The sequence below is a fragment of the Epinephelus moara genome, chromosome 24 (assembly GCF_006386435.1).
Source record: "Epinephelus moara isolate mb chromosome 24, YSFRI_EMoa_1.0, whole genome shotgun sequence".
NCBI classification, from domain to species: Eukaryota; Metazoa; Chordata; class Actinopteri; order Perciformes; family Serranidae; genus Epinephelus; species Epinephelus moara.
Window position 1 is genome coordinate 26,069,046 of NC_065529.1, and position 124,549 is coordinate 26,193,594.

General features: G+C 41.0%; 2 protein-coding genes across 4 annotated transcripts in view; both read right to left on the reverse strand.

The window, feature by feature from the left end:
* rad18 (RAD18 E3 ubiquitin protein ligase) overlaps positions 1–3,886 on the reverse strand; it is a 41,465-nt gene extending 37,579 nt beyond the window's left edge. For both annotated transcript variants that reach the window (XM_050039009.1, XM_050039008.1), the window contains exons 1-4: positions 3,735–3,886; positions 1,078–1,156; positions 453–514; positions 227–297 (exon numbers count right to left, since the gene is read on the reverse strand). In XM_050039009.1, the coding sequence (XP_049894966.1) occupies positions 227–297; positions 453–514; positions 1,078–1,156; positions 3,735–3,785 (263 nt within the window). In that variant the 5' untranslated portion in view covers positions 3,786–3,886. The remainder of the gene's footprint in view (positions 1–226; positions 298–452; positions 515–1,077; positions 1,157–3,734) is intronic.
* A 21,868-nt stretch (positions 3,887–25,754) lies between these two features.
* Positions 25,755–112,220, reverse strand: srgap3 (SLIT-ROBO Rho GTPase activating protein 3). 2 transcript variants are annotated; one of them, XM_050037643.1, is made up of 22 exons: positions 111,646–112,220; positions 88,788–88,983; positions 74,462–74,624; positions 67,033–67,095; positions 56,930–57,115; positions 53,634–53,762; positions 48,319–48,540; positions 48,069–48,170; positions 47,063–47,260; positions 46,714–46,798; positions 43,444–43,471; positions 41,281–41,311; positions 40,702–40,762; positions 39,997–40,074; positions 39,058–39,192; positions 38,368–38,473; positions 35,489–35,716; positions 35,271–35,344; positions 31,392–31,572; positions 31,047–31,196; positions 30,626–30,941; positions 25,755–29,391 (listed from the first exon to the last, which is right to left on the reverse strand). In XM_050037643.1, exons 1-22 carry the CDS (start codon positions 111,707–111,709, stop codon positions 28,945–28,947), a joined length of 3,243 nt encoding a protein of 1,080 aa, XP_049893600.1. In that variant the 5' UTR covers positions 111,710–112,220; the 3' UTR covers positions 25,755–28,944. The 2 variants fall into 2 exon arrangements, with proteins under 2 accessions (XP_049893600.1, XP_049893599.1); XM_050037642.1 differs by lacking the exon at positions 41,281–41,311 and adding an exon at positions 41,803–41,905.
* Between the last annotated feature and the right edge of the window lie 12,329 nt (positions 112,221–124,549).

The following is a 124,549-nucleotide window of genomic DNA, read 5'->3' on the forward strand; positions in this document are numbered from 1 at the left end:
TAGTTTCTGTTGGAGGGCTGCGGGCCATGCGCAAAAATTAGACCAGCCACGTAAAAATAGAGAAGAGCCGCGCAGTGCTTCTGTGGTCGGTGAAGCTCCTTCATGTGATTATAATAGATGCCCTCGGGGGCAGGCATGCTGTGGCAGACGTGTCGCGCCAGTCCACATCCCATATAATCAAGCCATTAGTTTACGTGTAACCATTTACATTGTGTGTTATAGTTACCTTGCATCTTTAAAGTTTACAACCAAGTCATCCAGTAAACGGTTGTTTCTTAGATCTTGTTCTGTTGCTTGCTGAAAGAAAAAAGAAAGAAAAATATGATGGATCCTGTCTTATTTATCACATTAATACAGTTAATTACAGGTCATGACCTGCAATTATGTCATTTGGATTAAGGTAATAACCCTGATGATTATGCAAATATGCCTGGAGTCAAGTTCATACTTACTGTATTGCACACTGGACACTGCATCTTATAGCAAAGAAATTTTCTGATGCACAAGGAGCAAACTGTAAAATTAAATGCAAACAAAATGTATGTTATACATAACATGTTAGCCAATAGGTCGAAGTTTGTGGATTGAACAATACAAGTTCTCTGCAGTGCCCAACTGTACACAATCCACAAATGAAGGTCAAGTATGGCTCAATCACAGTTCCTTATTTGAATACCTCCAGCCTAATAATGCACTCATATACAACACAAAGCACAATTCCCAAGCAAAAAAAGCATGCAAAGTCCAAGGACACAAATAAATGCAGGCAAAGATGCATCCACTGAAAATAAGCTTGCTTTAACTCAAGCAGGGAACTCACTCCATGTTATTACTGCAGAGACAACAGCAGGATCCAGAAGGACAGTCATGATGACTACTGAATGGTTCTCTTGCTTGTGGTAATTACAATACCAAAGATAACATACGCTATATTACTAGTAGCTAACACACACACACACACACACACATAGCCTATTGCTTGTTATACAAGTTGCTCAATGCTCTTGCCTTCATATATTCATTGCTTTGTTTCTTATTACAGTAACTACCTTAACAGCTGCTCTATTTGCTACTTACAATTGTGAGAGCATTTCGTCATCATTGAAATATTGAGGAAGTCGAAGCAGATGGGACATCGAAGCAGGGTGTCAACATTCTGCAGATGAGAAAAACCACAGTAGTCAGCATATTTATGAATACTCACAAAAACAGCTCAACTATTAGTTAAATGATACAAAACAGGTGAAAACATGGCAGGTTGGAGACATGAAATTAATTTTACAAACTGAATAATTACTTTTTTGGTGAAGCTCATGTAAACATTATTAATAGAGGAGTTGCATTTAAAATCATGGATTTTATTCAAATATTATAAAATCAAAACAAAATTATAACAAAATTTATCAAATCATGATGACTGGTGCACACGATTTCCAGACTACAGTTGCTGATTTCCTTTTAGGAAACTTAAGTCATGAAGTTAGCAGGAAGTTTCAAACACTTTCCTACAGAAGGGTAATGTTACCATTTCCTTATAGTCCAGTCAATCTAGCTCAAAATAGGCCCAACCTAGAACAGTAATGTTTTACAGTTTTTTATGTTTTATAGTTTTTTAAAGTTTTTATTGGTCCTAATAAATAATAATTGTTATTTTTCACCTAGGTGAAGTCTGTTGGACATTGAATATTCAACGGATATTCGCATATTCATTTTGGGTTCAACAGTGATTTCCACCTCCCTCTCATAGGCAAAAAACAATGAGCAACATAGGAAGGTGAAATACCCCCACCTGCCCACACACACTCAAACACTCACAAAAACACACTTTCTATTTTGTAGGAATTTCCAAAAAATTAATTTGGTTTTCAGTGAAAAAAGTCTATTTTCTTCAATAGCTTTGACATTACTGGACGCAGACACCCCACACCAATGTAGAATGGCTTGGCCAAGTGGGCCTAATGAGGCACACCTCTTTTTAAATGGGTTCAATGCTCTTTCTATTTTATATGATTTTTTAAAACAAACTCCATTGGTTTTCAGTGAAAAAAGTCTGAGTAATGTCAAAGCTATTGAAGAAAATTGACTTTTTTTTCAAAGAGAACCAAATTATTTTTTTGGAAATAAAAAGTTTGTTTTTGTGAGTGTTTGTGTGTGTGTGTGTGTGTGTGTGTGTGTGTGTGTGTGGGCGGGTGGGGGTATTAGCCTACTCTATGTTGCTCATTGTTTTCTGCCTATGAGAGGGAGGTGGAAATCACTGTTGAACCCAAAATGAATATCCGAATATGTCGAATATCAAACTACCTTCACCTCTGTTTATTTTTTATCCTTCTTATTATTAATAATAGTTGTGTTTACAGTGATATAATCGAACAGACCTTGTTTAGAAAGGAGCCGTGTGGTACAGAGTTTAAGAGGAAATTATGGCCAAAAATTGATTGTCAGATTTATATAGCGCTTTTCAGGATACTCAGAGACGCTTTACAAAGAACAAGAACAGCAATAAAAAAAGATGGAATAATCCATAGAGAGGTAGAGAGGGAAATAATGCAGAAAGTGTGAGGTAGAGGTTGTAGGCAGTTTTGAAAAGGTTTGTTTCGAGGATACATGTATAAGACATTTAAATCCTGTCTCAAAATATGTTTTATTAGAAGGACTGACCTCCAAAACTTAAAAAAAAAAAACATCACACATGCTGGATAGGTGTACACAGACCCTCTGGTACTAATCCTTTCCCTGACTGTGTCGCACTAAGACATTAAAACTTTGCTTTTGACTTAATATGTTCCACTAACTCTTCTATACTTTTAATATGTGATACAGGAGATATTAGGTACAATTAAAACTATGAAACATTACTATTGCAATTTCTCCTAGGTTGGGCCCTTTATTGAGCTAGACTGACTGGACTAAAAGTGTCATGCTGTGACAGGAGGGATGTAAATTTTGACCACTAATTTTTGGTTTATCTTTGGCGTCTCTAAGGATCACATAAAACCTTGACTGATTACTAGTGCAATTTCCCTGGGTCAACCCACAGATTAATTAGACTATTATGCATTATTACTACATAGCTGCATGAGTCATGTTCTCTTACCCTGGATAGTTTCACTTTGAACGCATCAGCTCTAAAAAGTTACAATATAAACAACAGCTAACGTTAACCGACACCCTTTCTCATGTTATCATATGTCTAACGCACTGTCACTGTCAAACTACCACACACTGTGCAGCTAAAAGAAGTTAGCATTACCGAGAGAAGTTAGCATCACCTGACGTGACCCCTAGCTATGTATGTTTAGGTTACTGTTTGTTTTGACGCTGCAGCATCAGTACCTTTTAGGTTGATTCGTTTTAATATGAACGTATGTTTAACGTTAAATAACGTTTTCTAAATGGACAGGCTTCCATCTTATGATCAGTGTTAACGTTAGCTGTAACGTCAGTTTGTTTCTTAACTACTTCATTAGAATAGTTAGTACAGGGTTAACGTTAGCTAGGTTAGCATCAAGTGAGCACATCGGGCTGTTGTGTAACTTACAAACGAACTGGATACGTAACAGTTTTGTTAGTAACGTTGTCTGAATTGATTTTGAGTTGTAACAATACTTGCTGTTATCGTTGGTGTGTGTTATGGATGTGCGTTACTGCAGTGCTAGTTTAAGGGGGTTTTCACTTGGCGGCTCAGAGCTCGCAGACCCCATTTAACACTTGAAAAATAAATATATTCAACTTACTTTGAGACATGAAAGGTTGGGTGGTAAATCCGCTTCAATCTGTACCGCCATGACTCGTAAACAAAGCAGCAGCTGTTAGAGAAAACCACAAAACTTTTTTGTTTCAGTGGTCAGGAATCAAAATCCCGCTCACTAGGATGCAGCGCCCTTCTGACGTCATTTGACGACTTCCGTTTTCTGCTGTGATATAAACATCATGGGGCGGATTATGTAACAACAGTCTGGACTTTATTAATTTTTTTTATTTTAAATCATTTTTAGTTAAACAGGTTTAAGAAGTTTCATTTCAAATTATTTATCGACGTCATCTGGTTTGGTCCTTTTTGGTAATAATAATTTATTTTTATTTTTTTTAATTAGTATTGATTCAAGCTGTGCCTTTTGTTATCCCCATACTGAAATATTTTACATCTGTTTTGGATATACTATATAGATATTTGCATATTTATCTTGAATGATAATGTCTATAATTTTGAAACTCAACTAACCAAATTAACTACTAGATTTTTATTTTATTTTATTTTATTTTATTATGTTTTTGTTTTTTTGAGGTTCAGGACAATATATAAATAACTTTAAATTAGGCCTAGTTGTAGTAAAACCTCACTTTCACGTTTCAGACATTGTGCTATAAGACAATAACTTAAGCAAAAAAGGTATGGAATTCTCAGACTGTGCTCCCAATTTAATGTTTTCTCCTAAGCTGCTTTCTGTTTATTTATGTATGCTAACCCCTGGCATGTTTTTTATTACTTTATTGTATCTATCTATCTATCTATCTATCTATCTATCTATCTATCTATCTATCTATCTATCATCTATATTTTGTTCGTTGTTTTATGTATATTCATTTATGTATCTGTTTAAATTGAAATGCCACTGTTTATTTGTACCACTGTATTGTCAACTGATAAAAAAAAATAATAAAAGATAGGCCTATTGATTCTGGACCAGAAATATTGTAGGCTAGTCAGTCACTCAAACATATGGTATCAGTAGCTCAGTCCATAGGGACTCAGGTTTGGAACCGGAGGGTGGCCTGTTCAAGTCCCCATCTGGACCAAATATGGAGCGTGGACTGGTGGCTGGAGAGGTGCCAGTTCACCTCCTAGGCACTGCCGATGTGCCCTTGAGCAAGGCACCGAACCCCCCAGCAGCTTTGTGCATGTATAGGTCCTGTTTGTGCATGTGTGTGTCTTTCGGACCTGTGTGTTAATGACAAAAGAGTGAAAAAATTGAATTTTCCCTCAGGGGGATTAATAAAGTACATAAAATTAAAAAACTAAATTAAATTAAAATCCCTTAACCTTACTTGTTTGATAAATTGTCCAGATGTCTTGCTGTAGTGGTATTGTCAAAGAATAGGTAGGGCTATTTTAAAATAAATACATAAATACATACATAGGCCTACTTCCTATTGAGTTTCTTCTTCTTCTTCTTTCGGCGGTTCCCTTTAGGGGTCACCACAGCGAATCATCTGCCTCCTTCTAACCCTATCCTCTGCATCCTCTTCTCTCACACCAACTGACTTCATATCCTCTTTCACGACATCCATAAATCTCCTCTTTGGTCTTCCTCTAGGCCTCGTCCCTCTTAAGTTTATGTAATCACAATTGATTGTCTTTTTTCCTGATGAATTGGGATAAATAGTTACAAAATGGCAAATCAAAAGCTTTTGTACAATTATGTATTGTATTAAACATGAAATATATTTTTGGTCTCATGATTAAATGTCAGTTAACCTTTATTTTTAATTAGTTTTGACATTTTACATAACAGGTTGATTGTATAAATGAATATGATATACTAACTGTTATAATGTAGTGAGTCCAATCATAGATATAAATACTTTTTTAAGTAAATATTGAACAATCTACATGATTATCCAGTGTGGCTCATTTTGCAGAAGAAAGTGAAGAATTAAGACCAGTGATAAAATAAAAAAATAAAATAAAACAGAAACACTTTGCAAAATTTGCATTTTTTGTTACCAGTCTTGGGAACTGTGTGTAGTGAAGGACAGATAGCATAAGACAAGACTTAAGCAGTTGTTTGTATTCCTTTAATTAACCAAGTCAGCCCCTCAAAATTTAATCTCTGTTAAAACCGTTCTAGCCATGACTCCAACCAGGAAATCTGAGAGTGGAAAATGGGTATTCCAGAACAACTGACTTACTTGTGGTGCCTGTAACATGACAGCCTTGCTAGTCCTCATTTCAGCTGATAAAGTGATCCTGGATGACAAGTGTACTGTAAGCATGAAGAAATATTGTATAACCACTTATATAATATTTAAAACATATAATTACCTACAGTGTGTGGCTGTGATGGTTGTTTTAAGGGTCTCAGCTGCTGGTGGGAAAGTCTTAAACTAAACAATCTCTCCACATGTAAGGCATCATGGAGTAATCGCAGCAACTTGTCCTTGAACTGGAAAATGCTTACCAGGCTTTTGAGGTGCCTCACAGACAGTGAACATAGACAGTAGTTTCCCCTTACACCAGCAAACTGTTACCAGAGGCCCACAGTAACCTATAAAATAAACTCTCAGTACTCCTTGTGCTAGTTTTTCTATCACTCACTCCTAACAATAAATGACTGTGAACTTTGCATGTGCCATGATTATATTTTACATAATTTCAAAATGTTGGCAGATTTATACCCTTGATTGAGTGCATTTAAATAAGGTAGTTCATGTCTATCTCTCATGACATAATTGTTAAATGAGTGTTCTGCCAACTCTACTATTTTATTCTCAAATTATGTTTCACTTTACCCATGATTGATGTACTCAACCCACAGAAAGAACAAAATTACCTTGTTAAACAACCTGCATTTCAAAATGACACAAATTAGAATCATTTGAGCAAACAAGAAATACAGAGTAAATGCTTTCCAGATAGTGATGGGTCCTCAGATTAAATGCTGACCTTGAAGGTAAAGACACTGTGTCAGTGAAGAGACATTTTCAATTTGATCTGTGGCTCAACTATGCAACTTACAGCTGACAGCTTGTGGCCTGTGGCCATTACAGCCCTCAATACCATTGATCATGTGTCCATAACAAGTACGCACACTAAGTGCACCATGGCTCTGCATCCTGGGCAGACATTTATTTATGTTGCATATTAAGTGTGTGTAAATCTAAAACAGACACATGAAAGGAAAACTTTTAGCGTCTTTGTGTAAAATGGCCACAAAAACTTTATGATGTAAACTCAGACTGTCATTTTGTGCAGTTACACTGTATTTTAATGTTTGCATGCTTTCATATATAAGATGAGTCCTGCTCATGTTGTTGAAGTCATGTGAAATAAATTCATATTCTCAAGGCACACATAAAATGTTCAAGGTTTCCAGTAAAGGTCTAGCTTATAGGGTCTAGTGGCATCTAGCAGTGAGGTTCCAGATTGATAGATTGTCATGAGGGAGGACAATGGTGTGGTGGCGAAAAGGCCTAGGAATGTGAGACAGTTAAGGTCAGATCAGACGCAGAATATGTACTTAGATTGAACAACCTTCAATGGGGCAAGATAATAAGAGCAGAATGTTCCAAAACAATTCACACACACACACTCACACACACACACACACACACACACACACACACACACACACACACACACACACACACAGGGGTGGCACGGTGGTGTGGTGGTTAGCACTGTCGCCTCACAGCAAGAGGGTTCCTGGTTCAATCCCGGGTGTGGAGCCCTTCTGTTCGGAGTTTGCATGTTCTCCCCGTGTCAGCGTGGGTTCTCTCCGAGCACTCCGGCTTCCTCCCACAGTCCAAAGACATGCAGAGTCCTGGGGATTAGGTTAATTGATAACTCCGTAGTTGTCTGTCTCTATGTGTCAGCCCTGTGATAGTCTGGCGACCTGTCCAGGGTGTACTCTCTCGCCCAATGTCAGCTGGGATAGGCTCCAGCCCACCCCGCGACCCTCAAGAGGATGAAGTGGTTAGAAGATGGATGGATGGACACACACACACACACACACACACACACACACACACACACACACACAGAAAGTTAAGTAGGATGTCTGTCTAAGGAGGAGTATAAGAATGTTTGGTGAACTGTTCTGGGAGGCTGTCTTGTTGCCGTGTGAAGTTGTAAGCTGAGTTTACAATAAAAAAAAAAGCAATGGTAGCCAATGCAAAAACACAAATGTGTTTTGTTTGTCTGTTCCGTGCTACTGTAGAAACAACATGACAGACTCCCTAGGTTAATATACACGACTCACACTTTTTTTTCATCCAAAACTGTCGCACATCTTAAAATATATACACCTTCACATTGTGTCATCAAGTTTGCACACTGAGTCCGAAACCTTATGTCCGTCATAAAAAATTTCTGAACAGGTTCAATTTTCTGCATTTTTGGCATCTGTCAGAAGCATTTAGAGATGTTTGACCATGAATCAGTGAAGGAAATGTGGCAGCAGGACACAGCTGCAACAGGCACAAGAACAGAGGAATCATTTCATAACTCAGATAGCTCATGTTCAACAGGTCAGATAGTAAAATTTAGGTGGAAGAGGATGAAGAGGAGGAAGTTGTGGACAACACACACACTGTGGAGACAGAGATGGAGGACAGCTCCGCCCCCTCATGTAGCTGCAGTGCCAAACGAAAGACAGGGAGGGAGTGGTGACAGCCGGACAGATAACTCCAGTGGAGAGAAGCAAAGGAGGAAATGTGTCTTTAATTTTGTCACGTATTTTGAATTTTCACAACAAATAGAACAGTAAAATGGATCAGAATCAGTGTCCAAGGTTTCAACAATTTTTTTTTTTGGATGACAGTTTAAAAAAACACATACAAAAAAAATATAGTATAGTCCATTTCTGCCAGTGCATCCCCCTAAATCCTACACACTGGACCTCTAAGGTTTGCATACAACTTAAAGGCTCAATCAGTAATATTTGGAGCATAGTTTTACAGGTATATCTATGCATATATTGGAAATATGACTGAAAAAAATAAGTATTTGTGCGAATCACAACAACTGATCGTAATTATAAAAAGGTTGTATTAATCGTGTGTTTACAAGCATTACTCACGTAAAGGAACCATTCACACTAACAGTAACTTAAGAAATAGATTAGTCTGTGTATTGAAAGGCCAATCAAGTTTGAAGGGATAGCAGGGTCCAATTTGAAACTCTGATAGTGGGAGGACCCATTTGTTTCCTTATGCATTTTAGCCTTTAACCTAGTTAGATCAGCCTACTGATAAGCATGAATACTGTCAAGCATGAAGATGCCTACCGTGACACATGCTTGCAGCACATACAGAGCACTCCTTCCTGCCTGCAGCATCATTCAGCCTTCCGGGAGAAGCTTAGGCACTGCATCACAGATATTTATTGATGTAAATGTAAGATTTAGATGTTAGTTGTGAATGTATGTAAAATATTTTCCTCTGATATTTAACAAATTATGAGGAAGCCCCCTTTTCTGTCCATGTGCAAATATTATCAAAGGAGTGCCCTGGCAGTCTGTGAAACAGGACATTGTCATGCAAATGTATTCATGTTAGGCCATGTCACACGTGTGCTGGAATGTGATTATTCAGTCACGTGAACATCCAGAGGCATTTATGTGCAGTAATTAGATTTTTCCCAGTGGTATGGAGGAAGCCACCCCCAGAGCATTTGGCCAGTTAAGTAATTTCATAGAGTTGCCAAAGCGTTAACGACTCTTTCCACATGATCTCCATAGCATTACCAAACAATTTGGTAACAACGTTTTCCCTGCAGAGGAGGATGAGACCATTAATTTGTACAGCTGTTTGGCAGGAGGTGTCAAACAAAATGGCACACCTTTATAAAAGGCTGCTGTCTGTTATCATTTCTGTTTTTTTAGGGAGATTGTTAAATCAAATTTTCACCATTCATTATTTCTTTTGTGACCATATTAATGTGTGATAGACATAAGAATGGAAGATACTCATAATGTTTCCAGTGTCAATGAAATTGTAAATGTCAAAACCAATCAGGCTTCTCTATTTCAATTTATGGTGTTAGCTCTGATTAATTGAATTCATTCAGCCGAGGATAATATTATGCAACTCTATTTTACCTTCTCCTGAGTGAAGTCTTCATATTAAAACACTGTCTTCAGCTGTGTGAATTGTGTTTGTCAATTTATGTGTGACATTTATTCAGTCGCAAAGGGCATGGTCCATGCTTTGAATTCTGTCGTCTGAATAAGGAAATGCCTACACTGAGCTGTTTTAAAATACCACAAGATATGAATTACTATTAAAAAGATACTAATGCAGACTGGATATAAATAACACTGGTGCATTCACATTTGAATCAGGTGGAATGGACCTAAACTGGGCTCTGTCGCAGATCATTTCAGCTGGAGTTCGACCAACCGCTGTCCTCTTCCAGCACTCCGCTGAGACGGGTTTGGAAAATGAAAATGTTTAAGCAGTGGATGCTCAGCCAAGTAGTAATTATATGCTTATATTAGCAAGAAGACATGATGTACCAAATGCCTGTGAGACTCTCTGTTTCAGGTTGTCAGGAATTATAACACAGATTAATTACCAGGTATTTCACGCAGGGTCTATTTCAGTCTGGGATTTTCAAATGTTCTTATCGGTGCAGAATTGTATTACTGATTCTGTGTGTTTAAGGATTGTTTTCGGTACATTAAACGTTTTCTTATATTTTGTCAGACTGAATCTGTTACTGAGTTTTCATCATTTCTTTCTGTTTCTTTTTCTAACTCTCTCCTCGCATGGAGAAAACATTATCATGATTCAGATAATATCAAGCAAATGTTTAGTCAGGGATGACTTTCCACCATTATTTCCAAAAAGAGTATCTGTATCTGGGTCCTTCTCTCCTGTTAGACTGGGGGGAAATGTTCGTGATTATTCCTAAATCTCTTTCAAGTCTAATTTTTCAAGGTCATTTCTTGAAAAGGGGTCAATTAGAGGCAGTCAAACTTGATTAAATATTAAAATATAGGCCCTACTGTAGCTCATCCTCACAAGTTGATTAACATTAGAAATATGACATCTTGCTTTTTTCAGGACATGAACAGCAAATTATTTTTCATTTTAAGGCTTTTCAAAGCCAAAAAAAAGTTGCTGATTACTCCTTAGCCTGGGATGACTTTATGAGTTGAGCTCAAGGTATGTGTTTGATTTTAAGGTTGAAACACTACATGCCACAGACCCCTACAGTACTTTTGGAAGTTATGCAGAACTATGAACCAGACCAGCATCTGCAAACTAACATGTCACATGAGGGACACATCTGTGGAGAAATGTTCAGCTAGGACATGCAACTCTTTGATGTAGATTAAAACAAGCATCACACATAAGAAGTACATTAAGCAAATTTAGGATTCAGTTTCATGATCTTATGCAGCTTTGTCGTGGCCTGTTGCTGCTCTTGAAATATGGTCCAAATGATGAGAGTATGCAGCTACAGACAGTGAGAAAATCTGTACTGACTTTTTCACTTAAATGTGTGCCTACAGCAAGTTTCAACAAAGACACCATAGATCACCGTTGCATATTCATTACAATGCCCGTGAGCATTTATATGAAATCCAGGCAGCGTTATGTTTACCCAAAAAGTCTTTTCCTAATGCAAAATAGCTGCATGGGCAGACCCCAGATGGTGAGATTGGGCAGACACACCTCTTCCAGCCTCATTCTTAACACTGGCACACCCCAGGGCTACATTTTAAGTCCCCTGCTGTACTCCCTGTACATGCTGCTACTGTGTAGCTTCTTCAGACTCCAACACCATCAGTAAGTTTGCCCACGACACAACTGTTGTGGATAACAATGAAAAGGACTGCCTGAAGGAAGTAGAGGACCTGACCCACTGGTTCAAGGACGACAACCTACTCCTGAACATCAGCAAAACTAAGGAGATAATAGTGGACTTAAGAAGCAGGAAAGGAAGTATGCCCCCTTAATATCAATGGGTAAGTGGAGCTTCAAATACCATGGTGTCCACATCATCAAGGGCCTAACCCTGGTGCTGGATACTGGCTCAATGGTAAGAAAGGCAAGGCAGACAATCTTTCACCTTAGACATCTGAGGAATGTCTGGGCATCCCCTTAAATACTCACAAATTTCTACTCTTCCACTATCAAGAGCAGCTGATGGGAAACATCACAGCATGGTAGGAAAAAGGCCGTACAAAGAGTGGTTTCTGTGGCTGAACGTAGAATAGGCACTGTGCAGCCTTGCCCAAGGGATTTTTCAATCAATCAATCAATCAATCAATCATTCATTTGTCACATAAAGTCATAGACGGTACAACTCCAGTGAAATACGATCCCGTCAGCTCCTTCAGCTTGTGCATTGTTATTTAGTCATTTTTTCCCTCTTCTTACATTGCAGGCTGCTGCTTCATTATTGTCCATGTCTCCCAGTGGTTCTGGTTATCATGATTTCTTATTGTGGAATAATTTAACTGTAGATTTGGGTACAGTTGTGTCTGTCATTTTACAAATAAATTCAGCACAGACTCAGTGAATTTATTGATGTCATTGGTGATGTCAACAGAGGCATGTGTCCTAATTTGTTTACGTACCTCACTAAGATGGCAAAAATACAAAAGTGGGTCCGCACACCAGAAACTGCTCCTTATGGAAGTTTTAATCATATCACCACATGTGACGTTTCTAGCACCAGCCCTTTATCAAACATGAACAAGATAAGGACACACCTCTATATATACAACCAATGGTGGTCGCCCAACAGATCATGTGATAACACATGTAGCTATACAGGAACACACTGCAAATCCAGAACAAATGACACCACAGAAATACATTTTTCAAAAAAATATACATTTTTATTTATTTATTTATTTTTTTAAAAAGGCCAGCAGTTCCTAGAGTATCACCTTGAATATCACATGACTGAAACTTCAGGTTGAAAAAAAAACAAAACATTACAACGACATGCAAATTAAAGGTGAAATAGTAGAAGAAGATATTATGGTAATTCTTTATTTATTATTATTTAAATAGAGGCAGCACTAATACCACAGAAATTAGTGATACCCAATTAAAAATACCACAGCAATGTAATAAGCCTTGAGCAGCATGTAAACATACCTCCTACAGTAATGGAAAGAGACAAGATGACTCAACAAGATGGCCACATGGTCACTTCCCTCTGAATGGTGTATAGCAGTGTACCTGATTGGTACACCTGATTGGTACACCTTGCGGCAAAAGGTGACCAGGAATTGGACAACAGCTCACATTCGCAGTCCTCTGCTCTGTCAGACCAGCATATAGAAATAAAGTCACCCAGTTGAATGATGTCCTGTAGTCCAGGATTTGACCAAGTTTTGGTGAAACAAAGGATATTACAGTTCCTGAAATACCACTGGAAACTGATGTGGCACCAAGGTCGTCCACCCTATTATTCAACCTCTGTACAATGGTTAGCAGAATGCTGGTTCGGCTGAAAGATCCAGGCAATCAGGACAGCAGCTGGTGTTTGACTTGATTTGATTGATTTACACCAGGCACTGTGAGAATAAGGCTAGGAGAATCATTAAAGATCCCAATCACCTGGATAATGACCTTTTCTCCCTGCATCCAGGGTACATCAGGCCAGCATTGAAAGGCTCCTGCCCCCAGGGCCTCAGGATCCTAAATGAGATCCCCCTGCCACCCCATCATACACATGTATTCATAATTAAATCATTTAAGTGTTTTTTGAGGCACAAATTGAAGACACTGCAATTGTATGTTATATGACAATTACAAAAAAATAGTGATTAACTGACTGACTGACTGACTGACTGAAATCCTGGGATATAAGATTGCTGATCTTAACATTTTTATCAGTAGGCTGAGGTGAATCTGTACCTCACAAGCACACATTAACTGCATCTTGTCTTGAACATCTGCACTGTGACATTCATCGTGTCAAAGGCCTGTGCTGTGCTCTGCCTTATCAGTGTTGGACTGTTATCTGGTCTCCATATCTATCTAATGAGGCATTTAGCAAGTGAGTCATCCAGTCTGGTGTTACTCAGCAAACAGGGCCGGACCTGTCTGGTATCTTAACAATAGCTGGAGCTGTGGGAAATCAGAGCAAACAGGTTGAAGCCAGAATTGTCCAGCATTAAACAATGGATTTAAACACGCCAGATAGGTTTGTCTCCGGAGATGGCCGATGATGAGGTCTGTTTTAGTGAATCATTCTTGAATTATTTTTTATTTGTTGTATCTGTTCTTCTTCTTTAGTTTATTGTTAGAAACACTGTGCTTCCGTTTCATAAATTGGCATCAATAAGCCCTTTGGCCTTCAGAATTTACAAAGACCGTGAACCACATAAACATGAACATAAAAAAATGTTTGGCTTTCCTTTACATGTTTAATTGTGCATTTTAGTTTTAATGCTTTAATATTAAATTGAACGTGAATTACTATCCTGTGATTAAGTGCCTTTTTATTAACGGTAGCTAATATTGTTATCAGAAATTCTAGCTTTACATAATGTATGATACAGCCTACATGAATATTCTACCCAAGGGTCTGTTCAATTACTGAGCTGGTGGATCTGCAGCCATGTCTTTGTAAGTGCAGCTACACTTAATTAAAGAATAGTTAGAGTTAATCGCTTTAATTTGTTGTGAACCATGGACCGCTGATTAAACCAGACCAGATATTTATTCTATAACCAATGACTTAACTCATCATATTAGGTCCCCGATCAGTGATACATATATGAATTTCATTACTATTTTCTGATGGATTTAAACAATATGTATACATTATATATCAAATATGACTTAATCAATATTTGATAGGGTTTATTATTTATAAAATAAATGCAAATACATATAGTATGTAGGCCATGAATTGTTGTGATAAGGGGTATATGTGAGGTAGACGACAACGCTTGTTGACAGTTCATGGTACCTTATGCAAGTCAGCCTCAAGGACACTGAATCTCAATTTCAAAGTATATACATTATAATAATATTTATGCGTACAAAATCCCCATGGCATAAATCACAAAGACACGGTACAGATAAAAAGAAAAACTGTCTACCAACTTGCATTGGGTTAACAAACTCAGATTCAAATTCTGATTTATTTAGACCACAAGTCAAGGTATTGAGTACGAGCATAAAATAAGACAGCGATACAAAGGTAAACAACCAAAAGAGATCACTGAAACAAACTCAGTCATTTAAAGAGAGACAGAGCATGATTTTTACAAAAGCACCTACAGCAGGGGTGTTTAACATACGGCCTGGGGGGCTAGAACCGACTTTGCACACCTGTAGTGATGCACATGTGTGAAGGCTATGGTGCCAGATTTCAGGAGCAAGTTAAACATTTAGTAGCTTTACCAATACTTTACATATTGTCCTTGGTTTAGCTGTCCGTAATAATAATTTAAGTTTAAATGTCCGCTCTATCTCACACTTCATTTGTAGAATAACAGCTTTTGCCATCACACAGGAGATTCCGAATCCAACAGGCTCTACTGAACAGGTTGAGAAGCTCTTTTGTTCCTCAGTCTGTCAACATAATAAATCAGAGTGTGGCCCTAAGTAGCCTCAGTGTACATGTGTCGAACAATGACGATAATAGGAATGATGAATTTGCTGCATTGCATCCACTTATTGTGATGTCTGATGTGATCTGTAGTGTTTGTCGTATGGTTTTGTTGTTTTGTATTGTTGTATGTTTGTGCTGCTTTCTTGTATTTATGTAAAACAGTGGACGCCCTGAGATGCAAGACAAACTTCAGAATGTCTTTCTGACAAGACAGTGAAGTCTTATGTATGGCTGGTTTACAAAGTATTTTGGCAGGTACTTCCTCCTATTCTTATCCGTGTTTGTGTTTTTGCATTCAAACAAAACATGACATTCATCCCCCCAGGCAGTCGTCATTAATAAATGACAGAATCTTTTATTCCTTTCCAAACCTTTGTATCTTCATGTTATTTTAGAAAGCCTGCTATTAGAAACTTGATGATTACAAATAGCGTGATCATTCCTCTTGTTTTCTCAAGTAGATAGTCCTCAAACTCCTTTCAATACATCAACAAATTATATGATATGATACTCTGGAGCTCGCTGTGCCACTTCTACAGGAACTGATCTTTTAACCTCTGCTCGACTGTTATTTCAGCCAATTATTATTATTATCTCACTGATGAGGTATGAAAAGCCACGTCTATCTAATATTTGCTGAAAAAGTGAAGCTCGGTGAAAGTTCAGTCAGGAGGACTCTCTTCACATTCATTCCTTCTCTGCCTCACTCAGTCTGGCCCAGTCTGGCCTCTACTCACTTGACGATGTGCGTCACTCTAAATGAATCCAACCAGATTTCGCCCCAATCTCCCTACACCAATCATATTGTTTCCGTCAGACATTAAAACTGTTCTCCTTTTTGCTGCTGTTAGTCATCATTTCAGGACGAAATGCCCAGTCCTACTTCACACCCCATCATCCTCACCTTCAGCCAACTCTCTCCACCTCCATCACCAGTGTCTAAACTCCACTGGGGGGAATATTCCTTAACTAACCATGTCATCTCTGCCCCCTAAATATATGTACCAATGTGGAATAATGGCAAAAGATTTAACACTATTCATCTTCATTGAGCACCATGTAATAACTTTATTGCTCACTCTAAATGAAGACCCCTTAGTAACACTGGGGTGCCCCAAGGAACTGTTCTGGCACCATTCTTCTTCACCCTCTACACCTCTGATTTCCGGTTCAATTTTGGTTCCTGCCACCTCCAAAAGTTTTCAGACGACTCCTCTATAGTCAGATGCATCAGCAATGATTATCTACAATTATCTTTAATTTTTACTTTTTATTTTTTTATATTTTTTTCTCTATCTTATTCTATTTAATGTCCTTTGATTTTGTCTTGTGCTGCTGCGATACTTGAAATCCTCCCCTGGTGGATCAATAAAGTATATCTTATCTTTATCTTTTAATGCATACTTTAGGAATATAATGTGTAACCTCCTCAAAATGGCTGCATTCTCAAACCACCATCCTTATGTTTAACTAGGCTGACTTTTGATTTACAAGTCTGCTTTCCAGGAACATTTGTACCGACCTAGAGGATCAATAAAGTGATCAATAAGACATTTAATCATAGATCTGTTAACAACAAATAAAATCTAAAAGCCACCTCTTTGCCCACAAATAGCCGTAAGATGGAAACTGATGACATTTTTAGGGTCATTTCTTTTCGCTCGCTTCATACGAACACATATGGAGCCATTGGTAATGCAGGGCCAGCTGTGCCTCGGGCCACAGCGTTGGCATCTTTCTTCTTCAAAATCATCACTTCAAAGTTCCGCCATAACCGCAAAGCCACATTTGGTATTCCACAGCAAAAAAACATCATAAATATAAACCAGCAACGATAACATCTCTGAGCTTTAATGTGCAATATGTGCGTATCATCATCAGGAGTCGAGTGAAGCGATCTGGTGTGTACATGTGCAGCATGTCATGTATTCTTTGGTGTGGTTTTTGTAAGGGTGTGCATGAACAATGAAAACCCACAGGGTTACTTCCTGTGTGTTTTTGGCCTTAATTCATATGCATGCTCTGTATGCTCTACCCTACTGCATCCCAGCGCATCAAAGATACAGCCGGAAATGTCACTGAATTCAGAGGTGCTGCCATCCGCTATAATGTTTAAAGTTCAATGAGAACCATAAGATGTTCAGATTTCCGATGTGAGGTCAGAAACATTTCTGAAGATGCATCAAAGTAAAATTATTGATTGGCCTAGAGCATAAAGTATTGAGTATCTGAGGGATCTCTGCGACTCTCTGATGTCTGTCTGACACACTGAGACAAGACAAAATATGAAAAATTCAAAAAGCTTCATGTTGTTTTCAGTCTAGTTTTCATTGCAGTGTCCCTTGTCTCCTTCCTGTCAGCAACATTTTGATCTTCTGGGCTTTCGCTCAGCTGAACAGTATCTGGTTTGGTCCCTCCAACATTCAAGTATGATGCCAAAATATCCTTTAAAAAGCCAACAAACCCTGCTTACTCATTGTTGAGAGTAAGTGTGAGCCTAAATGAAAACTAAAACACAAGTTCAACTCATACTTATTATAATATGATAAGTTTGTTTCTTTAGTGTATAATTACCTGAAAATAATTACCTTAGAATGAACCGCTCATATTTACATATAGAGCGATTCTTAGATTCATGGAGATCGCCCATAGACTGTAAAAATAATGGATGTAGCTACCTTGATGTCACCTGCTGGTTTGTGGACTCCTGTTTTGAAGCCTTGACTTCGGCATCTTGGCTGTCTCCTTTTTGGGTTTTTGGAGCCTGAAGTGACCACATTTGGGCAAGAGGGTGGGGCTGTGGTGGCTGAGTGAGAAGCTGTGGATACTGTTGGCAGACTGTCTGTCACTCAAAGTGGCCTGCCCAAAATTAAACAGATGAAAAATTCACCCCCAAGCACAGTTGTCATGTAAACATGTTTATTTCTGCTGTAAAGGTGGACTTTTTAACATGGGGATCTAAGGAGATTGATTGATTTCTGGCAACTCATTCTCACTTTGACCTCGCCACATATTGTCATTTAACACGATGTGAAAGGTACCCTGGGTGTGTTGGTTGTTGACGTTCTGGGACGATGTATCAAGTTCTACCTGTTACATGCATTATCTTCTTTCAAAATACACTTAAATTTTCACAGGAAATTTACCATTTTCTTAACCTTTCAAAACAACTAACACATGTGGTTGGTTTCAGGCAACAAAAGCATGTGGTTAGGTTTAGGAAAAAAGGAACAGGGTTTGCTTCATAATCTTACGGGATGCGAACACCACTCTCTCAGGTGAAAGTCAGTGTTTGTCGGACCTATCCACCACCGCTCCCACCCTCCCTATCTACTTGGACTTTCACCTCTTTAACTTTGGTTCTTGTCCCACCGTGTTTTTCCCCTGACGCCACCAAGTTAAACCTGTTAAACTATAACAGCAACTGGCTGTGTATCATGCCGATGTTAAAGGACGGCTTTTTCCTTCAGTGTCTGACACCACAAGTCACTGCCCAGGCGCCAGATTTCGACAACTTCAGAGTGAGGCCAGGTTTCCTCTGGAGCCAGCCTCAAGTGGCTGTTCAAAGAACTGCAGTTTTTGGCACTTCTGTTCCGTGATTCATTTTTCAGCCCTGGAGGTTGCTGCTTGAGATCGCCATGTTGCATCACTATGTTTCTAGCTCAGAATGGACAAACCAATCACTGGCTCCAGATAGGGCCATTTGCGTTTTTCATGTCAGCCATTGTAGTTAGCAACCCCTCCACAATGAGCCTAACAGTGTCGTAAAAACATAAATCTGTGAAATTGCTTTTTAAGCGTTTTTACCACTTTAAATCTATCTATTTGTTTTGGAAAGGAAGAGACCTCTGTGGGTAATTTGGCTCGTGGTAAAAACCTCCTGAACGTCTGAATCTTAAGTTATCAAAGACAAAAGATGAGCACACAGTAGCAGGTGCTGGGCCAGCAGTTCATCTGCAATGACACAAACAGTGTAGGAGAAACACTGATTTGTAATTTGAAACTGCTTTTTTCAGTGTTTTTAACGGTTTAAATCACCTACTTCATTTGTTTTGGAAAGGAAGAGACCTCTGCTGATAATTCAGCTCCTAATAAAAACCTCCTGAACAAAGAACGCTAACAGAGTTCTAACCGGGAGTTTCAGCTGGTTGCAATTTGTAATCCTCACTGCTTGATGCCACAAAATCCTACACGCTAGACCTTTAATGGAAACTGAATATTTAATGTGCTCCTTTATGGAAGTGCAGACGACAATGTGGCAAATGTCATCTTCAGGACATGTAAACAACACATATGGAAAACATAATTCCTTTGGATAGTAATATGGGCGTCTTTGTTTCATTTTTATCTTGCATAAAATAATCCTAAAAGGTATCTTGCCATTCGTATCTGCCAATTTATTGCCTCAGTATGAATGAAAGAAATTATTTTTGATTTTTGGTTAAATTCCCAGACAATTAGGGAGATTAACAGACCATTGTCTTGGCTCTGGTTATGCATTTTTGTGCTTTGGTTATTTGTTTAATCGGCTTGCTGATTATAAAACAAAAATCACATTTTTTAAAAAAAATATTTGAATAAAATTCCCAGTGTAACAGTACACTGAGTTTTTTTCATCATACATCCTGCCACTTGACATGACAGTATATAGCTTCAAGTAATAATGTAACATTTGCATTCTCTTCTATAATAAGCAGAGTTGGGTATAACGCGTTACTTTGTAACGCGTTATAGTACTTTGATTACTTTTTGCAGCAATGAGTAACCTAACGCGTTAGTTTGCTCTTTGAGTAATCAAATACTTAATTACATTTTCAAACAAGATGTCAGTTACTTCCGTTACTTTTAGAACGCTGGTCCTTCAGCTCCGAAACAGCAACGGCTGTCGTTTGGTTCTAATAACGGAGATAACGTTAAACCTATCAGTCTGAAAGAAGCCACGGAGCTTGTGGCTCGCTACGAGGTCGGAGAAATGCTGCCGTTGTCTACGGTGGAGTCTAAATAGGTGGACTAGGACTCGCTGACAGACATATTTCAGACTCAGGACTTGCATTATGCCTGGTTCACGCTACACGCTGGTACTCACCAATTATCCCCGGTCGTCTTTCACGGCGTGTGTGATGTCATCGGGTTATTCTTGTCCTATTTTTATCACTTTCACTATTATTTGAGTCACTGTGTGTGTGTCCATGTGCCAGCCGACATGTTGTTGTAGTCACCTAAAAGCGTCAGAAGATGGCAGGAGCTACATTTGAAGCGCCATATGTAAACTATCAAGCTACTGTATCTTCCACAGGAAGTTCTGATAAATGTTTCAGAATAAAAGCCTATTTAGAAAATGGAAGGATTCTCTAGCCGAGGTTATAAGGGGCTTTTAATTTGAAACAAGTGTTGAGTTTGAAATGACGGTGCGATATGTTAACTTTACAAAGACAATGGAGCGGATAAAAGTAAATATATAAACACACAGAGGGATTAATAAATAACGGACCGTCTATAATGTAGTTTGTTTCAAATGAAGCTGGGAGCCTCTGCAGTTGTGGTGAGTAAAAGCCCCGCCGCTATTTGTTAATGTTATTACTTTATGTCCGACCGTGAGGATGTACCATTGTTTGCTAGCTTGATGCTAATGACAGTAACGTTAACTCAGCGGGTTGACAAAGTGCCTCTGCTGTTTCACACCATCATTTCCCCCTTTTACTCTGTGTGGTAACATCCCTAGAGGAAATATTAAAAACGCTGGGGTGTTGTTGTCATACAGTTGTCTACGGCAGCAGATCGTTCTGTGTTTCTACTGGTCAAAGTGACGGCTGTGATGGGAGAATTGGATCTCAGTGAAGGGCAAGTGGTCCATAACTTTAATTTTGGAGACAAAAAAATGTAGGCTTAGCGCCCTGTGGTCCATTGCCCAATAGGAAATGTAGAATACTCAAAAGTACTTTAAAAGTGCTTGAGTTACTTTTCTCAGGGAGTAACATTGGAAGTACTTTTAAAGTAATTGAGTTACTTTACTCAGGGAGTAACGCAGTAAAGTAACTGGTTACTTTTTAAAAAGTAACGCAGTAACATACTTTGATTACTTTTAAAGTAACCCTTACCCAACACTGATAATAAGTGCACCGCCTGCTATGTTTATTATGAAATAATGCACTTCACATGGAAACACTTGAAATAAATGAAATGTGAATTCCATTTGTCTGTGTTGTTTTATTCAGATTATGAAAATGAATGATCTACCGCTCACCAATGAGCCCAGAGGGGTTTTAATGGAAGAGTGTAACTGCTTCACAATTAATTATTTTGATGTTGCTAAGCTGAAGGCAGAGAAGGTGAAGGCTGAAATAAGAAGTTATGATAATTTTGTTCTGCTGTGACGCTTACAAAAAGATTAGTATGCACTATTTACGAGTTTCCTCTCATTTGCTTATTAATCATAATGGAAGACATGCCAAATTAGGCCACTGGAGAAGGCTTATGCAACTTATTTTTCAAAGCAGCTGCAGCATCTGTTCTTCATTGATGAGGCATACCTCATTCTAGAGAGGCGTATATTTCCATGCCAGCTGATGTAGCTGTGGTTGTGTTTGTTGGTTCCTTTTCTTTCCAAATAATTTAAATAATTTATAAGATCACTTGGTGGTTTATCTTTGAACTAAACCCACTTCTCCATGGATAAAAGTGAAAACACATATGTATGTCCTGAGTGTTGAGCTCAGGTCTTATAGAGCCTCAGGTCAGCAGACGTGTGCCACTGTGTTTGTTGTTTTTGGATGAGAAAGGGGAAAAATCACTTGTTTATTATGCAACATATTCACCAAACAATGGGATTCAAGAGGATGCTTGATGTGATGATTATGTAAAGTGATACTGAATACATGTCACTCTCAAAGCAGACATATCAATGTCTGTGTTTTCTTTCTATAATAAGTGCAGTTTTTTCTTCCATCATCCTAAGTACTTTTTCTATAGACAATGGTATTTCCTTCCTTCTCAAATCTCCTGTCGTAGTTAATGTAATATTCAATAATGATTACGACTTAAAGTTATATCTGAGAAACTGAAATGACTCTTTACTGATTTATTAATGAAGTTTATAGTCTCTTCAAAAGCTTGCTCACAGTTGCTCAATGATTTTAGCATCTTCACGTCTGATGGTAAATCCATTGAAAGTGTGTCCTCATACAAGTACTGTACCTCGGGTATATGAATAGGTGACAAGCTTTCATTTAATGTAGATATTGCTGCTCTCGTTAGGAAGCTTAAAGTGAAGATTGGTTTTCCTTTTAGAAATAAATCTTGTTTAACTTTCAGTGCTGAGAAAAAACTTGTGAAAGCTACCTTTCTGTCTTGGATTGATTACAGTGACATATTGTATATACATGCAGCCTCCTCCATTTTCAATGTACCATGCATCTCTACGTTTAATTACAAATGCAAAGCCATTTACTCATCACTGCATTCTTTATGATTCGGTTGGTTGGATGTCATTGACCACCCACAGACAACAGCACTGGTATATTTTTATCTATAGAGCAATACTGGGCAAACTTCCGGCCTCCCTCTGCACCCTGCTGTGTGTCCGCTCTGGTAGTTACCAGCAACACTCCTCCAGGTGGCTGCTTTTTAATGTCACCTGGCTTTTAACAGATGTGGAGAAAACCACATTTTCCTACTCTGCACCTTGGACATAGAGCAATCTTCAAAAAGATCGAAAACTATGAACACTTATATCCAGTGATGAATTTAAGGGCATCATAAAGAATGTGGTGACAGAGACATGTGCTTGTTTTTCTTGAGAGGCCACTATGTTTGAATAGTTGTTGTTTTATTGTGGATTTTGTGGATTTTAAATGTGTTTAGACTGGCTGCTACCTTGGCCAGGTGTCTCTTGTAAAAGAGATTTTCAGTCTCAATGCGACTTCCTGGATAAATAAAGGTTAAATTAAAAAAAAAGAAAAATTAAAGATATGACCTCAACACAGCCTTAAAGGTCCAGTGTGTAGGATGTAGGGGGATATTTTTTATTTTATTTTATTTTTTCATAGCTATGTTTTCATTAGTTTATAATCACCTGAGACTAAGAACAGTGGGATGAGCTGTTTATATCTACAGATAGGGTCCCACTCCATGGAGACGGCCATGTTGTTTCTAAAGTAGTTTAGAACGGACAAAACCTAACGTTGGTTTGAGGGCAGTGGCATCAGGAAGCATCAGTTACGGTGGGCCCCAGTGCACGTTATTATGTTGGGCCCTATCATGCACATATTGTCTCGTCACATGATCGGAGACTTGACATAGGATGACATCAACACACACTATTGACTGTGAGAGCAAGCTGGAGTACCCAGAGAAGACCCATGCTGACAGGGGGAGAACACGCAGGCTCCACACAGAAGGGCTCCCACACCCGGGATTGAACCAGGAACCCTCTTGCTGTGAGGCGACAGTGCTAACCACCACACCACCGTGCCGCCCTGCATACATACAGCAAATGGTTTTAATTCATTGACAGTTCTTCTTTGAACACAGGCATATTTTAAGGTGGCAGTCACATTAGGGCCCATTCTCCACCCAGCACCTTGTTGGAGGGCCCACTTTATCTATGGGCCTCCCACCTTCCAGGCCCCAGTGCAACCACACTGTCTCTATTTACGCCCCTGCTTTAGGGGGCCATTCACGTTTTCGCATCGGTACCGTAGTTCTCCTACAAGCTTGGTACACAGGAAAGTTTCAGTTCTGCAACCTCAGCTACCACATGCCCCTAAACCCAACACACTGGACCTTTAAGACATCGAGCTCCTAGATTGATTTTGCAACTTAAAGAGTTAGTTCTGCTCACCTAAACACAGAACTCTTTAAAAGTACACTTCCAGCAGATCATTACTTGCTAATAAGTGGTATACCTTCCAGACTAATGAAAACTGTGAACACAGTTGTTTGTTTGACATGTTCTTGTTGAACAGAGGTTTGTCAGGTGGAACAAATTGAATTTTGTTGATGCTCTGTCGGCGTGAGCTGGTGGTGTAACACTCTGACCAATGGACTAGAAAGTCAATTTCAAAGGGAGATGTAATCATCTAATTTATGCAAAACATCACTACAACACTCGCCCCTAATCCTGAAAGGGATCAACGGAGTGCTGACTACACGCTCTACATGTAGCCCTCGTGTTTATCAAACACTTTCTCTGCTGCAGTTTCTCCATCATGTGGCAACAGCATGAACTACAGACTCTGATACACACACCATTAAAGTTATTCTTGTGATTTTGAGCCAGTTCATTTTGCATTTGCTAATACCTGTTTTTTCTCTGATCAGCTCACATCTAACCTATTGTTTACAAGGGTAAACACAGCTTTCTAATAACTACTGCAAGTATGTTTTTTTTTTTTGCAAACCTTTATTTAATGGTTGCTTATTTAAAAGGGACAGTCCACCCAAAAGTCAAAAACACATATTTACCTGTAGTGCTGTTTATCAGTCTGGATTGTTTTGGTGTGAGTTGCAGAGTGTTGGAGATATCAGCTGTAGAGATGTCTGCCTTCTCTTGAATATAATGGATCTAGATGGCACTCTGCCTGTGGTGCTCAAAGTGGCAAAAACATACATTTGAAAAACTCATCAGCAATGTCTCTTTCCAGAGATCATGCGCCAGTTACTTAAAATAATCCGAAGACCTTGTTGTGAGCAGTTTCATGTAGGAACTATTTTCTATCTACCAAACTACACCCACCAACCATGTATCACCATCTACTCAAGGACAAGAGGCACGTGACAGCACGAGATGTCATCAATGGCGTCCTCCTCGGCTGAATTGTAAGGTTAGCTAGCTAAGTAGTGCTAGGTGAGCTAGCTGTAAGATGCACGCTTCCTTTTGTGTGGTAATATGGTTGGCAGGTGTAGTAGGGTAGAAAGAAAATAGTTCCAACATAAATCTTCTCACAACAATATCTGTGGATTATCTTGAGTTACTGGGTCATGATTTGTGGAAAGAGACATTTCTTGAGTTACTGGGTCATGATTTGTGGAAAGAGACATTGCTGTTAAGTTTTTAAAATGTATTTTTTTGGCACTTTGAGCACCACAAGCTGAGTGCCATCTAGTTCTATTATACTGGAGAGAAGGCAGACATCTTTACAGCTGATATCTCAAACACTCTGCAACTCACACCAAAACAATCTACATTAATAAATATCACTACAGGTAAGAGGAAAAATATGTATTTTTGTTTTTGGTATGAACTGTCCCTTTAATAATTAATATTTAATGCTTCAGAGAAATACTTTTACACCAGATTTTCAGGGGCTTAACAGAAAAAAATGCGTCCATTGCAGTATCTGTTAACTTTTAAATTTCTCTGATGTCATTCACCTTTAAATCTACTGGATTCCAGACCCCCCTTGTAACGCTACAAATCAAAAACGACTCAGTCACAACATCCAGATCACAGAGCAATAATGGTTTTATTTGGATGCAGGGGTTTTCAACATCCAGTCAGTGGTATGGTGTACATTACATCACAGGGTTTCAACCAACCAGACACTCATCAACAAACAGCATCACTAGACAAACAATTAAAGAGAAGGTAAACAGTGTGACAGCAACTCACACTCACGGTCCTCACGACATGACAGTCTGCTCTCTTACTGTGACGTCCTCTTTTGTCCTCTCACGTCAGCAGACGATCAGCGTTACCCATTTCAGCATACATTCCAGGAGAGAAAATGTCTGTGTAACATCACATGTAGGGGGGAAGGACAGCGCACCAGGTGCCTTACAACCTCTGCAAGGAGAGGGTCCGTATCAGTCCTGTGGTTTCCAACAATACTGCAATGAAGGGAAGGAGCTAAATGGCAAGTCACGGCTCAACCACAGCACAGGCAGTTCACACGGAAAACAAAAAAAAAATGAGAGAAATATTCTGAGATGATTCTACTGAACTTCACCAGCAGATCGCGTTTACAGTAGTTTCTATAACTCCTATTCATCAGCGATCACCCCAAACACAAACAAGCATTTTTAATGATGATTCTTCTGTAAGTCATGACAGGAGTATCTTTACACCATGTATTCCTTGTGGTGGTTTGACAAGTAGCAATTGAAAGTAAAGATTAAAAAAAGCAACCTCAGTTTATAATAATAAACATGACAACTAATAGACAACATATTACAGTAAAAAAAAAAAGTAAATATAAAAGTCTAATAAAAATTGATGTTGTGCGCAAAAGGCACTCAAATTTTCTGCTCCACTTACACAAGTGTCTATAAATAAAAAACACAACAGTCTAGTTAAATATAACGATGATTATTTCACCTTTTGAAATTGTGTGCTTTCTTCGTATACACTTTTTTTTTGTATCTTCATAGATTTCGAGAGGTGCACAACTGTAACCAGGACAGACGTATAGACTTATATAAATGAGCTTAGTGATTGTTATATTAGCTCCAGATCATAATGCCCATGTAAAGGTGATGGTGTCCACTGGTTTGTCACAGGAAGAGGCAATACCAGCAGGAACCAGCAGAGGGTGTGAGTGCACTGACTTTAAATGCTGTATTGCCTTTTTCTGGCTGTAGGAGCTCTCTGCTCTTAAGAATCAATCCATTGACAACAAGCAAATATTCATGTATCTCAGTGACACTGCATAATGTACAGACTGACTGCAGAGTTGACAGTGGGATCAGAGCCTGGTTCACATGCTATGTAACTTTATTTTACTCAATCAAGCATTATTGTTTCCCCTCTATTTTAGCAACTGCAACAAGCAGCTTTATTAATCATTCCCAATCCCCATTAATATTAAGGCCTGTTTATTTAAAGTAAAAAAATCAAACATCCAATATTGAGTCAATTTGTGCGTTTTACCAAGGCAAGGCACCACATACAGCCATCGTTTAACTGCCGCAGAGTATGAGTCAGACATTACAGCGCAAAACATGCAGAAGAGAGCAGGCTCTTTGGGATGCGGGTAACAAGGTCTCTGGACTAGAGCTGCCAGAATGACAAGAGGTACAGTAGATATAAACACTGAAATGTTCTCTATTTAGATTTCTCCCAACGAAAGAAACAGTCAGAGCAAAACTGCATCTGTCAGCAAGGGCGAGAAGAAGGCAGGAAGGAAGGAAGGAAACTGTGATAGCTGTGATAACTGCATGTCACAACATCTACTTGGCAGGTTCCTCTGGGTGTGTATCAGATTTTAAATTTTAAAGAGGAACCATCAGAAGGTACTTTTCCATGTGTCTTATGCAATAATAAAATCGCCCGAATTAGACATGGAGAGGCAAAAGTTTAGGTTTTGTGTGAAAATGGGCGAGTGTGTCAAAAACGTGATGGAGGAAACATTTATTCGGGCCTCTGTTGTTCGTTCAACAGCGATCCATTTTCTACAGTACAATTACAAACTGCATTCTAAGCACACAGTACAAGATTTGAACTCTATTTTATACCGTTAAAGAGTATGTTTGGAGTTTACTGAAGAAATAAAAAGGTGATTTCTTTACTCTAAGTGCCATTCACAGCCGACCCGTTGCCTTTTTTGTATTAGCCTGTACAAGATTAACACTTAAAAAATTACTAGCTATATATTATGTACAGGTTTACCACAGGTTTTCCCACATTAGTTGACGTATTAGTTTTCTGCATTTCATATACAGGACACAGAAAATAACATGGAGGCAGACATGTTAAGTCTGCCCCGTACATGATAGTGGAGGATAAGTTCTGATTAGTATGTCTCAGACTTTAGGGATCATCTTCATGCCAGGATGCTTTTATCTTTAGTAGTGGACGGTACCACACACATGGCAGATTTAAAATAAAACACTATAACATCCCCATGTTTTACTTCATCAAATATTTCGACATCTGAAACTTTTTTTCTCCATTAAATTAGGTTTCAAACTGTTACATTATGCTTACAATGACCATATGAGAAAATCCAGCACCATTAAAAATCTCTTAATGATGCAAGTTTTTACTTTTCCTTATTTCCTCCAAACCCCACATGCAGAAGTATATAATGTCACTAAGTTGTTACTGTACTTTGCTGAACATCCACTGTATTATAGTACAAACAGAAAGCATGGCGACTTCAAGTAAGTGTGTATGTACAGCCGTAAGGCCTGCGACCTACCCGGTAACCAAACATGGTATTTTAGCCTGAATGTTTACACCCGTCCAGATGAGGTGTTTCACGCACATCAGCGGGTGTGACTGAAACATCAGCTGGACAGCGTGTGTTGGGTAGAAATACGAAATGTCACACAAGTATTGCTTCACTTGCATTCACTGTATCTCTGAAACGAGAACATGGCCACAGATTTTCTTGTTGAAACTGAGGTAAAACTGAAACACGTGTATTCTTATACACATTTCCTTTAGTTAAATCAAGTTTCAAAGAGAGGTGAGGGTTACGCTATCACACCTCTACAGCTTCTTCCGCCGCTTTATCACCATGGTAACGTATTGTAGGCTCGCTTCAAGAGCTTCCTGAATTATATGAATTAAGTCAGGCAGAAAACAGAGATGAAAATATCCATATCTGCTTTTCACACATCAGCACTCATTTCCATCAGCTTTCCCCTGACTTGGGAAGCTGAACAACCTTCCCACCTAGCGGATTCAACCTTTGCTACATGGTACCAGATTTATCTCCAGCATCACTGGACGCATTCATATTAGAACCAGCAGCTGTACTGTTACTAGGAAACATCTTCTCAGTGGGAGTTACGGCAGGGCTGCCGACCCCTGAAGAGCTGGAGCTGCTCGAGCGGTGCTGGTTAGGAGGAGGGCGCACCGGCCTCATGGGTGGGGGGCGTAGCTGAGCCCCAGCCAGCCGGGCAGAGAGAGCCGGTTTGAAGGTGGTCATCATCTCAGAGGTGGAGCTGCTGCTGCGGCGCATGGCTGCATCCGGGTCACGAATCATAATGGTGTGCAGAGGGCTGCCGGGCTCGGAGCTAACTGGGTTCTTCATGGGCTCCAGGGTGTCCAAGACCACGTCAGGAGCCTGCTTAACTGTGTTCTGTCGCTCCAGTTCACGGAGCTCATGAAGCGCTGTGGTCATAGTCTTTTCTATGTCCTGGTAGAGGAGGGATAATGATGAGGAAGACAGAACAGTTAAAAATAACAGCCAGGTCAGAGAGACATGAGGAGTTTTAAAAATGACACTTAAAGGGCCATACCTATGTGATTGTGAGTGACAGCCTTGTAACTGTAATTCAACAATAATGCAGACCATTTTCCCCTCAGTTTCCTACATTTACAGGCACCACTTGGCTTTCAATTGGCTCCCCAGCCCCCCGGAGCTCCAGCTCCAGCTGGAACAGGCTCACCCCGCGGTGATAGCAGTATGGTTTGCAAAATTGCAACACATTACAAAACAACAGAATGACCCATCAGAACTCAGTTCAAGCTAAAGTTGAAATGACCAAGATCACAAAAACATATTTTTCCTCTTACCCATGATTTTTATCAGTCTAGATTGTTTTGGTGTCAGCTGTTGCGTGCTGGAGATATGAGCCGTAGAGATGTCTGCCTTCTCTACAATATAATGGAACCAGATGGCACTCAGCTTGTGGTGCTCAAAGTGCCAAAAAAATACATTTGAAGAAGTCAACAGCGATGTCTCTTTCCAGAAATCATGACACGGTTACTCAAGATAATCCACAGACCTTGTTGTGAGCAGTTTCATGTGGGAACTATTTTCTTTCTACAGATCTACAACTGTCCACTATATCACCGTGCTAAGTGTCATCTAGTTCCATTATATTCCAGAGAAGGCAGACATCTCTACGGCTGATATCTCCAACACACAGCAACTCACACAAAATTAATGTAGATTAATAAATAGTACTACAGGTAAGAGGAAAAATATGTATTTTTGATTTCCAGGTGTACCGTCCTTCCAAAGTGCATGCCGTACATTTGATGTTTTGATCATGTTTGGATCTGATGGCTGTAGCCATTAGCTGAAAAGGACAATTTGGTGCTGAACATTCAGTGCTCGTTAGCTTGTTGTTCAGTTCCAGTCCTCTGTGTCCTTGAGGTGTCTATCACCCAGCTGCAGTCTGGCCCTGACATTTACTCCAGGTCCCAGCTGCTGCTCTCAGATTGACAGCTACATTGGGGGGTCTGGCCCTGTTCTATCAAACCTTCCAGATCCTTTCAAATGCTATATTTGCCTGACATGTGTGCTGCTGCGACCACAGAGCCACCAAACAGACATATATAAACAACTGGTATCAAAAAATTATCATCAAAAAAAAACTATCTATCATTTTTCCACTGCCTCTACCTTGATTTTTCCACCTTACCTCAGCCAGAGCTTCAGTCTCCAGTGATTTGTGATCCCCGAGGCTGCTGTGACGAGTGGCCCCCGGCACTGGTCTCAGAGGGTGGCCTTCAGGATAGGTCTTCCTGTCTGGGTAGTTGATGCTTCCTGCACTGCCAAAGGTGCCAAGTCGCCTCTTTTCTGGGCTCTCCATGCGACCCTTACTAATGGATACCTTGTGGGGGCTGCTGGGACAGGCTGCAGCGCGCGGCGGAGTGTCAGCCACTCTGGTTGGGCTGTGGGTGTCTGTACCGCTGCGGCGACGTGGGATTGCAGCTCCATCTGACCGTAGCCTCACCCTTCGTAGAGAGATCAGATCAGACCAACAGTCAAACAGGATAACTCCTCAATAACACTCAAGAGAACTTTTAAACGAAGAAAAGTGCTATTTTTATTGTATCCACCTCCCCATGACTCCTCCAAAGTTGTAATCTGGTGACTGTTCACATGGTGACGGAGCATCATTCTTGGATGAACCCTTGTCATCCAACAAAGGTCCACTGCTCGCTTCACTATCTGCTTTCTGGCTGAGGTTATCTGAGAAAGCATCATCCCTGAAAGAGCAGACGCACATGCATGTACACCTTCAGTGATAACATTTTTAAAGGAAAATTAAGAGTAACTTTGTCCAACCCAACAGTTTAGTGTGATGTTGTCAGCTTCACTGATGACAGTTTGAAATGTAAGTGAGAGAATTACATGACACACAATAAACAACAGCTACCAGGACACATTCTGCTGTCACTTACAGGTCTTGGACTACAATGTACTGATGGGGGATGAGGCCATCCACGCCATTGTGGCGGCCCTCCCACCAGTCTTCAGACGCCCGGTGATACAGAAGCAGGGACGCTCCCTTTTTGAAGGACAGCTCCCTGGGAGTGCGTCCCACGTAGTCAAACTTAGCGATGGCCTCGATCTGTTCCACCTCTGAAAACATTAATAGACATCAACAAAAAGCTTAGTCAGGGGGCGTCGGTGGCTTAGTGGTAGAGCAGGCGCCCCATGTACAAGGCTGTTGCCGCAGCGGCCCGGGTTCGACTCCAGCCTGTGGCCCTTTGCTGCATATCTCTCTCTCTCTCCCCCTTTAACACTTCACTGTCCTATCAATTAAAGGCAAAAAATGCCCTTAAAAATATCTTAAAAAAAAAAAAAAAGCTTAGTCAGCTGCTTAATGAACCCAAAATGGCTGAAATCAACAACATAATTCACAATGCTGGATCTCAAGTACAATATATATGTATAATACAACATGAATGAAAAATGATTATGTGCTTCTGATTCAATCTTTGCTGCATTAACATTATTGCTATGATTCAGTACATGATGCCTCAGTTTACATTGTAAACCACTCAGACATACTACAGAGTAACAAAGCCGAAATACAACAAATGTGTGTTTCCAATAAGTAGTGAACAAATTATTGCGTGACTGACAGGCAGCCACTACTATTTACTTGTATGGAAACTATTTTAGATCACAACAAATTTGATATAATAGAATGAATTTGCCTGTCTGCAGTGTATTTCAACATGCCAGCCAGCAGGGGTCAGTCAGAGTTAACTGAATGGTTACAGCAATCAGCTCTCACCAAGAGAACCCCCAGTTCTGCACCCCTCTGATTGGTTTTATTTGGAAAAACCTTCCCAAAGGGTGCAAACAGATGAAATACTTGTGAGTTAATAAAGATGAAAAACAGCTTTATCCAAATTTGGTTTCAGTTCCGAAGTAATGACAACAGAAACTGTACACAGTGGTTGCTTGGCTCTAAATATGACACCAACGTCACCCATGAAAACTGCTGACAAAGGGCACCAACTGAACTGAGCACAGACACCACAGTACAACAGCAGAGCCCATAATGTCACATAAGATTCTCTCAGCATTAAGGCCAGCAGGAGCTGAGCCTACAGCAGGCAATCAGGCTTTGTTGTCTTCTTAAACTAAGAGCAAAAACAGAAAGAAAGGGTCAGCAGTCATTACACGCGCAGCCAACAGCACATAAATGGAGCTAAAAGACAGGGTTACCCCGCTCTGACCTCGCACACTCCATACTTCACAGACCTGTTCAATAACTCTTCACAGATGGCACAGGAGATATTATTCTGTGTATTACTCGTGTTTTGGCTTTTGTGCCTGGCCCAGTTATGTATTCAAAGCTCAGAGGAGAATTGGGGAAATACTGCACAAAGGAGAAAGTCTCGGGAGAATTGCTGACTAACACTGAACAAAGAGCGAGCAGGGGAGCAGGGGGAGGGAGGGGGAGAGAGAGAGGAGGGAGACTCACACACACACACACACACACACACACACACACACACACACACAGAAAGACAGATCAAAGAGGCAGTGCTGCATGCCAACACTGTTTACTCAACTTGCCTTCAGCTTCAAACATCCCATAAGCCTCTGCAATCATAAGCTGTTGCAGCGCAAACCTCACTCACCCCTCAGTCAAAAGCACTTAATAAAAAAGGTCAGTCTGCACAGCTTTCTTATTGCCAAGACTCCTAAAATCACATCACATATTTCTCATGTGAAATCCATGTCCCGCTTGCCAAGATGTGACTTGTCTTTGATTTTCAATAGTCAGTATTTAAAGTCAACATCAAATGGTAACATGTCTAAAAGTGTGCTGTCCAGAAGAAATAATGGTAACATATTCCCTCTAGCTCTGATAATAACTACAGTGCACACAGTCGAGACTGACAGTTTATATGGCTACAAACATAACACAGTAAATCAGGAGAATGGGCTGCATGAACAAATAAGATAAAGAGCCATGCTAGTGGTTTTATGAGGCTGTATGCAAGCACAGTGGTGCTCTGAGCTAAATGTTGGGGTCAGCATACCAACATGCTAATGTTTAGAAGGTAACATGTCAAGTTCATCATCTTCGGTTTCTGTGTATGCATTAGTGTTGCCATGATACTGGAATTTCCAACTTTGATACAATAACTTGAAAAAATAGCGATATTTATGGCAATTAAGGAGTTAAAATTTTTGATTACAAGATAAATATGACAAGGCTATAACATGACAATAATAATTTTTCTTTTCTTAGTGAGTAGTAGAGAGCAGCAAAATGGCGGTAATCAACAAAGTTTGAGCGAGAAAGCATAGCTGGTAGCGGTGCGTCGATAATGTGATAAATGAGTATTGAAGTTTCAAACATTCAAAATAGACATGTATAGATAAATCAGTATTTTTGGCCATCTGGATCAATATATCAATTAAGCGATCAACGATCCAATGTCAACAATGCAAAGTGAAAACATTGATCCATATCGTCATCTTCCGGACACGCTTTTATTTTGAAAGTCAGTGTCTCTGTCAAACAGTGGGCGGCAGATGGCAAGCAGGATTTCGGAGAAAATACAGGTCAACAGACAGAACACATGCCGAACATAAACAAGATAAAACAAGACGTGGGGCGTCGGTGGCTTAGTGGTAGAGCAGGCGCCCCATGTACAAGGCTGTTGCCGCAGCGGCCCGGGTTTGACTCCAGCCTGTGGCCCTTTGCTGCATGTCACTCCCTCTCTCTCCCCCCTTCACACTTGTCTGTCCTATCAATTAAAGGCTGAAAATGCCCCAAAAAAAATATCTTAAAAAAAAAGATAAAACAAGACGTAACGTTGCGTACCTGGACGGGCATCTCATCCTATTAACTTCTCACTTCACACAGTACAATTAGCAACTCTTGGTATTAGCGACTTTTAACAATTTTCAACTGAAAAAACGTGCACGTAGGCTGAAATTCAAACATGCATTTCTGGATTTCAGGAGATGCAGTGACTTAAACCCACAGTGAGTAAGAAAAATAATATTGTTACATGTCATTTTTTAAGGTACAAGTAGTGGGGAAAAAGTCTGCTAGCCACTAGGCTAATGCAATGTAAAAATACTTAAGCTAATAATGTGTGACTAGCAAAAAATAACTGCTTTGTTTCTGACAAAGTTGTTATTGTTGCTGTTGTTATTACTGAGCTTTTGATACAAGTGTTAAATGATCTTGTTTCATGGCTGTTTGGAGAAGTTTGGTTTGGGTTAAAATGAAAACATTTCCTCCAGAAAGGTCCAAAGAATCAATATAATATCGTAACCTGATGAAACTGGTGATTTATACCCCTAGTTAGCACGCTAACAATTGTAACTTAACACTAAACACAAAGTGCAGCTACAGAGACTATTAGTTATGTTGCTAGTTTTTTAGGTATTTGGTAACAAAGCAGAGCATTGGACAAATTGAAATTCTGACCTGATTCTGGCATTTGATGGAAAGTCAGGAAATCACAAACATATCCTGAGGGAAACATGAATATCTACCAATTTTCTTGGCAGTCCATTCAACTGTTGTCAGGACATTTCACTCAAAACCACAAATGTCAACATGCTGGTGGCACTACAGGTAAAGTCAAAGGATCACCAGTGTGAGAATGATTCATCCTTTGGGCATGATGAATGTCTGCACCAAATTTTATGGCAAGCCATCCAATCGTTGTTGAGGTATTTCAGTCTGGACCAGACTGACAAACAGACCAACACTGCCATCCCTGGGGACAAACCTGTGTAATAGCAAAGCCCCTCCATAAATAATAGATGAAAAATGACAACTAAGACGTACTGACCTTCATCACTGGTGTGTGGCTCAGTTCCATTGTCAGCTTCGTCAATAGTTCCTGGTTCACTATGTGGGCTGTCACTGTGGGAGCAAATGGACAGAGAAACTCAACACTATATAGAGTAGACCACAACAAATACTAGTTTCATGAACATAATATAAAATAACACAGCTTTGGACTGTAGTCTCAACATAACTGTTCATGTATTCACTGACGATACTCACCAGTACTCCTCCCCCCCAGTCATGCACTTTTCATACACCGGGCCGTCCAGCTCACGCTGATTGGGAAAGATGAGTTCATTGTGGATGATGATAGTCTTGATGACCTCATTAACATGTGCCTGGCATGCTACAGGATCCTGTCCGTCTGGGATTGGCATCAGGGTCGGACCAAAGCAGATAGCCAGATTGTATGGATCCATCATGTTCTCGTCACTGTACTGGGAGAGACTGAGGGGCAGGACAGGAGGGCATTGTGAGTTTAATGATGGAAACAACCTTAACAACATCAGATAACAACATAAATACTGTTTGTATCGATTAAGTTGTTGTCTGGTGGTAGTCTGTATTAAAAGACCCGTCGATCAAATTGGGAGAGATAAGGCGACATTACTGTTCTGTATTTTGTGCTTGGGCTACCCTTTTGTAATGTTGCCATGATACCAAATTTTAAACTTTGATACAATTAAACTGCACACAGTGTTGGTACTTAAAAAGTATGGTCCCTAAAAACATACCAACACATGTGATGATGTTAATAGTATTGTTTTTAACACGTGGTATCATGAAAGCATACTTTTGAAGACCTCACCTTTTTGTTTACTTTGAATTATAAATGATGTCATATATCGTTAGACTGGTTATTACACTGCTAAACCTACATAAATGAGTTTTGGCCACAAGCTGTGAATCCAGTACTGACATATTATCTTCTTCAAAGCTGAAATGACAAATGTGTGTGTGCAAACAGCATCTTTATACATCCAGCAGACGAGGAGCAACATTAGCATTCATTTGGAGTCATGTTTCTGGTCAGTCGGTAAATATCTCAGAATATCTCATTTTAGCTCTGTCTTTGGTCTCCACTAACTCCCGAGGGAAATATCTGACTCTTTAGCTGCTAAATGCTCTACTGTAATCACCAGCTACTTGCTAAATTTGTTGTTTATTGCTGGGCACGCTGCGCACACTGGCTTTTAGAGCTCTTACACTGAAAATTGCTGCCTGCTGCAGCCAAAAACAAGAGTGACCAGAAGAGACAAGTTGTTGGCTGGAAAAACAAAGCAACATACAAGTAGTCATGTGCTCCATTGTTAGAAAAATGTATATCTGAAAAAAAAATATTATAGCTGCTTTAAGTGATCAAGTCCTTACCGTCTGGAAATGACCAACAGTATGACGCAGACACATCTTAACAGAGTCACAGTCTGGCTTCGAGTGAATTCAAGTTTTGACATACAGTATTACATGCCTCATTGCATAGCTTAGTCAGACATTTGCTTAAAAAGCACTCTGATTAGCCAACCTCCTTAAACAAACCGACTCAGCCAGCACATGCCACAACCCACTCTGGGTAACCAGATCATTCAGTGCTGCAAGAGGAAGTCATAATCAGCCCTTGCACATTATCAACAAGCTGAGGCTGTGCAGCAAAACCACAGCTGGAACAGCTCCAACATTGAAGGGGGGTAAAAAAAAAACAGAGCAGAGTAAAACCTGGGCTATGAAATCAAACTCTTTGTTCTGCAGGCAAACCCGGTAAAAGGCACATTAATAACATCCATTATAAGAGGACAGGTATACTACTTCAGCGAGGCATGAGTTTCCGAGCACATAAATAACTCCTAAAATGCTGCAGACTGATGTAGCAACAAACAGCAGGTGGTTTTTTTTTTTCATTTATATTTTTGGATCCTGTCTTTTCACCTGACTGTAGCTATTCTGTTTCTTCAGCATGGATTCTCCCCAGTAGAACTACATTTACAAGTAAAATTAAACGTTTATGCAGGATTGTTGGTTTCTTTCTGTAAATACACTCACCAGCAAAAGTCAAAAGCCCCTTCTACACTGCCTGTTCAAGGCGGGAATAGCTCTGTTATGCTGCCTCACTGTGCTGTACATAAAGTATGATGTATACCCTTTAATACGCCACGGGAGGTAGTAACAGCCCCAAAATTGTGTCCATATAAACAGGACAGTCTGCAGGACGGAATCGTGGATGGCACGGGTGTGACATTTTGGCAATGCGTAATACGTGTAACCCACCACAGGAGATTTAAAAAGTAGCAATTAGCAATTAGCAGCTAACTCAACGAAGAAGAACAGTGGCCGTAAATGTCCAGGAATTGGGAAAAAAATTAGGTCAGGGAGCTCCTTACCCTCTGAGCAGAGCATCAGATCAGCTGCCATATAACAGGTATGGTAAATGACTGTTATCGACACGTTAATGCCATTGTTGTTGTTGTTTAGAAAGTGATGTCGGCGCGTATATTATATGTCACACTCGAGGCTGATGCTGGTGTGTTACTTTCATGTCCATCATGCCTCTTTTGATTCTGCAAAGCACAGATACAGTGTATAATCACACACTGGAGCGGAATGATGCCACTGTCATTTGATTCTGTGTAAAAATGCAAAGGAGGCGTAAAGAAGGAACTTCATAGCGGCCTTATAGCGTGATCTGTGTGTAAGAAGGACTGAAGTAAAAGCTAACCCCAGATTCGCTCTCGTTTGGTGTTTCACTTCGCTATATTTGTGGGATTTTTTGGTGCTGTGTCTCTTGGGCGGACACTGCTTATGGTCTGGCACCTGCTGGCTACCTTTTTTTAAAGCTGTGACCACACCTGACGACTGTGGGGGTACACGCCCAGGGCATCGTCTCTGCAGAAAAATACACCACCTCACTCTTCTAGTGGGTCGTAAGTTAAGAGGGATTACTTATGTTTGAATCTGCAAATAAACGGCATAGTATATCTTTAAGTTTAATATCAAATGACATCACTGTTGTCTGTACAAAAAATAAACTCATCTTCATGCTCGTCTGTGTACACCAAGACCTGTGGTTTAAAATATCTTCAGTGAAGATAGCGCTGCAAACTCACTGATTGAGAAAAGCAAAGAGGTATCTCATGACGATTATGATGGTGCGAGAAAGAGTCACAATGATCTGCTGGATGTGATGCGCTCTCTCAGCTCCAGACTCCAGCTCTGAAACACAAAGGACAGAGACATAGAGGTATAACAACAGTGATTTACAATGCAATAAACAAGACAAATATTGCTAATAAACTTTTATATACGTTGGCATCAGCTTTTAACAACACTGTCCACTGAATTATAACATATACCAGACCCTGGCAAAAAGAGAATTGATCAAAGGGAGCAAAAGCAAAAGGAGAGGAGATTCTGAAAACTGTTATTTGACACTTTAATAGATGCCCCCCTCCTGCCTTTCACCAGACCCCTAAGGCACACTGAGTGATCAAACTATTACTGTAGAAACAGCAGGGGAAATGATTCTGTGGTGATCTCGCACACGGCAGACTGATGTGGCCCACACTCTCCTCTTCCTACTGGCTTTCTGTTAAATATCAGCCCTGCTGTTAAGATTGCTTCCATGTGCTGCGCCACATGCCTTTCTCCTCCACAGTAGAGCTGAGTTTATACGAAACTGCGAGGTATGTTTCCTCTTTTCTATTCAACCAGTCCACTCACGGCTGCAGTGGATTTGAATGTGTTGTGTTGTGTTGTGTTGTGTTGTGTTGTGTTGTGTTGTGTTGTGCGTGACTTACTGATGGTAGAGATGAAGTCCAGGAAGCGCTCCTTTGGGAAGAGGGGGTTCTCCAGTCCTCTGAAGTACAGCTTCAGCACCCCTGCCACTGAGTTGATGTCATGCTCATTCTGATCATCAATCAAGGGATCCTCACCTGATAAAGAAAAACATGTGCTTTCAGTGGTGACATTTGATGGGTTCATCGCATTTAAAGGAACAGTGTGTAGGATCTAGCGGCATCTAGCTATGAGGATTGCAGACTGCAGCCAGCTGAAACTTCTCCCATGTGCCAAGCGTGAACTCCCGGTTAGGATTCCTTCAGTGTTCACTGTTCAGGAGGTTTTTACCATGGGACAAATTATCTGCAAGTCTCTTTCTCTCCATAACAAACAGGCTGGGTGATTGAAACTGGTAAAACACTGAATAAAGCAGTTTCATGATACAAATCAATCTTTTTCCAACACTGGTTGGCTCATCGCAGACAGGCCGCTAGCCAAGCACCTGCTAATGTGTGCTCACATATTTTCTCTGATAACTCAAGATCCAGACGTTAAGGAGGTTTTGAGCAGGAGATCTCCTCCTCTCCAAAACAAATGAACATGCTGATTTAAACTGGTAAAAACACTGTAAAATAAAGCAGTTTCACATTAAAAATTTGTCTTTTTCAGATGCTTTCTGGCTCGCTATGAAGGGGCCATCGTGAAAATATGAATGTCCCTATCTAGAGCCCGTGTTTGGTTTGTCCCTTCTGTGCTACTGTAGAAACATGAGGACTGAGGACTGGCTCCATATGTAGATACAAAGTGCTCATCCAAAGGTAACAAAAAGACTACAACAGGTGATAATACACTAAAGAAAACATACTTACTATATTCCATTTCTGCCAATATATCCCCCTAAATCCTACACACTGGACCTTTAACAAAGGGAAATATAACACCATCTGTCTTTGACTCACCTCTCTCAAATGAGTTCTTAATGTCATTGACTTCCACCTGTGATCCTGGCACACGGAATATGCCCTGCTGCTGCAAGCCTGAAAGAAATACAACCCAGAATTTGGAGATTCAGAGTTACGCTAGCCACCATTATCTCCACACCCCAGTGCCAGCTTCACGAAAGCCCATTGGAAACACATAACACAGAGCAGGAAATGTAATCTAGTCATAAAGGGAGATGCGTATTTTTCCATGAGAGGGCCCCTCAGTGAGGCTGCAGCATATGGTTTCAGTTAGAGGGCTCCTAATCAGTTTTCTGGAGTTTCATTAGGTCCAGATCCAGGGGAAAGGCCTGCAGGCTACAGCAATGAGCTGAAGACAGATGTGAAGGTAGACAGGGAGGAGTTATACAGAGGGTTGGGGTGGTTGGCTGAACTGACGAAACCAAGACCAATGGGACTTTGAAAACTCTCCGTGTGTGATCTATTGTTATGAGCTTGTCAAATCACTGGCAGGCAGCTGAGCGCCTCAGAGACTGGAGGTGTAGAGCGGAGCAGGTCAGTCTCTGTACCTGCGGCTATTTGTGGAAATAGATTGGCTCGTCCAATAGCTGCTGTCACTTCTTATGAGGCTGAAGGAGTTTTCAAAGGACTTCATGGTTTGCTTTCTTTTTCCTGCCCTTTCACTCTCACGCAGAAATCACAGCAACATAATGTGAGACTCACCGTATAGATTGATGTATCTGATACAGCTTTCAACAACAAGTGGGATCGGTTGACCTGAATCCTGAATAAAATGATGCAGAAGATAAATAAATACAGACAAGGCAAGACAAATAATAGCACGATGGAATACATAACTAAAAGAGTAAGCAACACATAGTGTTTTGTGTACCATTAAAACAGCATCATTACTAACTACACAATGTCTCAATAAGGAATTAAACATGCAGTATTCTCTTATCAATACATACAATAACTAATCCCGTTCTAATTCACTTTAATTAAAGATATTCAAAACAGGAGAAGTCTAATGCTTCCTTTGATTACAAACCTAATGCCTCATAAACATCCTAATGCCTCATAAACATTTTATTAGGCTAATCTCATGAGCAGTGTTAAACAAACAAAACATCCACAACACAAGCAACTGTTATCAATAACCTGATGTCACAGAGTTAAAAACAGTTATGAAAATAGCAGCATGCAACTTTAGCCCAAGCAGTAGCCAGTATATTTCTGTTATCAGTCTGAAAGTTTTAGTGCCCTTGTGCCCTGACCTATACTCTCCATTAACACAGGTACCTGAATGCGGGTACGGGCATTCCTTCTTCCTCTGGGACAGAAAGCCGCAAAGCACAGAGTAGCAGAGGAAGAGAGGGCAGAGAAGCACAGAGTTAGAAAAGCTCAGATGACAAATGACCCCTCTGGAGGTTAAAGAAGGCTAAGCACAGGGACCGGCAATAGGAAAGCTACAGAGATGCAGTAAAGGGTCGGGTGCAGTGAGGGACAAAGCAGATCCACTGCTGTCTCCTGCCTCTCAGTTGTCTAAAGAGTGACTGGATTTAGAAATAAAGCCAGAGATGGCAAATTGTTTTGGAGGGGAATAAAGAGACAGCTGACTGCCGCTCTGTCTGCACCGGCAGAACCACGGAAGGGAGGAGGAGGATTAGAGGTTAAACAGAGGCGTTATATTGTGATCAAGGGCAGCTGGAAGAGGGAGGAACAGAAGGCCAAAGTGAGGAAGAGAATGAGAGCAAAGGCTCTAGCTGTCTTCCCCTCCTGCACCACAGGGGCCGCTCAGTCATACACCACCACCAGAGGTACCTTGATGAAGGTCTCCATATTGCCATTAAACAGCTTATGGTTATACACGGATCGCGGCCTAGGCTTCCGCATTTTCTGTGGTTTAGGGGGAAGGGTGGGGGGCCTGTGAAATGATGGACAAAAGGTACAAAAACACAATGTTCTGTGAAAACTGTTGAACCAAACAAGGAGGTTTGAAAGCAGGTATGAAAAACATGATCGCTTGATCGCTGAAAAAAACCTCTGTTTAAGTGAAGTAATGGAAAAAGAAAACTCGAAATGAGATGTTTCATCAAAGGTCTTTTATCAGTGATGCATGATAAAAGTCAGGCTTTTAATTACTACTGGTGGGCTGTACAAAACTCTAAGTGTGGATCTTCAGTAAAACACTTTTTGACTTACTAAAAAGAAACCAGCACAGATTAATAAACATTATTAACAAGGCCAATAAATCACCTGCCAGTTGACAACAAGCAATCCAAACATATCATGTACTGATACACTGTGGAACCGTAAACAGCATATAAAGATGAATGACATGACAGCTCCTCAAAAGTGAAGCCAAAATATCTGTATTGCCCCCTGGTGGCTGGCTGCAGTACAGGTCATAAACCCCACCCTCTCCATGTTGACGAATCGGACAGGGGCCAAACTAAAATATCAAAATACACATCAAAAAACATTTTTCAAAGATGGTTTCTGTAATTTTAGGTTGTTTTTATCACAGTAATACATGCTCAAGTGTTCTTTTCTCAAAATGTTTTTTTAAATTAGTTATATGATGCTACAAAAGGGGGTGTGATGTCATGATTAACAGCTGCATGTGACGATCAGTGAGCTTGCGATTAGGTCGGACAGGTGTATGAGTAGGAGCTCCATACCCCAGCCCCACTTCCCAATAGCTACTGCACAGACTCTGGCTCCATATAACAGTGCCAGTAACCAGGATATTTTGGCTTCATTTTTGTACAGGGAAAGGAAGTGGAGACGCATCGTCCATCTTTATATACAGTCATCGTTTGGAACTTATTATCACGTTTTCTATTCTATTATATCAAAATGCAAAAATGTGTTAAGAAAATCATGCATATGTTAACCGCGGTACAGCTAAAAGTTAACATTTATGACAATCCTTTATTAAGATTGAACAGTCTATTCCAGTACTGTGTGCACTTATATACCGACCCCCTAAATTNTGAAGCACTTTGGTCAACTTCTGTTGTTTTTAAATGTGCTATATAAATAAACTGACTTGACTTGACTTGACTTAAAGAAACAATAGGAATATGTTGTATGTGCAAGAGGGCGTGTCATTTTTGGAAAGGACAATAGAAAATGCAAAACCATGGCCACTTCCTGCCAATTTTTATACATTTAATATTAATATTATGTCCTAATATCACACTGAGCATGGCCATTGTTTGGACACTGCTTGACAATTATTCACTGCAATGTTGCCATGCGGTGTACTCAAATCTAATCAACGTACAACAACAATTCTATTTTTCTAATGTATATAATTTCTTAAATATATATTTTTCTGTTTGGGTGTTCAACTGGCTTTTGTCTTCCTTTCTCTTAAATAGTCTAATGAAATAAAGGGAAAAAACCCAACATGCTTTAAACAGATGTGTCATGGCTGAAAGGCAAAGGACGTCATACCTTGTAGTTCCACACTCGGCCCTTTCCCCTGTGGAAACACAACACAACACAAGAGGCACATGTTATATCGTTGTGGTACATATTATACAGACTCCAGTGTCCACCATCACTGAAGGCTTTGATGAGACACAACACGACTATTGAGAGGGAGAGATGAATGGCGCAGTGCTAACACCATTCATTGGACAAAGCTATTGAGCAGTCGTCGCTGAAACCACAGGGGACCCGGAGGACCCTGTGGGGTTATAGGCCTCCTTGCAAAGCAAAGAAAAGGGGGGGGGGGGGGCTGCTGCAGTGTGTATATGTTGGGGATGTCTGTGCTGGTTCACTGAGCCTTTTGTTATTGGTTTCCAACAGCACATGCACATGTTATATAGCATATGCATAAAGAAACCACAGTCTAGAAAGTCATGATTAAGCTCATACTGGTTTTGAATCATTTAAGAATACATCAACATTTATGTTTCTGATAACACACATCTTTCGGTCGGTTAATTCAAAGACGCCCCAGCTTTTCTTTATGAACTGAGCACAAGAGTGTGTCTTTGTCTGACTGGGTTATCAACTGGAAGGCAGTCAATGTACAAAAAAGGGAAACAATGGCACCAAAGCATTCCAACATTATTTCTTTACTCCATCTAACAATGGGCAGAGAGAGCAAAGGCTAACCCATTTCTCAGCACATCATTCTGGCAGATGGGACAAGATCTCTGGAGCATTCATGTGGATAAACAACAGCACATTTCCCAGACGTCATTGCTCTGAGTGATAGCCTCTGTCCACCTCTGACCAACCAACCTCAAAATTACACAGAGCTTCTCAAGCAAAAACTCTTGGTTGATTTTCCACTAATTTCATCACACAAACTGCCAGAGTCCCTCAGTGGCAGAGAGATATCTATTATATAAACATAAAAGGAGACAAGTACAAATCAAACTGACTGAATAAGGAAAATGGTGACTCCTTATCTGGGAAACAAGGGCTGGCAGATATCCTAGCACCATCTTGTCTGGTGCCAGTGCTCGACATTATGCTTTTATTAATACATGCAGCAAGATGTAAACGCCATGTGGCACTCACCAGTCTCATCTTGTTCCCTCTGTCATGCTCACAAACACCCACACGCATACACAAACATGCCATTTTGGGCGTGAAGCAATGAGCTAATGAGCACGACGCAACTCTGATTGATCACCTGAATAATTAAACACGGGTGGTACCTGGAGACGCCATATGCCGTGTGCATACACCCTCTCAGCTGCTCCACTGTGGACATACAAACCGATCTGTCCAGAGATTGATATGAACTATAATGTGTGTGTTTATGAGTGCAAAAGCATGCAGCTCATTGTTTCCCACAGAGGGAATCACATCGACTTCTTGAAAGCTCGACAGCACAAAATCAATTATTAAGTGAAGACTTGAATGAATGAATGAATCCAAGGTGTTTAATGTGGAAATATTCATGTGTGTTGCAAGGCCACAGCTGTCTGTGCCTGATGCCCTTCTCTATAAGGTGAACCCCTAATGCAGGAGCAGCTGCGGAAACGGGGTTGGGTCTGGTCCTGCTGATTGATTGGGCGTAAACTGTTCACGGCTGAGGTGACAAGGGGACCCCTGGGGAAGGGAGGGGCTGATGGAAGCTAGGGGCCAAGGAAAGCCTTTCCCTTACAGCCCTGCGGCTTCACCATGTAGAGAGCAACCGGATAATAATTTAAACCATTGGAATTAAGTGGAAAGGTGAATGGTAGTCTCACATAGCTAGTCCCATCCCGCTGTGTGTCAGTGCTGGAGGAACCCATCATAATTCCACCCCTATCCCACCAAAATTAGCACGTGTATGCAGGTTTTTTAAATGTTAGAAAACCTGTTAAAAATAGGCGATAGACTGCTTTCCCACTGGCCGTAGACAAGGGCCACTTACAGGGCTCTGCAGTAGATAAGTAGGCCTACGCCCCTCTGTTTTTGTTTTCCTTATGTGTCACCACCGGGCTGGAAAACAGGTTAGTAACTGTAGAAAGCAGCATGTAGGCCAGTGAATATGTTACAGTGGTTACTTCTTTTTTGTATCTCTTACTTCTTTTACTTTAGTCTCTCTTCAGACTCAGCGCCAACTAATTTTGAATGATATTAGAGCGTTGCTTATATTGAGACAGGCAGCATTTTGTGGCAGTGTGTCATTTCATTGTGCTGGTAGGGGTAAAATTACAGCATCCAGTAATCCAGATAGGCAGTGTTGTATTTCCAACACTGCCTATCAAAGCCAATCAGGGCTGGAGTCAATAAATACCCGTGCCTACTGCAGAGTCATCTGTCCTGGGAGTGAATGCAAATTGTTACCTTTCCCATTACATATAAAAGCCAGATGTTAGTGGATTTTTAATCCAGTGGGAAAGGAGCTTGAGTGGGAAAAAGTGCTCCCAGTTGTTTGTATTTCATCTTGGGCGGCGCTAAGCCCAGGATGCAGCAACTGTGCCCCTGAAAAATAGTGTCAGGAGGAACTTGTTCTGATGGAACATCCCTGCAAAAGAAAACGCCAAAACATTAAAAGACCTTTTAGTTTTAGGTTTGTGGGCAGCTGTGGCTCGTCCACTAATCGGAAGATCGTCAGTTCGATCACTGGCTCCTCCAGCCTGCATGTCAAAGTACCATTGGGCAAGATACTAAACCCCAAATCGCTCCTGATGGCTGTTCCATCAGTGTGTGAGTGTGTGTGAATGGTTACTGAGTAGCAGGTGGCACCTTGTATGGTAGCCTCAGCCACCAGTGTGTGAATGTGTGAATGTGACGTGGTGTAAAAGCACTTTGAGTGGTTGGAAGACCAGAAAAGCACTATACAAGTGCAGCCCATTTACCATGTAGTTTGCTGGCCCAGTGGTTGTTGTTTCACACACAGCTCTAAAATGAAGTCTGGATATAGGTCTGGCTATGTGAGACTAGTCTTACGTAGCAACAGGTATTTTGAAAACAAAATTGGTGACCAATGACAGGCTTATACCCACAGTCTACAACCTGTGAGCCAGTTCAGGGGAATGGATACCTCAAAGTAGATGTGGTCTGCTTTTGGTGTGATAGTTCTGCATTTGAATATCAGCACCAATTTCCTCTTTCCTTCCTGCTTCCCTAAAATATTGTCGTCTTTGTAGCCTCCTGTACCTCATTCCCTGCTGCTTATTAGATAACACCTGCACCATTATAACATTTTACAGAGCTGTGGCAGCATTTTGCCGGTCATAGATGAAGACAGACGAAGAGAAAAAGACTCCTTACCTTCGCCTAGTGTCTGCTTCAGCAAGTCATGCTTGGCCTGCAGCTTAATGATGAGGTTACTGCCATTCAGGTACTCCTTGAATTTCTACACAGAGAGATGAAAGGCAACAATGAGCGAGCAGCAGCACTAATCCGGTGTAACACGAGCCCAGTCAAACAATTCAGCGTCGCTCAAATCAGCATAAATTCAATCTGTTCTAGTTTTAATTTAATTTCTATTTTCAGAGCATGTGGAAATGATGACTGATGTCTTGATTTAGAAGGCAGCACAACAGTGGAGGTTGCAGCAGGCTGGCAGCAATTAACAGTTTGGAAGGACAGACAGATCAAAATGATGACGTGAACTCACCGAGAAGTAAAACATTTCAGTCTCCTGTTGGTTCGACCTCCTCTTGGCTACATTCAGCTTGCTCATGTAGGACTCGGAGGCCACAGACTTAATGGATTCAGTGGAGCGGCTGTGTTGGAAGGCATCCGACACGTCAAAGTCCTCTACCGTCAGCATGTCCTGCAGCGTTTGCATGGTGGCATCCAAGGTCTTTCTCACCTGCGCAGATGGGGGAAAACAGAAAGGAGAGAAGATGACAAATGAAGTGTCAGATCTTACTAAGTCTTTTCCTTTTCGTGGCTATTTTTTTTCCAAGTCTTGATGGAACCAAAGTAACTGGTGACAATTTCAAGGGCAAGAGTGAGTGATTTACAGCACTAGCATATTTATATCAAAGACAAATTCACCCCTGAACAATAAACGACCTGGAATTACACTGAAGTGACATCAAGCAGCATCCCAGTATCAGTCCAGAGCAACTGCACTTCAGGCATACATCAGTCTCAGACATGAAATTGAAGAGTGCCTGGCAGAGATACAAATTGTATGTGAAATTACCGAAGGAGGCTTTTTGTTTAGGGCTGAGATTGATAAAGCTCATTTCCAGTAATGGCAGGGCTCGTCCATTATCCTCCAGAGCACAAGACACGGGGAGACAGGAAAGAGGCAGAGCCATTGGCACAGGAGAGTCTAACAGGCTCTGCTTATTATCACCTCCATTTGCACCTTTGTGTCGGCGGCTCGTAATGAGAAAGTCCTCTGTTCATCACAAAATATACTATGTCATAAAGAACTTCATAGAAAACATAACATTGGCGCTGTGACAATCCTAATATATTCTCACCTCCCACTGAGTGAGGGGTCATTGGAGAGTAATTGCAATGAGAACAGATGGTGATGTGGCCCTCCTACTTGGCTCTGGGGTAATGAAACAGGGCTTTTTGTTTTTTGGGGGGTTGGGGCTGAAGGTGGTGGTGGTGGTGGAGGGGGGGTGCTGGACAGACACAGGACCATCATAAATCCTCACCTCCTCGTTTTCAATCTTTAGCGTAGCTAAGCGAGACTGCAGTTGGTGGTAGCGCATCAGGAGTTCAGTCTGGACGGGCTGCTGGGCGCTCACCTGGCACACCTGAGGAGGCGGACGAGGACACATGGGTTACAGAAGACAAAATAGATCCATCTTCAGCTTAAATTGCACTTTGTAGTAAAAAACAAACTTTAGTCAGTGAGAGATATCAGTGCTAAGTTTCAAATCTGCAGCGTTCAAAGCATCTCACCTCATCTCCCATGTGTGGCAGGTACTCAAAGCGCATTGGAGGGCAGAACACCTGGTTATGCATATCCATGATCTTGTGCTTGTCACTGCGGGAATCCAGGTTGTCCACCGCGTTCTCTATGATATCCAGTCCCTCGTGGCGTGATGTCTCCAGGTTGTATTCGGCAGATAAGTAGGTCCTGAGGGTGCGTGCCAAGCTAGCATGGTAGCCCAGGTCACAGCACTGCAGAGATAAAATATCAGGTAAATAACAAGCTAAACATTCTGTAAACGTGTCAATAGATGAAACTGCAAAATCAAATCTGAAATAATTAAGAATAATATAACACCACGTTGAGAAACAACATTTTACTGCCCTTTCTGGTTAAAAGTTTCACGTCTGTTTTGGACCTGATGCTGCGTTCCATTTACCCTGAAGGTCAGAGGTCTGAGGTCAGAGCTGGGAATGTCGTGACACCCGAGTTGATCATATTCCAGCACAAGTCAGAAAACCAAGATGTTGTTAACAATAACAGTTCTGGCCAGGGTAGCCATTGTTTGCAATACCAGTTGATAATGACGCATTACACTGTATTTTGTGCATACAAAAACCAGACCAACATTTCCATGGAGAGCAGTTGGACACCAATGCTAATAAACTGTTAATTACTGCAGTTTTCACTACTGTTAATGCACACAGCAGCCATATTGGATTTTGAGGTTGGGGTTGGTGAGGTTCCTCCGATTTTCTGGGTTGGAAATCCGACTTCAGGGGGCATTTAAGCCAACATTTCTGACTGGGAACTTGGAGATCCTGACCAAGTGCAAATGGAGTGCACCGTAAGTGTGCTCCGTTGTGCCTGTAAACACACCCAACAGTGACATCGTGGTGTACTGACCACAACCTGATGTAAACTTCTACATCACTGCAGCAACGTGGGAACTTATGGCACTAGAAGCTAGCAAAAGATTTTTAACTGCTCTTTAATTTGACATATCAAAATAAATTCATCAGGAAAAGTGGAGGAAATGTGCACATTTTAAGTATAAAGTCAGTTAGTTTGAGCAGCTTCCATCATGTTCAGACCTATTTAATGGACTAAATCCCAAATTACATCCCGCCACGGGTTACCTTTCAAAAATAGAAGTAGAGTTCACAGAATTACAAGGAGCTAGCACAGTAGGACACCGGGGATAATTACAGAGCCTTATCATACAGAACTGGATGAAGTAACCTAATTAAGCAGAGGATGGTAGTGAGGAGGTTTAGAGGGAGCTTGAGGCAGCTGACAGCTCTGTGAATCACTAAGTAAACGCTCTTTAACACTCTTTAACACCGAGGAAGTTGTCTTTCTACTTGGGCGCACAAGCCTCATTGCACAACTCAGTCAAAGTGGTTCAATACACACAAGACTAAAGGGAGCAAATTAGCTCCTTTTTAAACAAGCAAACTGAGAACACATTCATATCTGCAGCGGCAGCGGCGGCAGCAGCCTGAAGGAAGCAGATGATCGGGGAGGGAAGATTAGACACGCTCTTTAATCCAAATACTGTTGACCACTTTGTTTTTTATACTCTCATCTTTCTCGTTAGAGCTGTGCAAACATACTGAAGATGCATATCCTCCTGAGACCCGCAGAAAAAAAGATTTTAATATTAGATTTTTTTCACCGTAATTTATGTAAATTGGACGTAAGAGACAAATCACAAAGATCTGTTTCTTAAAAAATGTTATTTTTACATTTTTTAATAACATGTCTCTTGCAGTGGACACTTGGTCAATTTTCTCCACAAAAAGGACATGACAGTACATTACAAAATTAAATTCATGTAAACATATTGTGGGTGCATATATACTGCATATTAATATTTGCAAATATTTTCCATTTATTCCATATGCCAGTCATTTTATTCTAAACATGTTCATGGTTACATAGGCTGCATTTACAGTATCTCACATAAGTGAGTACACCCCTCCCATTTTTGCAAATATTTCATTATATCTTGTCATGGGACAACGCTATAGAAATGACACTTTGATGTAACTTAAAGTAGTCAGTGTACAGCTTGTATAATAGTATAGATTTACCTTCCTCTGAAAATTACTCAAAACACAGCCATCAACATCTAAACAGCTGGCAACATAAGTGAGTACACCCCACAGTGAACATGTCCAAATTGTGCCTAAAGTGTCAATATTTTGTGTGCCAACCATTATTATCTAGCACTGCCTTAACCCTTTTGGGCATGGAATTCACCAGAGCTCACAGGTTGCTTCAGGAATCCTCTCCCACTCCTCCATGATGACATCACGGAGCAGATGGATGTGAAGACACCTTGCGCTACCCCACCTTCAGCTTGAGGATGCCCCACAGGTGCACAGGTGAGTTTAGGGCTGGATACATACTTGGCCAGTCCATCACCTTCACCTTCAGCTTCCTCAGCAAGGCAGTTGTCATCTTCTAGGTGTGTGTTTTGGGTCATTATCATGTTGGAAAACTGCATTGCAGCTCAGTTTCTGAAGAGGGGCAATCATGCTCTGCTTGGAATTCATGTTTCCCTAAATGAACCGAGCTCCACAGAGCCGGCAGAACTCATGCAGCCCCAAACCATGATGCTGCCACCACTATACTTGACTGTCGGCAAGGGACAGTTGCTGTTAGCTGCATGTAAACGCTGCAGGCAGGAAAATGTGGTTCCTCAGTGGTTCTTTGGTGTGGGTGTATAGCACCACTGCCATATAAAGAACTTTTTAAGCCCCTTTATGATTCTGTTAGAGGTCTTTTTTTGCCCCAGTAAACCAAACCAAACCAAACCAAACCAAACCAAACCAAACCAAACCAAACTAAACTAAACTAAACTAAACTAAACTAAACTACACAGTCCACAAACAGTGATGACATGTTGAAGCAGTGGCTCTCAATCTTTTACCCCAGTGTGCACAGTAACAGTAACATACTGTGTTTTTCAGTGAGCATTTAGTACAGGATTCTTTATTTTTTAAGCCAACATTTCATCAGAATTGATTAATAATGGTTCATATTTTGAATAAAACATTCATTTAGAAGCACAATGACTTGTATCTGTATTATCTGGCCTCATTCAAGGGTCCCCAGGTTCAAAAATGTAAAAACAGTATAGTGCTGTATGGCAAACTAATGGTTCCACTATTTGACAAAGGCACTGTAAAGTACCTTTACAAAACGGGGGTGCTATATAGCACCTACAGTAAACAGGTTCCCCTTTAATTATGAGCCAAAGAACTGCGCTTGAGTACTTTCAGCACCACTTTTATTTAGAGTGGTGGTTTTGCATGCATTATGTTTATTATGCTAGATAGATATATTGTATGCAAAACCAGCCTTGTCTTACTGTTTTCTCACAGCGTTCATCAGTTCTAGGCAGCGTAGAATAAACTCAAAACGTTGCTCTGAATTACACTTTGAGTGTTTAAAGTCACTGATGCTGACTGACAAAGCTGCCTTCTTGCTGCGTGTGCATCTGGTTTGATGTGTGGTGAGCAGTTACTCTGACGTGACAATTGGACCCTTTTTTCCTCTGCTGCCCCGCTTGTGGCAGCCAAACCAGTCAAGCTCACAATCCCATTCCCTGCAGCTCAGCAGGATTTGGGACGACACGGACCTTTCCATTTGGAGACACTGGATCCACCAAAGCTGCCCAGCAAAGAGGCAGGGATAGCCATGAATCAGGGTCTCAGTATGTCCAGCTACCAACCCACATAGCAAGACAGGGAATTTGGCCTTGGCAGAGATCTGCACTCTCCGAGTGCCCTTCTAGTTTAAAATAATGTAATGCTCGGTATATTATGGAAGTCTCACTGAAATTACATCTTATCATGTCTGACCTGGAAAATGTGCATCTATCACTGTGACTAATGTGGTGCCGTATGGTGGTCTGGCCTCCAGCAAAAATGTGACAACCAGGTCATTAGCATAGAGAGAAGAGGGAAACACAGACATATTGAAGGGCTGACAGGTTTACCTTTGTGTAAGAAATCTTCATCTATAATATTTAAGTTTTTTGTTTTGTACTGACAGCCACAAAGCCCACACTCACTGCCATTTTTTACCAAAACTCTGCAACACAGGCCTTCATAACAAAGTATGACTTCAAGGGGAATGAGTCAACCTTGGTTTGTGCTCATCAACAAAATGACTGGCTACAAGAAAAAAGACATGCTAAATATAATTTTGGAAAGACCTAACAAGCTAGCACAACTACCTAATCTAAATAACACAGACTGAAACTCAAACCTTCAATGAAAATAAGGAACAAACTTTACTGGAAGGGAAAAAAACAGTCAGTAGTGGGTGCCACTTTGTGCCGGCTTTGTGTGTGCATCGTTTAACAGTGGAAGTGGACAGAAAAACAGACTACGAAATGGCTAATGACAGATTAGAAAGCAAAGTTTCGCCTCCCTGAAGAGTGAACTGTATGTGTGCATATCTAAAAGAAACAGATACAGACTGTGTTGAATGTTTTTGCCTGAAATGGTCAATAAAGGTTTCCTCATCTCAGTGTTCATCTGCACAGTGACTGGTAGCAGGTCACCTGGGGCTGGGAGCCTGGTGCCAACCACACTGATCGCATTCATGCCTGCATAAACAGAGCCTCTGCTCACCAGCTGACTTTGATCAACTTCCAACCATTAGCGGTTCGCTAAACAAAGTCATCCTTTTAAACAGAGCCAATCAGACTTCCCAGCAGTGCTACTGGTTCATAATTTGAATACAAGTGCTTCATATTCAAGTGTTGGATGTAGGATTTTCTAGACAATCAAAATCAGGATATTACTTTGGGTAATTATGAAGGGAATATTATAGTCAGAGTTACAAAGGCTGCTTCCTCTGCTCTGATTCATAAAGAGAGAGATCACAAAGAGACAATAGACAATAGAAAGAGACAGAGTGCGTATCTTGGGTAATGTTTTTTACATGGTGACAGTTAGAGACAGATAATACACAAGGACATGCTGTGTTTGTCCCAGCAAAGCTCCCTTAAAATAATCCATCAAAAATATCCTCCTGTAGCTGCGTGATATTGCAGACTGCCGACTAATACTCATGTCAACAGCAGTCAGTCATTAGCACATCAGTGTTAAGTTTGTTGTGCAGAAATTAATAATGAAAAAAAAATGATGGCAAATACAGTCATTGGGGCCGACAGAGCAGCTTGAAAACAAACAGCTAACAGGCTGAGGGTGAATGAGACTCGGGAACAGATGGTGAGAAAAGCGACAGTACTGCAGAGTTAAATCAACATCAGAAATCCCAGCTGAGAGATGTAAACAAACACATGTGCCTCGCGCATACTTACATCAATCATATCAGAGACGTCATGGATGTAATATTTTGCCACAACTGCATTTGTTGCCGCCAGGTTCAACAAATAGTCGTTCCGGGCTTTTGTGCATTTCAGCTTATTCTCGGAGTACTTGGCTTGCCTCTGGGGAGAAGAGAGGAGACAGCAGATGAAGAGAAAAACCATCAGTGCAGGCAAATCAAGCAGTAGGGAGGGTTTGAGTGTTTGCTCAGGCAGCTGTGGCTCTGGGACCGTCAGGCAGGTAGAGATGGCGGGGAAAAGTTTGGGCAAACAGGCTGTAGAGAAGCTGCCTCTAGATAGTAACGTGTTAAGTGCCACAGCCAGGCTTGTATTAATTATTCTGTCTCTAAACACTTAAGTACCAGAGGCCCCAGAGTGTGGACGACGCTCACACAGAAGCACTTACAGAAGCTCTGACTTTAGCAAGTTGTGTAATTTTGAAACGTGTTAAAAAAGGTTTCACTGGCCTGGTGAAATGTAGCATTAAAGGAACACTTTGACATTTTATTCACTTTCTTGCACAAAGTTAGATGAGAAGATCGAGTCTGCACAGAAAATATGAAGCTTGGGCATGTAGCCAGTTAGCTTAGCTTAGCTCAGCTTAGCTTAACATAGAGACTGGAAACAGGGTAAACAGCTAGCCTGGCTCTGTTCAACTGTAACACAATCCAACAACCAGCACCCCTAAGTTCATGAATTAACACATTGTGTCTCGTTTGTATAATTTGTGTAAAAACAACAACTAGACAGATTGTATTACCTCTGGACAGAGCCAGGCTAATTGTTTCCTCGTTTCCAGTCTTTATGCTAAACTATGCTAACCAGCTGCTGACCTCAGCTAGATATTTAATGTACATACATGAAAGTGGTGTCTATTTTCTCATCTAACTCTAAGCAAAAAAGCAAAATAGCAAATTTCCCAAATTTTCAAACTATTCCTTTAAAATACAGTTTAAAAAAAGTTAAAATCATCAACATGAACCACTGCACAATGAACTGTAAAAGCGAACATCGTGTGGCCTCCTTAGGGTCGCTCAACAGAATCACATGAGCACTCACAGGTGTGCTAAATATACATGGGTCACATGACCGACCAGCACCTGATCCTTGAACCTGGCTGTGCAGAGGGAGTTCTGTTCCCAGTTCTAAAAGTATTGATACAAACTGCACATTAGAAACCTTGGTCCCCATGTCCTCTAAAGTGTTTTCTCCTGGTTGAAAATGATAGGCGCTTCTCACGAAACGCCCAGCTGGGAGCGCTAACAGTGTTTTTGCAGCTGAGATGCTTTGGTTGCCTCTGGTTGCTATGATACAGAATATCCGTGGAAGTAAAACAGCACAAGGTAGATTTGCACTGGATTAACGGAAGGTTGAAGCATGTAGGGAGAAAGGACGGACCTGCCGCTCTATGTGGGCTCATGAGAGGAAACAATGTATAACTAGTATATTGACATATTTCACCTCCACTGTTGTTGTCACTCAGCACTTGTACATATAGCATGTGACAGTTGGTATTTGTGGTACAATATTTGTCCTGCCACTCCTCCACTGGGATTAGATGGCTATATAAAAAGTGACAGTGATGAAGGCTGGGTTTAACCCGAAATTAAACATTTATAAACTCTCAGCGCTCAGAAAAAAAGCCCAATATGCAGAGCTGAGCGCAGAATAGATGTTTAGTGCCTTGTCCTGCAACTGTTGTTTGTAGTGTAGCATAAATAGGCAGCACTTCCTCTGTAAAGAATTACTGTATTTTAGCTAACATTGTAAGTTATCTGTGGGCCTGTATCTCCAGTGTGAATACAGACAAATGCATGCAAATCCACTTACTGCTAAAGAATATAAAAAAAAGAACAATAGTTTAAAGCAAGTGACACAAAAACCCAACACACTGATTTTACAAACTGGCGCTTAACAGTATTGACAAAGCATTTTCATTTTAGCAACCCAATGATTCAGACACGACTCAGAAATGCATTACTGCCGTTTGACACACAACAAAAGCATCATAATTCTAAAGCGTTATTTCGCTCATTATTTGAATAGTTTGTTTGTACATTTCACCATACACGGACGTGTTATTTCCACTTTCACAAAGCCATTATGATGCAAATTTCAGCAGTGGGTTCAAGCAAAAGAGATTAACTTTTATTTCTTCCTCTTCCTCCTCCAACCTGTTTGCAGGCAGAGTAATGAGACAAAAGCTCAGAAACAAGAAGCAGGGAAAAACATTCGCTGCCACGCTCCGTTATAAATAGTGTTCAGTTCCCAAGCCAAGCTGCATCTCAGAGGATACCAGCCCGAGGAGGGAGACACGCTGTCGTCCTGACAGCCTTTTGATTTCCTGCACCTGAGAGATAATGGGAGTTTCATTTGCATCAAGAAAATTCCAGTAGAAGATCCAGAATAAAAAATGCATGGGTGCATCTAAAGTACATGGTGCTCCAGAGACCCCCGGCCCTACACTGCTGGCAGGGAAGAATTTACACAAAGTAGAAATCTGCATAAGATGGAAAGAGAGTCAGGTTGTTGGCTGGGAGTACTGCTGTTGCTCAGTGCGGATCTGGCTGCAGACCTACAGTCCTCTCCTGAGACCTTCTGGCATTATATTACTGTGTGCTGCTGGTCTACCCCTCCCTCACTCTATCTTTAAGTGAACCCAACAAATCGAGCTGCCTCTCCAGTTACAGAGCTAGACTCAAACCTCCTTATTCAGCTTTGAAAAGAATCTGCTTAACCTGCAGTAACTGTGAACATTACTTACATATTGTCATCTTTTCAGTAGATATGGTGAACTTTAAACATCCGGCAAACATTATCATTCATTGGGAGTCAAATCTCTGGCCCCCTGGAGACTATAAATCCAATATTCACTCTCCTTTTGTCTTGTTCTTTACGAACTCCTGAGGGAAGTATCTGATTCTGGCTGCTAAAAGTACCACTGTGTGCACTAGCTAGTCGCTAACTTTGTCTGCTGTTGTTGCTGGGGGTAGTGTACAGTGGGTTTATCAATATGGCTGCTTGCTGTGACAAATAATGAGGTTATGAGAGCGGTGAAAGTGGACCTGAAACTCCCCAAAAAATGGGCTAAAAGGAGCGACAAAGCTCAGTAGAGTTCAGAGGAACTGCAGGTTTACTCCTCACTATGAACGACCCCTTTCACAATGCACAAAGAAATTTAAAGTATTGTTATTACAAAAATATATTAGCAAGAAGCCTCCATGCATGAAGATGAATGACACTTTATATACTCGTAAACAAACACAACACTATCCATCCCTCATACTCACCTTCTCTTTCATCTTCTCAATCTTCCTGACGAAGCTGCGTCTCGGCTGGCGGTCCTCGTGGCGCAGGAGGTTCACGTTAAGATCTCCGGACTTGCTGAACTGCTTCTCCTCCTGCTTCTCTGCATCCTTCAGCTTGCTCTCTGCGCTGATGCTTTCAGTGTGGTACATGTGGTATGTTTTCATCACCTGCAGGAGGAGCATGACAGGGTTTCAACACATTGTTGATTGAAGTGGCTTATCGTAACATTTTACAGTATTTTAATGATAGGCTGAACTGACAAGGTTTTAAGATGCTAATGATATTATAAAAAGTGACGTATCAGGGGTTACCCTGGTTTTAACAACACTACATTCAGTAGCCCTCAGACTGAGAAAATACAAGGGCAACAGTTGCTTGGTGTGTCACATTAGCCCTTTTTAAACAGGAATTGTGCAAATTTGCAGGAAAGCCCAATCAGTCTTTTTTTTTCCAGGATTGGCAGTATAAAAACAAAATCGGGGAGTGCGGCAAAATGCTGCCTACCTACTTTTGTTTATACAGAATGCGCCTTTTTCGGGGGAATGGGTGGCGTGAGCAAGTAACAAAACTTGTCGCTCAGCGTGTGTTACGTAACCAGTGAAGTGGGTCAGTCCTTCGGCGATTCTCTCATAAGTCGGCCCGTCCTTCACCGTCCCCGTCATCTGACGGTTAATGGCCTCTTCGTTTGCAAGGACAAGGAGGGCGTGCAATTCCTTGTCTCCTCAGTTGCTCATCTTTACAGTGTCTGTCAGGTTTGCTTTTCCCTCTTGATACTAGCTGCTTGCTAATTCCTGCTATCAGCTGTTTCCTGTTCATCCACCGCCAGTGGCTTGCACGTGCGGCGTCATCAACAGCTTCTCCCACAAGTCATCAACAGCCCCTCCCGTTGCGGAAGGCCGCCTCGGTTTGTTTAAACTAAAAGGGTTCCACCAATATGACAATTGGGCACCTCGGATCAACTCGCCAATCCGGCTCTGTGTGTCTAAACGCTCGCAGTTTGCCGGCAAAACGGCCCAACATTCGCAGGAAATCTGGCAGTGTAAAAGGGGCTATTGAAACAGATAAGAAGGGTTTATATGAATGCTTTATAAAATTAGGGCTGCAACAATAAGGTGGATCATTGTTAAGTCAGTCAACAGCAACTATTTTGATGATTGACTGCTCATTTCAAAGCAAAAATGCCGAACATTCTCCAGTTTCTGCTCCTCAAATGTGAGGATTTGCTGCTTATCTTTGTCATATATGGCAGTACATTAAATATATTTGGGTTTGGACAGTTGTTCAGATTGAAGAAGCAAATTGAAGACATCGCTGTAAGCACTGAGAAATTGTGAAAGGCAGTTGTTTTTTTTAGTTTTTTTTACAGATTATAAACTGAACAATTAATCGAGAAAATGATCAGCTCCAGTCCATATAAAATAATAAATAGTGAAAAGACTCATACTTTCTGCAGTGATGCAAGAGTTCCTGTCTGACACCTACAGCTAAAAGGCTTCATTGGTATTTTTGGTCAGCCAGCCTTACATATGTAGTGGAGCCCATTGCTGTGAGTTGTAAAAGGACATATAAACAATCCCTAATTCAGTTTGACAACTGACATTGGCACCACTAATAGAAACTTCAAGGTGGATCAACTTGAGAAGTGATAAAGATAGTTTAACAACCTTCACTGTGGGCCAACAACTGAAAAAGCACACCACAAAGACATGTTTGTGCTTTTGTGCTTATTTACCCATTCACAACCACCCACACCTGAACACTGACTTACAATAGCACTGCTGTGGTCTTGATATTGCCACATTCCCTCCAATATGCAACCAACAATAAAAAGATTAAAAGAAAATATCACATTTTTCAAGGTCCTCTGTGTCATTTCCCTCCAAAATCTGGTTTGATCTGAGCTGTTTCATGGTGGCCTGGTGGATCAATTTGGGCGTCAATGCAGCGGTAACACAGATGTCACTGCATGTGGAATATTTTAAGCGAATCCAGGGGCCCGAGGTTGTGTGTGGTTTCGCCTTGGCTGTCAAATCCTCAACTCACCCCCTCACAACCTCTTCACTGTCACTTTCCCAGCCTTTACATTTTCTACAGTAACTCCTCATCACCCCAGACTTTGTTCATATTCAGCTCTTTTGTGCAGCAGAGTGATGGCATTGTTCTCTGTGCTCTCTGCAGTTACCTCTTCTCTTTGATCTCTACTTAGACGTTCAAACTTTTGACACTCAGACACCCCACGCCCCAGTCAAACATGGTGATGACAAGACTGTAGTGACAGAAAACCCTCGTTAGACAAGACAGAAGCATCCTGTGTCTTAAACTCGCCCCAGATGCTCATTGAGAGAGTCTCTCCTCCTGGAAGCCCACTCCTCAGCCTCGTAAAGGAACGTCCAGATGTGAGCTGCATCTTCAAACGTCTTCAGCATTTTCTACGAACACCTCAGGAAGTTACCCAGTCAACATAAACAGTAATTTATGTGTTTCCTGTGATCAAGCAAGTAATGCTCACTTGGTGCTGGACTTAAGCAGCAGGGGTTCTTTAATCTTTGGGAGAGCTACTCATCAAAATCACATGTTTGCCATTGGGTCACTCGCAACCATGATATTCCACTGACCTCCAACCCTGTGACAGTAATATTTACCAGTGCTGCCACTTGAAAGGGATCTATTTATTCCCCTCTGTGTGCTGTGTGAATAAATACTACTCCTCTCCAGGCAGTGTAGGAACTCTTGGAAAAACAAGAACAACAGAGTGACAAAAAGCTGCGAGGCAAACACCTGAAAGTAAAATAAATACATGGAATAAAAGCCACGAGTGTATTCTCGGAGTGACAAAGCTCGACATCGATGCTGCTGCTACTCCAGGAAGAGAGAAACTAGGCTAACGCTCTATTCCTCCCCAGGCTGTCAAACCGTTTCTTTCAGATTCCTGTGAAAACGCACTGCATTTCCAGCCAACTTTGAACCATCTGACTGCAGGACCTGCAGCTAAAGACACAAACTAATTTGCAGGAAGACTGAGCTTCAGCTGTGTCTACAGGAGGTGTGTATATAGTTGAGTCATCTGACGACAGCCCAGGGCTATTTAACTCCTGCAGTCTCTGAGCTAGTGAAAGAAACCCAGCAGTGAGAGAATGAGAGGTTTTTATAATGAAGGCGAGATGCAGATACTTGTGTTCTACATACGTTTAGGGATTTGACTGGGGACCATTACTTCATCTTTAAGATATGGTGGATGACACGTGGGAGAGGACATAAAATATGAGGAAATAAAAAATCTCAAGAAAGTATGATGTCATCTTTATTGTAGCAGTGGATGAAAGCAACTAGGCAAAAAAAAAGTACATTAAAGGTAAACTTTGCAGGGTTAGCCACTGTTTGTTAACAGAACTGTAAGCGTAAGTGAAAACCGACTAAAGCATTGTCCGATTGGTGTTTTGCCTCTCTATATTTGGGTTTTTTTCAGCATTGTGTCCACCATTTTTGCAGCTTCCTGTTGGATGTGTGCTGCTTACAGTTTGGCACCTGGTTGCTACCATCTTATAAAGTCTCAACCTCAACCTCACCACGTGTGCCCAGGAGCTTCCCTACCCAAAAATATGAAGAAAATAAAAAACTGCAGGCAGAGGGTGGAGTGTCTACAAATAAATATACCGCCACACACTTCTAGTGGTGATCGAGAGGGATGATGTCTGTATGAATATTTTTTTTTAAACAACAACACATATGTTATTTAAAGATATACTATACAAGATTTTTCTAACAGACTCATACATTCATTCATTTTCCGTAACCTCTTATCCTGTTAGGGGTTGCAGTGGGCTGGAGCCCAACTGACATTGGGCGAGAGGCAGGGTATATCCTGAACAGGCAATTTAGAGTCACCAAATAACCTAACCTGCATGTCTTTGGACTGTGGGAGGAAGCCGGAGTACCCAGAAAAAAACCACGCTCACGCAGGGAGAACATGAGAACTCCGCACCGTAGGGTTCCCTTACCCTGGGGTTCCAACCAGTTACCCTCTTGCTGTGAGGCGACAATGCTAACCACTGCACCAGACTCTGCCCTGAATTTTCTTATTTTCTTTAACTTATCTGTGTTCCGGAGGACATTTATGGGCGTGTTCTCCCACAGCACTCAGGTGAGGTCAGGCCTTTCTAAAAAGATAGTAACTTAGCTTTTACCTTCACTTTAGCTGCCAAGCATGTTTAAAAGTTGTAACCAACAATTCTACATAGTATACCTTTAACTACTAAGACATAAATACTTATTTACTGTGTGTACATTAAGTGTCACTGTGCTGGTATCATGGCTCAGCTATATATAAGGAAGGTCACTGTTGCTGTCAGGTGTTTGACCTGGAAGGGCAAAGGGTTTTTGACTGCTGTGGAGCCAGTGATTTGTTTGTCACACTGTAAGTTGTGGTTTGGTTTATTGATGGAAATGAAAAAGAATATATTTATTATATCTTCATTCATGGTGGAACGAATAAAGAGGACAGTTAATCCGCAACTGAAGCCTGCAGATCCTTCACTGAACGCAACACACAATGAAAGGTAGCATATAGTGTTGTCACGATACCAAAATCTTTGTTTCGGTACCAATACCAATATGAATTTCGATACTTTTTGATACTCTTCGGTACTTTTCCTAAGGAAAGTCCTTTTGGATACAAACCATTAGAACAATAAATAGTAGGGGTGTAACGGTACCAAAAAAATCATGGTTCGGTCAGTACCTCGGTACGGACGTCACGGTTTGGTAACTCAAATGTCCCACCAAGTTGGTGTTGTCTCGTGTTGTCTCCCTTTGCGAGGCAGACTTTCTCGTCTTTTTTCACACACGCCAGCTGTGAATGTTGATACAGGTGTTGTCATACACACCACTTGTGCAATCTGTGCTCCAGTAGGAACAAGAAAGGCGTTTGTGTGCATAATTGAGTAAAATAAATTAACTAAATTAATGAATTGAATCAATTTCAAAGTACCGGTATTTTCCAAATGCAGTATAGTACCGTTTGGAATACTCTAATACCGCGGTACTATTTTAGTACCGGTATACCGTGCAACACTAGTAGCATATGGCATCAAACTGAAGCAGGAACATCAGCCAGGTCAGACCAGGTCAGACATCTCAGTAGCTTCAAGTAATAGATTTAGCTCCTACAAGTCTATATATTGTTTTTAAGAAAAATCCTGTATAGTAAACCTGTAAGATGCAAGAGCAACTTGATTAGGTATGAAAATAGTTTATATAGACCAAAAAATATTATGGATATTTTTAAGAAGGTTAAAATAGACCAGTCATGCACAAAATAAATTAGATATCTGTTATATGAAAACTGAAATATAAAAATCCAATACGTCAATGCTGATGTTTTTTCCCCAAATATGCAGCATCTGTGATATTTTTATATTTCTTGTCAGCACTAACAATCTGTGAGTTCAGGTTGTTAAACACTGCTGAGAAAACAATGAATGAACTACGAACAAGTTAATGAGTGAATGAATGGAACCTGAACACAGGCCTGAGAGAGATTGTGGTGCTGTTAAACCAAGGAATAACCGTGTATGAGACTGAAGAGCAGACATCAGACACAAGGTGGTGGATCGGAAAGATAAGATAAGCTTTATTGATCCCAGTGGGGATATTAAGTCGCTGCGGCAGGAAATTAAAACAGGTTCAAAGCTAAGAAAACTGAATTTCACATAGCTATGTTGCTGAAAGCAGGAAGTGCCTGTCTTTTCACTCATTCTGTCTTTTGCTCCCATTTCTCATTTCAAGTTGGTTATTAATGACAACAACAACAACAACAACAGGATCTGCCCTCTCAGTAATACTCCTGCTGCAGCACCACACTTAAAACAATATCTGAACAATAGCTCCAGCCCACAGTCCTACCTCTCACTGAGCAGCCAGCGATCCAAATGGGATTTCACAGTTTTCTTTCAGCAAAATTTGTTTTGTTGGCAGCCAGTGAAAACTGTTAGAAAATACCACAAGGCAATCACCATGTGGCCACGCTATTGATTTAGCTATTTCTGTACAATCAAATACTAACAAGGGTGCACTCATGAAAAACAATGCTTTTTTTCTCTTCTAACAGACAGTGTTACTGCCGCCTGAGGGGTTACTTGTGAAATAACTTCTATGCCTGCCTGTGCATTGTCAAACTTTGTCACAGGTTAAGATGGCAACTGGGAAAATCCTTTCATATAAGTAACGCCAAGTCAGCTTCATTTGTTTTTAATTACACTTGGTCCCGAGGAGCTGTACAATGGCAGCATTATGAGAACAATAAATACAATATTCCATCCCGAGACCCTTTGCTAAGATTAATAAGCACAAAAGTCATTAAAGAAGAAAAAGTAGGGAACCATGTGAAGAAGTATCGAAACAGGGCACTCCTTCAACTATGGTCACGTTGCGATAAATGGCTAGAGTGAGAAAACAATTGCTATGTGTGAAAATATATGTTTTATTGTCTAGCATGATATCATTCATTTTATAGGGAGTGATATTTTAGCTGTCACAGCAATAATCAATTTTCCACCTTAGCTGTGAAGGTTCACACAACTCCCACAATCCTCGTATTCGGAAAGAACAAGGCTATACGTCAACATTTGGATTTTTAATTTTCAGCCAGACCAGAGCTGAGGCCAAGTGGAGCATGAGAGGAGGGACCATCTGAGTTTTATTATGCAGCATCGTCCCCGGCCAGAGAGGGGGAGAATGGGTGAAACAGATATATAGTAAAAAAGTATAAACGTATGGGATGATGACATGTTTCCATGTGTTTCAATAAACCTGAAATACATCCTGACACTGGAAACCAAACTGGAAATATTAGGCTGGCAGAACCTTTAAAAACAATAACTAATTTTAATTTATTGACATAAACACATAAAGTGTAGAGTATAGCAACCTTGGTCTGTCTTTGAAGATATCTGACCAGTTACACAGTCCCATATGAATGTAATAAACATACATGCACTTCTGATAATCCCTTGCTCCACTCCACAACACTGATCCACTGCAGCATCCAAATGTACAGATGGCAAGATCAGGGAGAGTAGCCAGCACTGCCCTTTGGTAGTTCGACTCTCATCACATTGCACAGATGAATAAGTCATATAAGGCCACTCTGCCATCTCTTCTGATTCACCCCAGGGGACAGAAGATTGCTGAAGTTGCCTGGAGATTGTCCAGTTTTTGGGCACTAAGCCTCCCTCGGTAAGAACTCGCCCCAGAGTGCAGCTCCAGTACAGCGTGTCCTAATCCCTGACATACGTTCATCTGTCTGCAGGGTTTCCTGCAGGGAATCCCGTTAATAACACCTTGGTTCTTACCAGTTATTAAAGAACAGATAAAATATAACGGTGAAGAAAAAGGTAAAAAAAAAGAAATCGCACATACAACAGTGGTAATTTGAAAGTATTAAGTATTGCCCAATTGTTTGGGGCACATAATATGCCACGCCTAGCAACTCACTTGTTCAATGGGGGGAGTGGTAAAAAAAAGAATGAATCATATTTTTCTGGAGCTGACGACAGAAGTAGCTAAGGAGTCTCATCTCTGTTGAGAGTTACACATACACAGTACTGATCGGGCACTCATGAGAAAATAATGGCAGGTCAAGTGATCGAACTAAAGCACAAGCGAGCATTTCAGTTATCCTGGAAACAGGAGTTTAGTTTGGTGGTGTTAGCGGATGTGGGCAAACTATGCTCATCAACTATGTATTGCGCGGTTTGCCACAAGTTTGACAGCAAGGTGGATAAATTGGGTTGTTTTGTGGTTATTTAATAACTGCTAATAAATAAAACAATTTGTATCAAGCAAGTGTGGCTATGAGATAGAGCAGGAAACATCCGTCCATACAACCATTCAGCACCTTTTTAAAAAATATATATTTGACGTATGGGAAGCAGCTGCAGGATGCACAATAGTTGGTTGCTGACAAACAAAGGAAAAACAACCAAAAAAAAAAAGGAATTTGGACTGTTGTGCAGAAGGTGAGCGAAAACAAAATGTGTTTTTTAGAGAAGTGAACAATATGGACTACCCTTTTTTCTCAACGAGCAAATCAAAATGAAGCAGAAGACAAAAAACAAAGACAATCAATGACAAAAACAAAGATGAAGAGAATCTACTGTGGCAGTACAGAAACTGACTATAAAAAGAAAACACAACAAAGTGCTGACATCAGATACTACAAAGCAACTAAACTGGAGCAGGTGGCCTTAAATAAAGAGTAAGTTCATTGTTAAAGAAACAGGATACACATTATGTAATCTGCTTATCATTTCTCCTCAAAAGTTCTTTACATCTCTACAAACATGATGCAAACACACTCTAATGAATGATACAGTCATGTATAGAGGCAGGCAGGTATTTCACAGAGACAACCAGTGATGTGACTCCTGCACAGGTCCAGAGCTGAAGGAACCACCAGATGTGAAAGTGATTTGAAACTTTCTGACTTGGAGAGAAACGCAGTGTTCCATTTCATCATTTTCAACCGACCCACTCTTTCCTTCACTTCTCATCATCACTCATCATCATCATAACCAAGCAGGTATACAATAAATAATAATAAAAAAATAAAATAAAAATAATAATAATAGACAACTTAAATTTTAAATATTTTATGTAGCACATTCTTGTGAGCTTCTCTTCTCAAAAAATTCAACATCATCAAAAATTCAGCATGCCCTCATACAACAGCTTGTATGATATGGCACGTTCTTTCATGTGGCAGCACGGTGGTGCAGTGGTTAGCATCGTTGCTTCACAGCAAGAGAGTTTCTGGTTCGAACACGGGGTGGGGGAGCCCTTCTGTGCAGAGTTTGCATGTTCTCCCCATTTTAGTGTGGGTTTTGTCCGGGTACTCCAGCTTCCTCCCACAGTCCAAAGACATGCAGGTTAATTGGTGATTCTAAATTGTCCGTAGGTGTGAATGTGAGTGTGAATGGTTGTCTGTCTCTATGTGTCAGCCCTGTGATAGTCTGGTGACCTGTCCAGGGTGTACTCTGCTTTGATAGGCTCCAGTTTCCCAGCGACCCTCAACAGGATAAGCGGTTATGGAGATGAATGAATAGATTAATGATATCTTGTGAATTAGCGCCCCCACTGGTAAGGGTAGGTTAAGGACAAAAGGCATGGCTGGGCATAGTCACATAATGTGAGGACGTGACGTGATGTACGTACGTAACTTACAAAACTCAAAGTTTGATTATTGGCTTCACATGCCGAATGTCAGCTGGGATGGGCACCAGCCCCCTTGCCGGTCCTGTGACCCCAGGATAAGCAGTTATGAAAACTGAATGAATGTATGAAAGGGAAGTGAATCTCCATCATCTGGGTGAAAGTCCTGAGTTTGTTTGACCTGTCCATCCACCCTTGGGTGGACTTCTCACCTTACTTCCTCTTTTGCTTCCATCATTTTTAGGGATGAAAGCCAAGGATAGGTCATGTGATCACAGCCTCCTTGCTCATGATTACGTGGGTTATATACAAATGAGAGTGCATCTCTTTTTGTAGGCATAAGTACAAACAGTGAACGAGAATAAAGCCTGACAAACTACATCCTCCAAAATGACCTTGACGTTGTATCACACACACATTAAAACTTTGATAAAGGTAGGATTTATTTCATGTCACATTTGTCTGCTTTTTAGCTAGATGTACTTATTAAAATGGCAGCTGAGTGTATAATATGCATAGGTGGGCTGATAACAGTAGTGTGATAATAACTAACTTAACTAACTTAAACTAACACTAGTCCTCAGGTGCAGTTCTCAACAGTGCCAGCATGGTTGTGACAGTGGGACTAGTCTTTGCTTTACTTGGTTTTACAGGTGGGTAAAAATCTTTCCAAAGAAAAGTCACTTTTACTCAAGAGAGGAAAGGACAAGTAGTTTAGACTGTACAAAGAAGAAAGCAAGGCAATAAAATAGCAGAAAAAAGAGAGGACATGAAATAAAATGTCAGAAAGACAGAGCGAGGAAAAATAAGTGGATGAGCTCAGTGCTGAGATAAGGTGTGAGGCATCGATCTGTAGGCGACACAGTGTATTACTTACAGTGTAGAGTTCATTCGTCACCTTCACCAGCTCCTCGTGCATCTGGATCCCAATGTCCTTGCTCTGAAACACAGCGAGAAGAAAGAACCGGGGTGAGACAACAAATAATGTTTGCTGCGACCTGTTGGAACAAACTCAGTCAGTTATGCTGACACTGTGACTTTGGTGAGTCATACTGAAGTATCTCGACAGCTATTGGATGGATCGCCACCAAGTTTGGTGCAGATATTCAAGGACATCAGAGGATGAATTCTAATGGCTCCCTGGCTTTTTATCTAACACCCCTGTCAGATCAGAATTTCCCCTTGTCCCAACACTTCAGTTCAAGAAATGATGCCTCTGAAATCTGTGACTGACACTTGAAGGAGCGGTGTGTATGATTCATTGGATTTAGTGGCATTTAGCGGTGAGGACTGCAGACTGCAACCAGCTGAAACTTCTCCTATGTACCAAGTGTGAACTCACTCTTAAAATTCCCTCAGTGGGAAGAAAAAATGACCTTCGGGCACTCGTGTGGAGCAGAAACAATGCACTTTGATTTACTTAGCACTTGTGGAGGCGTGTCACCTTCAAAATGGCCTCTCATTGTAATCCATTGCTGTCACCCACCTGCATTCGCTTATTAATCAGGATTGGGTGACACCCCCTATCAAGCTTATAAACGTTTTGCTTTGAATAAAGGCTTTCTAACTTAATTCAACTGCATTTGTTCCTGCTCCACACATGACTCCCTTCAGTTAATTTTTTCTTCCCATGTGCTGACCCTTTCCTTCAAGAGCACCTGTGTTTTTTCTTGAGTCTCATATAATCAAGACAGTCCTCAAGCAGTGTTCAGTGTTCAATGTTCAGGTGTTTACCAGGAGCCATATTATCTGCAGAGGTCGCTTCCTCTCCAAAACAAAGGACTGGGATTTTAACCAGTAAAAACACTGAATAAAGCAGTTCAGCGTTACAAATGAGTGTTTCTCTTATGCTGAGAGGCATGTTGGAGACGGGCCGCTAGATCAGCACCTGCTACTGTGTGCTCACCTTTTTTTCTGATAACTTAAGATCCAGAGGTTCAGGAGGTTTTCACAGGGAGTCAAAACAAATGTACTCTGTGATTTAAATTGCCAACTACACTGAATGAAGCAGTTTCATGTTAAAAAAATCTGCATTTCTATGATGCTGTTTGGCTTGTTGCAGATGGGCTGCTAACTGTGGCAGCCAATGAGAACACTCGAATGCACTATTTACAGCCAGTGTTTGGTTTGTCCATTCCAGGCTACTGTAGAAACATGATGCTGCAACATGGTGGACTCTGTGGAAGAGGACCTGCTCTCTGTGTAGATATAAACGACTCATTTTGAGGTCATTTTGAGGAAACATGACAATTCTTATTTTCAGGTGAATGCACGCTAAAGAAAACATACTTATTATATTATATTCCATTTCTGCCAATATATCACCCTAAATCCTACACACTGCACCATTACATGCTCACCAAAACATATAAACCCTGTCCATTTAGTACTTTCATCTCCCAACAATTTTGATTTCTTGTGTATTATGGGTATTACAGCCTCATACATCCTGACTGAGAATGTTCATTTTTGTTTGTTATATATGCTCTATTGCCTCAGATTTTCAAATTTTGTTCTCTAAAGTTTAAAAGTCTTAAAGCACAGCCATGTCCCCACTTCCTCCATCTCACCAGCTCTTCCTGCAGCCAAACATTAAACAGACTACATTAGGAAAGGACTGAAAATATGGAGGACGCTACTCTTAAATTTAAAATCACTAATTAGGCTCATAAATCTATTGCACACTGGACAAGCAGTCACAGTGTTGTTGGGCTCTGAATGTCTTGTGTGCAAATTTGCTTGACACACTCACTGTACCTCTCTACTTGGTTGTTGAACAGCAAAGACAAAACTGTGAGCAAAGCACATTTACATTTCCTGTGACTATTGCACATTACATCACACCTCACATCTAGACTTTTGCAGTGCCTTCTGAAGTCAGAGCGTCAAGAGGTGAAGACAATGTGTGACATCCTCTGACAAACAAAAAAAACAGTATATTGATGTTTCACTGTGCTCTGCAAAAAGATAAATAAAAATCAATAATGCATCAAGAGACACAACAAGCCCAATTTCAACTTTCATATCTCTTCTTAATTACGAAAAGATTGCTTAAGCCGTCATTTCTTTCTGCCGTCACTTTCATATGTTTTGTTTGGAATAAACTGTCGGAGACTCAACAAACACCTCATAAAGCTGCACAGTTAATTCCTCTCCCAGCTTTTAAAACACATGCACCTGCACTTTTTCACAGCCATCTCACTACACAGCATGCCTTATGATCAAATACGTGGGACACACCCGGACTGCAGGGACAAATAAATGATAGAGTGAAACTAATAGCGTCTGTTTGTGTGGGAGAGAGGCATAAAGCCTTTATTTCAAGACTTTGAGGTGAGAAAATGCACCGACAGCAGCAGCATGTCTCAGTAGGACAGTCTGACACATCCAAAAAAACACAAGCGACACCTTCTCTAACTTCACATAACTATAAAAAGTTGTTAAGTTTGAGAAAGGGTGATACAAAAACCGACGTCAAAACAATCACAAATAGAATGCTGGTTGAGCGACTCTCTAAAATGTGACTATAAATAGTCTTCCATTACGTTAAAGGTATACTATGCAGGATTTTCCTGACTCATGCAAAAGTAATCCCGTTTAATTATCACTTATAACCCACTCGAAGGGTGTGAGGTGTATTCATCTGCAGTGACTCTGCTGTCTGTTGGTATTCTCCTATTTTTTTGCTACACTGCTGTGTTTGGGACGTTCCTGGGCACAGCGCACAGGTGAGGTCAGGACTGTAGGGACCAGGTGCCAGCAGAAAATGTTGGCATTGTACATTTCTGCATCAGGAGGTGAAGGGAATGGTGGATGGTGTGTCACCCAGGCGAGACACCTGCCAAGCTGCAGACCACTGTTTGAGGCCAACAAACAACAAAACTGGTCATTGTTGTGTTTTCAGTGCTTTTTTGGGTACCAAATGTGGGTGTTTTGTAGCCACCTATCACCATTTTTCCAGCGGGAGATAGTGCCTGAAAAGCAGTTGTTTTTTTACTGAGACATCGCCATGTTTCCTGCTGGGATTGTGCACCCAAAACCGAGTAGTTTGAGCCAAAACTTATTTTCCTAACCACAAACAAGTGTTTTTTAAGCCTAACCCTAACCACAGATTAACCACAGCACTGTTGAAATGTAAAGTTTCAATGTATCCGCTACATAATAACGTCAAATATATCATATCCTTGGTTTGCAGAAACTTATAAAGGCAACATTTTTTGGGTGATTGTGTTGCAAACCGTAAGCAGCATGCATCTGAGAGTAAGCTACAAAAATAGAACACAGGTATGTCGAGGCAAAATGCCAAGTGGACAAAGATCGTTCCAAAATGAGAGTGATACTGAGGTTGGCTTTCACTTTCACTTTTGCAAGCAAGCACTGAAGGAGAGGATGGGGATGAAGGCCGACACAGAGCTGGCCTGTTTTCTGTTGGACAGGTCGGAGCCAGAAGTCAGCTCAGTTAGTTTGCTAAAGTATCGGCTTTTCCAAGACAAGTAATGTAATATTACTACAATAGTACTGTAGCTTGCCATGTATGAACAGTGTCAGGAGGAAGTTTTAATGTTGTGGTAACAAATAGTAACCGACCATTCCTGAATAGTTAACCTTTTATATGATCTTAATTTGTCTTTATTGTTGCCATGTACAGTAGTGGTAGGATCTTAAAGCTCAGTTTGATTTATATCACAACAGTGTGTTCTCCATTTTAATTTGATTTAGTGTATGTGATTTAGTGTATATTTACTATAGGTTTTGACTCAAAGTATAGCCAGAACATGACCGTATTATAAGCTATGAACATAAAGAGTAAATCAGACTTTTCACCTAAGATTATAATGTGGATATACATGAAGAGAAATGATGCTGCGCCCTGTGCCCGAGCTCTACATCCAGCTCTAGCAGCCTAGGTTAATTCCACCACCATCAGTGGGGTTAGTGGGTCGACACCTGCAAAAGTTCGGCTTTTGTTTGATTGTCTGCCTGAGGGTGTCTCCACAGCTATAGCATGACAGCCAATAACCAAGGCTCCAGTCTTCATGAATTTTGAGAGAGGGGGTGGGGCTGACTTTTCATTCAGGAAATGCCATTTATATTGTAGTTCATAACTGCATGGCAAAATAATGCTTCATGTCTTTGATGTATGCAATGGCAAAGGTTACTGTCAGTCAAATGTTGTATAACACTGTTTAATTAACAAACTTGCTGTTGTTAGCATGCTAGCCATGCAATCGCCTGCATCTTATGTTTACAACCCTACCCATGCTATTTCCTGTCCCTCACACAACTCTGTGGGTCCCTGACTGCACCATAAGTCAGGGAGTAGAGCCACATTAAGGTCACAAACCTTATCCTCCTGCGACCCTGCATCCTCATATGATGACATTACATTTTAGGTTTGCTGCACTCCGTACTTCATCTTGCTTAACTTAAACCTGTTGTTTGTGGACACTTTTTTTGTGACATCTACTGGCAGCAAAAGAACAATACACTAAGCCATATATAAGTCTACAGCTGATCCCAAAACAAAAGTGAACAAAGTGCAAAACTGATCAAATTTTACAGTTCTAACTTGTTGATCTATGCTTGTAACATTTGTATAGTTTGGCATGGCATGCAAATTTAAAGCAATAATAACAAGCTAAGATGCTGTTAATTAGGAAGTGCTCATTTGAGGACTTTGGGACTTGTCCTCAGTTGTATTACTGCAGCATTTCACACAGGCCAGTTAGTTGTGACAGACTGTTCCTACAGACAAAATGATAGTCCGAGCTTGAGAGACACATAGAGCAAAGAAAATTCATAGAGAGTAGGAAGGAACCAAAAAATCATAAGGCTTTTAGATTTGTTGCATTATTTGCAATTTTGCCTTTGCACAGCCATGTTCGGGCATTGAAATAAATGATTCTGAACAATTTTAGACTTGAACAGTGACCCCTAATCCTTAGATTTCAAAATACTGAACATATGCAATTTTGTTTTAGCACAACTGTGTTCAGACATTGAAATAAACTACTGTATACCTTATTATACACTTTTGACTAGTTAAAATAAACCCATTGTCCCCGTATGAGGACTTTTTTTTCCTCCAAAACTACTAACTGTTTTAAGACAATGTTTAGTTTGTTGTACCTATTAGGTCTTACTAATCCAAAATAGCTAGGAGAAATTAGAAATGCATACCAAACAATAGCTCAGGTCTCAGGAGGTAAAAAAAATATAGCCACAGCAGAAACAAAGTATACCTCTGAAACTTCTGAATAAAGCTGAGCAAGACATTTGATTTCTTTAGGGTCTTTGCAGGTGATGGACAGCAAAAAAAAAACCCAAAGGTCGATAAAAGTAGGGTTTCTTAAATGAAACAGTGACACTTGTCATTAGAGATTGATGTAAGCAGCTAATTAGGTTACATGGGCGGGCTGTTGGTGCGCAGCTATCAATAGCCGAGGCTTCACATGCTGCATACGAAAGTGTGCAGTGTGTCATGTGCTTTTAAAAATGGCAATCAGACGCTCCTTTTACGTATGTCAACAGCTGACTAATTCTGGTCCACCCAAAAGAGTGCATCATCATGACACAGCAAGATGCACGATGTTCCATTCTGATATGAATCATTATTTCAGTCAGATCAATACAACAAGGAGGAGCTGTGCTGAAAGACAATGACTAACTGAACAGCAACACGGCAAATATTGTTGCAACGCACACACACACACACACACACACACACACACACACACACACACACATTTTTAAAACCACACCTACCCTGAAGTTAACATGTTTGTCCGCGCCCTGCCCAGCTATAATAACTGTGCTTGAAAAAACTTGCTACTGTGAGTCAGAAACTTAACTAATCATCAAAGAGGGGAAAAAACTCACAAAACTAAATCAAGCTCCAACAGTTCTTCACTAAACTGAAATGAACCGGGAAGAGACAAAACATGATAACCTCAATAATACAGGAGGGATTTGTTGTTTTTACTGTGTTTGTATCTGGAGTGCAGGCGTTAAGTCCTACTCAAACAAGCATCGGACTGAGTGTGATAAATGGGGAATATCCTCAGAGGGCTCCGGCAGCTGGTGAATGGCATCTGTATGCATCAGTGGCTCTGAAACGAGACAGACTGCAGCATGTACTGCAGAGGCTCAGGGAGAGCAGGGAGGGTTCAAGCAGCGAGTGAAACGACTGTGATGCAACACAGTGTAAGAGCTGTGGCGGGTCCTATTGTAAGAGCCCTTATAGAAACGCCTGTTGGTATACACTGTTAAAATCTTCCCTCTATGAAAGGCAAAAGCAGCACAGTCTAATGTATTAATATGCAATTTCTTTATATTGAGAGTCATGGAAACAGAAGATAAGAGCATCATATGTACAGCATCATAACATATGGAACTTACCATCATTATAAGCACAATATATCAGTAATATTATCTCTGTCATTTATATGCTAAACAGCCCCTTGATCAAGTTTTTGTCGACAGCTGTCCTCTTCGTCCTTGATCACCTTGTCATGTCCAACAGTCAATCATCCAAAGCTCTTCCATTTATTTCAGTTTAACATTTTTAATTTTCTCCATGATGTTTTAGATGAATTATTTATTGCCTCCCAATATGTCTGCCAGCATGCAGCAACAGCAGCAGCAGAGCCATCCATTCATACTTTCAAATATAGAAAAAGCTACCTGAGGGCGCCTGACTTAAAAAAAGACAGAGTGTTTCTTCTTTTTCAGCACTGGCACAGTTTCTGACAAACACTGGCCTGGCATCCACACAAGTAGACACACACACTGACACATGCACACCGTTATATCTGAATGGAGCCTAGTAAGCAGAGTGCAGCTCACCTACAGGAAGGCCTGCAAGGTGAAAACAGGGCTCTGATGTTTGGATAAGACCTCAGTCATCTCTGCTATGTGCTGACAGTGAGCCAGACGTTGATCACACTTGTTGGGGCTGCAGGGTGTTGGGCGAGGGGCTCTCAGCTTTACTTTTCCCCATGCTTTACTCATACACCTTCTACTAAATCCATGTGTGCTGAGACAGAGCTCAAAGCACCACACTTCTTTGGGCTACCAGTGGTTTCTCTGCTTTGGCCAAACTGAAGCCAAAAAGTAGAGAAGCCGCTTTTATTTTAGCTGCTGCAACTTGCACTTTGCAAGTTCAACTTAATGGCAACACCAAGGAATGACAATGAGGCCCAAAGTTTACAAGAACCAGATGAAAACACTCATCTCAGTGACATTTTGTGCACTGGTGATAAGAGAGAATGAGTAAACAAAGAGGGGAGGATGATATTCTCACTGACCTTCTTGAACAGACGGATGATGTCCTCGCTGATCTGGGCCAAGCGGACAATGACATTGTTGGTGTAGATGTCGCTGAGGGTGGCATGGTCACGGCTCTCTCGCCTCGTCTGGTTCAGCATCAGGTACCAACAGTTTACTGAGGACAGCAGGTGCTGGTCTTTTCTGAAAACACAGGAAAAATGCAGGAATGTTAGTAATGTCATACTATGGACACGTGTTAATGTATTATTAATGGTCATTTACTTTAAATGATCAGTTTTATGTACCATAATCCCAGTTTAAATGGGACAAGGAATCAACAGCCACACTAACAACTCTGTGAGACAGTGCTTTGAGCTAAATGCTACCATCAGCATGCTAAGATGCTCACAATGGCAAAGCTAGGATGCTGATGTTAACCATGTTTGCCATCAAATACCCCTATTCCACCAAAATTAGTGTGTGTACACGGAATTTTAAACACATGAAAACCCACTAAAATAAACTAAAGACTCCTTTTCCATTGCCAGCAGACTAGAGCGGTGTACACGGCTCTGCAGCAGACAAGCATGGCTTTCTTTTTAGTTTTAGTGTCTTAGTTTTAGTTTAGTTTAGTTTATTTAAGAAGGGACAGTGCAACTTAATAAAATACAATTGGTATAAAAATGCCAGAAGTAGTCCCTTGGCCAAGATGTTACACAAGGTTACCTAAAGTACAACAAAGCACAAAAAACAAACAAACAAAAAAAAGAAAAATACAACGGGGCATACAGTTTAAAAGACTTATTTGAACACATCAACAAGAATTGATTTTGACATGATTTTCTAGTCACGAGAATGTAATGATCCTCAAAAGTGTGACTCAGTGCTAAAACTTGAGGCAAAGTTGATGCAATATAAAAGTACTTTCAATTTTTAAAAGCACCAGAGGCAGAAGTGTTTTTTTTGTTTGTTTTTTTACGGTGTGTCACATGCAACGTCCTGAACAGGCCAGAAAACAGGTAAGTAAACAGTAGAAAGCAGCATGGAGGACCACTGAAAATGTTATGGTGGTTTCTTCTTTTAATACATCTCTAATTCAGTCTCTTTTTCAAATTGGAACATTGTTTAGGGGCTGCTATGATAGAGATGGACTATATTTTGTGGTGGTGCAGCATTGCATCTCACTGGTAAGGGGTTAAAATTAGCGCGTCCACCCGGATGTTGTATTGCTATCAATGGTGAACGGAGCCAGAGCCAATAAATACCTGTGACTACTCCATCTGGCTTTTGCTCTTAATGGGAAATGTTACCATCAGCATTCACAAATGACTCTGCAGTAGTCACGGGTATTTATTGGCTCCAGCTCCCATCTGCTTTGTTCGGCAGTGATGGAAATACATCACCCTTGTGGATGCGCTTGGTTTACATCCAAGCAGCACTCAAACATTGTTCAAAATGTATTCTGCAACAACTTTGGAGGAGAGTCAATAATGAAGAGGTACAAAAAAGAAGATTTTCACTGTCCTTCATGCATGTTCTACTGATAAATAACCTGTTTTCAAGCCTTGAATGGGACACACCTGAAAAAAAAACCCCAGAAAGGCATACTCGTGTACCGCAAAGCCGTGTACACAGCTCTAGCCTGCTGGCAACAGAAAAGCATTCTATTGCCTATTTTATAATGTGTTTTCCCACGTTTAAAGGACGCGCATACACACGCAAATTTTAGTTGGCAAAAGGGTATATGTAAATAAATAACAGTCCAAAACATGACTAACAGCACTATGCTGTTTTACATGCAGTAATAATATTGTTTGGCTGCAGATGAAAGCATTTGAAGTAACTGTTAAAGTAAACAATATCGCTACGGACGTGATCATAAATACCACAATGTTTCCTTTTTCCTTTCCTTTCTTGGTGAATGTCTTCCTCTCTCACTCTATCATTTCCTCTCCGTCTTCCACCACACTACAAACAATGTTACGGTCTGAGGCATCAACTTGTTGTAAATGTATAAAGCTGGTGACCATAATGATCCACAGAGTCATGGGCCTTGATTGCTGCATAATCAGTTTAAACTGTCTCCGCCTCGGGTGATTTCAAATAGAAAGAGCAAGGCACGGACACATTGCACCAGACCCACACACACACACACACACACACACACACACAATCCCTTCAAACCCATACCCTTGTCTGGATCCTATCGGAGCATTAATCAATCAACCAACCCCGAGGAGGAGACAAAGGGAGAGAGGGGGAAATGAGAGCAGAGGAGGGAGAGAAGCAGAGCAGGGTGGGGGGATAGGGTTTCACTGTGGAGCAGGAAAAAGAGATGAGCAGCACAAACATCAAAGAGCCCTCCTACAGAGAGCTTCCATAATGCAAATCACATCTAATGAAGTTGATATCTAGCTTCTCCAGAGTGCATTCCCCATTATTCCTTTACTTAATGCTGCCCCTAAACGCACTTACATCAGGCTGACAGGACACAAACACCAGCGCATTGTTCTCATGGTATCAGTGCGGGCAGTAGGCAATTTGAGGGAGGACGAGAGGTACACTCTTGTTAGCAAAATGACCAAAATACACCACTTAACGTGTCATCGCTCTCCACCCACCTCGAGGGCGCTAATAGGTGGACAACGGTCCGTGTCCAAACGTACATGGCGTGGCGTCCTGTCTGGAATCAGACTTATAACTGATAAATTATTGATGTTAATTGAATTTTGACAAAGCTTTCCATTTTAACCAGTACAGCATTTCTAGCCTTGATGAAACTCACAGACCAACGGCATGTGTTGCAAGTCAAATCAAATCTGTGTATTCTGATAAGCACCCAGGTCAGTGAGATACACACACAGGAGACACGAAATGTGAGACAACAGTTCAAGTTAACAGCAGAAAAAGAAGAGGCCGAGAAAACTAATTTCACATGGAGTGCTCTAAAAAGAGAACAGTAGACAGCAAAGCTTTTAATCAAGAATGGACAGACTCTTACATGTTCATCCTTCCAAACGAAACCAACCACCCCCCCTGTTAAAATTAACAAATGGCCTCCTGAGTGCAGGCAAACACTTCATCTATCCATTTATTACTAGCTGTTCTTCTTCAGCGTTAGACTGAGAATGGTGTCCTGAGATGCACTTTGTCTGAAAAGCATGTCAATTAATTTGCTATTACAGAAACGTAATAGTAATTTGAAAGACCCGAGAAAATCCAGCCATAAATTCACGCCACATTTCAGCCTTGCAATCAAGAGGCAATAATAAAAAGATTAAATTGAACGTTATTTTGCTGTGTCAAAATGAGATGAACCCCGCTGACAGACTGTGCGGAGGATCAGTTGGGTTTTAGGTTTTGCTAACAATAGAGGATCTGATGTAGAGCATATTCTCCTTGGCCCCTCTGAGATGGCCTATTTCTACTGTCTCACCATCCCTCATTTTGCACCAGTTCTGCATGACTGACCTATCTGCCTGTAAGGGACGCAGCTCCTCTGTGTATAATTGCTGTTTGTGGTTGAGAGGTTTAGGGAACAAGCACCTCTACTCTCTGCTAATCCCTAAAAGTGGTCAGAGATGCTTCGTCACATCCCTAAGCACGACCAGGCTTCTTTAAGTCCCATTTATATCCTTAGCTTTCCACCCAAACACTGTTGAGGTAAATCCTTGGCCCTCCTCTGATGGTTAAAAGTGCTTATGGACCTGTGGTCCCTTCGTAATACCTCTGCTAAATCTGCTGCTTAAGTCACTCTTGCCTTTTACATTATGAAGTGTTTCACTTGACTGGAGCACCAGGTTATTTACTTTTCATACCACATTGATAATATTAGAATTTAACCTACAATTTTAGAAATGATGGGCTTTAAACGAGCTCAATACCACATTCAGACCATATCTATGATTCAGAGTCTGAGCTGGGATTGTCTGCACACAGTTCTCTACATGGACGTGGCTGTACAGTTGCTTGCAGCAACAGTACTAACAGTGTGAACAGTACTAACAATGACAACAGTGCTAACAGTGTGAACAGTACTAACAATGACAACAGTGCTAACAGCGTGAACAGTACTAACAATGACAACAGTGCTGACAGAGCTAACAGTGTTAACTTAAGGGAAAACTGGAGGATAGGTACACTTTTGCGACACTGCCTGTAACATTTTCAGCAGTAATCCCCTGTAACTGCTGTATGAGCACAGTGGAGTGCAGCAGAGTTTAGCTCGCCAGTGGGATAGAGAAAAAGGGACCCACATGTACTAACATGCATGCACAGCTGGACCACCTACCACAACAAAGTACAGAAAAGCTCAAATTATTATTTAGGGCTTTGTATACAAGCAAGGAGGACCTTAAAATCAATTCAGAATGTAACAGGAAGCCAGTGCAGAGCTGCTAAGACTGGCTTGATGTGCTCTCTCTTCTTGGCTCTGGTTAATAGCCGACGTCTTTCAGTGGTATTTTTTGGGAAGCCACTAAAAACTGTGTTACAGTAGTCGAGCCAGCTTGAAATAAAGGCATGAATCAATTTCTCTAAAAGTGGTTTGCTGCTATATTAGTGTTTTGAATGTTGTCTCTGCCACAGAACCTTTAGGGTATTTGGTCTGCAGGTGTTCATGTACAAAAAACTGTGTTCATAATACATCAGACAGACGAGTCTATAGACATAAGATAAGATAAGATAAGATAAGATAAGATAAGATAAGATAAGATAAGATAAGACAAGACATACCTTTATTGATCCCACAATTGAGAAATTCCAGACATGCTAGCGCCTTTGTTTGGCGTAGCGGTGCTTTGAACTAAATAATATAATAATATCAGCATGCCAAATACTAACAGTAACAATGCTAACATGCTGTTTAGCAGGTATACTGTCTATCATGTTCACCATCTCAGTTTAAGGTGTTAGCATGCTAAAATTTGTTGATTAGCAGCAAAAACAAAGTACAGCAAAGGATGACAGGCACTTCATTAGTTTTACAGACCAGCAAACATCTGTATTTGGTCGTAAAGCCAAAGTAGCACACAAATTAAATGGTAAAATTGGGCCGAAAAGTCAGAGGATCACCAAAACAATCAAAATTCATCCTGAGGAGGGATTAATGTACCAAACCTAATGACAATGCATCCTGTTGTAGAGACATTTGATTCAGGATCACAAATGTCAGTCTCATGGCTGCCTGATCCATAGAAACGGTCTCTGGATTACTAAAATCATTAGGATTCATCCTCTGGGGACCATGAATGTCTGTACAAGCTTTCAGTGCAATCCATCACGTAGTTGTTAAGATATTTCAGTCTGGACCAAAGTAGTGAATTTGACTGTTCAACCAAAAATGAGCAAGATTGATAAGTAGGGAAACTTTAAATTAAGGAACAAAAGATGTTCTGAAGGTGACCAGGTTCACATTATTAATGCTCTGTGTTAAAGCCTTGAAGAGAGAAACAGACAAAGGACACAAGATCTATTTTTCCCAGTCGCTGTCCTCATTGCACAGGAATTAGGAGCAGAAGGTTGGTAATTAGGCCTGTGTACCAGCAGCATCTCTGGGAGTATTTTAACACAGTAATAAATGTAGCTCCTCCACTTGTTTTATGGGAAAGAGACACTGCCTTTCCTACACCGGCTCTTATGCTGAAGCCTATCTATCACAAAAGATCGACTTCAGCATGCAGCAAAACTCATTCATCTTTGTCCTGTAGCCACTACATTTCCCGTAAAAGGCTGCGAATCAGTCGAGAGCCTGCGGGTCAATTAATCCAGAGGGCTTCAAAAGGGTTGGTTTTGGATGGCTCCGTGCCCTCTGTATTTATACACAGGATATCATTAACATGCAGAAGGCAAACAATGAGCTCTGAGAGTCTCTAGAGAAGTGAGAAGGAAGAGGAGGAGAGACGAGTGCAGCTTTCTGGCATCCTATTACATCTGTCTCATCCTGCAAAGCGCTGCCTGGCTGTCTCCATGGTTTTTTACAAGTCCTGCACTGCATCACTGTCTCTGTGAGGCAGACACATACATGCAGCATAATCTGGGAATGCATGGAGGAGTATAAAGACGATCAGACAGTGGTAGTAAATTGAGAAACAAAGAAATAGTCTATGGTGGGAGAACACTGCAATAATCCTTTGATTCAAGGATAAACTAATGGCAAGCTGTCTGTATAATGGGCATACCCTGAACAAGTCAGCATTATATGGAACAGCACATGTGCTTTAGTCATGGCTGCACTGGATGCCACCATCTAATCACCCAGGGCCTATGATGTGTCTGGGCCAGGATTTCCAGAAGGAAGTGTGTATTTATCAAACCAGGACTCGGCTCTGTGAAGGCCTTTAATCCCCTCCACACTGCCTGCCTGCTGCTTATCAATGAAACAGCCAAGGAGAAGGAGAAGGAGCCAAACACAGTTTCAAAAGACAAGGGGCATGTGGGCACATGCAGCCAGCTTTGCCATTCAAATTAGTTTTGCCCTCGTTTTCAAGCGGGGCTTCAATATGCTACGGCGCTGATCTGCACATCATTTAAGCAAGTTTTTCCCTTTTTTTGGGAGTAGACACACTGCCAACATTTGATGATGCACAGCTGCACAGACGCAGGGGCCAGAGCAGAAAGCAGCACAGTGCAGTGTCAAAGGCGGGTTTGACAAGATCTGAAAAACAAACTGCAACCAAGCTAATCTACGGATGCTGTACATGCTGACTTTCACCAGCTGGACTTGTCAACCTGACAAGAGCCGGGGATGGACTGCTGCGTTCAAACAAACTGAGTCTAGAGAGAGATATAGTTTAACCTTTTACCCTTTGCCCCTCAGAGCTCCTGAGAGTGGCCATGGTTCAACTACACAGTTACACAAAGGCCCAATCCCAATGCACCCCTCGCCCCTAACACTTAGCCCTTATCCCTCGGTTTTGCGTGTTGAAGTATAGGGGTAGCGTGTCCTGATTGTTGTTAGGGTATGACAAAGTGTAAGGCCGCCATGGCCTTCCAAACTGAGGTTTTTCAGAGGCACACTTCAAACCGAGTGTTATGAGAAATCATTGGCAAGATAGCTGTACGAGCAACAAAAGGAATCCCTAAATGCATTTTCTCTGGTAGTAAAGACTTAAAAATTCTAACCATCATATAATCTGTGTTTAATGTCATTTCAATGCATTATGGTCCGTTTCTTTATAACAAGCATAACACAAGAAATCACTAGTAGCCTATGCCAATTTCTTGGTAGCCAACTAGCTAATGTTATATTATTATTGCTGATTTGTGCATTGCAGTTCCGCATTTTGACATATTTCCATGCCACACCCTTCAACATCCTCTTCATTTGATGGCATATGATGCCTGAAATTTAACCAAACTCCAGCAGCGAAGTTGCTGCACATCTTACCGCTCCTGTAATACCAAAGCAGACAGGCGGGCAGTAGCACAGGTTGTTAATGTTGGCCTACAGAGCACTGCTAGTTGGTAATGAAGCATTGTTCTTTTTTGTTTGACAGTGCGACCTCTAGCTCACCTAGTAAAGTAAGTAACCCATACAGGCAGAGTCCAGGTTTGATTCTAACCCATGGCCCTTTGCTGCGTGTCATCGCTCTCTCTCTCCCACTTTTCCTGTCAGTCTTCAGCTGTCCTGGCAATAAAGGCAAGAAAACGCCCCCCCAAAAATAATCTCTTTTTATTTGATGACTTTTTTGATCAATTAAAAGCGTGAAACTTAAGTTGTGAATGAATCGCAGGCATCTAGACAACCACAAAAGACTCCATGTAGCCTAGCAAAAGAAATCACCACTGCAGAAGACGGCATATAAGCAATGTCCAGCAACACTCGTCACGTCTGTTAATGTAAATGCCAGCATACCAATGATGGATCAGGGTTTGAAGGGTTGTCCCATTTCAAAGAGGCAGTTTTCAACCACTCAGCTCTGAGAGGCAAGGTGGCACTCGAAAACATGGGGCACAGGTTAAAAATACTGAATGGGATGAGCCTAAATGAGACTAAAGCTATAACTGTACTTTGGTGTCCGTGCACAAAGCACCATTAAAGTGTCTGGCACTATCCTACAGCAACAGACTCTATTCATCATAATTATTTTGTAACTAAAGCACTGCATCACACTTTTTCATCGCAGCCCTTTAAAGACAAATGTGTTCTGGACACAGGCCGCATCGCACTTAACTGCTCTTAAAAGAAACTACCCATTGATAGTTTTTCAAAGCTGTGCCCTGCTGACCGTGAAATGAACAGAGACATCACTTGGAAATGAGCAAAAGCAGCTTCAAAACTAAAATAACTCACATACACTGTACAAAGATCTGGCACTGTGACGATACCAAACAATTTTCTCCCCCAGTTCCTTCCAAACCAATTGCTTGGATACACACACAAAGGGATTAACACACACATACACACACACACTCACACACCAATTTGGACATCACTACAAGCCCTGTCTTATCTCTCCCAGACAGGTTATTCTCCATATCAATATTGCATGAGGTGCCTTTTTAATGGTGCTTTGTTACATCTGAATATGCCTCTATGACAGACGGATGATACCAATCACTCTAATTCGATGGGGTACATTATAAATCTCATCCATGATATATACCCTGAAACGTCCACTCCATAATTATAATGACGTTAGCTGCTGTCTCTTGGGAACTGCGAACCAGTAAGAGAAAGGAAGTGGTGCACTATCTGGCACTGCGACTGCAGTACGGAGCAGCTCTGTAACCCTTCAGTGTGTCTTTTCACTGTGGCAAATGAGGTAAAGTGGAAGAGCAAAATTATCCTTGGTCGGGTTGCTGCGGTGAAGCTGTAGCTGCAGTAGCTGTAAATCACTGTGGCATTCAGCTTGCTAATGAATCTGCACTAGGAGGGTTCAGCCAACAGACTGTAGGCTGTGATCCAGCACATATGGAAGTCCGTCCCGGTCAAGATGACTCTATTTTATTATACTGCTCTGTTTTGATGTCCCTCAAAAACATAAAGGTGTAACCAGGCTGCTCCTCTGCAGTGTAACACAGAGTTTACAGAGCACAACTTTTACTGCCATGACAAACAGTCACAGGCATGTTGCAGGGTGTTGGGGAAAGGATGGTTCAAATCTGCTGTATCAGATGAAAAACTGAGTCAAAGATAACAAAGACGAACCCAAAAGCAACTGAGTGTGTTCACAGAATAAAGAGACTTGAAGGCCTAAAATGTTTTCTCTGTGTGTTTGATGGTGCGTACTGCATGGTTGGGCTTTTTGCCAACAAAGTGTTTTTATTAGACAAACACAAGTGTTTTTCTTGCTGAGGGCCCATTTGGTGTTTTGGTGGCTCACCATGAACTTAACTGCACTAAAGTGGGAGGAAGGGCACAGTACAGGGCGTGTCACAGCTGATTAGCAGGATTTGTGGTTGCCCGCCTGCTCAGACCAGGAGAGCACGGCACAAGGTGCAATCGTGTTATGAGCTTAAAAAACTCACTTTGGATCAAATACTGGCCATTTTGAATTTAATGTACCTTGTAAAGTAAAATCATTTTGATGCAGATACACGAGGAAGTGTGTGTGTGTGGTACGAATGACACCTAACAAAGACTTTCAGTATGGCTGGATATGACATCCTCTATACATGTCAAGCATGATAGTAGCCTCCCACCCACGCTTCCTCTGTGGTCTGTGACTTCTGTCGTTTGGCTCTTTTCATATTGTCGAACTGCTTCACATTTTTACACATTTTATTGAATTAATGGAATTCAAAAGGAGGCAAGCACAAAATACAACGGGTTACATAAAAAGACAATGCATTAAAAGTGCCATACAACGACATTGCTCATTTAGCTATCACTACACAGTGTGTGTGTATGTGTGTGGGCGGGTGGGTGTGTGTGTGGTCTTGGTCAAGACACTGCACTGAGACACTTGCTGCCATCTGGCTTTTAAGTCTTGATCTTGTCAGTGCAAAGTGTAATACAGTATCATTAGAACATGTGTCTGAGGATAAGGTGTTTTTTCTAACACCTGTCCTTTGCTGTGTGGATAAGATCAACTGTACAGGCCAAAGTTCAGGCCGCTATGTTGCAGCAGCAGCAGCAGAGTTCTGTCTACTGTCAGCCAAGTCTTAGACGCCACAATGAAGCACGCCTCCTCTAACACATCTGGACTCAATTACCCAGTCAAATCCTCATCCACTTAACACACACACACTGCTCTCCTACATACAGTACGGGTACATGCAGACATTTCTACGTCTTATTCTATGTCACCAGTGTCAATAAGTCCAGTAAAAGTGCTTTTGGTCAGCTGACAGTGCTTGTTTCCTAATGAGCAGTGTGAGGCACATGTCTCAAGATTTTGGTATCAGAAGCGCTCTGCTTTTGGTTTATAGTCTGAGTAGCATTGACCAGTCACATTTGAGCGGGCTTTGGTTGCCTGCTGGTAAACAGTCTGTACGAGGAGCAAAATGCATTGACTGAAATGCAATCTGTGAACACTTCGGCTATCGTCAGACTACAATTTTAGCTTTTTATTAGCTTTTTTCTAATTTATACACATTCATATGCAGATTATCTGTTTATAGAGATGAGCCAAAATGTTGTCTAGACCTGTCTCCAGTTGCTGATCAAACTGTAAAGAATGAGCAGCGCAGGAAAGAAGGATGCTCCTGAAATACTGACCAGTGCCCCCAGAGCCAAACTTTATACCAGGTTTGTAAAAATAACTGTAACCCACTCAGTTGGCATGTGTAAATCATCATTACTTGACCTACTTCACTTCATATGGAAACCATTCAAGATGGATGGCAAAATGTATAAAAGGCAGGCAGAGTAAGTACAGCTGTTTGTGTGGATCACAAGATCGATAACCACCCACGGGAAGCCCTTCTTACCTTGCCCAAACTGTCAAAGTAAGAGCAAAAAGGCGCTGTCTGCATACTAGGCCTGCCCCCTAACAGTCAACTTAACGTTAGTCGACCAGACAGGTCATTAGTTGGCAAGATTTCATTGGTCGCTTAATCACAGAAAAATATAAAATAAAATAAACAAGAAAACGTGAAACTCTATTAGGAGCTGCGCCTTGTCAAAATAAATCAAAACCTAAATGACTGGACCATGTGGGAATTTAATTTGAAAGGACAGACACAGGAAGTTAAATAGGAGTCACCTTACAAACCAGTCACAGCTGAAAGATATCTTTCCTTTCTTCCATATATATTCAGTCTGTGATAAATATGGGAAAGTTGATGATGTTCGTGCAGGGCTACCCAGAGCTTTACATCTGTCCCATCATCAATAGCTGACACACTTTCAGGTAAATAGGCTACACGATGCTTGTTAAGGTTGCTTAGCAACCTCAGATTCAACCTGCCGCTGCGCTCTTGAAAGCTGGCACAAAAAGGGCACAAGAGTAGCACCCAGTGCCCGACCTCGTGTTTCCAGGCAGTTAAAGACGCGGCATGTGTACGGCCCCTAATTTACAGGGCTGGTACCTGTGGTTATTCCACAGGCTAGTTAATAACATGTCGGGCAGGAAATCCAAAGTGTGGGATCATTTTGAGAAGGTGAAGGATGAACCTAAGGTGATATGTAAACTCATCTTCATTGGTTGACTACAAACATGACGTATCATCTGAAACATGTAAGTAGCTACATGCCCATTAGCCACTTAGCACAATCATTACTGCTTTGCCAACAGTGTCATTAACAGGCGGCTCGCTCAGTGTGTGACGTGCACTTGTAGATAAAACATAGGCCTATATTAATGAAGGTTCATTAGCACAGTTTTGTATTTCTCTGTTATGTAGCACAGCATTAACAGTGTTACTTTTACTATGCTATTCTCAAACCATTGTGTTGCCCCGCCCAAAATATAATTAAATAATTAAATTAATACCATAAACATTCAGTGGACTAATAGCCCTAAATAACGGCTATGGTTCAACTAAGAAAATTCTTAGTCGGGGGCAGCCCTACTGCATACACATGACATTTTGTGCATCATGTTGCAGTGCTACAGTAAATGAGCACATGCAGCAGTTTGCATTACTGCCGCATTAAATGTATTGCATGACTGCAGTATTTGCATTACATGCTTTGTAGGAGACTTACGGACATCTGCGTTTTGTTTTCATTTGAGCACAGTGAGCGTTTGAGAGTTCTTGTAACACATTTCAAGATTCACATTATAAAAATGTTAGGAATGCAGTCCTGCTGTTTCCATTTGCAAGAACCAGAGCTGGGTTTAGACGACATATATGTTGATGTAGATTGTAGATTTATGTCTGATATGTGCTGCCAGATCACAGCTGGGTAAGTGTCCCATTTCCAGACTGAGCTAAGCTCGTCTGCTCGCCTGAGGTGCTTGATTTTGGGAGCGGCAGCGCTTAATTTCATGCCCTGCGTGAGTCATGTACCAATGTGTAAGTGGTGGTTTCTGTGCAGACGATCCCTCTTTTTTTGTTTTTTTTCACCAGCACACATTTCAGTGTCTCCAGAGCTGCAAATCTAAATGGGTCAAAGCTACGGGTGAGCTGATTTTTATCTGATGACATTCAATGGACTTCCTTATTCACTGTTTCTTTTACTCCAAAGATCTAGCAGTTCTTTTTGCCTTTGTGCTTCACCATTGGCTTTACCTTTCTTTCAAAACACTTGCACTGCACACACTTGCAACACTGCACTGCAGATAATTTAAGCTGTATATACACTAATTAGTCAATACCATTTCAGTAATACAGAGATGTGTCTTTTGCTGTTAGCTCTCCAACTACAAGGCTCTGTTTCGCCAACAAAGCAAACACGTACCAATAGCACTGCATGGTGCCTAAATTTTTTCACTAGTAAGTTACCATCTTGAATAAATGACATGGTTTTTAATTTAATAAGCTCCTTCACAAGTTTCTGTCTGATGCAGAGCTCGTCGAGAGCCTGCAATATTTATACATAATGGATGCAATTTAAAACATAATGAAGCATAAAGCTTCACTCACAGCTTTCTATAAAGTTAAGTGCTACATTACAGCACCATGAGTGCATTGGATTTGTTATGTCCAGCCCTCAACAGTCTTTAACGTCTTTAATGAACTGCGTCTTCATCATCGCGCCAGAGCCAGCTGACCTTTGAGGACGTCATAAAGAACTTGACTGTATAAACAGATATTTCCTTACAGCACATAATCATATTGGAGTATTTTCTTGTATACTTGTGCACTGTAATCAGGCAAAGCACCGTGATTAGCAGCAGGGCTGGGTCTACAGGAAGGTTATAAATAGTGAAGCGTTTAAAGGGGGATGAAGTCAGTTACAGATCCCTGTGGTCTGGATTCACTTTGAAAGGAAACGGGGACAGCAGCTTCACAAAAATACTTTTAAACTGAACAAAAATCAGTGCAGTTAAAGTAACCAGCATTACATGACATTAAGGAAATTCATTTATTTTCCATAGCTGCTTATCCTGTTAGGGGTCATGGGGGGCTGGAGCCTATCCCAGCTGACATTGGGCGAAGGGCGGAGTACACCCTGGACAGGTCACCAGACTATCACAGGGCTGACACATAGAGACAGACAACCATTCACACTCACATTCACACCTACGGCCAATTTAGAGTCACCAATTAACCTAACCTGCATGTGGATTGTGGAACCTGGAGAAAACCCACACCAACCCAAGCTCCACACAGAAGGGTAAGGCTACCCCACCCCAGGGTTCAAACCCCGCCACGAACCTTCTTGCTGTGAGGCGACAATGTTAACCACTGCTCAAAGTAAGTAAAGGAAAAGTTAATTAAAGGACAGTAAGTATAGAAATAATGCTGCTGTCAAACAACACACAAACAAGGCTGGGTGGAGGACACATGTCTCTCCCATTTTTGTCAACATCACTTTAATTGTCTCAGATAGATTTCCTCACTTTAATCTCTCTAATGTCGTCTTTCTGTCCAGCTGTTAAAATCCAGATTAAAATGTTGACATGCTGCCGAGTTGCCTTCAGTTATCAGTGTCCTAACAGCAATAACCTTAATGAGCAGCAGTGAGTCATTTGTGGACTTCATTTTGAGAGAAAGTCTGCAGGCACCACTCAGGGCCGAAAAAACACACCACACTTTCTCCTAAAAATATGCTATAATTGAACGTCAATCAAAAATTAAATACTGGATACAGCAGTAAAGGACAGTGATCTTTTGGCGAAGATGCACATAGAAGAGAGCGCACCTGAGGTCAGCACTTCTATTGTTGATTAGTTTACCATTACCTTGGGAAGCGTAGGTAAAGATATGTAACCAAAGCAACGCCCTTGCACACAACCTCTCAGGTGCACCAACACTGTAGATGCAACAGTTTGAGCAGCGAAAGCCTCCAAGGCTGGGAGGGAAACTCACTTGAACTGTTGGTGTTCTCTGGAGCTGCGGATCTTGGAGGAGAACCTCTCGGCCAGTTTCTCTAAGCTGCGGGAGTACTCCAGTTCGATCTCTGCTTTGCGGCGGAAGAACTCCTGCAGGTCTTGCAGCAGCTGGATACGAGACTCAGACTGTTGCTCCAAGCATTTGAACTGCTCCACCAGCTGGTTACGGATCTCTGTCCATCAAAAGACCAAAAATGGAAATGGGATGAGTCAAGTGTTTTCACTGCTGTCACAACAATGCACAACATGCCCTGGTCAAAAACAACCTGTCATTAGAATGTCAAGCATCATTATCGAATGTATTAAAGGCAAACTTCAATATTTTTCAACCTTGACCATATTTCCCCATGCTTTTGTGTCTAAATGACTAATGGAGACAAATATTGAAAGGGCAGCTGGCAGCCATGAAACCAGCTGCAATGTAATCACTCCAGGCCAGTGGTGTGGTGGAGGGTATATGCAGGTATACCAGTATACCATCCTCTTTTCAGGCCATTTACTGTCTACCCATCTATCAGAGTATACCCACTTCCTCCTCAACATCATCTACCTAGTAGTACTCCCAACTCATCAACTACCACTCCACCACTGCTCAGGATAATATTGCACTGTCAATGTGCTTGTTTTTGCCACTGACAAGCTCAGATTGTTATTGTGAGTCCCTACAGAATTTGTTTTTCTTTACCTTTCACCTGATCAATCAATGTATAGCATCCTACACCTTAAAATTTCCAAACATTGTGTATTTAAAAACATTGGAAACACTTTTTTTGAGTTGTTGATAGCAACCTTTCTGTCTGCATTCAATTTTTGTAGACTAAGAGAAGGAAATTATAATTTAAGAGGGTGGTTTATTTATGAAACATGTAAAGTGAGAACCAATGTAAAATACAGGTGTGTTTCATGTACTCAGTGCTGATTTGAAACTATGTTGCTCCCAAAATGATTATAGATTATAATGTAAAATGATCAAAATGTAAAAGAATTGCAGATTGTAATTTAGAGTATAATGTACTTAATTATTAATTCATTTATTTCCTTTCTTTGGTATCCTTTGGTTAATATAGGATAGGCAAAAATAAGCCCGGAGCTTCAGCCTATTCCTCTTTCGGTTACTGACTGTGAGAAAATCCGTGTGAAATAATCTTTGTTTTTCCAGATGTATGTAACCGAAATAAAAATTATTTATTCATTCATTCATTCGTCAAGCCAAGCAGGACTGCTGAATCAATCATGTATAATAGAGCAGTGGTTCCCAACTGGTGGGTTGTGGCTCCATTCTGATTGGAGGGCAAGTTGCTCACAAACATGTCAAGTGTGGCACAAAGTTTTTATTTTGAAGCGCCATTTCCTGCTGTAGAGTGAGTGACCAATTGACAGCTACTTGACAGAGACAGCAAACTAGCTCTACGACATGGCCAAAAGCAAGTTTGACGCTTAATGTATTGAACTGTGTGGACCTTGAACTAATGACTGATGAGAAATCTGGACCAGTTGGGAACCACTGTAATAGAGTATATCACAAATTAATCACAAAATAATCAAATGCTGTTGTTCTAAGCCATTTCATTAAACTCCTTTGGACCAGCAGCAACATAAAGCCTCTAACTGGGAGTGAGCATGACCAGTGAGGCTCCATGCCAAGCTGTAAGAGGACCTGTGTGTGTATGACCTCTCATAGGTGTCTACACTGTAGACGCACTGTGAGATCAAACTGATTTAATCAGAAGCTAATGCACTCTCCCACTTGGAGCGAGTAGTGGAGTAACATTTCTGCTTAAGAGGAACCTGACGCTCCCAGGCAGACTACAGATCCTTCATACCAGTGGGAACCCACGAGAGAAACCTGATTCCTCTTTGTAGTGCTGTCATCAGCAGCAATGATGCCTCCGCTCAGGAACAGACAAAGGCCGATTTTGCAGAACAGAAACACAACCTGATGGAAGGCGCTACAGGAAACAGGATGAGTGGTGTCACTTCTCAAGAGGAAGGAAACCTCCCGAACTAACAACCATCCTTTATTAGAAACCAAAATATCTTTTGATCATGTCATATTAAAAACACAATCTGCCTCAGCGCAGCTCCTGAGTCAAATCTAGCAGCAGAATTAAATGAAAAGAATTTAAGATTACAGCAAAACCAGCGGTGGTTTCATCACGGGGTCTTGTAAGCCTTCAGTGTTTTTCTTGTGAATTCTTAAAAAAACGTGATGACAAAAATGAAAGTGTGTGTATCTTAGTTTTCTTTATAAAGTGTTACATTTAAAGCAATAATCTGCAACAGGAATACACAATCTATCACAGCGTGTACTGCACAGAATTTAAATGGCCAGCTTATTCAAGCTTTCCTCCACTGAAAAGGATTTTTTTGTGTTGTTATTTCTGTCTTCAAAAGGTCTGCGTGCTGCACTCATAGCAACGAAAGAATGAACTTCCTAAATGTAAGTCCCTGCATGTCGTAACATCCTTGTGTTACAACATGGGTCATTGCAAGTTACAGCCCTAAAAAATAAGGACTAAGGATGGATTTTATACATATCTGAGCCCTGGCAGTGACACTCAGTCAGGCAGATGAACTGCTGACTGAATGGTGAAACCACTGCAGTGACACAGACTGTGTTTCCATGCTGTTGAGGGTGTAATTTGGTCAGCCAAGCCCTCCTCATGGATATATGCAGGCTCTCTCTCCGCCGGGGAAGCTTGCCATTTGAACTGAAACAGTGATGTTGTGGGGGCGAGCCTTTTTCTCTCCCTGTGATGTCGTGCCGCCTGGCCTCAGCCTCGAGCGGCATGCTTCGCTCTGTGGTTAACCATTGTCCCAGCCCTCCCCTTCATCCAGGGGCCTCCCTCTCCCTCCTAGCTCTGAGGGCTTAAAGCTCAGTTTTTAGTGGGAGCCCTGAACCAGAGCTTAGGGAGAGATACCACTTAACTGCTTCGGTCCTGACAGGAATGTCTTGCTTTCCCAAACATGCAGCTAAATATGCTCCCTGTTTGCAGTGTTCGTCTGTTCTATATTTATTTTCTAAGAGAAAAACGGTGCCAAAGCATGCGAGCCGAGAGAAAGGCCCCAGGAAAACGTGACACCACTGTGCATGAGTGACAGGGAGGACTTTAAAAAACAGTCTTCCACAACAGTCTGAACCACCAGCTGCAGCTCTGTATTTGACGGATGAATTTGGAAAAATAGGTCACGCACACCAGTAGTGTGCCCTTCCCTCTCAGAAACCATGAGCAATTGGAGAATTATTCTCTAAGTATTCCCAGCTCTGAGAGTGGCTTCATTGGTTGCGGTTTATACAAAGTGAGGGACCCCTCTGTGGTTCTCTTCAATCTGTGATGAGGATGTGAAAGTAGGCCTGCAGCAAGAGTGAAGATGATTGTTTATCTTTTTCAACACCACCACGTCCTGTGCACTATTATTACACTCCTTAAATACAGAAATGCTTCTGATGTCTGTAATTGCCTCTGCTCTGATTTGCTACCAAGTGAAGAAATAAAAAGACCAGCGTTTACAGCGCGGATAAAACACTCAGTGAGCCGTTACTGCTTTCAAGAATGATTACTGGTTCAAACCACCAACAAATCAAGTGCTTCCAAAGCTGTTAAAAAGACTTGTGTCTAATATTAGACACCTCTCATCCTCTATATCATCTGTAGAATACATAACCTTTGTATTTTGAGCAACACCCACCAACTCCTCCCTGCCTTCCTGACATGTATGTAACAAGGCTTTGAACCCCCAGAAATGTGTGTAAACATGCTAAACATGGATGCCCCACTTTCAGCTTAACTGCTCCGGTTTTCTTGGTTTCAGAAAATTGCTTTACAGCCAGAACATAATCAAGCAGAAGCCTCTTTCACACATAGTTCCTGGTATATTAGTGGGATAACCTTTAAGGCACCACTAGAGATTTTTGGTCACACATGCACTACATTCAGGAACATTTTTGGCATGCACCTTTTCACACATGCCATTGCAATGCTGGGGCAGATGGGGCAAGGGATAGTCCACCAGATGGAGGTAATACAACAGTCATAGATGCCAACCACCAGAAAATTTGACAGAAGAGGACGATGGGTAAAAACTCTATAAACTCTAAACATGTCATGGATTCAAATATGCCATCAGTAGTGTCTTGCGATGGGTCCCCTTGCTCGGCATGAAAGTGGACGTAATCCTTTACGTGCTTGTCCCTGCAATGTTACTGCAACTTTCATTCACAACTAGGGTAGCAACAGTATGAGATTTTTACGGTACAATAACCGTCTCAGAAAATATCTTGGTTTCACGGTATTATAGAATTTATATTATTATTAGTCAGAATGACCCTAAAGGAATGAAAGTGGAAGGCTTATTGCTGATTGAACAAACGTTTTATTACTATAATTTAAACCTGAAACCATTTTTGTGGGCGTGTTACACCAAAACCTGTTTCCCCCCGGCAATATTTTTGCAAGCGCACCATTGCTGTGGCACCGGCAAGAACAATTGTGATTGGTTGAAAGAAATAAAAAAAAGCCGGGGCGTTTTGTTCTCCAATCTTAAAGTGAGAGTCGGCGCAGCCAGACCTTTCTTTTCTTGAGAAAGCTGCGCCAGACTAATGGAAATGTGTAAAAAGTCTTTAAAAATAACTAAAATAAAGGGGAGATTCAACATCCAGTTGCATTTTTTTTTTCAGTATCATAGATAAGCAAATGTACACGGCATGATAACCATCAACTTTTATGTCATGGTATACCTTGAAACCGCTTTATCGCTGCTACCCTATTCACAACATATTCTTACCTCCATTTTGCCTTACATGCTTTAACTCTTGAGGTGGGAAATTGGCGGTACAGATTTTCCTGAATACTGATCCCTGCTCCCATTCCCACAAGTCCCCATGCAGGAAATGTTCCTGAACATTTCATCAGTAGGCTGCATGTGTGAAAGGAGCTCGAGACAAAGCATTGCATTACAGATAGGTCTCTTAATAAAATTACATATGCAATATTCAGGGAAATGAGAAACATTGCTGAGTTTAAATAATGATACAATACTTTTAGTAGCCAGTTGAACTATTGGCATGCCCATTGCTCGAGAGCAAAGCAGTCAGTGTATTAAAGCAGGGGCTCATTTGAAGCAGCTGACTATTAATTTCAAACACAGTGTTTTCAATTTACAAGTGCAGGTGGGATTTTTTGGGCAACCATGCCAAAAACACAATTCCACTAATTCGAGGTGAGCAAGTTAAACCCTCAATGTTGTTGCTTGATTACTAATGCATGCAGCTACTATCAGTGGCAGACCTACTGTGTGATGCCTCTGTCTTTCTATTTAGAGATGAAGCCATCTGCTTATTTCCTTTCTCTCTTGTTTTTTTGGAGGAGGGAGGTGGGGGTTATCTTTAGACAAAAAGGCTGATGGAGGAAGGGGGGATGAGACTGGAGCAGCTGAAATATGGTCAAACTGTGTTGGGATTATGCATGTAAAGGCCAGAATTCTTCGTCTGAAGGATAATTTTATCCTTTCAAGCTGTATAACAGCCTATAATTGGTGGATCTTATGACAGTGTAATAAAATTAGATTTATGTTTGTGTAACTGAGCTCAATTCAGGCCTTTTTGCTACTAGTTCTGTTAAATGTGATGAAAAATAGCCTTTCTGTGTTATGCAAACCTTGTTTTTCTTTGCTTCAGTCACTTGGTTATTTCCCATTACTAAATGCAACCTCTGAGCTGTTTGATATATCGACTATAATTATTAAGTCTACTACGTCTTCCTCTAAGCCTTCCGATAATGTTTAGCAAAAGCAAGAACAAATCCCAAAAGCTTCATTAATGCAATAACAATTCTAATCAGAGGCTTTCTGTACCACTAAACTAATGATGGAGAAATATTACTGCACTTCTCAGATCTACTGGAATCAAAAGCTTTTTTGTTTTGAACTAAAGTCGTCTGCAGACAACTGGGATTTAGTCCATATGTATCAAAATGCAGTCTGTTCAAAACAACAACTCATTAAGTTGAAAATATGGTGGGATAGAAAATGTGTGCATATGCATATATATTCATGCATCATCAGTGTAAGATCTCCAGCATGTCTGATCATCTGTCTCAGGTCAACAGTTGTGTTTTAATGTTCTGCAGGCTGCTTCATTACTGCTGCTCTGCAAATTACCAGCGCAATTAGGACATAGAGCCTACTGTGTTTGACATATTATGAGAGCAGACAGTATTCAAGACAGACTATTCACATTCCTGACCTCGAGTCCATACATCATCGTTATAGGAGCCCTGCCCCTTCCACTGGACACCTGCCCCACAATATACTGTAATTTCCCCTACACCATTTCAGGACAGGAATTGAAAGCACTGTGTGGACACGTGTCTCCTCACAGCACAGGAAACCCTCCCTTTAACAATAGTAGGATGTTGGAGATCCCTGACCTTTGACCCTCACAGACAAAACCCTGTATCTGCAGCTGTGTTACAGCACAGTATGTGATGTTTCTAGCAAAGGTTAAATGAACTGAAACTGTCCAGTTTTACTCCACCCAAAATCCTTTTGTGAACTAAGCAGCCGCCTCCTGTGACACAGGGCAAGAAAAAAATGCATTAACGACAGCCTCTGTCCCACTGTCATGCATGTCTCTGTGGAGCTTGTTAGCAGACGTGTGCATTGGCTTGCATTATGAATGTATTAAGAGAGCTGGTTATGGGATGAATTATGCCCAAAATGTTTTCTGCTATTGTGTTTTTTGGGCCAAGTCAGATGAGAGAAACCATGTTGGATACTTCTGAGCTGGCTGACTTTAGTTTACTGTTATGTTTATTGAGTAATTCTATATATTTTATTAATTCATTCATTTTGCGCCACTGCTTATCCTATTGGGGGTCGCAGGGAGGCTGGGGCCTATCCCAGCTGACATTGGGCAAGAGGCAGGGTACACCCTGGTCAGGTCACCAGACTATCACAGGGCTTACACATGAAGACAGATCACGATTCACACTAACATTCACACCTACGGCCAATTTAGAGTCACCAATTACCCTAGCCTGCATGTTTTTGGATTGTGGGAGGAAGCCGGAGCACCTAGAGTAAACTCACGCTGACACGGGGAGAACATGCAAACTCTGCACAAAAGGGTTCAGACCAGGAATCCTCTTGTTGTGAGGCGACATTGCTAACCACTGCACCACAGTGCTGACCAATGGAAGAGGAACACTTGTGCTTGCTTGCGTGCTTAACACACTCGGACTGGTACAGGGGCAGTGTGCCATATTGTGTTAAAAATACGAGTGTTTTGGAAATACAGATGGACATCAGAGAAATGGATTATGCTGCAGGTGTGGTTTAAAGTTTTCTATGGACTGTTAAAATCCATTCAAGCTGCATACAACCTCTGTTCTCAAAACTACAAACATTTTATAATCCACATGGGATGAGTGTTTGTTGCTCAAAACATTTTGGGTGAAGTTCCTCTGTTCAACAGAACTCACAATATCTGTAGTTTTATTTTGGTCTCCCTCAGGCAAAATGCAGCTCGGTGAGGAACAGATGTAAAACTGCTCCACACTAAAAAGGACTTTTGACATTTCCTCAGCACTTATATTGCCTCTGATGTATTACGGACATGTTTATGGGCTGAGAACAAGAAGTTACTTAGTATCTTGTAAAAACAAAACCTGCCTCTCTTTCTGAAGTCACTTCAGGACATCAGTGGTGATGCACCGGTGCAGCATTTTACTGCAAGTTTGCTGTTTCAGAGGGCCACGTGACGTCTTGACGCAATGAAGTTGAGGATAAACTGGAGTGCAGTGAATGAGAGGGATTTTCTGCAGCGCATCCTGAGGGCAGCAGGGGAAGCCAGGCTGTGCAGGGCAGCAGGCTGCCAGGGGAGGAGCAGGAGAGATGGATCATGTCACTGCAGGGTAATAAGGCTAAAATATGATCTCACTGTCAGTGGGGTTTGACGGTAGCTTCTCTACAATTATAGCCATGTTTAGCATGGACGGAAGTGTTTCAGTGAATCAAAAGGGAGCACAGATTCCACTTGGTGTTTGACATATTGGTGCAGTGAGTGTGGAGGAAAGAACTACATGTCTCTGTGTAATGTGGATGAATTATAAATCATAACCAGCCTCAGAAAGTATTAAACACTTTGAAAATAACGTCCTTGGGCGTTCACATCATCATGCGGTAAGACATCACATACAGTGTGTAGACACACACATGAGCACACACACATCAGACAAAAGCCACTCCGAGCCAAATTTCACTAACCTAATCCCCAACTCAGCTCTGCAGTATCTGGGCTCTACACTGCAGAGTCAAAATCACATGAAAAGCAGACACACAGACGAACGCAACCCTTATCCAGACCTTAATTCACTCTCTCTGTCCCTCGCACTGAGTCTCATAATGCAAGTTCCAGTCATTGAACTAATCCCCCACTTCTCTGTTCTTTTTTTTTTTAAAAATCCCCTAATGATTAATGCAATTTTGGATTCATGAGGGCATGCTCCCGATGTCACTGCAGGTTCTCCTCTGTCTGTCTCTATCTCGCCTGTTCCCTCATTAGGCCAGGCTGCTGCAGCACGTGTACTCAGAGATAAGACAACAGGATCTGAGACCAATCAATGGCTGAGCAGAGGTGAGCTGACGGAGCGTCTTACAGCAAGATGTCAGCTGTCAGTCTAGGGGGTCGTCCCTCACTATTAATCCTCCCGCCTAATTATCTGCCGGTTTATCGGATTTTCCACTTGATGTTCTGTCAAACTAAAAATCAATCAAATGAGCTCCTCTCATGCAATACTTTTACTAACTCGCAGCCTCTGATTGAAAATGAATGTAATTTGGGCAACGGCTTCTTGTCATCTAAAACAATTTGGGATAATAGGCTTGATGATAAACAGCTCATTTAAGCCTTCCAAACTGTAATAAACCTTAGACCGCACTGTTTTGAAGGAAAACACTCAACTCACGACAATAAAATAGACATTTACAATCAATTGTTGCTTTGCTTCATGGGGCAAGGAGAGGAAAATCATCTCAGAATTCCTCATCGTCGCTGACAATGATTCCCCTCTCTGGTATCTGTATCATCATCACGTCAGCACGTCATGTGCTTCAGGGAAGCCCGAGCATATAAGCTACACCGGAAACACGCCCTTTCAGAGTCTAGCTGTCCATCACTGCTGTATCCAGGATCCAGCTCTGCAGGACCAGGCTGAGAGGTGTCTCCATGGCAACACGGGCGTGCACCAGTCCCTGGGGGAGCAGCTTATTGGAGGAGAGGTGGAGTCTGATGGATGTGGACAGGTGGCAGTTTGAGTAAGGATGCACGTACGGATGTATGCACAGAGGCATGGTACACATTTGTGAGGCTGATGAGGTACACACTGATCAAAGCAGTCAAACTCATTTTGCTATTTCCTCCTGAACACTGATTGCACCAAATTAAAATAAAGTTCTCCCACTACATATGGTGTTTGGAAATGCGCTGGCAGTTTTGAATGACTCAATTTATTCAGCAACATTTAGCTTTACAGAAGTATTTCACTGCTAGAAAGATGGTCTTTTCATAAAACTAGGCTGTCTATGCAGTGGAAAGATGCAAATACTTTAGAAATAAGTGCTATAATTCCAGAGAAATAAAGAAAAAGGGCTGCGGCATTCGCTTTTGCTCAAGAGGTAAAAAACCTACAACTACCAGAATGCACTGCGCCATAACAGATCAATAAACACTCCCACTGGAGGGTGACATATTGCAAGCTTGGATGTTTAGCCACAGGAAACAATATGGCTGCCAGCTGGTAACGAACAATCTCAAATTACAGCTAAACAGTGCATTAAAATATGTTTCTGAAAACATCCTAGATGAGAAATAGGCAACACTGTGACAGAATTTTGGTATTTTATCAGCACTGCTTTCTGCTCTGTTTTTTCACCCTCTGTTTTTACAGTACAAGAAACAGCATGGCGCCCACTTCTTGTTCACAAATTCTCTTATTACAGGCAAACAGTGCACTTAAATATGTTTCTAAAAGCATTTTAGGCGAGAAACAGGCAGTGCAGTAACAGAATCTTGGTTTATATTTATTCTGCGTTTGAAGCCCAGTTCAGACCAATGAATCACAACGAGATGAAACCGTTTTTTACGTTGCAGAGAAAAGTTGCAGCAGTGTGAACTGGCCGTCTGAGCTTGATTCAAGCTGCCTAATGGTGACACCTGCAACTCCACTGGTCAGATATCCGACGGCTGGCTTTAGAAGATAAGGCATGTCACCTGTTTCAACAGCCAATCGGCTTGTAGTGATGTGCGCAGGTCAAGTCAAAATGACCGCAGACAGTGTGTATGCTTGCTGCTGCAGATGCTCCATCCCCGTCCTAACATGTGCCAGTGTCAGACAGTGGGTCGCTGCTGCTGCTTGACTCACTAAGTGGCGCTGCTTACTTATATTATTGTGGCGTATTTATTATGAACACAGTCCATCTGATGCTCACTTTGGTTCTGTTTTCCACCGTTTCATCACTACTACAAATGCAGCGGTAGCCAGCATCTCACTATCACTATCCTCATTCATATTTTAAGAAGCTACAAATTATATTCAGCCACAAAATATGCCTGAAAAGCTGGAAAACAGAACGGAAGTACAGAAAGTTGTTGCATAGAGATGATACACCGTCTCACCATGTTTTTAGAACGTTGCAGAATGGTGCATTGCAAGTAGTTGCACATTTCAACATGTTTCGGCGCAAATCTTTGGTCTGAACTGGGCTAAAGAGAGCAAGAGAGAGGAGTGGGTCTCTCTCAATCTGCTTCCATACTCTTTGTGTCCGTGGTGGCGAGCAATCAGACATGAGGAAATACTATCTGTAGTTCGTGCTACAGCCTATAGAGCCAGGGAAAATTTGAGCTGAGAGATGAGCAGGGAGATCTGGGACATTTACACGATATTGTCACGATACAACGCCGTTTAAAAGTCAGCAAAGTACCCCTTTAATAAAAAGTAGAGTGTCTGGGCCTTTGAGGTCAACACAAGGACGCCTCTTTACTGGCTCAAAGTAGGTGAAACTGAGAGTAGAGTTCAGTTGAAAAAAGACTGAGAGAGAGCAGTATACCCTCTGGTGAGTCACGACCAAAGGAGCCTCTTATATTCTCTAGGTTTCAGGTCGAAGCTCAGTTATTTTGGTGCACATTCTAAAGAGACCACATACTGCAATTACAGTAAACTCTAAACTAGAAATGAACCTATATATAGTTATATACAATGCATAGCTTCTTTATTGTGAGGATTGGCAGCTTTTCTTCGCCTTATGTAAAATAAATTGAATGTTTTGGGGTTTTGGACTGTTGGTCAGACAAAACAATCAATCTAAAGTCACCACCTTTGGCTTTAAGGAAAACATTTTACAGACCAAACAAAAGATAATTAGTTGCAGCCCTACAGTAAATAACTCATTAAAACAGATACACCAAAATGCCACAGTTTTGTGCTCCTGATAACAATGACCCTGTGCCATATATGCTTCTATTTCTACCATCAGCGGTGGGTGAGAGGGATTTGTGAGCTGCAAATAGGTACGCTCGTTAATTATCTAAAGTCTTTAGTGGGACCTGTGCTTCACGGCTACATAGTAAAGTTAATTTAGCAGGTCCCAAGCCTGCACTATAAGAACTTAACTAATTACTTTATCACTTTTTCAAACTCTCATTGCAGAGTTATTTTTGCACAACTGCCCTGTTTCCTCAGTTTCTAAGGTTACGCTCTTCAGCAGGAAGTTTGTTTTTTAATTTCTTTTTTTTTTTTTTTCTTGTATAAACTATTGCTTCATCTTACCATGAATTCTTGTTGGGTAATACAGCCATATAGTGTCATAATTTCCTGTAATTTTTGATGTCTCAATTTTCTAACAGTAACATTTGCTCTTTTTTCTCCAACTGGATTTTTTATGGTGGTATAAAAAAAAAGTGCCCTGAAATAATGGAGGCAACTGAACTGCCAGTAACTCACCTCTGTTACATTGTCAGGCTTTACTGTCGTCAACTCTCAGTGAACGTTTTGAGATATAAAAGGTTCGATAAAGCTTTTGTTGAATCCTCATACACTAAATAGCAGTTTAAAATTTTGACATCGGAGTCAGAACCCATTTAAACTCATGTCAAAGGTTTTTCTGTCTGAATATACACAGAGCTCACTGACACTATTTACCTGAAATGAAATAGAGTTGACAACCTTATCACCTGGGACCTGAGCTTGTGGAGTTTTTCTTGCTATTAGTGTCAATCTCCAGCGGCAAATTCCATGTGTATCATCGAAACTCATTTCAATTTAGACTGAATTTCCCCTACTTCTTATTTTTGCCATTTTGGTTTTGCAGATATGGTTTGCATCACTTCATTCATCCACAGCATTTTATGCATGTTTGGTACGTCAAACCGATCGCTCTTGTTTCAAATTAAATTTAAGTCTAGCAGCCCAGTAATAAGGTTTCAGATCCCCAGCAAACAGCAGTGCATTACTGGACCTGTAATACAATCATGGTGTTGACAGCTACACTTCTCCAGACAGTGCCGATTAAAATTCTGTCAGCGTTCGCAACTGAATGAAACAAGAAGTGAAATCATGCACTGACTGGCACCAAATAGCCGAGCACATAAACTGTTTTTGTCTGTCTTTAAATAAACCTTTGTCTACTTCATCAATGCCACAGACAAACCAAAACATAAACCTTTTCTGAGACTGTGTCAAATAATAATCTACGCCTGGCAGATCACCCTTTTCATGAAAGGCTGATTATCTCTCGAATCCTTGCGAAACGAATGGAACAAACTCTCGATTTATCAAGTGGCAGCTGCGTTCATCATACTGACTTTACAGAGACCAGAGCAGAGTCAGCAAAGTTGAGAGAACTCTGACAGAAACTACTTGATTTATGATAGCAGAGTGCAAAATGATAGCTCAGTGTAGAATAAATGTCTTTGTTTTAAAATGGTTACAGCCACAGGTGATCTCGTCATCTTTGTCACGCTTGCTTCCAATTGTTTTTCTTGAAGGACACAAATAAATAGTGGAGAGTTTAACGCTACATTCTCCTTACATGGTTTAATGCTCATCTTTCTGCCTCAACTGTGCACATTCATGTTTGAAGTGACTCATATCTGACATCAGTGTGAACATATCTCTGCCCTGAAACGCCTCACATGCAACCAATAAGTCACACACATGCATCAACAACAATAAAAAACGTCACATGTGGGAATCAGGCATTTGGGTATAAACGAACAACACAGCGGTGCAAGCTTCATCTCCCAAATGACCGCTATAGTAGGAAGGTCAGATGACATCATTCTGCATAATAATTAGCCATGCGCTTCTGTTTAGGAGAATGTGTGGCGTATTTTCTGAGAAATGCCCCTTAGGAGCAATGGCTGTAGTTTTTTTCGGGATAACAGGCTGTGGGACAAATGGGCTTTTCGTCCACTAGCTCCATAAGCAGGTGGTACTGGTAGTTCTGTAGGAAGAGGTGTGGGTGTGGACAGGAGAGGAGTGAGGAGTGGTGAGGTTGCAATGTGGAGGGTTTCATGGAGAAACAGTTCCTCCTAACCTTAGGATGTCCAGGGCTACATTCCAATATCTCTGTCTGCGCCTCACAACAACGCTGTCATGTAGGCAAGCTGTCCCCATCAGAAAGCGTCTGGCAGTCCGGCTCTATTGGCCGGCGACTGGAGCAGCCTGCTGCAGCAGTGGTATGGCTTTGGCAGCCTTAACGGACTGCTCTGACACTGTATGATGAGCGATCTGTGCCTGCACAGTGAAGTATGATGTGGAAGAACCATGAATGTATGGGAGAAACCTGGTCATTCCAATATGACCATTTTCACAGTGGTCGCATGGCCAGTAATTGGATTGAGGACCACGTATGAAAGGGGTCTAGATCTGAGCTGACTGAAATAAAATCAGATTTGGGCCACATGTGCTTGTTATGTAAACGTAGACTTTCATATGTGGTCATGAATCAGATGCAGGCCTTATTTTTTGCAGTGCAGTCTCAATCAGAACAGTCATATCGGAATTCATGTGACTTTTACATCATTCACCTTAACAGACTATCTTACTGCGAGAGTCTTGTGAAGAGGCACTAACAGATGTCGTAAAAGTAGCTCTTGACATCCTCAAATTTTCAATGAAATCTGCCTCAGTGAAGCCATTCACGTCACGATCCCACAACTCCTGGCTCTGACTCCACAGCCACACACACACACACCTCTGTCTAGAAGTTGCAGCCACTGCTCCACAAAAGCCATAATTAAAAATTTGGCTCTCTTTCTCCTCATCCCCCATCCTCATTATCATCTGCTCACAAATTCGGTGCACATCAACTTATAAATGAAACCATAAACGCCGACTTCAGTGGCCTCCATGTTTACCTCTGTATAACAGCCTGCTGCAAGTGACATCTTTGTTATTGTTCTTTTGTGCATGCGGGTTAGTTAAGGACCGTAGCCAGTTCATACTGGAATCTGATAATGACCGCAATTAAAAAATAATGTTAACAGCCAGTCAATCATAAATGGATCTGAGCACTAAGGCTTGCAGTGTTAACGTAGCCTGAGATACAGCGTACAAATTCACAGACTTGTTGCCTCTTAAATAGCACGAGAAATTCACATTTTGTAAAACTTCTGCTTTCTTCTTAAGTTTCATCACACAAAATGTCATAAGGTATAAAAATAGTTAAAAGAATAGGCTAACATGTGGAAATAATTTGCTTTCTTGAAGAGACTCTGATGAGAGAATTGATCCCACTTTTATGTCTGTGCAAGTATAAAGCTACCAGCAGCTGCCGGCTAACTTAGCTTAGCACAAATACTGGTTAAAGATGAAAACAGATTGCAAGGATAACCTTCCTGTAAAACAGCAAATTTTCATTCTTCGTGTTTTGTGTGGATTAAACAAGATACAACATGTTGAATACTGACTGTTAGAAATGCTGGTAGACCAGGACCAGGTCAGCTGTTTCCCCCTGTGTCCAGACTTTATGCTAAGCTAAGCTAACTGGCTGCTGGAGGTAGCTTCATACTTAGCATAGCATAAAAACATGAGAGTTGTATTAATGTTCTCATGTAACTATCGGCAGGAAAGTGAATAAGCACATGTATGGAATGTCAAACTTCTCCTTTAAGACTTCACTGTATAGGAATCGAATTAAATCACGCAATCTCAACTGAGTCAGCAACAGAGCAACTTGAGCTGCCTGTTTGTTTGACTGCCACAGCACACAAACAAACCAACCCTGAATGAAACCCAAAATTTATTGGACCGCAGAATAAACAAGCTGTCCCACTAAAGATTATGCCATCTAAATAGCTCGTAGATTTTTTTTTTCTGTGCAAATGTTCTCTCAGTCAGCAGCAGGTTTGCCAAACAAGCTGCCGGTGAGTCAGTGCGACCATTTCTCTCCCAACTCCCAACATGTCAGTTTCTACACAGGCAGCTTCACGCTGCCCAGCAGGATGTTAATAGCTAAATAACCAAATCACACCGTGATGGTAACGAGCTCTGATCTTGAGACACATTCCCAGCATCGACTGATCAACACATTCAGTGCCAGTAATAAACCTGAGATGACACAGTCGAAGGTATTTCAGAAAATAAATATAGAAATAAATAAAAGAACCACAAACTGTTTTCAGCATTTATCTCCCTCAGCAGAGCTGTCTGTCGCCTGGAGCAACAACAAACAGAGACACACCCAGTGTCTCACATAATTCTCATCAGCACTTGACCAAACTGACACTTTTTCAGGTTATTGGAGGGATCGTTATATCACACAAGACATGCAGTGGTTATATTTTCAAGAAAGTGACAACGCTAGGCAGCATAAATACTGCAAGCTGATGACTGACATGTCTTATCAGCTCATTTTCACACCTTCTTTCTGCTCGTTACATAAACAGTCAAAATAAACCACTTAGATTCAGGAGTCGAAACTACTTGTTCAGGGTTAGGGACAAAAAGGCCACGGTTTGGGTTAAATGAAGTGAATTTATGGGCATGGTACCGAATTCTGGGCCCTATGCATAAGCAGTTTCTGTGGACCCCCTCTCTTGATCCATGTCCCTCTCATGCACCTTTTGACTTTTTTTTGGTTTATGGCCTAAAATATAATAAAACAGGCTACTTGGTTAGAGTCACGTTACTTTAAAGGGCTGGTTATTACACAGGCTAGTTAATAACAGGTGAAGGATGAACCCAAGGTGATATGTAAACTCATCTTCATTGGTTGACTACAAACATGACGTATCATCTGAAACATGTAAGTAGCTACATGCCCATTAGCCACTTAGCACAATCATTACCGCTTTGCCAACAGTGTCATTAACAGGCAGCTCACTCAGTGTGTGACGTGCACTTGTAGATAAAATATAGGCCTATATTAATGAAGGTTCATTAGCACAGTTTTGTATTTCTCTGTAATGTAGCACAGTGTTAACAATGTTACTGATACTATTCTTTCGCACACCTTGAACTCAAACCATTGTGTTGTCCAGCCCAAAATATATAATCTAATAATTAAATCAATATCGTAAACATGCAGACGACTTATCGACTAATGGACCTAAATGACGACTATTGGTCGACTAGGAAAATTCTTAGTTGGGGGCAACCCTGATGCTCCTCTCCTCTCCGTGGCTGTGCATTTGTGACGTGACAATGTATTTACATGACGTTAAGTAGTTAAAATAATTCAACTTTTGGTGTCACACAGGACAGGAGATGATAAGAGAGGTCTCCTGGGTGAAAGTCCTGTTTGACTGACACATCCATCCAAACCGTAGCCCAACACAGACTTCTTGCTCTTCATACTACGTCTGTTGCTCTGAGAATCTAATAGATTGTAACATCATATCAGTTATTCATTTTACATAAAAAGGCGTGTGTGGTCACACTTCTTTTTATTTTAACTGTATAAAACGTGCTTTTAATCTACAAGTAAGACACTTGAGGAAGAAATACTTTATACTGAAAAATGTGACCTGTTAAAAATGTATGTTGATCAAATTACTTTCAGGTCTTTATTGGGTCTGCTTTGGAAGTTAAGCCTGTTTGCATTTAGGCTGGCAGAAAGGAACCAGCAGAGACCAGCAGCAAAAAGAAACCTGCACCCAGAGGTGCAAAAAGCCTGCTTCCTTTCGACTGAAAAACTTCCCTGAGAAGTTGCCAGCATTAATATTTTTGATCAGAAAAATTGTTGTTTGTAGCCTGGAGGCAAAAACAAATGACATCTTGTGTAATTTTCATCACATCAAAACTGTGGCTCCTCTCAAACACATCTCATTTATTGGCATGTCCGTCTATCTGTATGCCTGCCTTTGCACGTGGGTGTGTGTCAGTGTCAGTGTGGTTAATAACTGTCGTGGTCATATCAGAGTTAGACAATGGGCACAGCTAGGAAAAGACTTCCATCAAATCCAGCCAACAAGTTAAAGCGCTGATCACACTGACTTTTATCTCCTAAATACTGCAGGAAAAATACCATTACTAAGGGTCCAGTGTGCCAGAGAATGAGAGTGGGGTAAAACTGTGCTGCACTCCAAGTACAATGAATCAGAAATCCTTTGCAGAGGGGGATTCAGGGAACACTGCCAACAGAACAGGCAACCTCCTGTCCCTCGAGTGAAAGTACAGCACAGCAAAAAGATGTAAACACAAGACCAATTTAATAAAACTGAGCTGTGCTGAAGACAATGGAGCCTCGCCTGGGTGCGCTCATGTCTTGACATTTACTCATGTCTTTTAAGTGTTCACATTTAGTTTCAAAGTTTTGTCCTGTGTATGTTCGGTATCACCACCTCCCTTTAATGCTATCATCCTCTCCGTCTCTGTTAAGCCAGCTGGTTAACTTGTGATCACTGGACTTTAAAGCAGGATTCCTGCAGATCCTTAAAAAGTTTTAAAGGCACTGAATTCATTCATGTAAAAATAGGGCCTTCATTGGAATCAATGTGTCAATCTAAATAATTCTGTCTTTCAAAAGTCTTAAAATCCAAAGAAATGGGAAGTAGGATTTTACAGATTGTTGCAAAATAAGTCTCAAAATAAGTAGTACAGCTATTTTTCTTGATAACTTACAGAATGCCCCTAATATTAACATCATGCAGATCAGGAAATCAGAACCAACAATGCTCATATTAGTCCCTTTTACACTGCCTTTTCAAGGCAAGAATTTCCGACCATTATGACGGCCCGCCATTAAAAGGTACAGTTGCGGGGTAGGGGAACAGAGTTGTCTCGCCTTTGAGCCGGCAACGGAGGTAGCAACAGCGATGAAACAGTGTCTGAAGAACGGGATCACTGGTGGCATGGGTGTGACATTTTGACGATGTGTTATGAGTGCAACCCACCAGGGGAGATTTAAAAAGCTGATGGTCGCAGTTAGCAGCTAACTGAAGGAAGAAAAAGAGTGGAAAAAGTCTGCAAAGTGGGAAAACAATGAGGTCCAGGAGCTCTGTCATATAACAGGGACGGTAATAGATTGTTAGTGTCATATAGTGTCATTGTTATTGTTTAGAAAGCGATGCCCATGCATATGTTATATGTCACACTAGCGGTCAACACTGTCATGTTACATGTTGTACCTGTCACGCCTCTTTTGGTTCTGTGATGGTGGTCTGCAGTCTAAAATCACACACTAGAGCGGCATGATGTAACCGTTGTTTGGTTCTGAGTAAAAATGCAAAGGTGGCATAAAGACGGGACTTTGTGGCAGCCTTACAGTGCGATCTCTGTGTAAAAAGGGCTTTTATGTTTCTGGCCAAGATGCTTAGAGCAGGGGATCCACTGTCTCCTAGCTGGCTGTCACTGTACACTGGACAACATGGGGAAGTGCAAATACAACAAAAACTGGCAGTTTAACCCAGATAACGCATACAAGGCTCGTTGTGCTTCATGCAAAAGGTTTTTCAATCACAGCACAATAGGAATCAAGGCAGTGGAATATCACATGCAGAGTAAGAAACACCATATTGCCAAGAAAACCAGCCAAAACACAGCAGGTAATTTTTTAGACACAGTCATGTTTTATATTACAACATTTTATGCTACATTTTCCCTAACATAACATAAATGGCTCTTTTTTTGTCTTCAATTTTAATAATTTTAAAATTAGTCTTAAGTTTCATTCCAAGTGGCATCAAAAAGGTCTTAAAAATTCTGGAATCTAACTTGCCTTGAGCTGCAGGAACCCTGTTAAAGCATCCAGTTTTCTCTATAAAGAAGACTGAAGGTTCAGTTCATCCTTGTCCTATTGATGTGGAAGTATGAGTTTATACTGAAGCCATATTTCAGTCTCAGAACCTGGTGTGTAAATGTCAAATAGCAGCTGATGGTTGAGCCCCAGAGCAGCACTTCACAAGCTGCCTATTAAACTGGCAAACAGGAGGAGGCTGAGCTGCAGTCCAGCAACCGCACGGTGGTAAGCTACAAAACAGAGTTCAGGCTCCTCAGTCTGCCTCTCTGTGTTCAGCGTACGAAGCCTCTCTATTGACATGCTAATGCACGATCTGCCAGCTGAACATCTTGAATAAAGTGAACACCATCTCCCAAGGTCCTTCAGAGACCTCGGCTTTGGCAGCCAGCCTCGAGGGTCGCCAAGGATTCATTAATGGCTGTGGGTTAAGATTTTAGCACGAATGGTTTGTTGCACTGTAACAGAGGAAATTAATTCTATATTGTGATGTGCTTTCACACCTGCTGCCACTACATTTAAAGAAACACAATATCTCGCTATAGCAAATGTTTTGATAGCGTTTCTTTGCTGTTAAAGCCTGAAACCAAGAGATTTTTTTTTAATTAGCCTTCATACATAATAAAGCAAGCGACCCCGCGATCTTATGACCCAATCAATGACACACTGATGATTTGGCCCCTTCTGCCATGTACACATTAACCATAAAGCAATAACTCAGAGGAAGACAGGTGCAATTTCCAATCTGAATTTCATTACGGCTTCGCTCACTGCCTGCTTCGATTCATAACATTGCCATTGTTGTGAGGTGGTGGATGTCGAGAGCAGAGCCCTCCATGTCTTTAGGCAATGCAACACACCAGCTGTGAATGAGAAACAAGCAGCATTCTCCATAAATTAACATTAGCATCGTCCTCAGACAGTTCAAGGGCTCTGTCTAATGCAAAGAGGCAGCACACAGGGCCTGGCTCTATAAAACAAGAGTGATTCTGCCATGACACAGTTGGACCTAAGATGAATAATTGATGCCTGAATTACCAAAAAATTGCCTGGAGTGGAAAGCTGCTGAATAAAACAGGCATTGAATGGTGGAAGAAAGATGTGCAATTTTCTGAATGACCAGCCCATGCCACAAGACAAAACTGAGGTTACAGAGGCAATGGTTCATAATAATAAGGCAATAGTGGGTAAGGCTCAGACCAGCAGCAGTAATAATGTCCACACAAAGAAGAACATGTCTGTAGATCAATCCTACGAGTCAACCACTCACACCCTGAGCATCCAAAGGTCTGGACTGGTACCTAATGATGTTCCAATACCATTTTGTCCTTCCCAGTATTGATTCTGATACTTGATCTCGCATAGCAGCTGATAGCACCCAATACCATTGCGTTCAAAACAAAATTTAACAGCTGTGTACCACTAATCTTGTATGGATGTGAATGAATGCTGTCATTTTTATATGGCATGGCTTTATAGGATTGCTGGTGTTGAAATGGAAATGGAAATTCATTTTTGTCCACCTGCCACTGTGGCTAGTAGATTCCCAAATTCTACCAGCCACTCAATAGATTACCTTTGTTTTTCAGCTGATGAGTAAAGCAAATCTAGCAGCCACTTGCATATTTTAACAGCATTTAGCTGGTGGCTGGTGCTTATTTCCAACCTTGCACTAGTGCCACCCCTCGAAACTAAAGCCTTGCATACTACATATTTCTTACTGGTGGGACCTTCTAGTGTAAAATATTACCAAATTGCTTGCATTTGCTTACGGCTAACGTTACACTAGTTATGGGAAATCAATTTGCCGCTTTAAAATAGGAGTTGCCAGTGGCTGCGCAGCGTAACTTGCTGTGTAGGCTGTTTTAGAGCGGCGAAGAATTGATTTCTGAGAAAACTGCAGTTTTATCTGAGTATGAAACTACTTTTAAGTTTATTAATGAATTACATGGTACCGGATCAGCAAAAAGACTCACATACGCAACACCCAATCCAGCAGTTTAGGCAGTATCTGAGGTATTTCAATCCTGGTATTGGTATCGGAACGACCCTGTTGGTACATGACTCTGGGGATGATCAGCTGAAGCCCTGAGGCGTAACATTAGTGAAACCACTGAGAGTGAGTGTTAGTAATGGGTCCAGGGCCTTGAAACTGAGCCCCAGCTCCACTTAGAGAAATATCTGTTCGTAACCAGTCTACTCTGCTTGTATGTGCAGAATTCCCCCTTCATTTTTACACAACACTAAAGAATTAACTGTCACTTGATGTGTCTTGTGATTGTTTATTTGGGTGGCTTATTTCCTGGGTTGCTGCCTGCATTGACCTGGAGTATGTTATCAACTGTCTTGTTTTTTCACAACACTTAACCATAGAAGGCCAGGAGCTAGTTAATAAACAAAAATGAATGATATTAATCGGTATATTAATAAATGTATTGCCTGTTTTCAACCTTTTGTTGTTGGCTGTCCTCACCCATCTTTGTCAAGATGCAAATCCAGTTGCAGCAGCTGTACACAGGGGTGTTTCTAGGATTTGAGGACATTGGGGCTCGGCTCAGAACTCTGTTAGGGGTCCGGCAAATCCTCCCTTGCACTTTTTTTGTTTGTGTTTGATAAATAAGCTGTATTTTTGGTGTTTTTATGCACTCTGGCACCTTCTTCACATTTAAAATACAAAAAATGTTCCCAGTGTGAGTCAGTTTGTTTTCATTGTGACTTAGAAAATGGTCTGCAGACCACCCAGCACCCTATTGTGGGCCAGATTTGGCCCACTAGCTGTAAGTTGAGTACCACTGCTCTACAGCAGGCACAGGTTCATTCACTGAGAAGACTCTGTTGGACCCCATTCATATTTCTAACCACAAGTCTATGATCTACCTTCGATTTGAGATCATTAGGATTCTGATACTCAGTAAGCGTAATTATAAAGGGGCCATGAAGTGTGGAAAAGGAGTCAATGGTGACATTAAACCACAGAGTGTTTGATCCATGTTGCCAGGTGAGAGCAGTCAAGAGAAAATCACTGACAATGAATCAAAGGCAGAACGTGAGCGGTGTGATCAAGCTCTGTGGATTAAAGCTGACATCACAAGCCATCAAAAGACACTGAATATGTATTAAATCATCTGATCAGCATCTCCAACCACAGCAGCCACAGTGAACCAAACACAGGCCCCAAATTGTGCAAGAATGAGGTGCAGTAATACAGCCAGCCCTCCATCCAACACTGATTTCAACACAGGGATCATTTTACCCTGCTATAAAGCAACACAGCAACGATCCTAACCACATTATGACAAATCAGGGCTCAGCAACCTCTGGCTGTCACATGAGACAGAGGGAAAATAATACAAGGGTTCACACCTCGCACTCTGACGCTCTTGTCATTGGATTGACTGTCACGGTTTGCCTGTCATCTGAGAGGATGCCTCCCAGTGCTCTCTGTTTAGACACTACACAACAGCTATAGATGTGGATTGCACTATACTGCACATATAAAAAGCAAAGCACAAACACAGAGGCTGATGATCAGGCTGATGGTCAGCCTCTGCAGAGACAATGCACACAGAGCGGACAAACACATCAGGTTCACACCGCACCTTTCACTTGGGTCTCATAGTCCGCTATGATCTCCTTATCCTTCTTGTATTTCGTAGAAGACATGGTTCCTCTGGTTTTAGGGTGATGCCCTGTAAGTCGAGGACTGCCTTGGGTCTTGGAGGTGATGATCCCGGACTTGTAACGTTGCAGCGCGTTCCTCCTTTCTCTTCTAGCGGTCGTGCATTGACGGGAACAAAAGCTGAATGTGTTATATCCCTGCAGCTTCAATCACCGTATCAGTGCAGAAAAAACACACGAGCAACAGTCCAATGTTTCATTCTTCTGTTTTCCTGTTCCTTTTTTCTCTCTCTGGTACAAGAACCGAGTCCTCCTCCTCCCTCTCCTCTTTCTCCCGGTACCAGTCAACTCAGAGAGGCTTCAGCAGGAAAAACAAAAGACACAAACGAGCTCAAAACTGTGAGAACAACATGATGAAGAGAGCTGAGCGACGCTTGGAGGTTTTCAAGCAGTCAGTTCCTCGGTTGGAGCTTCTGTGCCCCCCGAAAAATGAGCAGACGTGCGCGCGAGTAGCGAGGCAGGCAGACACCATCCGTACTCTGACAAATTGCGCTGCAGGGGAACAGGAATTTAAAAGATAGTCACGTGAGCCTCCTCATATTGTCAACCAGCCGTCCTTCCCCCCGCCCTCACATACACACACGCACATACACACACGCACACACACACACACACACACACACACACACACACACACACACACACACGCACATTTGTGTAATTTATGTAATTTAAATTTAAAGGTCCAGTGTGTAGGGTTGGGGGGGGGGGTATTTATTGGCAGACATTGAATATTTATAATTCTATATACTTATATATATAATTTTTTTTTGAGTTTTATCTAGTGTATAATGTCCTGAAAATAAGAATTGTTGTTTTTGTTTCCTTAGAATGAGCTGTTTATATCTACATACAGAGTCCGCCATGTCGCACCGCCATGTTTCTACAGTAGCCCAGAACAGACAAACTAAGCTCTGACTATAGACGGCAGTAGCTCAGTCTATAGGGACTTCAGTTAGGAACTGGAGCGTCGCTGGTTCAAGTCCCTGACCAGACCAACTATGGAGCATGGACTGGTAGCTGGAGAGGTACCAGTTTGCCTCCTGGGCACTGCCAAGGTGCACTTGAGCAAGGCACAAACCCCCAACTGCTTGGGGTGCCTGTACATAGGCAGCCCCCTCACTGTGACATCTCTCCATTTAATGCATGTATTGATCCATTTTGGGTGTGTGTATATGATAACAGTGTGAAAAAAAATGGAATTTCCCTTCTTCAGGGATTAATAAAGTATTTCTTCTTCTTCTTTTTGTTCTTCTTCTTCCAGACAGGGCCATTCACATTTTCGTGTTGACCACCGTAAATACAGCCCCTCCAGTACAAGCAAAGTCAGAAAAACACTAATTGTTTTCACATGAAACTGCTTTATTCAGAGTTTTTTCTGGTTTAAATCACCACACCCATTTGTTTTGGAGAAAAAAAGCCTCCGCGACTAATTCGGCCCCCGGTAAAAACTCCTGAATGTCTAGATCTTAAGTTGTCAGAGAAAAAAGGTGAGTGCATATTAGCAGGTGCTGTGTTACTGGCCCCTCTGCGGTGAGCCAAACAGCATAGGAGAAACACTGATTTGTAACATGAAGCTGCTTTATTCAGTGTTTTTACCAGTTTAAATCACAGCATCCATTTGTTTCGGAGAGGAGGAGACCTTCGTGGATAATTCGGCTCCCGGTAAAACCCTCCTGAACGTCTGGATCAAGAAAAAGATGTGAGCAACAGCGTTGCAGAAACACTGATTTGTAATGTGAAACTGCTTTATTCAGTGTTTTTACCAGTTTAAATCACCAGGTCCGTTTGTTTTGGAGAGGAGGAGACCTCTGCGGGTAATTCAGCTCTCAGTAACTTCCTGAGCAATGAACACTGATGGAATTCTAACGAGGAGTTTTCATGGTTGGCACATGGGAGAAGTTTCAGCTGGTTGCAAACTGCGATCCACACCTGTGGATGCCACTAAATCCTACTCACTGCTCCTTTAACGATGACCATCCTTTCTCAAACACTGGGGCACAAATACAGATCATCATCATCATCATCATCATCATCACATCACATCACATCACATCACTGCCTCCAGACCTACCTGATAACAATCATATTCCTGTTTCCAGAGGTAAAAATAGACCTAGCAATGAAAATGCTCCATCTCTTTAGACACCATTGCCATGGAAACCACACACTTTTACCCTTACATTACTTTCCCCCTACTGTTCGGGAGATGTGGCACATCTCAGCAGAGGTTGTGAGGGATAATCTATGACTGACACGTTGCTCGCTCTCACACACAGAGCAGAGACTTTGTGTGAAGTGAGAGGCCCTGTGGTTAAATGGCTCAGGCAATGATACTTGTGGTGGCTGCCAATGCACATAAATCATTACCTTTAAAAAGGGAACATGTCCTTTGCACCACCCTCCTTTGTTGCAAACAGGTGTATCGTCATGTCCTCATCACACCCATTGTTTACCCTACTTCTTTTTCTGTCTTGGCAGAGCTGAGGCTGACAATTAAAGATGAATGTAAAAGAAAGAATGCCAGTGACAGAAGCCCTGTACGCATATAAAAGGGGATAAAACCTCTCATTGTACACGCTGTTCCAAAAATGCTGAATGATAAATACGTCTGAGCAGAACCAAGGACACATACATAATGATCCATTATCACCATACTCCTAAAATACTGTAGGAAAGGAGAACAAAATTTCTCAGATTTGGTTCAAATGGGTTCAATTATTGTGTTTAAATGAATTACACTCATGCACCTGTGCCTATGTGATGGGAGATGTGTGTTTCTTACATGGGAAAAAAGAATATTTGAATTCATATCATGAAGGAAAGCTTTTCAAAGCATCTTCATGATGGGGACTGAGCGTATTTCCTGACAGATACTGTCATCTGGGTGCTTCACCGTGTTTTTAACAGTCCATGGGTCTTGGTTTGTTGTCTGTCACCTTAGCTGTTCTCAGTTCAGGAGGGAACAGGCAGTTGACTCACAATGAGGTGACTCAAACCTGCAAAGTGCCACACTGTAGAAACCCTTTGCATTTCATTCCCATCTGCACCGCACAGGCTTCGATGCATATTTCACGCTGACAGGTGGGAGGACATTTTTGACAGATATATAAGGTCTACAATATGCCTCAGCTGAAAGAAAGAAAAACACGGATAAAAAGACTTTTTATTTAAAAAAAACAAAAACAAATCTAACCAAGAAATCATCCCACTTACACTTCATAAAATGTTTATAGATTATCACTAATGGCAGCTGCAGATGGCTAATTAGCACACAAGAAGGTCATGACCCTTTTTAATTGTCTTACTAACATTTATAACAGCAGACATGATGGTTTATTGGAGAGAGATAAACCAATTAGCACATATTAATAGATTACCAACATATTTAACTGCATTTATAACCAACAAGACGCACCTGCCAAGGGAATTTTCACAACCTGGCAACCCATTAAATGCTCTTAATGGGGGCTCACAATTAATCTATAATAAAGCATTAGTTAATGTTGTATTAAACATTAAACATTAATGACAACATTATGAACACTTTATACAGGATGCCTTTTGCTTTAGATTTGAACTGTACTATATCAATTTAAAGACTTTTATTTTTATAAGGTGAGGATGTGAACAATTTTCAGGATGTCACTAATAACATAGGTGTAGATTTAAGGGGGATGGATATATTTGGATATGTGGAACATGTGCATTTGCTCCCCCCCAAAAAAATCATAAAAATAGCAGAGGATTTTAATTTGAATATGAAATTAAGGACATTTACACCATAAATTGATGCAGAAACTGCAAAAATTGATGCATTAAAGTTCCCCAGAAATCAGGAAATTCAGTGTTTGATGCAAAATCACCTAAGGGAGGACCCCACACCTCTCGTTTCATAGGTGTTCCCTCATTGGCTGAAACAAAACCTACGCCTGTAGCTTAACTGACTTGAGAGTTCCTTAAAGGACATATCAGTGTAAGGGACATTACTGTGAGCTGCAGCCTCATGTTCGTATGCAGCCAGTAACACCGAGTTAAAAGACAAAGAAAGAAATATGAAGATATTACATCATGCAAATGAGGTGGAACAATTAGCTGGGCACCCTGGAGGGTCTAATTGAACAATTACAGAGATGAGGGAGATGTCTACAGTAATTCTCTAACCCCAAGAATATCCATTCATACAAATGTAGGCGCACTGCCCTCCTGTTTTCCCACCAGTGATGACTTCAAAAATCAGGTTTGAATTCTTGCTGGCCTTTTGATGCACAAAGATATTTTCTGGCCGTTGAACACAGCATGCATGGCCTTCTTCACACGAGCAAAGCCCCCGAGAAATTTCAAATGGCCTCTAGCAGTGTATGTGTGTGTGTATCTATGTCTGGGTACTGTATGTGTTCAGCGAGTCTAGATATGAGAGAAAGGCCAAGAGAGGGCGAGTGTCTTCCTGTGTTATGTGCCTCGCTGCATCACAGTCTTTTGTATCTTTGCAGTTCCGGTGGTGAGTCTAAGTTGTTTGTCAGGCCTTATGTATCACCTACACGTCTGAGCAGTGGAGCCCTGAGAGAGCAGACACTTCACTTGTGACACATCAGCTGTGACAGAGAGGCCTGCTGGAGGGCCAGAGTGACAGCGGGGAGGATTCTGCTTTTGTTTGTGTTTACCACAGAGAAGTCAGCGGTGGTAACCTTTTCACAGTGCCTTCATCCCCTCCCACCGTCCCTCTGTTCCTCACCCCTACCTCTTTCATCAGGTATCTCAGGGGGAGAAGCCTGGGAAACTGTGACTTCACTGTTTGTACGGCACAAAGATCCATTGTGAGATCCTTTTACTATTCCTCTCTAAAGAACAAGAGTGGGAACTGCTCTAGTCTCCAACATGTGAAAAAAGGCCACCCTGGGATACAGTCTGGGCCTGAATGCTGTGGTAGATAATCATTTATATGTGTTGAGGCATGCAAATACTATTTGGCAGCAAAAAATATATCTCATTAAATCTGCTTATGCATAGAGGAAATTGTTATTTTTCTGCATAGCAACAACTGGAACAAAGGTAATATTTGTAATTATATAATACACTTGTCAGATTTGATTTGTCAGAACTGTCATTGCATAATTGAGTTTTAAATATCATTCCTTTGACATGCATTGGATCATTTGACAGCAGAAAGTGTCCAAAAACTAGGGGACGACTTCAAACAGAGGTTGCCAAGTGACCCAAACCCAGGTTGTCTTGGATACAGTCACCAGGACATCTTACTGTGAATTGTCTCCTAACACCTCTGTTAACTAGCATGTACTGAATGTCACATAATAGTGACAATGTGGGCCCCTTCACCAACTTATTTACATTAATAGATACTAATATCTATTACCTCTGAATCCACACTTGCATTTCAAACTCTTTAGAGAAAATGTCATACAGTAAGTTGAGGAAAGAAAGCGCATTAGTGAAAGCTAATGTGAGGGTGTTCAAGGTGATAATCAAAAGTGTGGGAGAGAAGACAGCAGATAAGCCTTGGGGGCTGTTTCCTCTTCTTCATGCAGAGGAATCTTTGCACGGACATGTATCAATTGGCATATCACTCATAATTACACCTCTTTGAATTTAAAAGATCTTTGCCCTGTGGGACTCAGAGGAATCTTCAAACAGGCAGCATGTGATGTAACAGGTTTCCCTGTTTTGAATCCACAGGACTGCCGGGCATGCCCCACTGATCCTCATGGAAATAATCTGATGTTATGTAAAGGTTGCAATGTGCAGATATATTGCTTCTTGCTGTTTGCCTACAAGTTGCCGAGTCAGGGTCTGCAGCAATCAGCTGCCTTTTACATCCAGTCAGCATTAAAGTTTGGCGTATTTTGGAATCAATAAAACAATTTTAGCCTGTATCCTACATTTATTAAACTGTAAAATAGATTTGTTACAAAGATAATAATAACCAATGGCATTTATTAAACATGAGGTAAAAAGTGCACACTCCTCTGATCTGTTGCGACTCCAAAAATTGTGGAAAGTCATAACTGAATTTCAGGGATTCTTTAAAGCTGTTGAAGCACTGTATGTAGGCTATTTGAAAAATATGTCAATATAAAAATTAAGGAATCACTGATACACTTTGGTTTCTTGCTTCTTTATAGTTCACATTGCTAATTATCTGATGTGCATAGATAGACTAATAGCAGTGCAGTGAACATTTTGAGCTCCACAAGAATCCTGTTTTAATATGTTGTGTATCTATACATGTTAGATGACTCATTATTCTTCAAAAAATTATAATAATAATAATAATGAAAAGTTCAAAGTTCTTTACATAATAAATGACAAAATACACATAAAAACAGTATAAGATAGAGTAAATAAGATTCAAATAATAAACAATCACACATTCACACAGACACACACATAAAAAAATAATAATAAATAGAAGCTATAAAACTGCAAGTCTAAAAAGACAGATTGTAAGATTTTATTTAAAGCTGTCTCCTGAATCAGAGAGTCTGACGACCTCTGGAAGGCTGTTCCAGAGACGAGGGCAAACGACACTGAACGCAGCACCAAGGTACTTTTTAATTCTACTCTGGGAGACATCTTAGGGATCTAGAGGCAATGTATTTGACCAACATATTAGATAACTAGTCAGGACCAATAAGTCCAATAAGAGATTCAAAAACTAAAAGCAATATTTTAAAATGAATTCTAAGATGAAGGGGAAGCTGATGAAGAGCCTTCAAGACCGGAGCTATGTGTTCTTGATGTTTATTCTCACATGCTGCTGCATTTTGGATCATCTGAAACTTGTTTAAAGATTTCTCTGAGAGGCCTGAGAACAAGGCAGTACAGTAGTCAAGTCTGCTGGAGATAAAAGCATGAACAAGTGTTTCTGTGTCTTCTTTAGATAAAAGAGGTCGCACACGGGCAACGTGTCTGAGATGGGAAAATGCAAATGCAATGCAAATAAGCTGCTTGTCCTTTTACTTAAAAAAACAAGTATACAGCTTTTATTCGAAGGAGTGCATCAGTTGTAAGGAGAAAACATTTACAGGGAACAAACCTACTGTAGTTTAAAAGGCCTCTGATTATTTTCGGTTGTTTTTGAGAGGGGGTTGTGGGGGTCTGGTGGTTGGGGGGCGTGGCCATGGAGACCCCTTGCCATCTTTTGGGGTGCCACTGCCTCTGATTTGTTAACGTCCCATATTACCTCAGATTCTGACTGCACTTTTATCGTGTTTCATTTTACATCAACTGTTGTTTAATCTATAATTAAAGATGTCACAACTAATTTCTAGGATTTAAAACAAACACTTCTGCAGAATGTATCCTATATAAATATACATGTGCAGTGCATTTTAGTGGAAGCAATATTTTGATCACTAAATACATTTTCAAATGCATTCTGAGTGTATATAAGAGCAGCATTGTCGCCTCACAGCAAGAGGGTTCTTGGTTCCAACCCAGGGCGTGAACTCCAGGGTGGGGGAGCCCTTATGTGTGGAGTTTACATGTTATCCCCGTGTCTGTGTGGGGTTTTCTCCGGGTACTCCGGCTTCCTCCCACAGTCCAAAGACATGCAGGTTAACTGGTGACTCTAAATTGTCTGTAGGTGTGACTGTGAGCGTGAATGGTTGTTTGTCTCTGTGTGTCAGCCCTGTGATAGTCTGCCGACCTGTCCAGGGTGTACCCCGCCTCTCGCCCAATGTCAGCTGGGATAGGCTCCAGCTCCCCTGTAATTTATTTATTTATTATGGTTCATATGTGGCACAAATGTCTCAAGTTTTCATTTCTGTTCCTCAAAGAATACAGAGGCTCTGACTTTTGTTAGAACTTTATTCTAGTGCAGCACATTTAAATGCAAACTGGTGACAACCTCTGTCGCAGTCTTCGATACGTATGCCTTGATGCTGATTCACACTGTCAGCAGCCAATCATCACTCATGCCAAGAAAGAGACGTCTGCTTGATATTCTAATTTCTTCCCTGAGAAGTAGGCTCATCTGTCTGCAAATGTTACTTTGATACTAAGAAGTAATACCACACTGAGAGGAGGATCTGAAGAGTAATCTCAGTGAGGGTCCTCTCAACACTGGGAGAAAAATCCCACAGGATTTATCATACCTGACTGCTCAGAGGATATTCCCTTATTCCTGCATGCTTGTCTTTTCTCCACATTGCATGTTGTTGCAGCTGAGTTACATGTGAGGATAGAAGCTTCTCACCATGTCTACCTGCATGGATAACACCTGAGTAACACACAGTCAAACAGGACTGTGTTTGTTTGATCCTCTGTCAAACAGCAAAGCCTGGAGCTGCACTACTTTTTCTTAGTTTCTTTTCACTGTCAGCCACTATTTGCTTATTTTCTTAGCAGAAAATAAGCAAATGTGTGTTGCTAATGTTCCTAAGATCATTAAATTGGCAAAAGTTTGGCGTGTCTGACTGTGCTCTGTGCAACACTGGCCATCTGCTGTGCAGGACTTTTTGTTCCCTGACATGAACACACGCCCACGTGTCTCGCAGACTTCACACTTACGAAGAAGTTGGAAAGACTGAAGTTGACCTGCGGCAAGAAGTTAGAAAAACAACAAAACATTTCGATAAACATACTGTGTGTAGTGTGGAGAGATGTGAAACAAGCTATGATATGTGTGTTATTCTTCTTCCTGCAAATAAAATCATGTAAGATGTGTTCCTGTAATCCTGCTGCTGCTTTAAACTGGATGTAACTACAGTGCAGTAGAAATAGTACAATTAAAAAAGAAACGCTCTCTTTATTCCCACAGGTGTTTGCTAAAAGATAGAGAATCATCTCACCGAGCTAAAGCTGCTGCTTGCACCACTCACAGGTTCAATTAATCACACTAGGAAATGTGACACTGAGGAGGAGACAGTTATTCTTATCAACAAGCTCTACATAAACTACATTAATCACAAATGATAAGTCGAGTGAGGAGATTATGGGCGACTTTAAAGGCCTGAGACGCCCAGGCTGGCCATGGAAGAGACTCATATTTTTCATTTTAAAAATCAATGGAGGTCTATTCGGCCATGTTACTGTAAGCTATGAAAAAACAAAATCTAGCTGCATATTGTCAATGTGAGTGACTATTCTGATATGTGTTTAAACTGAATGCCCATTGTTGATACATGTACTTCATACAAACACATATTTAGAAAACTCTTGAATCTCTATGTAGGATAATGAATTACAACCGCTGGTAAATGTGAATAACAACATATAAGTACAGACAGCGATGTGGGAGAAGAAAGGATTATTGTATTCCCTTATAATTTCTCCATTCTTTCCCACTAGATGTCCCTGAGTTTGTTTTGCTGTCTCTGGTATGTCTATTATCCTGCTTTCTTTGCTTTTCATTGTGGTGGGGATAAGTTAAGTGTGACATCACTCTTTTTTCATGTACTACTTTAAATTCTGCCTCTTTATTGTTTGTTGTTTACATGTATAGTGAGTGGTTTTGTTCAGTGTTTCCCACCTAAGACAAAATAATACTTATAATATCATGGCGCCCTCTCCCGATCACTTATGGAAAAGCTGTACCCGGAAATGGTCGCCAGTGGAAATGAATGAAAACCGAAAACACGTGGTCAAGATAAGTCAAACAGACACCAGCTACATTTCCTGTTTGGACTTTTGGCGGCTTTCAAAATAAAAGCATTTTTAATAGCTTAATAATGTAATTAGGCATTTAAGCACCATGCCCATTTACTGATACTTGACCTTGTAGCTAGCATAAAATGCTTTATAATGTGTTATGGTTATTGTCATGAAGTATTATTAATATTTTTATAGTATAACCACATTATACACACCTATAATGCATTATAGCCTATATGCTAAGAAATACTTATGATACACCAGTAGCTGTAAGAAGACCTTAAATCTGCTTAAGTGTTCATTGATCTCAGTGTTGACAACTTTGTCTCCTTCTCTGAAGCATCTACAACTGGATGTTGGTAAAAAAACAGATAGTGAATGACTATATAACACAGCTGCAATTTTAAAGAATACCTATGGCTTAATTAGTTATTGTTATAGCGTATAAGTCTTTGTATGTGAGTTCAAAGTTAGAACAGAACCCATTAGCCAAAACTGTTGATTTTGGCAAATGAGATTCAGGGAACCAGTTGATGTTCCAAAAAACAATACGTATAAGATCACATAAATTGTGAAAAGTAATAGAAGGTATGACAGAAGCAATAAGAATAAGTGAGGAGCACAATATAAAAACAGATGTTATTTTAAACACCTTTGTAAGATTTTACTTCACCTGCTCAAACAAGTCATGAGCAGGTGAAGATGTAATGTGTGGATGAGTTGAAAACTGATCTGAGAAATTGTATAAAAATATCAAATATGAGATAACCTGCTAGATTTCTCTGCCATGCATATAAAATACAAGTTTTAGAGAAACTGTAAACTGCTGCAATTTGTAAAAAACGAAGTGATAGCAGAGCTGCTCCCGGCCCCAGCCAGCAGGGGGACCTCCAAAACACCAAATTAACGAATGACGTCCAGTCAGTTATAGTCATCACTCTATTATACATTGTTCCACAGGTGCTTAATGGCAACTAGAGTACTAGTAGTAGCCAGGGTTGGGGAGTAAGTTACAGCGTTAGGTATTCAAAATACAAAATATGAGTAAATGTACTCTGTTCTGTTACAGTCACAGTTTAAATTGGTGGTATTCTGAATACAGCGACTGTCTCTAAAAACAGATTACTTGTGTTTTATTTACCCTAAAATTCATATGAGGCACACATTTCCCATAGATAGATTTTAAAAAATGTGCAACATTTTTTGCACATTTTGCTGATAAAATTAATTACTTGTATTTAAACAAAGTTCTGTATGAAAAAACTTTTGCTTGCAATGGAGGATTTTCCTTTAGTCCTAATTTTACTTAAGTATTTGTTTTATCTGAGGGTGTGAAGTGAAATTCCTTCAAGGCTAAAAAAAAATTCAGTTGGCTTCAACTTGTAGACATCTCCTGTTGTCTGAACTATACACTTTTATTTAGTTCATTCCTATATTTACCATGTTGTTTTATTTCAAACATCCTGAGTCCATATGTGAGTGTGTATGTGTGTGCATCCATGTAACTGTTAATAGGGTTTAGCACTTTGACAGCTGAGAGGCTCTCCCAGCTGAGTGGTAAAAAAAACAGAACAGCTCTTCTCACTCAGTAAAGCGTTTAGTCACATATTATTCCACAAACAACTTGTGGACCTTGTGAGTCTTGCTTTGGGATTTTACTGGATTAACCACACAAGACAGGATCAGTTTATCTGGACACAGTGTTGGAACTTAAATCTCACTTGTCACAAGCAAATGAAAATTATTTTCAAGCAAACAATATGAAGAACATGTTTAGTTACGTCCACCTGTTTTCACTCAGAATGTATCGTACAGTGTTCAGTGTTTTATACACAACAGCTCTGTCCCTTGAGTTGAGTCCAATAAACAATACAATTATCTAATAACTGATCTAAACAGACTCGGTAACAATGGAAACAAAGGCTGAAAGGGATAAATGGAATCGTTTTACAGCTGGCTTGGAAATAAGATGGATGCTTGCTGTTTGTAAAGATAGGCCCCTGAACTAATGTAGTTAATGTACATACATTTGAATGTATCATAGGGTTGCATAGGTGGGTTAAATAAATGTTTATACCTAATTCTGAAGTTGAATATATAAGCATAACTTTTGTCGGAATGGGTTCCTATCGGGGAAATGAAAATACTGTATATATATATTTACCACATCTGCAAGTGAAATTGTGATTAAAGGCTCCCTCTGCCCCTCAGCTATGTGATTTTACATACAGCACAAGTGTTTATACTTATACGTGGAGTATGTAAGACAGCAGAGTGTTAAATTGCCATTAAGGAACCAGCAGTTGTGCAGTACCCCATTATGATTCATATGGTCATATGGAAATCGGTTGGGAAACAAACTTTTACTGGAGAACCTTTCCTGATTTTACTTTAGTTTAAATTTCAATTGAACTGTCTTTTATGTAGTCATTTTTTATACGTTACACAAAACTGTTTCAAATTTTTTAGTGTTTTTTCTTTTAAAACCTGTTAATTTTATGACTTGTATGTTTTCTTTTTTGCTGCCTTGTGAATCACTTTGTAAGGTGTATTTTGATGCTCTATAAATAAACATTATTATTATTATTATTATTATTACATGGACAATGATGCCAGACAGTTATGGAAAAAAATCAATGAAATCTATCCTTTTCTGAACGATAGTTTATATGTAATTTCAGCAACATTCAGAAATAAAAATGTGAAATTTTTTTTGACAATCCTCAGGAATAGTTTACATATGTTCAAAGAAAGAATGAAATAAAGAAAGAAAATATCTGTGTGTAAATGTGAGTGTTTTGACAAAGACCTATAGTTTGTGCATGAAACTTTAATAATAATTGTACAATGGACACTGTATACTATTTTCAAAATGTCACAGCTTGCAGTGTGTGGGTATTTGGACCAGGGGTGTCAAACATATGGTCCAGGGGCCAGAACCGGCCCGCCACAGGATCTAATCAGGCCCACTGGATAACTTTGTACAATTAAAAGTGATGCACTTGTGAAGGCTAAGAGATAAACACTGAATAGCTTCCTTAATGTAAAATGCCGCCTCAGAGGTTTTTCCACATTGACCAGAATATCAGTTCTCTGAAAAAGCAATGCATACTTCCTGTGGTCATATTCTAAAGATACTGAACATTGTGCAAAATATTGTCAGTCAGCAGTATCAGTACAAAAGAATCTGTATCAGATTTACTTTTTTTTTTT

Bases quoted from the DNA above. Each gene is read 5' to 3' on its own strand.
- srgap3 (XM_050037642.1), bottom strand. From the start codon at position 111,709: ATGTCTTCTACGAAATACAAGAAGGATAAGGAGATCATAGCGGACTAT. The intron at 46,799-47,062 runs GTGAGTTCACGT...CTCTCTGTGTAG, and splicing joins CTGAAATGTTTTACTTCTCG to AAATTCAAGGAGTACCTGAA. The intron at 38,474-39,057 runs GTAAGTCACGCA...TTTGTGTTTCAG, and splicing joins GGACTTCATCTCTACCATCA to AGCTGGAGTCTGGAGCTGAG.